This window comes from Thunnus maccoyii, chromosome 9, assembly GCF_910596095.1.
Source record: "Thunnus maccoyii chromosome 9, fThuMac1.1, whole genome shotgun sequence".
Taxonomy (NCBI): domain Eukaryota; kingdom Metazoa; phylum Chordata; class Actinopteri; order Scombriformes; family Scombridae; genus Thunnus; species Thunnus maccoyii.
In genome coordinates, this window is record NC_056541.1 from 1,713,710 (window position 1) to 1,854,839 (window position 141,130).

General features: G+C 40.6%; 11 protein-coding genes and 13 non-coding genes across 39 annotated transcripts; 17 read left to right on the forward strand and 7 right to left on the reverse strand.

Annotated features, from left to right (window-relative positions):
• The first annotated feature begins 5,876 nt into the window (after positions 1-5,876).
• On the forward strand, positions 5,877-24,509 carry LOC121903756 (GTPase IMAP family member 8-like). Its single transcript, XM_042421100.1, has 6 exons — positions 5,877-6,867; positions 6,957-7,011; positions 8,091-8,153; positions 14,540-15,715; positions 15,799-17,076; positions 24,463-24,509. Exons 2-6 carry the CDS (start codon positions 6,993-6,995, stop codon positions 24,507-24,509), a joined length of 2,583 nt encoding a protein of 860 aa, XP_042277034.1. The 5' UTR covers positions 5,877-6,867; positions 6,957-6,992.
• LOC121903763 (protein NYNRIN-like) lies at positions 23,853-38,702 on the reverse strand. The gene is made up of 4 exons (XM_042421134.1): positions 38,516-38,702; positions 36,845-38,477; positions 26,669-29,445; positions 23,853-25,922 (listed from the first exon to the last, which is right to left on the reverse strand). Exons 1-2 carry the CDS (start codon positions 38,700-38,702, stop codon positions 37,438-37,440), a joined length of 1,227 nt encoding a protein of 408 aa, XP_042277068.1. The 3' UTR covers positions 23,853-25,922; positions 26,669-29,445; positions 36,845-37,437.
• LOC121903408 lies at positions 38,477-47,976 on the reverse strand. Of its 2 annotated transcripts, XM_042420405.1 has the most exons (5): positions 42,629-47,976; positions 42,319-42,539; positions 42,011-42,228; positions 41,694-41,755; positions 38,477-41,406 (listed from the first exon to the last, which is right to left on the reverse strand). In XM_042420405.1, exon 5 carries the CDS (start codon positions 39,564-39,566, stop codon positions 38,724-38,726), a length of 843 nt encoding a protein of 280 aa, XP_042276339.1. In that variant the 5' UTR covers positions 39,567-41,406; positions 41,694-41,755; positions 42,011-42,228; positions 42,319-42,539; positions 42,629-47,976; the 3' UTR covers positions 38,477-38,723. The 2 variants fall into 2 exon arrangements, with proteins under 2 accessions (XP_042276339.1, XP_042276340.1); XM_042420406.1 differs by lacking the exons at positions 42,011-42,228; positions 42,319-42,539; positions 42,629-47,976 and adding an exon at positions 41,897-41,923.
• On the forward strand, positions 43,595-43,667 carry trnaa-agc. The gene has a single exon. It is a non-coding gene; the product is annotated as a tRNA-Ala (tRNA).
• Positions 43,853-43,934, forward strand: trnas-gcu. The gene has a single exon. It is a non-coding gene; the product is annotated as a tRNA-Ser (tRNA).
• trnas-gcu lies at positions 44,586-44,667 on the forward strand. The gene has a single exon. It is a non-coding gene; the product is annotated as a tRNA-Ser (tRNA).
• trnas-gcu lies at positions 45,106-45,187 on the forward strand. The gene has a single exon. It is a non-coding gene; the product is annotated as a tRNA-Ser (tRNA).
• trnas-gcu lies at positions 46,879-46,960 on the forward strand. The gene has a single exon. It is a non-coding gene; the product is annotated as a tRNA-Ser (tRNA).
• Positions 47,977-48,899: 923 nt separating the features above from the next.
• On the forward strand, positions 48,900-48,981 carry trnas-gcu. Its single transcript has one exon. It is a non-coding gene; the product is annotated as a tRNA-Ser (tRNA).
• Positions 48,982-50,357: 1,376 nt separating this feature from the next.
• Positions 50,358-50,430, forward strand: trnag-acc. The gene has a single exon. It is a non-coding gene; the product is annotated as a tRNA-Gly (tRNA).
• Positions 50,431-50,918: 488 nt separating this feature from the next.
• Positions 50,919-51,000, forward strand: trnas-gcu. Its single transcript has one exon. It is a non-coding gene; the product is annotated as a tRNA-Ser (tRNA).
• A 745-nt stretch (positions 51,001-51,745) lies between these two features.
• Positions 51,746-51,818, reverse strand: trnaa-cgc. Its single transcript has one exon. It is a non-coding gene; the product is annotated as a tRNA-Ala (tRNA).
• Positions 51,819-52,139: 321 nt separating this feature from the next.
• trnas-gcu lies at positions 52,140-52,221 on the forward strand. The gene has a single exon. It is a non-coding gene; the product is annotated as a tRNA-Ser (tRNA).
• Positions 52,222-56,889: 4,668 nt separating this feature from the next.
• On the forward strand, positions 56,890-56,971 carry trnas-gcu. Its single transcript has one exon. It is a non-coding gene; the product is annotated as a tRNA-Ser (tRNA).
• A 565-nt stretch (positions 56,972-57,536) lies between these two features.
• On the forward strand, positions 57,537-57,609 carry trnaa-agc. The gene has a single exon. It is a non-coding gene; the product is annotated as a tRNA-Ala (tRNA).
• Positions 57,610-58,231: 622 nt separating this feature from the next.
• Positions 58,232-58,313, forward strand: trnas-gcu. Its single transcript has one exon. It is a non-coding gene; the product is annotated as a tRNA-Ser (tRNA).
• A 964-nt stretch (positions 58,314-59,277) lies between these two features.
• On the reverse strand, positions 59,278-61,417 carry sdhaf1 (succinate dehydrogenase complex assembly factor 1). The gene is made up of 2 exons (XM_042420429.1): positions 61,314-61,417; positions 59,278-60,794 (listed from the first exon to the last, which is right to left on the reverse strand). Exon 2 carries the CDS (start codon positions 60,323-60,325, stop codon positions 60,077-60,079), a length of 249 nt encoding a protein of 82 aa, XP_042276363.1. The 5' UTR covers positions 60,326-60,794; positions 61,314-61,417; the 3' UTR covers positions 59,278-60,076.
• A 108-nt stretch (positions 61,418-61,525) lies between these two features.
• nudt18 (nudix (nucleoside diphosphate linked moiety X)-type motif 18) lies at positions 61,526-65,156 on the forward strand. Its single transcript, XM_042420399.1, has 7 exons — positions 61,526-61,759; positions 62,628-62,800; positions 63,834-63,944; positions 64,040-64,142; positions 64,221-64,344; positions 64,495-64,619; positions 64,699-65,156. The coding sequence occupies exons 2-7, from the start codon at positions 62,630-62,632 to the stop codon at positions 65,079-65,081; spliced, it is 1,017 nt and encodes a 338-aa protein (XP_042276333.1). The 5' UTR covers positions 61,526-61,759; positions 62,628-62,629; the 3' UTR covers positions 65,082-65,156.
• A 2,776-nt stretch (positions 65,157-67,932) lies between these two features.
• LOC121903425 (protein FAM240B-like) lies at positions 67,933-79,301 on the reverse strand. 5 transcript variants are annotated; one of them, XM_042420430.1, is made up of 3 exons: positions 79,196-79,301; positions 76,759-76,880; positions 67,933-68,086 (listed from the first exon to the last, which is right to left on the reverse strand). In XM_042420430.1, exons 2-3 carry the CDS (start codon positions 76,878-76,880, stop codon positions 67,981-67,983), a joined length of 228 nt encoding a protein of 75 aa, XP_042276364.1. In that variant the 5' UTR covers positions 79,196-79,301; the 3' UTR covers positions 67,933-67,980. The 5 variants fall into 5 exon arrangements, 3 of the variants coding, with proteins under 3 accessions (XP_042276364.1, XP_042276366.1, XP_042276365.1); XM_042420432.1 differs by lacking the exon at positions 79,196-79,301 and adding an exon at positions 77,320-77,362; XM_042420431.1 differs by lacking the exon at positions 79,196-79,301 and adding an exon at positions 77,141-77,178.
• A 9,392-nt stretch (positions 79,302-88,693) lies between these two features.
• Positions 88,694-103,342, forward strand: lrrc2 (leucine rich repeat containing 2). 3 transcript variants are annotated; one of them, XM_042420392.1, is made up of 10 exons: positions 88,694-88,862; positions 95,811-95,955; positions 97,176-97,291; positions 97,564-97,670; positions 97,829-97,985; positions 98,168-98,304; positions 98,661-98,806; positions 99,017-99,169; positions 100,212-100,396; positions 101,030-103,342. In XM_042420392.1, the coding sequence occupies exons 2-10, from the start codon at positions 95,819-95,821 to the stop codon at positions 101,077-101,079; spliced, it is 1,188 nt and encodes a 395-aa protein (XP_042276326.1). In that variant the 5' UTR covers positions 88,694-88,862; positions 95,811-95,818; the 3' UTR covers positions 101,080-103,342. The 3 variants fall into 3 exon arrangements, with proteins under 3 accessions (XP_042276326.1, XP_042276327.1, XP_042276325.1); XM_042420393.1 differs by having other exon boundaries at positions 88,694-88,830; XM_042420391.1 differs by lacking the exon at positions 88,694-88,862 and adding an exon at positions 92,130-92,189.
• An 857-nt stretch (positions 103,343-104,199) lies between these two features.
• LOC121903391 (phosphatidylinositol 4-phosphate 5-kinase-like protein 1) lies at positions 104,200-114,352 on the forward strand. 5 transcript variants are annotated; one of them, XM_042420370.1, is made up of 10 exons: positions 104,200-104,643; positions 108,896-109,084; positions 109,172-109,222; positions 109,424-109,578; positions 110,286-110,410; positions 111,263-111,297; positions 111,452-111,507; positions 111,595-111,707; positions 111,850-112,012; positions 113,183-114,352. In XM_042420370.1, exons 2-10 carry the CDS (start codon positions 108,896-108,898, stop codon positions 113,625-113,627), a joined length of 1,332 nt encoding a protein of 443 aa, XP_042276304.1. In that variant the 5' UTR covers positions 104,200-104,643; the 3' UTR covers positions 113,628-114,352. The 5 variants fall into 5 exon arrangements, with proteins under 5 accessions (XP_042276304.1, XP_042276303.1, XP_042276306.1 ...); XM_042420369.1 differs by having other exon boundaries at positions 104,200-104,639; XM_042420372.1 differs by lacking the exon at positions 104,200-104,643 and adding an exon at positions 105,173-105,357.
• A 1,107-nt stretch (positions 114,353-115,459) lies between these two features.
• paxx (PAXX non-homologous end joining factor) lies at positions 115,460-118,290 on the forward strand. The gene is made up of 7 exons (XM_042420413.1): positions 115,460-115,641; positions 116,460-116,520; positions 116,606-116,655; positions 116,904-117,082; positions 117,199-117,249; positions 117,749-117,842; positions 117,936-118,290. Exons 1-7 carry the CDS (start codon positions 115,541-115,543, stop codon positions 117,982-117,984), a joined length of 585 nt encoding a protein of 194 aa, XP_042276347.1. The 5' UTR covers positions 115,460-115,540; the 3' UTR covers positions 117,985-118,290.
• Positions 118,291-122,533: 4,243 nt separating this feature from the next.
• LOC121903421 (C-X-C motif chemokine 2-like) lies at positions 122,534-123,834 on the reverse strand. 2 transcript variants are annotated; one of them, XM_042420423.1, is made up of 4 exons: positions 123,718-123,834; positions 123,031-123,157; positions 122,864-122,935; positions 122,534-122,719 (listed from the first exon to the last, which is right to left on the reverse strand). In XM_042420423.1, the coding sequence occupies exons 1-4, from the start codon at positions 123,770-123,772 to the stop codon at positions 122,626-122,628; spliced, it is 348 nt and encodes a 115-aa protein (XP_042276357.1). In that variant the 5' UTR covers positions 123,773-123,834; the 3' UTR covers positions 122,534-122,625. The 2 variants fall into 2 exon arrangements, with proteins under 2 accessions (XP_042276357.1, XP_042276356.1); XM_042420422.1 differs by having other exon boundaries at positions 122,858-122,935.
• A 4,250-nt stretch (positions 123,835-128,084) lies between these two features.
• LOC121903422 (growth-regulated alpha protein-like) lies at positions 128,085-139,395 on the reverse strand. 4 transcript variants are annotated; one of them, XM_042420424.1, is made up of 4 exons: positions 139,242-139,395; positions 138,555-138,681; positions 138,382-138,459; positions 128,085-128,517 (listed from the first exon to the last, which is right to left on the reverse strand). In XM_042420424.1, exons 1-4 carry the CDS (start codon positions 139,294-139,296, stop codon positions 128,424-128,426), a joined length of 354 nt encoding a protein of 117 aa, XP_042276358.1. In that variant the 5' UTR covers positions 139,297-139,395; the 3' UTR covers positions 128,085-128,423. The 4 variants fall into 4 exon arrangements, with proteins under 4 accessions (XP_042276358.1, XP_042276359.1, XP_042276360.1 ...); XM_042420425.1 differs by lacking the exons at positions 138,382-138,459; positions 138,555-138,681; positions 139,242-139,395 and adding exons at positions 128,656-128,733; positions 128,829-128,955; positions 129,516-129,675; XM_042420426.1 differs by having other exon boundaries at positions 128,090-128,517; positions 138,388-138,459; positions 139,242-139,357.
• Between the last annotated feature and the right edge of the window lie 1,735 nt (positions 139,396-141,130).

Here is a 141,130-nt window from a genome sequence, read left to right on the forward strand (position 1 = left end):
AGTATTGCAGTTAAATGTCATGTTTACATATGGGAAGTTGGGTAATGCATATAAATATAAATATATATAGTAAAGCTTTCAAACAAAGTGAAGTTTGCAGAGTTAAAAAGCAGCTGAACACTGATGGTATGTAACAGCAGACACAGTTTCTCTGCTTTCTGTTGCATCTTCCAGCTCACTGACGGCTCCTCCTCACATCTTTACATCACTGTAACACATTAAACCTGCACACAACCTTTTCTACACAACAGTTTGGGCAAAAAGAAACTGAAAAGCAGACTTCTCTCTTTGGCTTCATTTTACAGTTGTTACTGTAATTGCTCTGTTCTATTATTGTTATGCATTGAATATAATATGAAATATCCATAAAATATATCAGTTTTTCAGTTTACTCAATGGTAAAATAGGCGTCCTTTAAGGAACTTCTGCTCTAGTGGATCATCAGTAATAGTCTCTAAAATCAATGCTTCTCTATCTCCGCTGTGAAGGAGAAGGATGCGTGTTCTTTTAATTAAACATGAAACTTACCAAAGACAAAAAAAAAGGAAATAAACTACACGCTAATGGTGACTGTGCCTGGACACTGACGACATGGCACACTCAGAAAACCAATAGTGACTTATTTATGTTTATTTGTTGTGTTAACTCCACTGATTTTTGTAAGCTGTGAAATAATTGTTGTCAATGTGTTACTTGCACACTCATATGTTCAATTTGGCAAAAGATTTTGTTTACAGTGGGAATAAGTTACTGCTGTTTGGTTGTTATGGCGTTAAGATATGAGTGCAGCAGAACACTGTAATCTAATTGTGTTGCCATGTTAGATTATAGATTCTACTGTCAAAACAGAGAATGTAAGTTCTACCTTAACGGGACCCTCCTCCTGAAGGCTTCACTGGGCGCCCAAGCCCTCGGATCCTCCTCCTGAAGGCTTCCCGGATGCCCAAGCCCTCGGACCCTCCTCATGAAGGCTTCACTGGACGCGCAAGCCCTCGGACCCTCCTCCTGAAGGCTTCACCAGTAGCCCAAGCCCTCGGACCCTCCTCATGAAGGCTTCCCCAGATGCTCAAGCCCTCGGACCCTCCTCATGAAGGCTTCCCCAGATGCTCAAGCCCTCAGCCCTTGGCAGGCAGCTGGAGGCCAAACACCACAGAGGGCAAAGAAGCCTGAGAAGGGCCTGGGCCCACATCGCCTCTGAGGATGGTGATACCGCCAACGCCACCTTTGTTCTGAGCCGGTGGAAGGTCCTGTTTGGTCGGTACCAGGGTTAGACCTTCCACTGGCTCCTGGAGAACAATGTGGGCTACAGCGTAAATCTGGTCGCCTCCCACCAAAAGGAGCAAGAGAGGACAGGGTCTCAGTCAGTCATGACAGTTTTTAGAACTTACAGGACGCCTTCACCCGCTACTCCTCAGCGTACCCTGAGGCAGTCAGGTTCCATCAGGCGTTCGAGGAGGCGTGGGTGACCTCCCTCCAGCTCGAGCAGGAGGGACAGGCCCTTATTGGCTTCAGGAACTTCAAATTAGAGACCCTGCATAGCCCGTATGAGTCTGAGAACCATAAAAAAAAATCCAGTTTGTCAACTACCTCCAGAGGAAGGTGCGAGCTCCTGACACGCAGATGGAGAACGCCGTCCACTACATCCGGAGCAGAGACTGACAATGAACTGCTGCAGCCACCACCACCACCACTACCACCTCCGCTACCAGCAGCAGCAGCAGCACAGCCTCTGTCTCAGACGCGAGCCAGACAGCCAGAAGTGCATCAAAGTACGTGTTTTATTTTAAAGCTGGCAAAATGTAGTTGTAACTGGATGGATGACCTTTTCTTGGTTCTGCGCTTGCGGCCTTCATCTCCGGGCAGCGTTCTCTGTCTGTGGTGGAATTTCAGGCCACAGTGAAGAAGCTGGTGGCCCTTAAGCCTGCATTTCCAGGCAAGCTCAAGTCCATCCAGTTTAAATTACATACAGAGTTAAACTTTGTGTTCACTGTATATATTCTTTGTTTATTCCCTCTGATTGTGTGATTGCAGCCTCCTTCAGACCAGCTCTTCCCTCAACATCGTCTGAGGAGCCTTCGGATGAAGAGCTGGTCAAGGTGGTAATTGACAGAGGAGTGTAAGTAGCCAAAAGTAACGTATTATTCATGTAACATATTGTTAATAACAGAAAGGCTTGAATTCATTTGACTTTTCTTTTGCTTTATAAATGTTTTTGTAATCAGAGGACAGGAACCGACAGAGTAAGTTTGTGTTCGCTGCCAGTCACCTGTCCGAACATCGCTAACAGAAACATCTGTAGAGTAACATTGTCTTCATCCTCCTCTCCCTAGTTCCCTTCGTAACCCCTCTAGCTGCTGCCTGCTTCTAGTCTAATCTGTTGTCATCATTTAGTCTCATCCTCACTTTCTCTCTTTAAAACCTTCTGCACTTCTGTAGTGTTTATGCAGCTTGGCTGTTCTTGTGCCTGTCATTCAATATTAACACATCAGTCACATTTTTTCATGTTACTGAAACACTGTATTTGTCTTAAAGCCTCACATATACAGGCACCTCTCTTGCTCCTGCCGCATCCACCCCCTGACGCTACCTCAGCATCACCACAGCAGGGGGCCGGAGATGAGGAGCTGCTGGAGGCGACCCTGGAGCTCGACCAGCAGTCACCAGCTTCCTCCTCACCACCACCACCAGCTGCAGCCGCCACCCTCCCGCCACCTGCCCCCACCCTGGAGGAAGGACAACAGTAGGAGTTGCCAGGACCATCCTTCCTCCCTCCCCACCATTTGTTACTTATCAGGCCTCAGAGGTCACTGCTGCCCTCACCCGTAAAGTGATGTCCAGTCTCTCCCTCCAGCAAAAGGGCTGTGCTTTGTACAGGTGGGTCAAGGAGCAGCCAGGACCCTCATCTCAGGGTCTGCCTCCTCCTCCCTATCCTCCCTTCACTTCAGCTCCTGCCCCTGATGCTCAGCCTCCTCCCCGTCCTGCACCACAGCAGGTGCCAAGATCCACAGCCTACAGGAAGACAAAAGTGGCAGGAGCCCCTGCCTGGGGGCAAAACCCGCCAGCCAGTGCAGCAGCAAGTGTGGCCAGCCCAAGAGATTGGAGACTGGACTGGCCACACACGCATCCATGGTGTGGCGTACTGTGCAGCGGCCGGTGGAAAGACTGTGGAGGAGTGGAAGGAGGAAATGAGGAGGAAACAGACAGACGGCCGGGTGGTGGGGGGGGGGGGGGCTTTCATTTATTTGTCTTTACTTTTATTATTTTGTCTTGGTTTTTTAATAGTTAGGAATAGTGTGTGTGTATATAGTGTACAGTGGCTTTTTAAAAAGTTTTTTCTCTGTAAACACCTGCAGCCCAAAACAACGCGATGAGTGAACAACTTTATTCTGTTTAATAAAACAAAAACTCTGAAAACTGCACTTTGGAAGCTTTATTATTTATAATGTATTACACAACTTCTCACATGTAAACTTGATATTAAACTGTCATACATGTCAATAAAACACTTCATGGATTACTGCTGCTGTTGACACGGTTGAAGGGTTCAAAGGTGAAAATAAGCCCAGTGCTCAAATGTACAAAATAATAAAAACTAGATACAAACATTTGAGCAGTTATTAATACTTAATATTAAAATATTTATACACACACACTCAGATGAAACTTATATATATGCAGTGGACATTTCAATCAGTGCCGTCATCAGGATATATTTGGGACAAGGTGTGTTGGTTGAATGAATGCTGGTGTGGACCATGAAGCTCCGGCCGTCCAGCCTCTCTGATGAACCACATATCATCAACACAGTCAGAGCTGCTGCTGCTGGACCAGAATGACAGATGAACATCATACAACACAGCTCAAGGAGCCTCATTTAACCACAGTTAAACACACTTATGTTTATTTGTTCTGTTTTTAGTCAAGAGTTTTACTGTTTCTTCTACCTACATGTGACCTTCCATGAGAAACGCTTCTACCTAATGAAAGAGCACACTTCAGAGAATACTGACTGATTTTTCCCAAATGTGCACATTTTATTCGCTGTTGGTCTCCAAATATTATCTAAGGATGATGATGATGATGATGATGGGTATACTTTAAAATACTCATCATGGCAACTAAAAAAAATGTTGCAAGTGTCCCTTGAAAATATTGAGTTTAGGATAAATAAATACTGTTGTTACTATCTGTATTCTTCATTCCTTCTCTCTTCCTTTTATTTTGATCCAGGCTGCTTCAAATAATAATAATAATAATAATAATAATAATAATAATAATAACCAATGTTATGGGAATATCACATTTACAAACCTCTGATTATTAATTGTGCATTGGAAGGCTATTAATTAACCCTTAGCTATAAAAGCAATAACGACATACATTTGCTATCAAAAATTTAAACAACAAACTTGATCATCAGAAAATAATTCATCATCATGAATGAAACAATCTCTGCTGTGATAATTGTCTGGTGTCCTGCTGTCTGCTGAGTCACCATACCAAACACTTTAGATGACGTTACATAACATTAGCTAACAAGCTCAGAGTTCATTTAGTTATGCTATTATCACAGTTTAGCTAACGTTAGTCTGTTACTAACCTCATTCACTTAGACTATGCATAAGAAACTCCAGTCTGTTATAAATCTTGATATTTTTTAAAGATGGTTTGTGGTCAGACTGACTTCAGTTTAATATCTCATTGATGTAAAATGAGGACACACAGCACATTTAGTTTGCTGCTTTTATCAGGTTCACCTGTCTGGTTGTGTGTTGGAAGAAAGAACATTACAGTACAGTGAGTGGTGGGTATGATGTGTGTGTCTGTGTATATTTGCTACTAATATTTTTTAAATACTTTATTAAACATAGTTTCTAGTATATATGTTAAATGGAGTCATTGAGGGCACCAGGTAGACATAGTGAACTAATCATCACTTTCATTGCATTGATAACTTATTTCTGCATATGACAATAAAGCCTTTGAATCCTTTGAATTACATCGTTTTGACTTTAATGAAATTAAATGTTTCATCATTTAAGAAGCTAAAGAGGAAACTGAAAATACAACAAAGCATTTAGAGATTCTCCACTGATAGAAAGTTGATGAGAAATAAAGAAAAAAAATGAACGAAATTAAAATTCTCAGTCTGTCAACAAGATTTAATGGGAATCTGTTTTTCTGCATGTTCTGATAAAAGCCCATCATGATGATAACCTACTTTAATAATGTACTAACTAATACTGTAAGTCGCGAATCACTGTGTCCCGTCAAATGCCCCTATATTGCAACACTTAGGGTAAAAAGTGCGCATTTCGTTTATGAACACAACAGCTGTGAGCGCAGTGCCAAAGCTTTGGGTCCGGGGCCGCCACTGCTTCAGCCCCGGATGTTTTTGAGCACACAGATTGGCCCACAATGAAAACTGCAGAGAGCACAAAAGCCTCAAATTGCGTGTCTTCAATTAGCAGAGATGCGCGCACACACACAGAGCTCTCCACACTTACAAACCAACTTCCTTTAGCTCGTATCCGGGACTTCGCAGAAACATCAGTACTGATGTTCTGTTAGTTGCTCACAGCTGCTGTGTGTCAGATTCTTTCCTTTGACTTTATTTAACACCTGCAGCAGAAACGATAAATGCGTCTTTAAACTGACAGAGTGATGGCACAGCGGCGGTAACTTCTTTAAAAGGATCAGTCAGCATCTGACGGTAATTAATGTTCTGTGTTCTGCGATACATCTACACCAGTCTTGAACTGACTTGCTCTTTCGACTCTTGACTGACGTTGCATCAAGAATTTCACCGAGGAGAGAAAAGCAGAAAAGACACAAACTGACATCAATGACTGAAAATTCAACATCATCAGGTGAGTTTCTGTTCAGATCATTTTACTGTTGTATTAATTTATCACAGTTAATCACTAACTGAGCTGCAAAGTTTTCTGTTCACTAACTTTAAACTGACGGACAGACGAGCTTGAAACAGGTTTCCTGTTTTTACTTGAAGTGCAGTCAGAGCATCGTGTCAGTCGGCGGTAATTCCGCCATTTCAGAGTCTAAAACAGAATCAGGTTAAAAAAAACTCATTAAAGTTTCATTTACGGACATTTAGATTGATCACTTTTAAAAGGAAACGAAAGTCTTTCCCGAGTTCAGCTTCATCAGAATTAAAACATGTTTTATATTAAACCCTTTATTTTAGGAACACACACATACACACACACACACACTCTACAGTTGTCAGGACACTCATTAACATCATTTATTCTCTGATCTCTAACAAACTTTAACCAGAACAACTAAATGTCCAAACCTAAACTGAAGCTAAACCCAACTCTAATCTAAACTAAAACTGAGTTTTAACCCTTTGAACCTTTTGGTCTTTGTTCTTTGAAGCAGTGACCAACAAAATGTCCTCACAAAGACAGAAAGACATATATTAGAATATATAAATGAGCTATAAACTACTCTACAGTACATGAAATGGTAACATTTATGTTTAACACTGTACATGGTCCCAATAAATACATAAATAAATAAATTACATACAGTAAAATATTTACTGGCTAAAGAGTGAAAAACAATTTGTTGCTCTTTATGTTATTTGAATATTCAATACATATTAATATATATTATGATTTCATTCTCATGTTTTTCATGTTTTTAGATTTTAAAGAGCAAGAAAATAAAATCCTTCAAACTGTCAAACATCACAGTTTTAATCACTGGTTTGTTTAATTATGACCTCATCTTTCCCAAACTGTATCTTGATGTTTTTATTCTCGTCTCAAGATGATTGTGATGTTGTTACGTTTCTTCAGCAGAACTCCTCAAAGAGAACACAGAGCACAAACTCTGACACCAGTAAGTATCCACATGTTTGTCCTCAGACACACGTCTTCATGTCACCTCAACACTTTAATGAGCTTTATTTCTTCTTCTCTCCCCTCCAGCTGAATCAGTCTCTGATGTTTCCAGCAGAGTAGATTATGGCGACTAAAGGATCTGGTGAGTTCAGTCAGACTTTATTAGTCCCAGTGATGGAAAGTAACTAAGTACATTTACTCAAGTACTGTACTGAAGTACAGCTTTGAGGTACTTGTACTTTACTTTACACTTCCACTCCACTACATTTCAGAGGGAAATATTGTACTTTCTACTCCACTACATTTATTTGACAGCTTTAGTTACTTTTCAGATGAAGATTTGACACAATGGATAATATAACAAGCTTTTAAAATACAACACATTGTTAAAGATGAAACCAGTGGTTTCCAACCTTTTTGGCTTTTGACGTCTTACAAAAAGCAGTGTGTAGTCGGGGTCACATTTCACATGTCTATGAGTTGTTAACAGCTCCACCAAATCTTTTACTCCTTAGGCTACTTGCAGTTTGATAAATAAAACAGGCTGCAAATATTCTAAATCTGAATGAAACATTGACTCTGAGTTGCTCAGCTGTAACCAAGACTGTAAACTCAGAGTTGTTGATGTTTGACTCTTAAACCAAATCTAACAGTAACAACCCTGGAAAACCTGACATAAATACCTCATTATCCCGACTATCAGACGACTCTGATTATGAGATGACATTCAGACAGATCTCTTATCTGATGCCAAATTTAACATCCAAGCCAAACCTGCTTAAGACCTGAAGCTGTATTTTTGCTTTATTACATTCATTACTGACACTTAGTTCAGTCTAACACAACAACACACCAACTACAGTGTTGTCTTTCCCCCTCTGATCATTGTATATCTGTTGAAACACATGACACTCATGGACTGAGGTGATTGTCACAGTCAGAGAGAGGAAGAGAGACATTTCTTAATAATTAACCTCTGAAAATAACCAAACTGGAAGCTGAACTAAGCCTAAAGGTTTACACAACAACACAGCCTGAACCTGGAAACTCAAACTTTATCTGAACCCGACAGGTTTTGGGTTGGTGAGCAGACCTCAACCATCACTGTTTACTGTTTAGTCATGAGCCTGTACAGTACATTATTTATTAGTCTAAAGGAATTTTAGATATATAGGTGTTTGATGATTGATCTGGCTTTTTCTGTTTTGTTTTTTCTTACAGATGATGATGATTTAAATGTCCAGGAGTGCAACAGGAGCAGCCCTGAACTCGAACATCCTAATTGTAAGTCAAACTGAATCAGAATTCTTCAACAACATTTTATATATTTTTTTGTTCTCTACTCTCCTTCCCCCTTTCAAGTGTCTTCTGGCACTTGCTAGACCGTCATTGTAAATAAGAAACTGTTCTTAATATCTTGTCGGGTAAAATAAAGGTTAAATTTAAATATAAATAAATAAATAAATAAATAAACATATTACACAAATAAAGTAAGAAATATTCAACTAGTTAAACCATCACATTTGCCAGAAACTTTATGAAGTAGTCAAGTCAATTTTTGTCATTTAGCCTAAGAACACAAATCACAAGTTTGCATCAAGTAGCTTCGCGATCTGTACAACATATGACATCCTCTATCTTTAGACCCTCAGTCTGGATCAGGAAGAAGTCTCCAAAAAACCTGTCAACACTTTTCACCAGAGGGAAGCAAATTTGTGTCAAAATCATGAATCAATGATTGTGCAGACATTATACACACTGTAAAAATCAGCTGATCCTGCCCAATACAAAGATGTTTCTCTGCAATTTACTGAGGCTAAAGCTGGGAACGAACCTACACACTGACTGAAAGCTACAAAAACTGGAAAGATTGTTTAAGATTGTTTCCACCAGCTGACACTGATTACTAACTCAACAGAGTCAGACTGTTTGATGTCAGCAGGGAGATTACTCCAGAGAAAGGAGGCCTGATAGGAAAAGGCCCTGCTGACTTCTTTTCAACTGTGGGGACACACAGGAGCTCTGTATTTTGAGTGTAGAGAGCTTGAGATGGAATATAAGGTTTAAGGAGATTAGACAGGTATGATGGGGCCCATTTAGGATTTTATAAGTCATCAGAAGCACCTTAAAGTCTGATCTTACATGGATAGGAAGCCAATGAAGGAAGGCTAGAATTGGTGTAATGAGGATATTTTCTTGCCGCAGTATTTTGAACCACCTGAAGACTTTCACTGGTAGACCTGCACATGGCAGGACTGAAAACAGAATATTACAGTTATCAAGTCTGGATGAAACAAGTGTGTGTAATGGGGTCTCTGCATCAGCCACAGACAAGGAAGACTGAATATTAGTTATGTTACGTAAATGGAAGAAGGCAGTCTTGGTGATTTCTTTGATATGCTTATGAGAAGAGAGGCTAGGATCAAACGTAACACCAAGATTCTTGGCTGCCGAACTTTGTGAAATTACACAGTTGTTGAGAGTTACTGTCACATGATCAAACTGATGTCTGTGTCTAGCAGGGCCAACGACCAGCATCTCAGTTTATCAGAATTTAAAAAATGTAATCAATCAATCAATTTTTATTTATATAGCGCCAAATCACAACAAAAGTCATCTCAGGGCACTTTTCACATAGAGCAGGTCAAGACCGTACTCTTTAATTTACAGAGACCCAACAATTTCCCCATGAGCAGTGACAGCGGTCAGGAAAAACTCCCCTTTAATGGGTAGAAACCTCAAGCAGAACCCGGCTCTTGGTGGGCGGCCATCTGCTTTGACCGGTTGGGTTGAGAGAGAGAAAGAAAGAGGGAAGGGGGGGGGCAGAATAACAACAATCATAACAATAACAATAAGAAGCAATAGCCAGGGAAGGATGCCAACAGGACTGCGAAGGACCACGAAGGCTCGGCCTGCAGCACAGGATTTCCTGCGAGATGAGAAAACACAAAAAACTCCGGGGAAGAAGCAAAGTTAGTGACATGCATTGATGTTACATGAATGTATACAGATGGAGAGGAGGAGAGAGGAGCTCAGTGCATCATGGGAAGTCCCCCAGCAGTCTAGGCCTATAGCAGCATAACTAAGGGCTGATCCAAGGTGAGCCTGGTCGGCCCTAACTATAAGCTTTATCAAAAAGGAAAGTTTTAAGCCTACTCTTAAACATAGAGAGGGTGTCTGCACCCCGGACCGAATCTGGAAGATGGTTCCACAGGAGAGGAGCCTGATAGCTGAAGGCTCTGCCTCCCATTCTACTTTTAAAGACTGTAGGAACCACCAGTAAGCCGCATACTGGGAGTGCAGTGTCCTAGTGGGATAATACGGTACTATGAGCTCTTCAAGATATGATGGTGCCTGACCATTAAGGGCTTTGTAAGTTAGGAGAAGGATTTTAAATTCTATTCTAGATTTTACAGGAAGCCAATGTAGTGAAGCTAAAATGGGAGAAATGTGGTCTCTTTTTCTAGTTTTAGTCAGAACACGTGCAGCTGCATTCTGGACCAGCTGGAGAGTCTTTAGAGACTTGTTAGGGCAGCCTGATAATAAGGAATTGCTATAATCCAGCCTAGAAGTAACAAATGCGTGAACTAGTTTTTCTGCATCTTTTTGGGACAGGATGTGCCTGATTTTTGTGATATTACGTGACAAAAGGCGGTCTTTGAGATTTGATTTATGTGGGAGTTAAAGGACATATCCTGATCAAAGATAACTCCCAGATTCCTTACAGTGGTGCTGGAGGTCAGGGTAATGCCATCCAGAGTAGCTATATCATTAGATAACATGCTTCTAAGGTGTTTAGGGCCAAGCACAATAACTTCAGTTTTATCTGAGTTTAGTAGTAGAAAATTGCAGCTCATCCAGGTCTTTATGTCCTCAAGGCATGCTTGGAGTTTGTTTAACTGACTGGTTTCATCAGGCTGCATTGATAAATATAATTGGGTATCATCTGCATAACAATGAAAATTTATGGAGTGTTTCCTAATAATATTACCTAAAGGAAGCATATACAACGTGAATAGAATTGGTCCAATACAGAACCTTGTGGAACTCCGTGTCTAACTTTTTCCTTCATGGAGGATTCATCATTAACATGTACAAACTGAAATCTGTCTGATAAATAGGACTTAAACCAGCTTAATGCAGTTCCTTTAATGCCAATTAAATGTTCCAGTCTCTGCAAAAGGATTTGATGGTCAATTGTGTCGAATGCGGCAAGGCTAGGGTAAGGCTTCCTTAAGCAACCTAGTTGGGATGGGGTCTAAGAGACAGGTTGATGGTTTAGCTGAACAAATCATTGAAGTTAGTTCAGAAAAGTTGACAAGAGAAAAAAACAGTCCAAATATGTCAGGATTTACTGCTGTTTCTAAGGTGCCTGTGTTTGGGGAGAGAACGGTGCCTGTTGAGGGCAAGAGGTGGTTAATTTTCTCTCTAATAGTTAGAATTTTATCAATAAAGAAGCTCATAAAATCGTTACTACTGAGAGCTATAGGAATACATGGATCAATAGAGTTATGACTCTTTGTCAGCCTGGCCAAAGTGCTGAAAAGGAACCTAGGGCTGTTTTTATTTACTTTATGCTGAGTAATAGGCGGCTCTGGCATTAGAGGACCTTCCTATATGTTTTAAGACTCTTGCCAGACTAAGCGAGATTCTTCTAGTTTGGTGGAACGCCAAATCCTTTCCAATTTTCGCAATGTTTGCTTTAATTTGCGGGTTTGGGAGTTATACCATGGAGCTAACCTCTTATGTTTTATTATCTTCCTTTTTAAGGGGGCGATGGAGTCAAGTGTTTTTCTTAATGAGCCTGCAGCACTATCAACAAGATTATCAATTTGGGAGGAACTAAAGTTAACATAAGAGTCCTCTGTAGTATTGAGACATGACATTGAATTCAGTACCGATGGAATTGCTTCCTTAAATTTAGCTACAACACTATCAGGTAGACATCTAGTGAAGACATTTTTGTCTAATTCAAAAGTTATTAAAAAATGATCTGATAGAATAGGATTTTGTGGAAAAATTATTAAATGTTCAATTTCAATCCCATAAGTCAGAACAAGGTCGAGGCTGTGGTTAAGACAGTGAGTGCTATTAGCCACTGCTATCCCGAATAAGGGATAGCTGTGCTGGCCGAGCAGGAACAGGGAGTTGCGGCATGCCAGCAGGGAGGGAGGGTTGCTGCACGCCAGCAGGAATGGGAGGTTGCGTCTTTGTGGCGCTGGGGAGCGGAGACTCAGCCCTGGACCGGACAGGTAAGGTGGCAAGGTGACCCAAGGAGTAATGTTCATCGGGACCAGCAGGTTGGTGGTAGGCAGTCCGGCGTGGGGGCTGAAGCAGACTGCTGGCTAGCTGAATCTTTGTTGGCATGTTTAGCTGCTTGAAAGCAGAAAAACTCAGTCATTTGAGCAGGAATGTCTGGTGTGGAAGCAGAATGGCAATGCTGGTAGGCTGCAGACTCACAACCCCAACCCTTAGTGACTGGGGGGCTGGCTGGTTGTGAGCCATCCGGGGTGCAGGCTGAAGGCTAGCATGGTCAACGCTAGCAGTCAGGAGGTCAGCTGGCTTGGAGGCTGGGTGACTACTGGGGCCGACAGAAATGGAGATCTATACTCCCAGTGGCTTGCCATCAACCTTTTAGCCAGCATGGGGTCCTCCTCATGGACTGACCTGAAAAATTTGATGATCTGCTCACCATCAGAGTCATTGGGGTGTATCAACGGCTGGAACACAGGAACCGGGTCCATTTCTGCTGGGTCCATTACTGGTCGAGTTGTACTGTCAGGGTGGGTGAGTGGAGCAGGTGGACCCAAATGCAGAGACGGTAGGCAGGGACAATCTATACATGAGAACAGTTTGGTCTTTTCAGCCCTAACCCACGCCTGTAGTCATGTACTAGATTGTCAGCAGTATTATAATCTCTGAAGGTGACTCACTATTTCCACTAACAAGAAAAAACAAACAAACAAACAAAAAGCTTCATTTTATATCTTATATATCTAATAACTGACAAACTAAACATCATATACATTCACTGAATGAAGATTATCAAAATATAATAACATGGACAGAAGGAAGGCAGATGCTAAAATAGACAAAAATAGTCAACTTTGGAAAACTCGGAAAACTGACTAAATAATTATGAATAGAATAACAGAAACTACACAGCTCACATCTGTAGAAAAAAGGAGCACAGCCAGGTAGCACAGGAAATGGCTACGAAAAGTTGTATCCTAAGTGACAGAATATTCCAGACAGTCCTGCTCCTACCAGCTCTGAATCAAGCGCGTTGGGTTTGAGTTTGAGTTTTTCGGGGGATGTGTTATCAGGGTACCAGGGTTCCTCCTCAGCACTGCAGGAGTGAGCAGCAGAGGAGCTACTGTACCTGTCGTCTCCCTGCTGTTGTAACTCTCTCTGCCTCCACGTTGTTATTTTCACTATTTTCTGGTTCCTTTGACAAGCTCGTTTTATGTTGAAAGAATGTGTTTTCATCACACACCCCTGCTGAGTCGGCTTCACGAGGGGGCACCAGGGGGCAGTGCCCCCCCACTTCATTCACTGTGCCCCCTCACTTGTATAAAAGCATATGTTTTTCAGTGTAATTGTAGCGATGACTTAAATCCATTATAAATGACTGAAAATCTAAAATTCATTGTAAATATTTAACCTTATAACGCTGTGGCCTAACACTGTACGTTTTTACATTTTACGAACCTAACGAGGAAGCTGAGAGACGAATGGAAGGACCTCCAGTCACAGACTACAGCTGTTCTAATGAGAATTTATTTAATATTTAATGTTATTTAGGCCTACACAGGCTTACGATAAAGTTCACTTGTTATCCTGTTCATACTGGCCACTGACTGGCGTAATTATTTGGTATATGCAAATCTAAAATGTTCTTTTTATTCAACATTCATTTGCTGTAACCTCGTTATGTGTTATTATTACGTGTTTTCAGTCAAACATTTCGGTAAAACGTGCTTGTCCATGCCTTTATTTCTCATTGTGTTTTTTGTTAGATTATTAGGAAAGTGAAGAGAATGCACTATTTTTGTGATTTGCTTTAACTTTCACTATGAACAGCTATGTTGACACTTGCCAGTAATTTGGTGCCCCGCCGCTGTAAGCCTCTTGCCCCCCCTGGATATTTGTACTAGCTCCGACACTCTGGACAACTGCAGTCACTGAAATATTATCATGCACTAGATATAACAGCATATTAAATTAAGTCAGTGCAGCAAAGGCACAGACAAGCACACATGTACATTTGATAAAATATCAAAGGTTGTAGTACGTATCCATACATGTAAACACATGTATACGTCAATAAGAACATATGAACATACAGTATACAGACCTATTTATATATATATATATACATCCATCTATAATTGATGACTTTGGTTCATTGGTTCTACAGGATCTCCTGGTCAGATTTCTTGGCACAAGAAATACATCACAGTGATATACGTGTGTTTTCAAGTGACTTAACACCACAGAGATGTGACTTGTTTACTTCCTTTGTCCAGATCTACCTCTCAGATTTGTCTGTAAGGCTGTTTTGTCATCATGGTTGAGTACCTGCTGTGTTCTAGTGGCTGAATTTGACTCACCTGTTGTCACCAACTCTGAACTGTGATAATGTGTTTTATCTCCTTGTTGTTTTACAGTCTCTGCACTGAGGATTGTGCTGGTGGGGAAAAGTGAAGACAAAAAGAAAAAACTTAGTAACTTCATCACTGAAGATCAAGGTTTTCATTTCCAAAACCAAACAAGATTCCTTCAATGTGTTGCGACGTGTGGAGAGTGGAGAGGAAAATCATTGACTATAGTAAAAACTCCAGACATCTTCAGTCAGTCTGAGCAGACAGCGAGAGGAGATGTGATGAGGTGCATAAATCTTTCCCCCCCTGGACCAAATGTTCTGCTGCTGTTAGTGAAGCCTTCTCAGTTTAATGAAAAGGACAAACAAAGACTGAAGTTCATCCTGAGTTTGTTTGGTCGAGATGCTTTTAAACACTCCATGGTCATCATCACACACAAGGAGAATGCAACAAGTTTCAATGTGAATCAGCTCATTAAAGACTGTGGAGGAAGACATTACAACATGTTTGAAGATGACCACAGACAGTTAATGGAGGAGATTGAGAACATTGTTCATCGAAACAAAGGAACCTTCCTCACCTTCACTGAAGAGACCATTAAACCAGTTTTAAACCTGGTTCTGTGTGGGAGGAGAGGAGCAGGGAAGACTTCAGCAGTCAAGGCCATTTTAGGTCAGACAGAGCTTCATCCAGTCTCCAACTCATCAGAGTGTGTTAAACATCAGGGAGAGGTGTGTGGACGTCGGGTTTCCCTGGTGGAGCTGCCTGCCTTGTATGGAAAACCTCAGGAGGCAGTGATGGAGGAATCATTCAGGTGTATCTTACTCTGTGATCCTGAGGGCGTCCATGCCTTCATCCTGGTCCTACCTGTGGATCCCCTCACTGATGAAGACAAGGGAGAGTTAAAGACCATTCAGAACACATTCAGCTCTCCAGTCAATGACTTCACCATGATTCTGTTCACTGTGGAGACAGATCCTACAGCTCCAGCTGTTGATGACTTTGTAGGAAAGAACAGAGACATCCAGGAGCTCATTCAGAGCTGTGGAGGAAGATATGTTGTTCTCAACATCAAGAACAAGCAGCAGATCTCTGAGATGTTGGATACTGTGGAGAAGATGAGACAATCTAAAAATAAACCATGTTGCTATACAACAAACACCTTTGCACATGCTCAGATGGAAAAGATCAACATGCTACAGACTGAACTTACACAACTTCAAACAAAAAGCATGATCACCTGTAAGTACACTTTTAATAGCTTTCTTTGATCTTGTTTTTTTGCTGTTGATTGTCAAGTAACTCCAGTTGTTCTGATGTTACAGGTGATGATGAGAATCAGAGATCAGAGAGTCTCAGGATTGTGCTGCTGGGGAAGACTGGCAGTGGAAAGAGCTCTTCAGGAAACACCATTCTGGGAAGAAAAGAGTTTAAAGCCGAATCAAGTCAAACATCAGTCACCAAACGTTGTCAGAAAGCACAGAGTGAAGTAGACGGTCGTCCTGTCGTTGTGGTCGACACTCCTGGTCTGTTTGACTCCACTTTGTCCCATGAAGAGGTTAATGAGGAGATGGTGAAATGCATCAGTCTTCTGGCTCCAGGACCACATGTCTTCCTGTTGGTGTTACAGATTGGCAGATTCACACCAGAAGAGAAGGAGACATTAAAACTCATCAAGAAAGTCTTTGGGAAGAATTCAGAAAAATTGATCATCATTCTTTTAACTGGAGGAGACAAACTAAAGCGTGAGGAGATGTCCATTGATGATTACATAGAGAAGAAATGTGATGATTCCTTTAAGAAGCTGATTGCTGACTGTGGAGGAAGATACCATGTGTTTAATAACTGTGATGAAGGAAACCACACACAAGTCAGTGAACTGATAAAGAAGATTGACTCCATGGTGAAGAAAAATGGCGGCAGCTGCTTCACCAATGAGATACTGCAAAAGGCCGATGCAGCAATAAAGAAGGAAGTGGAGAAGATCCTGAAGGAGAAGGAAGAAGAGATGAAGAGAGAGAGGGAGGAACTTGGAAAAAAACATGAAGAAGAAATGGAGGCAATGAAAAGACGAATAGAAAAACAGAGAACAGAAATTGAACAGGAGAGAAAACTGAGAGAGAAACAACTTCAGGAGAAGGAGGAAAAGATTCAGAAAGAATGTGAAGAGAGAAAGAAAGAACAGGAAAAGAGAGAAGAAGAAGACAAGAAGAGGAAAAGAGAGGAAGAAATTCAAAGACAGGAGTGGGAACGAAAACTTGCTGCTTTGGAGGAAAAGATCAAGTTAGAGTTAGAAGAAAAAGAAAAAATTAATAAAGAGCTGATGCAGAACAGAGAAGAGATGAGAGAAGAACGAGAGGCCTGGGAGAAGAAACAAAAAGAAATGTGGGAGAAACGATATCAAGAAGATGAAGAGAGACGACAGGAGGAACAGAGAAGATTAAAAAAGCTCCAAGAAGAATATGAGGAAGAAAGAGAAGAATATGAAAATAATAGAAAAGAAGATCAAATCAGAGGAGAACAGCAGAGAGCAGAAATTGAACAGGAGAGAAAACTGAGAGAGAAACAACTTCAGGAGGAGGAGGAAAAGATTCAGAAAGAACGTGAAGAGATAAAGAAAGAACAGGAAGAGAGAGAAGAAGAAGACAAGAAGAGGAAAAACCAGGAAGACATTCAAAGACAGGAGTGGGAACAAAAACTTGCTGCTTTGGAGGAAAAGATCAAGTTAGAATCAGAAGAAAAAGAAAACCTTGATAAAGAGCTGATGCAGAACAGAGAAGAGATGAGAGAAGAACGAGAGGCCTGGGAGAAGAAACAAAAAGAAATGTGGGAGAAACAATATCGAGAAGATGAAGAGAGACGACAGGAAGAACAGAGAAGATTAAAAAAGCTCCAAGAAGAATATGAGGAAGAAAGAGAAGAATATGAAAAGAAAAGAAAAGAAGAAGATCAAATCAGAAGAGAACAAGAGGAGAAAGAGAGAAAAGAATTAGAGGAGAACTATGAGAAAAAACTGGAGAATGTAACAAAGAAGCATGAAGATGAAGCCAGAAAGAAAGCTGAAAAGTTAACTGAACTCAAAGAGAAACAGATGAAGGAACTTACAGCTCAGATACAAGAATATGAGAAACAACTGACAGACAAAGATCAGCAGTTTGACCTGTTAAAAGCACTAAAAGCCAACAATGAAAAACAACTGAAAGAAAAACATCAAGGTGAAATCTATAACATATTTAAATATTTGACCAAAAAGAGTGAAAACCTGAAGAAAATCAACGTCTTACTGAAAAAACAAGAACAGGAAATAAAGAAAGTGAAAAATAAGGGTGAAAAGGAAAATCTGCAGAAAATACATGAAAAAGAAGTAAATGACTTGATAGAAGAACTTCTGAAGGAAGACGACACATCAGACTGTTGCATTTAATGAGTCGACTGGTTTCATGTAAACGTCACAACAGCAGAGAAGTTTCAGCTGTTTCCTTTTTCTATAATCATTCAGTTTCAATAACTTAAACGTTTTTTTAAAAGCTGGCAATAACCATGGTAACAGCACTGATGTTACAGGATCTTTTAGCATTTTTCAACAAGGTAGAATGAATGAAGAAGCTATTTTACTGCTTTCTCTCATGATGTAGGAAGTTTACCCTCATTTGTGTGATGAAAGGTTTCTGGACATTTGATGCTGTTTTGTTTATATTTTGTTATTAATTGTTTAATGTGTTTCATTCAGGATCTTCTGTTTCAGTGTGTAAAGTTTGGTCTAATCAGCAGTAGATGGTAGAGATTTGGTTTGTTAAGTTCAGTATTTTAAGATAAGAAGGAACAATGAGCTGCAGTTTCAGACTAAATGTTTTCAATCTGCAGATGATCTTTATGCTGTATTGAAATTTTTTCTTTTGTCCTGGTTTGTTGGAAATTATGTTATTTTTGTTTTCTTTTGTATATGAAGAAGAACATGATGTTTGTAATATCAGTGAAATTAAATGTTTACATGTTAAAACTTTTTTCTCTGCAGCATCCAATTCATTAATATCACAGTAAATATTGAACAAGCAGGAATATCATTAAACTGCTCATCAGATAAATGAACACTTTATTTTTTTTGTTACATGTATATAAACAGATGTTTTTTTATCTGAATAAATCAGCTTAAGACATAATTCATATTAATCTCAGACCAACTTGTCTGTATTTGTTCTTTGGTGTCTTTGTTAATTATTGCAGAAAGATGAATAAAGTGTTTTCATGTAGCACAGTGTTTGATGTTTAATGCTGAAGAGACACTGTGGAAAGAAGTTTGTTTTATCTTTTTAAAAATAAAAGCATGCTAAGAATCTTTGCTAAAACTTTACCAAGATAAGCATAATATACAGAGTGAAATAGTAAGTAGTTACAGAGTGAGGATACATAGCTCCAATATGAATTTGTTGCAAATGACGGTCAATACAGCGAGCTATCAAGTTGTTACTTGTTTGTTACTTGCTTAATGTTCGCTAACTTATGGTTTAAGTGAGGAAAAGACAAGAGGATAGGCTATTTGACACTAACATTATACAGTGGAAACAGCTCATATAATCACAGTTACAGTGACCAACCGCTTATATGGATTAAAAAGCTCAGGACAGAATCAGTCCTATACAAATGCTGTTTAAATAATTTGCTTATAGTAAGCAATAGTCCACTTACAGTGTTCATCTTGGGTCTTTTCATACATGAAAACATGGGGGAACTATTTTCATTTTTTTATTTTACTCCCATGATACACATATGATATTGTAATTAGCAGCTGCGGCTCCATTATCAGGGGTGTGGAGGTGTGGGGTGTGGGTGTGTTTATAGCTACATAATAGCTACAGTAAATAGCAAAGCTGGTCATTTCATTACTTTTTTATTTGTGTAATAAATATACAAATGTCAATTAGATGGTTATCTGCATGAGAAACAAAGAAAAAAATTGGTTATAATAATCATCTGCTTATATTTATTAATTTGACCCAGACGGACGTGATCACTATAAGCGGTTTCCACTGTACTAACTAGCTGACGAACCAGCCAGCCAAAGTGTGAACGAGTGAAAGAGATATAAATAATGTCATTGACAACTCTTTACATACTTTGCTTTTATATGCCTCTTAAGTATTTCAAAACAATCATATCAGAAGGGATAGATTGTTTATATTCAGTTCATGTCAGTGAAAAGGTCTAATTGTGTTGATCATAACGCAACTTTATATCCCTCATTTCCTCAACATGTAGATGGAAATAAGACATTTCTGAAGGCCAGTCAGGTGAGAAGATTTTGCCAGTTCACACAAATACAAATTTAAACTGGTTGATCACTCAGTAAACCTTGAGTTCTTGTAAATCTGAGTTTAATAGAATAACATGTTACTAGAAACAGGTGAGGAGAGGGAGAGGAGGAAGATGGAGGAGACTGACAGGGCTGAAGGAGCAGGTCTGATGGAGGTTAGTGATCAAGAAGAAAGCGAGTGGGAGTTGTTTAAGCTTTCAGTTAACATTAATACTGAACTTTATGACATAGGCATATTACCCATACTAGGAATAAACTAGCCTAAATGATGGTAGACAAACTGCACTTTGCAAGTTTTATTATTTCGGATTATTTATATTGCATTACACAATTTCTCACATGTAAACATGATATTAAACTGCAATACAAGTCAATGAAACACTACATGTATTACTCTGCTGCTGCTGTTGACACAGTTGAAGGGTTCAAAGGTGAAAATAAGCCCAGTGCTCAAATGTACAAAATAATAAAAACCAAACACAAACATTTTAGCAGTTATTAACATTTATTATAAACAGAAATCATTTGAATCTATCAGCTAATGTGAATTATATCAAAAATACACCATTAAATGATCTTGTTAATTTAGTTATGCCATTATCACAGTTTAGCTAACGTTAGTCTGTTACTAATCTCATTCACATAGACTATGCATAAGAAGCTCCGGTCTGTTATAAATCTAGTTTAACATTAATGTAACATGCATGCAAATTAATTATTGAATTAACATACACATGAAATGTAACTTGAACACATGAAACATTAGCTAAATAACAAACGCATTAAAACATCGGTGCCTCCGTCACCCAGACTGATGACCTGTGAAACAGAGAGATGAAGGAGTGATCTGCCCGTTCACCACCACGCTAACGGCGCCGAGAGTCTTCAAGTGTGACATCAACACATGTTCATGACCTACAGTGACGTAACGACTCTTCCTACTTTTATAGTTTCCTTGGCTGTGATACTCTGGTCTGTCTAGGTAAGTTTTGCTATTTGCTATTCTAAATCTAATTTTTTATTTACATTTTGAAAGGTAATATACGTTCAGTATCCTTTTATCATATCTTCCGTCTCTCCTCCATTAACTAAGTTTCCTCATATTAATAGCAACCATCACATTACTATAATACAAACTGTGTGTACATGATTATTTTCTCCTAGAAATTCTGCCATTTTTTATCCCAAAAATGGAGGATGTGGAAAGTTTGTGCTATTTCTTATTGTTGTCAGCGTGTTTGTTGATTTGAGAAAGGACCAACTCCTAAGTACCGCCTGTCAATAGTGTCATACCTCCTCTACCAAAGAGTATACACACACAAGATGCATGTGTCAGCGTTGTGGTTGTCCTACATGATGGTGTCATAAATTGAGTTCAGTTTTAAAACCACATTTTTACGATGAACTTTAGATTTTGGTTGTTTTTGACTAAATCTTTTAACTAGATGAAGGATTTTAGTCATTGGATGTTTGGATCTTAAGTTACCAGAGAAACAAGCTAAGCAAACGTTAGCAGCAGCTCGGTTAGCAGCCCCTACCTAATTGATACTACTACACTTATCAATACCCTTTACTGGTCCGCTATCAGCCTGACCAGATCACTGTGGTTGTGTAAAACACACCAGTGGTGGATGAGACACTGCAGGCAAAGCAGTTGAAAATATCACATTTCTACATATTGCTTGTTAAACAGGTAGTTTGATAAAGTACTTATTAACTTTTTACTTGTGAAGGTTTTGTTGTGAGCGTAGTCGTCGAGTAAAACGTCATTGTCACAACCCGGCTCAAGGCTGGACAACGGAGGGGAGACCACACATAACGTGTAAGCCTACATAACTAAGAGATAAATGAAACTAAACACAACATGGTGGAAGCCAGAGAAGAGAGGTTAAGTGACTGACTGCCACCAGCTCAGTCTCACGATAACAGACATCGGAAATCTCTGATACCGAAGTCTGGAGTGTCGAAGTCAACTCCCTGACTACATGACTACGTGATTGCCACCAGCCACCACCTCCATATAGAAGCCCTTCCAGCTGAACTGAATCTCCCTGATTTAACCCGACTCTGCTCACCAGACTCCTGCAGGTAGAGGACGATGAGTCCAGAGACGGTCGTCATGTTATCTTTAACTTTACCTGGTTCAACATTGGGCTTGAAGATAAGGGAGATTTGCTGAGTAGTGTTAGTGCCTGTATTAATATATATACATACATATGTTTAAGTTCCAAAGGCCCGTTAAGACAAACGTGTGGAAACACCAGGGAGTGATTGGCCAAGAGGTGGCAGTCCATTTATTATCTGAAATGTTTCATCGTCTTCATCAAATAAATAAACTCGTTTGTCTACTTTCTCTGTTTCCAGTGTGTAATGTGTTTGGGTCAGTGTTGGTGTGTCACATTCCTCTCACTCATCTGATCAACATTTATGAGCCCTGAACTTGTAATGTTTGAGAAATGTTTGTTCACTTGTGTTTAAAATTATTTAAAATGTCTTTGTGGGTCATTTTTCCTGCTGTAATGTCGGTCAGTTCCAAAGAAACTAATGTTCACTTGTTTATTGACTTCAATAACAATATGTATGTTGTGATTTTGCCTCTTCAGAGGTTAAATCTGATTAATATTGTTGTCAAAGTACAGCTGAGAACCATTTAGCTCCAAATGAGGGAGATTGATGCCACCTGGGTCAAAGTGGTTCTAATTGCAGAGACCATCCCTGATTGGCTGCAGACAGCAGGTGATGGAGAATAAAAGGTTTTGGGAGACAACAAACAGGTTGGACTGTTTTTTCTTCTCCAGGAAAATAGAGAATGACCAGTGGACTGAACTTTTTTTTTTCTTTATAATTATCTGCAGAAGATCCTAAATGATAAACCTAATGAAATAGTCTGTTTCTCTGTTTTATAGCTAAATACATTTTTTTTAATTCTAAAAAATTAACATCTACATGCTGGTCCACGTTCCACTCACACTACCAATGATCCTGTTTTAGGTTAATTTGTCCCTTTATCAAATAAATCCATGCTGCTAAATGAGGCTTGAGATTTTTGAAAAGTTTCGAAATGTTAATTCAACACCAAGTAAAAAAACAACACACACATCACACCATCTACACACCAAGCAGACAAACAAGTAAATCACGTCTGTCTCTTTTGTCTTGTTTTTGCTTCCTCTGTGTCCTGTAATGGAAAGTCACTCTGAGCTGCCATGTCTTAATCAGAAAATGCTTTATTTGGAATAAGGCCTAATTCGAAATATTCAAACAGAAAATGCTGTTTACATGACCTGTATAGTGGAATATTAGTGTGCATGTAAACGTCCCCACTCATACAAGTCAAATGAGAGTAAGAGATGTATTACGTCTCCCCAGTGGTGCAGTCAGTGAGTCGCCTTTTCTGGGGATACAAAGGTTGAGGGTTCGAATCCCCTGGTTGCCAAGTCCTGCTTTCTAACAATGTAGAGATTCATTCATGTTTTCTTCTGAAGGTGTTGTGCTCTAGTTTTTTTCCCTCCTTAATGATATGCACCTTTTGGTTTTATTTGAGCTTCATAACAGAACATTGTACTAAGCAGTTGTTTGCTCATTAATTTGTTATTCACATGAACTAAAATCCACCAGAATGCAGGAAATCAAGTCTTTGTAACTAAAATGTTCCTAGTGGGAACTCTCAGACCTCCACTTAAGCCTGACTGGGACTATATTTCACGCTACAACTGGCCTGAATGATTTTCCCAGTCAGCCGATGTCATTAAATATGATTTGAGCCTATTACCTGATTTAACCATCAAATAATGCTTTAAATACTTTAATAAACCCAAACAGATCTACACACGCAGCTGAACAGTGTTTTCATTTGATTTGTAGGTGAAAAAAGTTTAAAATGGCAACAATATTAATGGTTCAGTTAAAGGAAAATTAGGTCATACTGTACACACACAATATAACCACGAGATCTCATCTTAAAATTTATGATGGCATCAATATTAACCGTGCTGCACGCTCGCTGTTAGCCATCAGATATGATCAGAAACATTTTCAGGATTTGTTGACAATTAATCTCACTTGGTGTATCTGAACTGTTACTAACAGTTTAACATCTCTTTAATGGATTTTACATCAACTTTTCACGTTACTGGGTTTCAAAGGCTGAATTTAGCTAACGTTAGCACAAAACAACAGCAATTCTAGCTAACGTTAGCACAAAACAACAGCAATTCTAGCTGGCGTTAGCACAAAAGAACAGCTAGGAAAACTCACCAACTACCAACTGTTGTTCTCTGTAGAAATGATTGAGTGCAGTTGTTGAGAGTTATATTAACATTATACGGTGTATATTTTTAATAACGTTACTCACTGCTCTCTCACTAACTCTGAGGTTGCAGGTGTTTATGCTAAAGGCCTTTACACACCAGGCTTTTTATTCACACAGAACGTGAATATTATGAGGTGAAAAAGCAGTTTTCACACAGCGAGTAAAAGCATCAACCAATCAAAGTGTAATCTACACACACAGCTGTTTATTGTGAAGGCCAACGTGGGATGTTGACGTGAGATAAATATTCTGCTGGATGTGTTTTTAAACTACGGTGGGCGGGAAATAAAGCCAATGAATCAATATTAATTCATGTATCATATTCATCATCATGTATTTATAAACTGTGGATTTCTTCCTGTGTAGCCGACATGTCAGTCAGTCTGGTGAAGGCAGTTTGGTCGGCTGCTTGAGCAGAATGAGTCGTCACAAAGTCATGTTTCTGACGCAAATTTGTATCACTGCCAGTGTGAATAACTTTAATGTTTTTGCATTTCTGTGACATTTATTAAAAGAAACAAAAGAGTGTTCTGAGAGGACGTAAAGTTGAACCAAAAAGACTTTTATTTACATTTCTCTGTGTTCTCCTCTGGCTCCATCGCTCTCCTCCTCTCTACCTGCCTCAGGTCCACAGTCTTCCCTTCATAAAGGGCACAAAAGTGTTCTTTCTTATGGTTGATAGTGTGCTGGCTTTATCCAAACTCTTTCTGTGCAGGCTGGCCACACCTTTGGCAGACCCTAATTTTATGAGGCTTCAGGCTGCTCGCTGTCCTGTTGCTTCTTCAGCCTCCACAGGGTCATCGGGGGGATTTTGATGTCTTTCGCTGCCCTGACCTCCTGCAGCCACTGCTGTTGCGTCCTTCCACCAGGCCCCAACTCCAGAGAACAGAAAAACTGTCCTCCATAAAATGCGTGCTGGGTGTCCAGGTGTCTGGGTTCTTTCTTTTCAGCCTCCTGCTCCAGGTGCCTGTTTTTTCGTCTTGCTTTTTTGTGCTCCATCCTGCACAGAAAGAATGAAACACAAGCAAAGTACATTTCAGGCAGTACAGTGAGAATTACATCGATGTTATTAATTACTTGATGGAGGCTGCGGTTCTGTCTGCTGGAGGCCGGAGGAGCAGCTGATGGCTTTGCCGCCGCCTCGTTGTCCTGGTCGTACAGCACATACACATGCAGCGTGTACATCTGGGACCCCGCCTTCACCTTCTGCTTCCTCAGTCACTGCAGGTAACTACAGACATGACAAGAACAACAAAAAAATCCCGTTAGCTCCCATTGTCTCCTGCACCATCGCTTGCAATACTTACATTCAACTCTCGCCGCTGGTTGACTCATACAGGGACCAGTACATCTCCCTGGCGTGAGCACCGAACCCCACCAGCGTCTGATCCATACCCCTCACTGACTGAGCGCCCTTGTGCATCCTACGCTGCTGGATGGCCGCCGTCATCTCTGGGAACAGCTGGGCGTAGGAGACAAGTACAGCTGCTATGTTGGTGGTGAGGGGCGACTGAGACGTGTCCCCGCCTTCCCTCTCCTTCTGGTGGGACACCAGGATGATAGGTGTAGCCCACATCGTTGCTTAACAGCCGTTTAAACGTTTGACCCCGGTACTGGCCAAACCGGAGCACATTCTCACTGAGCACCAGCTGCCAGCACTTGGAGCCTCCTCCGAGCCTTCGCCTCCTCCCTCATCCTCTCAGGGATCTTCACCCGATACACCGCAGCTGACCCTTACCTGTGGGAGGCTTCGGCCAGCCTTGACGCATCAGAGGGCGAGTTCAGACGACGAAGGCTGGGTTTGAAAAACCGGAGTGAAATACATTCTGCAATCAGTCAGAAAACATTTATTATTAATGTTGCCTTTATCTTATTGGGACCAAAATAATTGTTAAACACACCTTATATATATATATATATATAATATAAACAAATCCATTAAAATGTCATCATAGTTACTTCTGTGTAATGTGACAGCGCTAATGATAATAATCTGTTTATTTTACTGCACAAACAGAACTGAGTTTATAATAATAATAAAAACCCAAACAGATCTACACATGCAGCTGAACGCCATTTTCGTTTGATTCGCAGGTGGAAAAAGTGTAAAATACCAACAATATTTCCTTATATATTTCTCTGTAAATTAAAGAGTATGGTCTTGACCTGCTGTGTATGTGTGTGTGTGTGTGTGTGGGTGTTAGTAAGAGAAGGAAAGAGAGGAAGGGAGATCGACTCTCGGTCCCGCGACCGTGAGGGGAGAGTAGCGGTTGCTTTGTCTACAGAGAGCGGGAGTATGGACGGTAGTCGGTACGCACGCTGTCTGGTTTTGGACTGACAAAGCAACTTACTTTCCACTTGCGGTGGCACAAACACAGAAATCCCGAATGGGATAACACAAACAGTTTAGCATGGTGAACACAAACTAAACAGGCAGCAACTTAAAACACACACTCCTCAGAGTGCAGCAGCAAACGGGACTCGGCGGTCCGTTAAACACACAAAAACAATACAAGCACTAAGCTCATAAACACACAACTCTAATACTATCTCTGCCCAGACAACCTCTTACTTGTGTCGTTCTCCGGAGCGAACCGATGTGTGTGTGTGTGGCAAAGTCTGTCAGTGAAATCCAGCAGCGGGTCCTCCGGTGTGTGGTGCTGGCGGAGCCGTCCTTGTTTCCCGGGAATGACGGCGATGGTTCCTCGGCGGGGCAGCATAGAACACAGGGTGGTCGACTCAGTCGGTAGACAGCGGGGCGTAGAAGTTATCCGCGTCTCCGTGGAGAAAATCCTTTCTCCCTTCTGCAGGTATCGGGTGAGAGCGCTGGGTTGCAAACAGCAGTCTCTCGTGGATCCGGTAACGTTACGGTGTTCGGATGAACATTGGTCGAGGTCTCGTCTCATCCAGCGAGGGGAGAAACTCCAAAGAAAAGGGGGAATAGCACACGTGTACAAGTCCCTTTCGTTGGCGATCCAGCTGATCGAAAAGGCGGACCTTCTCCTAAGCAAGAGTACCTGAAAGAGGACGAGATTCTGTCCCGCTCTGTGTTTTAAAGGGGGATGACGTCCCCGTAATGTTGGTGCGTCTCTGCCAATCAGAGACTGTGTTGGATCATTTCCTACTTAGCACCTAGGTGCGAAATGGTGCACGCTGGGGAATGGAGTTAGTGATCAGCTTTTGGTGCTGATCTTTTGTTTCAGGAGAACAAAGGCGGCCTCGTGGCCAGGCCTCAGGGTTTCCATGTAGGCCCATCTTTGTCTGACTGTATGTGGAGGCCCAACATCCCCCCTTTGGTCTGAGGAGTGGGGTGCTGGCCACAGTCTTCAGAGCAACTCAAGGGCCAACTAATCCATGTAGGAGGTGTGACCAGTGGGTTACATAATCCATATCCTTGAAACAAAGAGTCCATGATACCTGAGGAAAAGTCAGAGTCTGTACAGTTCAGTAAGCAGAGGTTTTAGTGTCTGGGCAGATAAGCACTGAGGTTTCGTCTGGGCAGAATGTCTCTAAACTACGCTACACATCAAAAGCAGGAAGAAAAATACATTCAGGTATGCTTACAATCCTTTGCTGCTCAATGTTCACCACTGGCACTAGGGGAAAGCCCAAGGTAGGGGTGAAGAAAAGCAGGAGGGGGTTAGAGGCTGTCAGGCCTACTCCTGGAGAGGACTGGTGTTAGTACGAGGGGCAGACGCAGACTGGTGCGTGAAGTGCCGTGGAACCACCAAGAGGGTGTCCAGTCTGGCCTGCAACCTGCGAATGTATCTGAACATGATGTGCGCAATGGCTGCCGTGATGACCCAACCACTAAGAAGGAGCCCAAAGGCGGCCCAACTGACATGATGTTCCTGTGAAGGTGACGACCTGTGGCTAAAGTAAGCCGTAGTGAGTCCAGACGGTTTGAGACTAAACTTCACTAATTTGGTTCCCTCAGCTAGGAGCTGTTGCTGAAGGGTGCCGTCAATGGTTAAGTTGTGACCTCTGAATGTGTCCATAATCTCAATCTCCTTGTCGTTTGGTCAGGGTTGAGATGATGGAGGACAATGTCACCAAAGTGTATGGTGGCTCCCTGAGGAACCGTCAAGAACATCGTCTGGTTGGGTAGGGTCAATTTAGTGGTTGTGTCATGACGATCGTAGGCCATTAGGGCTTCGCTAGCAGGTGTGCTAACGAGCCATCGATTACCTGCTCGTTCTACCTTAGTGTCCATACCTTCGTCTTTAACAGACAGTCTACCCTGACACTTTTGTTCAGAGGACTCGGCTCTTAGGCCACAGAGATAATTGCTAACATCCTGAATGAAGGGATTGCCTGGACAAACCCAGTGGACGTCCTTAGTTTTGGTGCACAAGTTAAGGTTGGGACTAAGGTAGAGCGAGGGGTCATCGTCGTGGTATGCAAGTGTTGGTGGTGTCTTTAGGTGGACATGAGTGTTGTCTTGCCAAAAACCAACATTCAGCACTGACTTTAACCTATACACATTCTGCCGTTCTATGATAGGAAGGTTGAGAAGGAACCCTATCTCCAGGTTCTGTGGGTTCACATAAACCGGGATTGCACTACCAAGACTATATGCCAAGTGAGTTTGTGATGACTGTAGCACAGTAGTTGTTGCAGATCTGAGGGTTTGCTCGACCAGGCTCATGGGAACGAGGTAGGTCGGTATTTGCCCACCGCTCAGACTGCTAACTGAGGAGCTAATTTCCCTAAGGAGGTCCTGCATTAGATCTCTCACTACGCGTACGTACATAAAATCATCCCTGACTACTTCTGACAATGTCCCTAAGGCATGCAAGGCGTTATTGATGAGGGCAGAATGAAGGTTAACAGTTACTATGGTACCTTGGAGGGTTTTACCCAAGTCCTGTAATTGTTCACGTTGGATGAGGAGTCTGTTGGATTTCTGGCATTTCCTCACTGAGTTCGCCCATGTGCCTTTGAAGGGCTTTAATGCTGACAGAGTTGGCAGCCAAGAGTCCAATTGAAAACAGCGATCCAATGGCCAAGACTGCGGTGAACAGTCCTCCAAGGAACCTCTTTGGTCGTTTCCCACTACTGAGGTCCTTCTCTGTGACCAGGAACTTCTGCAGCTGTTCGAGCATGTGGATGGTTGTTTGTTTGGCGTGCTCAACAGTGTCATGCGTTTGGGTTCCGCTTAATCTGCCCTCCGTCAGGCGTGGAGGCAGGTGGATGTAGATTCTTTGGGTGTATAGGCTGCACCGGGTAATTAGGAGTCCCGGTATCTCCTGCAGGACGATACCGGTTGGAGGGCCAAGGTTGACCACATCAGTGGGCACAGCAACTCGTAGGCTGAGGAAGATGCCAAGGATCCAAGGGAGTTTCATCCTAGAACAGACCAAAGTGTTGATTACTTGTCAGGAAGGGGAAGTAGGGATTAGATGTTAGTGCATGCCGGCGGGGAGGTTGGAGGCATGCATCTGTCCCTACGGAGCTACTATGCATCGTCTTCCCCCCTTTGGGGTGTGGAGACGGCCTCTCCCCTCGGGAGTGAAAACGGACGGAAGAGCTTGATCTGGTTTGCATGGACCCATTTGTAGGTTGGCGCCTGACTCGGTTTGGAAACTCTGATCCGGTAGGCTACTGGAGAGAGCTTTCCCACAACCTCATAGGGGCCAGCCCAGCTGGGTAGTGAAGAAGAATACCCTTTGGGAGCAGACTCAATCATCAAAGGAGAACACATTTAGTTTGGAGACCTGATAATCAAATGACGTCTGAGACAACTCTTTGATCAAACATATGCCAAGTTTGTGTCCTTTCCACCTCCTGACCCCTGCTGATGTGACCTCTCCTGTATTGCCCCTGGATTTGCCTTGATCTTGTATGTAAATGCCCTCCCTTTCTACCCCTTTGTTTACCATTTGTTAGTCACCCTCCTGACCTCTACTGGTCTGACCCCTCCTGACGTGCCCCTGGCAAACCATGATCTTGTATGTAAATGCCCTCACCCCCTATCTTTGGTTCACCAATTGTTGGTCACTACTTTGATCCATACTGTAGCTTTTGTTCACCATTTGGTGCTTTGATCTTTACTGTATAAAGTCTCTCCACTTCTTCTGCTCTGGGTCAGTCTACTGTATCAGACCAGCTCTGTGTCAGTATGCTCACCGCATTTCGGGAATGCTATTAAACCACTTCCACCACAGCAAACTTTGAACAAGGACTTAAGTGAATTTTCTTCAACAAATGGTGCCGTGACCCGGATGGCAAGAGACCTTCAACGGAGACTCCTTTCCCAGACCAAAAACACACCAGTGACCAAATCCAAATTTCAGAGGTAAGGTCCTTTTGAAAACCTAATTACTGTTGCTGTGTATTGTTGGAGGTCTGTGGAATTGGAGTCCCGGAGAAGGGTGACGCCATCCTGATTTTAAGTAAGTTTGCTGTGTGGTTGTGTATGGGGGTTAATGAGATGTGTTCTCTGTAAGATGTTTCTGTAGACGTTTAGGAACGCTTGTAGTTTCATAACTGAGGTTACTTGCTTCTTCCTTGCCTTAGAATCTGACTCGCTCTTCTTAAGGTTTTATATCTCCAGTAATATCCAGTTACAGATAAAATGGCCATTATGAACTAGATCCTGACGAGGATAGGACCAAGGGTTGGTCCCCAGTGTTTGGGAAACACTGAGAGATAGTCTGTGGAGATGTTTCTGTAGATGTTTAGGAAACGCTTGTAGTTTCATAACCTAGGAATCTTGACTTTGTTGTGAGGTTACTTGCTTCTTCCTTGCCTTAGAATCTGACTCGCTCTTCTTAAGGTTTTATATCTCCAGTAACATCCAGTGACAGATAAATAGATCCTGACGAGGATAAGACCAAGGGTTGGTCCACAGTGTTTGGGTAACACTGAGAAATAGTCCAGAAGGGGACTAGTGAGTAGGCCTACGCAGGTTCCAGTGAAGAAGTAGGGTGATTTGTTCTCCCAGGGATTGACTAGTTCTCCCAATACTCAGAAACAGGTATATTTCATTTGTAAGAATCTGACTCGCTCTCCTTACACAAAAAAAATGATTTGTATCTTCTGAGTAGAATGTTGATTTGAAAGATTTGGTAAGTGAATTGTGGGCAAAAGTAGGTGTATATGAAAGTTGTTTTTTTTTTAAGGGATTTTACAGAAGGAAAATGTAAGTTATTTTAGCAGAGGGTTTGGGAAAGTGTTGACTGGTCCTGTTAAATACATGTATGGTAAATGGTACCAAAAGCTTAAAATTTGTTGCAACATAAAAATAAAAAAAATAAAAAATAGGAAAACGTGATATAAAGAAAATAAAAATTGAAGTACGGAAAATAAATGTTGAAGGAAAAACATTTACAACAAATAAGAGAAAATAAATGTTGAAGGAACAACATTTACAACAAATAAGAGAAAAGTGTGGTAAAGAAAGAAATTAGCCACAAATGTAAAATCCTACGCAACTAAGAGTCTAGAAAGAAATAACACAACGCAGAGTTAAAACTAATGAAACTAGTGCCACAGCTAGAAAGAAATAATACAACTCAAAGCATAAAACAATGCAGTATAACTAAAAAAAACTAGAACCAAATGACCAATACAAAATCTAAAACAAAATAACACTTTAAAAAAAAAAATTGGATAAGTCTTCCGGAAGCACCAAAACAAATATGAATGATTAAATCAAAAGATTTAATCTCATATTGCAAAATTTTTGTTGTTTGTCACTTCACGTATGTCTTTGTCTGTGACTGTTGAGGAACGCGTTTTATGTTTTCTTTTCCTTTTCCAAATCTCATATTGCAAAGTTTTTGTTGATGTTTGTCACTTCACATGTGTCTTTGTCTGTAACTGTTGAGGAACGCGTTTAATGTTTTTTCCTTTTCCAAATCTTAGAAAATGACTGTTGTAGGAATGATATGGTGATCTGAGACTAAACAAAATTGTTTGTAGACCAAATTATAACAGTTTTTCTAAGTATCTCACTACACAGGCGGAGCAGAGAAAATGGCAGAGAATCCCTGTAGGACTTCACAATTTGGACAAAGTTGACCTCCTGGAAAAGAGGCATTGAGAATTCCTTCATTTGGGGTGAGAAATTGCTCATTTGCAGCAACCCAATCCACATCAACCCTGTCTATGGCACCTCCAGCAGAAGACCTGTATCTGAAGGTCCTTTCACTGAAAGCATGTGAAGTTTCACAACTTCACACACCAGATGGCATCGTTTTAGACTAACCAACATAACATAATAGCTGTGCTTGCATCCCTGATAGATCAAAATCTAGACACACACTTTTTGGTTCAACAAGAGTCATAATTGCCTCCAGAATAAAAGCCATATAGAGATAGAAGTACCCAAACCCACTACTATGTCACAAATGAAAACATTTTTGGGAATGACAGGATACTGCAGACAATGGATAATTGGTTATGCATCACTTACAACACCACTCCAAGATATTTCCAACCCCTAAACATGTTCCCAGCCACTCACCTGATCACAACAAGCCCAGGAATCTTTTAATAAGCTCAAACAGGTACTGTTGTCAACTCCTGCACTAGGAGTTCCTGACTACAATCAATCTTTTAACCTTTTTGTACATGAGAAATGTGGATTTGCACAATCTGTTCTCACTCAGCGCCATGACTCTGCTTACAGACCTGTTGCTTATTTTTTCCTCCAAATTAGACCCAGTAGAGAGAGGACTTCCACCCTGTCTAAAAGCTGTAGCTGCAGCTGCACTTACAATTAACAATTCTGCTGATATTGTTCTAGGTTTGCCACTCACAGTCATGGTCCCGCATGATGCACTCACCCTAATCACCAGAGAGGCACACAGACACATGACAGGGACCAGAGAGGCAAAATATGTACTAACACTCACTGCTCTACACATTACACTCAAAAGATGTATCATCCTTAACCCTGCTACACTTCTGCCAACAGAAGAGGATGGTGATCCTCATAACTGCATGAATGTCATCTCATGTCCATCTAAAGCTCGTCCTGACCTTTCAAAACCTCCTATCCCTAACTCTGATCTTGGTTTTCTATACTGATGGCTCTGCTTATAGAGAAAATGGAGTGCCATACGCAGGGTATGCAATTTGTGTTAATTTTTCAATTATTGAAAGCGTCGCCCTGCCACCCTCAAGCTCCGCCCAAGTAGCTGAGTTGTATGCACTGATGAGAGCCTGCTACCTGGCCAAAGGTAAAACTGTTACCATTTACACCGACTCCAGGTATGCCTTTGGATGTTTACATGACTTTGGCATGTTATGGGCAAACCGAGGATTCATCACATCCTCGGGGACACCCGTTAAACATGGCAAATTAATCGGTGAACTGTTAGATGCATGTCGACTACCTTCATCTATTGCAGTTGTTAAGTGTGAAGCCCACACCAAATCCAATGATCCTGTTTCAAAAAGCAATGCTTTGGCTGACCATGCGGCCAAAACTGCTGCCAAAATTGGCAATCCTGTCCATGTAAAGCTCTGTCCTTCCATACCCGCTAACGACCTTTCTTCTCTTAATGATGTAGCCCTCTTACAGGAGACTGCTGATGTGGAGGAGCATAGGTTGTGGCTTTCCCATGGATGTAAATAACTTGTGGGTCCACAATGACGGCCGCATTGTGGCACCTACGTCCCTGTACCCATGGCTTGCACGCATGTCACATGGCTTATCGCATGTAAGTAAAGGAGGAATGTGTCTGACAGTGTTGAAAGACTGGTATGCTCCAGGATTTACATCCTATGCCCAAAAGTACTGTGAGAAATGTTTGATTTGTCAACAGCACAACCCTGGGAAAACAGTACAGACAACAATGTCGACACATCCTCCCCCTCAGGGACCCTTTGAAGCTCTACAGCTAGATTTTATTCATATGCCGAAGTGTGATGGATATGATAATGTTCTTGTATGTATAGATATGTTTTCAAACTGGCCTGAAGCCTGGCCTTGCAAAAAGGCTGACTCTGCTTCTGTAGTGAAATGCTTGCTGAAAGACATTGTTCCAGGATTCGGCATCCCACAGAGCATCAACTCAGACAGAGGAACTCATTTCACTGGACAAATAATGACTGAACTCTGTAACTCACTGGGAATTAAACAAAGACTACATTGTCCATACCATCCTCAGTCTGCAGGGCTAGTTGAACGACAAAATGGTGTTCTGAAGAACAAACTAGCCAAACTGTGTGCTGAAACAGGTCTAAAATGGACATCACTATTGCCATTGGCCCTCATGTCAATGAGGTCCACACCCATCAGGAAACACAAACTTACACCTCATGAGATTATTACGGGTAGACCAATGACTGTACCAAGTAATTCAATACTATGAATGAAGAAGATGGATCTTCATGCTATGGATGAATCAATGATATCATTCTGCTCTGCCCTAACCTCTGCTGTTCAGTCAATCCACAGACAAGTAAAAGCTGTCCAGTCTCCTCCTAGTGACCAGCCGTGCCATAACATCCAACCAGGAGACTGGGTCTGCATCAGAGAGTTCCGACGCAAAAACGCCCTGAAACCCCGCTGGTCCAAACCACAACACGTCCTGCTTACCACCAACACAGCAATCAAGTGTGAAGGTCGTCCCACGTGGGTCCACGCATCCCACTGTAAGAAGACGCCCCCTCCACCATGCACCCGAAAACGGCAGAATCCATCTTCATCCTGTAGACCTTCTTCTTCATCACCTGTGGGCCCGTAGAGGGGTGGCTGCAGCTCTGGGAAGAAACTCCTCCCCCGAAGGACAACACAGGGCTGACAGCCCCAGAAGAAGAGGTACAGCAACCGCAGCCGCCGGAGGAGAAGAGGAGCACCGCAGGGCCCAGAGCCCCAGAAGAAGAGGTACAGCGCCCGCAACCGCCGGAGGACAAGGAGCAAATCAAACAATCCTACAAACATCACAAACGAGACCTTTCGATACAACAAGAGGGGAACACACCCAAAATATATGAACCACAGCCCTCAACAAACACATACCTCCAACTGGCAAAAATGGTAGCTGATAACAGCCCCAACCCCAAGAACTGTTATGTATGTGGATTCATCCCACACAGCACCACGGACGGACTCCCATTGATGGCCTTGCCCATCACTTCCTGTGACATCTGCCACATAATACACTTTAACTCAACCTACGAACACTGTGCCTGTCCCAACCCACCTCCAATCAGACAATTGAACTGCCACCAACTATACACCAACTGTCATTCTTGCAACACTCCTGACCCCCTCACCCTCACAATAGTCCCAAAGACATTAACGTGGTGTGTTGAAGGTAAAGTAACCATCAACATAGGAACATCCGAATGTGACACAATTTACACCCCAACAAAAAACTCAATGATAAGAAAAAAAAGAATGGACTTCTAAAACAACAACCATCATCAGACCCTATTAATGATTATGATCACCTGGCTACAATGATCGGACTTTGTTCTATACCACTACCAAAGGGTGTATATTGGATTTGTGGCATGAAAGCTTATGAATTTTTACCCATTGGATGGTCTGGAAGATGTGGCTTGGGTCATGTGATACCAGCCATGAGAGTCCTTACCGTGCCACCTAAAGCACACATTGTTAAAAGAAACTTATATACACACACACAAACACCATGGACAAGATTCTTCAGTGCTCTCATTCCAAGTTACGGAGCCATGGCAGCTTTAGAATAAATAAGGGACCTTTCTCATGCGGTTGAAGATCTTGCAAACACTACCGCAAGAGGCATGTCCATGCTCTCACAAGAAATGACTGCTGTGAGAATGATGACTTTACAAAATCGTGCTGCACTGGATTATTTACTGGCTTCTCAAGGAGGAACCTGTGCAGTAATTGGAGCTGAATGTTGTACTTTCATACCTGACCACAATGCCACCATACAAGAAATAACTAACCATTTAAATAATATTGCCAAAACATTACATAACCCTGTCACCACTGGTCTGTTTGATTGGTTTAAACAGAAATTAGGAGCATTAGGTTATGTAGTCCTTGAATTTGTCTTGTTTGGTTTTGGAATCTTAATTGCTATAAGCCTTTTGATCACCTGTCTTAAATCTATCTGTAACTCATTTATCACTCAGACAACCACTAAAATCATGTACACCACTGCAACTCCACCTATCCTACCAATAGAGTTGGAAAATTCAGATTTTTTGTTTAAAACTGAAGTAGATTTAGACTAAGTAGACTGTAGCCACATTAGAAAAAAAAAAAAAAAGTGTGGATTGAAGAAGAATACCCTTTGGGAGCAGACTCAATCATCAAAGGAGAACACATTTAGTTTGGAGACCTGATAATCAAATGACGTCTGAGACAACTCTTTGATCAAACATATGCCAAGTTTGTGTCCTTTCCACCTCCTGACCCCTGCTGATGTGACCTCTCCTGTATTGCCCCTGGATTTGCCTTGATCTTGTATGTAAATGCCCTCACCCCCTATCTTTGGTTCACCAATTGTTGGTCACTACTTTGATCCATACTGTAGCTTTTGTTCACCATTTGGTGCTTTGATCTTTACTGTATAAAGCCTCTCCACTTCTTCTGCTCTGGGTCAGTCTACTGTATCAGACCAGCTCTGTGTCAGTATGCTCACCGCATTTCGGGAATGCTATTAAACCACTTCCACCACAGCAAACTTTGAACAAGGACTTAAGTGAATTTTCTTCAACAGTAGGAACTTCTTGGACTGTCCTACCGGGTTGGCAAACCTGAAATAGAGCACTTTGTCGCCTTCACTGTACTCACGATGGGACGTTTTCCTATCGTAATAGGCCTTTGCTCCTCTGGCACTGGTTTCCAGGTTCTCCTGGGCCCATGCAAACGTGACTCTAAGATGGTCTCGCAGATCAGTGACGTACTGATGTGCTGTGTAGGCCATTGCCACACTTACATCCTCTGGGCAATACAGAAGATGTAACGGCAAGGTCATTTCCCTCCCAGTCATCATTTCGAAAGGCATCACTCCCGTAGAGCGGTGCGGGGTAGACCGGATGGCCATCAACACCAGAGGGAGTTTCACGTCCCAATCCTTGCCACTACCACTAACATACTTCTTCAGCATGCTGATGATAGTGCGATTGGCACGCTCGACTTGACCTGATGACTGGGGGTGGTATGGGATGTGGAAGTTGACTTCCACTCCCAGAATATCGAACATGGCTGTCATGACACTTGAGGTGAAGTGAGTGCCTCTGTCTGAGTCGACGGAGAGTGGCAGCCCCCAGCGGCTGAAGACGTGGTTTAGCAGCAGGACTGCTGTTGTCACAGCTGTGTCGTTGGGCGCCGGAAGACACTCGACCCACTTCGTGAATGAGCAGGTCACAGTCAAGAGATATTTGTTACCTCTTGAAGACTTGGGGAGTGGACCAATCCAGTCCATCTGGAGGTGGGACCCGGTTCAAGGGTCGTGAAGGTTGGAATTGACAGCAAACCAGACATCCTTGGACGTAGAGTTGCATGTCACGGGCCATGGATGGCCAGTAGGCAACCTGCTGCAGGGTTTTAAGAGTAGCCTTGTAGCTCCGGTGACCCCCGACAGGGGAGTTGTGGGCATGGGCCAGTATCACCCCCCTATGGTCCGTCGGGACGATCCAACGAGCCGGTCCCTGACCATCAGGGCTGTAGACCAGCAGGCCCTTGTCAATTCTGAGATGGGGTTGGACATGGCGAAGAGCCTTCAGCTCTTTGGACTCATTAGTCGATGGTTGAAGTGTTTGCTGTGCCGTGGGATCTGCCATTAACTGGCGGATAGCTTGTATGGCAGGATCCCGTTCCTGCATGGCAACCAAGTCGGCATCTCCAGGTTTCCGACCCAAATGCACTGTTTGTGCGCAGGACTGAGGGTCCTCTTGTCTCTCTCGCGCCTGTCGGCGGGTGATGGCATTCACCGTGCTGACTTGGGACGTCGGAAGCCAATCTTCACTGAACTCCCAGGGTGTCCCCTGCTCGGCACCTAACTTGGCTAACCGGTCGGCTTCGTCGTTGCCATCCTTATCGGGACCCGAGATCTGGGAGTGACCTTTGACTTTCTTCCAGTACACAGTCATCCCATGGTCTATCACAAGGCGGTCGCAAGCCAGGAAGAGTTCAGAGTGTTTGACTTCCTTGTTCCTGGCGTTCCTCATGCCATTTTCCTTCCATGTGGGAAAGTGTGAGATGAAGCTGTGGCGAGCGTAGTTGGAATCGGAGCAGATCACTAGCTGTCCAACAGCCCGCCGAGTGGCTTGTTGGAGGGCGATGAGTACTGCAGCAATCTCCGCGTACTGGCTTGTCTTTGCGCCTAGCTGGTAGTGGTTCGGTTCTTCAACCGTGCGGTTGGCCCAAACAATACCAACTCCTGCCTGGACTTGGCTCTCATGGTGGAACGCCTTAAGTCCTCCTTAAGGCGTTCCTTCCTAGTGAAGTTCCTGGCTTTACCTGACTGATTCAGGTGCTTAGTGTTCTGCTCAGAGTCCTGCCTTCGTGGCTTAAAGTGGCCCTGGTTCTGCGCTGGGCTGCCACCTCTTTGGCTCTGTGCTTCCCCTTGCTGGCGAGGTGGTCGGTGTCCTTGGGGCCCCGCTCTGAAATTGCCCTTGGTGCGAGGCACTTCGTCGCCTTCTAGCATCAAGGTGTCGTTTTCTGAAGTTCAGACCTCAAGGACTCTGGCTTCCGTCTCATGCCCTTTGGTTGGGCGGATGCGTGTTTCCCATGCCATCTGAGAGTATCTCCTGATTTCTTGCGTCGTGTAGTTACCAGTGCGGCAGTGCATGGTAACATCGTACCGGATGCTTTCATGGAGATTGTGGAGGAAGAGGGATCGGAAGGCTTGCTCCTCTTCCAGGCCAGGGGCATTGCGCCCTTGGAAGTAGGCGGCTCTCAGACGCCTGTAATACTCACGCGGAGGCTCGTGCTTCCTCTGGGTGATAGTAAGGGCGCTGAGAGTGGCGGAGGCTTCGTCTGTGTACAGCGAGTATTCCTCCTGCAAGGCTCTGCAGAGGGCTGGGTACCAGTCTCTGGTCTCCGCTGGCAGAGTTTCCATGAAAACATGGACTTCTCTTGCCGTGGTTTTCCACACCAGCTTGAGCTTCTCGCGTGGAGAGGCATATGGAAGATCAACCAGGCACCGCTCAGTCTCCCTGAGATAATCATCGATGTTTGACTCGTGATTTCTCGGGTCGAATTGCTCTACATCACGGGTGAGAGACTCGATTTGACGGGTCCTCAAACTGTAAGTTGGCGGCGGCGGGCCATCCGGATCTTCCATCATCCCCTCATAGCCAAACTCATCGTGGTGGTGGTGAGACCAGTACCCTGCACTTTGCAGTGTGGAGGGAGTCTGGTTGTAGCACTGACCCCTTTGTTTCAGGGCAGACTGCAACATATCCCTGGATGGCGGAGCGGTCGTGCTCCGTGAGTGGACCGTTGAGGACACTTGGTATGTGTCTGGAACGGGGAGGTGGTAGGCTGCGTCACCAGGGGTCGCCGTCATTCCCGGGAAACAAGGACGGCTCCGCCAGCACCACGCACCGGAGGACCCGCTGCTGGATTTCACTGACGGACTTTGCCACACACATCGGTTCGCTCCAGAGAGCGACACAAGTAAGAGGTTGTCTGGGCAGAGATAGTATTAGAGTTGTGTGTTTATGAGCTTAGTGCTTGTATTGTTTTTGTGTGTTTAACGGACCGCCGAGTCCCGTTTGCTGCTGCACTCTGAGGAGTGTATTTTAAGTTGCTGCCTGTTTAGTTTGTGCTCACCACGCTAAACTGTTTGTGTTATCCCATTTGGGATTTCTGTGTTTGTGCCACTGCAAGTGGAAAGTAAGTTGCTTTGTCAGTCCACAACCAGACAACGTGCGTACCGACTACCGTCCATACTCCCACTCTCTGTAGACAAAGCAACCGCTACTCTCCCCTCACGGTCGCGGGACCGAGAGTCGATCTCCCTTCCTCTCTTTCCTTCTCTTACTAACACCCACACACACGCACATACACTTACACATCCACCTAACTACGCACGTTTTCCACACATCTGATAGTCAGATAACAGAGGGCCATAGCGCCGTCTTGCCCCTTTGTTATCCGCCATCAGACACGTGAGTGCAGAAACGCCACCGACCACCGGTCGGCGCTGTCTGCTATTGTTAACTGGAACTCTGCGGCGTCTTCCGCCGGTTGTTCTCATGTGACACGACTTCCCCCGGAAGCCGCACCATCTTGAGTCACTTGTATCATCACGTGATCCACGTCGGCCATCTTGTGACTCACACGCACATACACATACACGCTTACACTTACTCTTACATCCTCTCTCACATGCACACACACACACACACACACATGCTTCAGTTTACCCATTTACCTTTACACAGCTGCTGTTTTATGTGTTTTTCGCTAGTATTAGTTGGTAGTATAGTATTTGTTGATTGAAACAATTGTTGACCTTGTTAGTTCTTGTGGAAGTTAATAAATACTATTTATAGCTTTAAAGAGAAGTTTCTTGTCATTATTGTGCATCTGTTATTGTGCTAAATGACTGATTGAGGGAGCCAGTGCTCAGACTTTCACCTTCACCATTCACTTAGAGGTGATGATACACCAGGTATTAGCTCCCCTTAAGTGAATACTTTGTTTGAGACTACCTTTACAGTTGGTTATTAGTCCCGGTCTCCGGGTGGTGCCCCGCATTATTAACTAAGTTAATAATTTTTAATTTCATAATTCATAATTATCTCTGATAATTATAAATGATAGCTAATAACCAAACACACTCCTTTAAAGCCCAACAACTGTCTCTGTGAAACAGTGAAATAATCAGGATAATGTCAGGCAGCTTTTTGAACCAAATGTCCAGAAAACCAGGTTTCCTTCAACCAATCAGCATTCTCTCTCTGCATTTTACAGCAGCACTTTCTGACCAATGGTCATCAATGTCACCTGTTGAAGGCCAGACTTGAAGACAACACCTGTGTGAGTGTGTGTGTGTGGACACAGAGAGCAGAGGCTGCAGTGTGAGAATGAACAGAGGAGAATCTCACTTTTAAAAATGCAACTCAATTGATTCCTTTCAACTCAATGATTAATAAAAGCCAACAGTGAGAGATTTCTAACAGATACAAAATACTTCAATAAGAAAGAAATACAAAGAAATTCAATACAAAAGGTTTTGAGGACAAGTGTTTTGTGCAAAATGAGTTACAGTTTGTGCTGTTTGTGCCACAGTCTGAACAGAGGGTGGCAGCAATGTCCCACAGTATTTATATAACAATGAAGGTCTAATATGTGACATTAATAACAGCTGTAGCAGACGACTGTCTGGTCCTCAGTCAACACTGTTTGCAATACAAAGACAGAACTGATGTGTCGACCTTCATGACACAATAGGACAGGAATCTAAAGTGTGATTGTGTTCTTCATTCAGGACTCTATTATGTTCCATTATGTACAGTCTGTCTGTACAGAACAATATAATAGTGATGTGTGTAACAGAGAAATGCAGTTGAACTTTGTACAGCGCTTTATGTATGTAAAATATTCACAAGTAATGTCTGATGTATTTGCAATGTTTACAATAATTATTTACAGTATATCAGTATTTTTATTTGAAATATTTACCCACCTGCTTTCAGTTCATGCAGTTTTCTGGCTTGAAGGCAGCCTGGCAGGCTGGGCGGCTTCAGTCTGCAGGCAACAAGATGAACATGGCTGTCAGAGACGGGTCATTTCAAAATGTAACAGCAGCAATAATGAACTAGTGATAACAATGATGTGAGGTTGATGTTTGAAGCATGTCACTGTGTATAATATCAGTTAACCTTTGACCTTTTTGGGGTCCTGACTCCTTTTGTTGTGCCTGATGGAAATAAATTCAATCATACTGATCATCATCAGCATCTCCTTCCACTGTTAACATTCTTACAATCACACAAGTCTTACCACTGCAGAAGGGTCTGGTGGTTGACCTCATAAAGCTGGAGGTTGGTGGCTGCTGTGAGGTCCTTGCTGTTGTAGACATTGTCTCTGATGAGACAGTTGTCCCTCTTGACAGCCGCCCAGTGGTTTACCCGGACCCCGACAATAGTACGGCCCTCATAGTGTATGCGGCACAGCTGCACAGAGACTGTGCTGCACCCGCACCCCGGCCAATGTAGGACCTGCACAGGGAGGGAGAGAGATGATCCGTGTTTACACTGAGTACATAAAGAACAAAGCATTTTAGTTTGAAATGCACATGCTACACTTACCGCATCATGCTGTTAACGCTTGGTGTGTGGGCCCGTCTCCTTGACAAGCCAGTCCTGGTGGCGCGGGGGAAAGAGATAGCCTTGTCCCTGTCCGACAGCTTCTGCCAGAGTACGGCTATCTCCCTCACCTGCTGCGACGCAGCTCTACGAGGGCATGGGCCAGACGGACAGCATGCTGGTACCCTCTGTGACCGTCTGGACCAAGTACATCCTGCAACAAACTGAGAGGCTGGTTAAAAGTTTTCAATAAACACACAGCCACTCCGTGTGGCGATGATTATAAATGACAAGAGACTTTTAGCATGCTTACGTCTTCCTCCTCATCCTCCACTGGCTCTGGTGTGACAGGGCCCGACTGTAATGATGAGGTGGGGGCGGTTGACCCCTAACCCTAGGCTGTGACAGCCAGAGGTCTCCCGCAAACCTCATATCCTCCAGTTCCTCCTGGAACCCCTCGTCCTCCTGCTCCTCCTTGTACTGGTCCTCCCACTCCTCTTCCGCCTTGTTTGCCGCATCTGGAGTGTCGGGATCCCGGCCTACATCCCGCTGCAGCATAGCGCCCGTCTGGGAGTACACGCACTCCACCTCAATAAGCTCCACTGAACGATATGTCTGATTACTTCATTTGGCCTGTTAGAGCCATTGGCTGTGTGTCCCTGCCTGTGTGCAAAATGAGCTCTTCCTAGACAGGTTACCTGCGTACTTCCTGGGCTGTGTGTAATTTTCAACCAGCGTCAGACTCAGGAACTCTTTGGTGAGCTGATTGAAGCTGTGCTGCAGCTGGGCATTATAGCAATGCCTATGGTCTATGGTGCAGCAGAGGACGGAGGGGGGACTGTTTCCACACAGTCAGAAATTTAAAAAAAAACAACATTACATAACAAACTGAAGAAAAGCCACATTTCAAGATTGCAGGAGGGGAGTGATTGAAGGTCATCAGACAGATTTTTAGGTGGAGTGCTCCTTTTAGTTACAGGAGAATTAGCTGAAATGGTAGAGCACTTGCTTAGCATTCTCTAGAAGACCCTTGACCCTTTGTTTCTCCTTGTCAGTAAGATACAACTTTCCTCTGCATCCGTCCACATGACACCCATTTATGACATTCCAGGAACCTTATTCTGCACCACAATCAATATCATAATTAGTCAGATTCATTGATACTGAGAAAATATTTAAGCTGAAGTTTGAAAACAGCTTGAGAAACATGAACTGACATTCTGAAGCAGAAGAGGAGAAGCAGCTGAGAGTTGGAGCTTCACATTCTGTGCTTTGCACAGGGGAATTAGCTCAAATGGTAGAGCGCTCGCTTAGCATGCGAGAGGTAGCGGGATCGATGCCCGCATTCTCCAGAAGGTTTTCCCTCTGTGTGTATGTAGTATCCCCAAGAACATTATTGTGCACAACTACAAATAACCCAATCTGTACAATTCATTCAGGATTCACATATTCAGTTGCCATGTCAACTGACTTCATTGTGTTTCATAGATTTTCCAAACAGTGACATGAGTGAATGGACATTTAAACAGTGTCAACAGACGAGGTGGCCGAGTGGTTAAGGCGATGGACTGCTAATCCATTGTGCTCTGCACGCGTGGGTTCGAATCCCATCCTCGTCGAGTCAACTTCACTTTAACCTGCTGTATTTACATGTCATCAAGCAAACTGGCTCCATGATTAAGGCCATGATATAAAGCAGTAAATTCTCCTACAGACGTCATCCTTGGAAACTGTTTGGAAAAGGGCAGGCACTTTCAAAAAATACTTGGCAGGTGATTGGATGAACCATCACTGTCTTACCTTGCGAGGCAGCTGGATTCAAGAGATCACAAAGTCACACAAGAATCCTGATAGGACGTTGATTGGTCCAAACCACTGGTGGTTCAGACACAAGTGCATCAATTGAAGCCTGACAAGATGGATTCTTGCATGATCTCCTCATGTTGTGATCTCGCAAATCCAGCTGCCTTGCAAGGAAATCTCTGACCTTTTGCATAAACTTTTCTCAACTTCCCTTTGAGTAACAGTGGCAGTTTTTTCAGAGTCCACATCACAATGAAAGGCGTCCTTTTGTGTCTCCAGTGTTGGAGTCTGTATGTGTGAACTGGCTGTTAGATTGTCAGCTATGATTCAATCCTTCCAAAGAGGTTCCTCAACTATTCACACCTTCAGTCCCGTGACTTTGACCGCTCTCATGACCGCCAAAGAGATTTTTTCACAGTTTGTCCATACAACGCCACAACTGTATGGACATTGAAACCCTGTCAACAGACGAGGTGGCCGAGTGGTTAAGGCGATGGACTGCTAATTCATTGTGCTCTGCGCACGTGGGTTCGAATCCCATCCTCGTCGAATCAGCTTGACTTTAGTCTGCTGTGTTTACATGTTATTGAGCTAATTGGCTCCATCAAGGCCTCCATGCGGCAGCATTTAAGGCAGTGAATTCAACTCATCTACTCAGAGGATCCGGTCAAGGAGGCAAAGTCAATCTGCACACCACCAACCAATCACAAGCCTTCTTGGAAGAGATCCCAAAATGGAGGAAGCTATCGTAGCATGTTGGATGACTTGCACCGCTGGCTTCTTTTACCCTCCTCTTTCAGAGTAAAAGCTGCTCCACAACAGAGAGCTGCTTTGCACTCAGTTATGAGAGGAGGCCATGATACTGCTACCTCTTTGAATGAGCCGTGTATAAATGTCAAGATGAGAAAACAGAGAATTCCTGGGAGCTGTTGTGAATGACTAGCGGTGGCCCAGCCAGACTGTATGGACATTTAAACCCCATCAACAGACGAGGTGGCCGAGTGGTTAAGGCGATGGACTGCTAATCCATTGTGCTCTGCACGCGTGGGTTCGAATCCCATCCTCGTCGAGTCAATTTCACTTTAATCTGCTGTGTTTCCATGTCATCGAGCTGACTGGTTCCATGATTAAGACCTTGATTTACAGCAGTACATTCAATTCATCCAATCAGTGGGTCCGGTTCAAGGGGGCAAAATCAATCCACACACCACTGACCAAGCGTGAGCCTTCTTGGAAGAGATCCCTATGATACCTAGGAGGGAACAGAGAGTCCAAAATGGAGGAAGCTATCCTAGATGTGTTGCACCGCTGGCTGGTTTTACCCTCCTCTGTCAGAGTAAAAGCTGCTCCACAACAGAGAGCTGCTTTGCACTCAGTTATGAGAGGAGGCCACGATACTGCTACCTCTTTGAATGAGCTGTGTATAAATGTCAAGACAAGGAAACGGAACAGCAGAGAGAAACTCTGGGAGCTGCTGTGAATGACTAGCGGTGGCCAGCTACAGCAGTTCACCAACCAGCCCCATGCATGTCACTACGTCACCAAGTTTTCAGCTCCACCTAACAGCCCCTGCAGCCAGGCTTCTCTGCGATGGACAGTCCGGTCTCCCGGGACCTCTTTCCTTCTCCCGCTCTCTCTCCCTCTTCCACTCAGGACTTTGTGTCATTTGGGTCCTATGGATGCCTCATCCAGACCTTTCTGATTACGACTGCCTTACCCACGTTCAGCTGTAAAACTGGTTTTCCACATTAACTGGACGTTCCCTACGTAAGTAGAAAGAACAGTTAAGTCTTTTGGAGAATGTGGGCATCGATCCCACTACCTCTCACATGCGAAGCGAGCGCTCTACCATTTGAGCTAATTCCCCTATGAAGAAAGAGACGATATCTCGCTCCGTGCTGCACTTCTCTACCTTCCTCCCCTGTGCAGGATTCCTGTTCCTGGTGGGGGGAAAACCTATCTCTATTTGGTGTCTCCACTTAGAAAAGACACCAATGAAACCCTCCAGACCTTCCAGGTCTGCGTGAAGACCTCCTAATCAATTGTGCTCTTCACGCCTCTGTTCCAATGCCATCCTCGTCAGGTGATGTTCAATTCAATCTTCTGTCTTTACATGACTGCAAGTTAACAAGAAAAGCCACGTTTCAAGACTGCAGGGGGGAGTGATTAAAAGTGAAGAGAGTGCTTTTTAGATTATAGGGGAATTAGCTCAAGTGGTAGAGCGCTCACTTAGCATGCGAGAGGTAGCGGGATTGATGCCCGCATTCTCCACAAGTCTTTCCTACTGTGTCTATGTAATAGTCCCTGGAACTTTCTCCTGCACTACAACAAACAATCTCCCCTTTACAATTAATTCAGAACTAAGATAGAGAGAGTCCTCTTACATGTAATGTCAGCACTCTGCTGGCATGTTTTTTTCCCCCATGCATCTCTTTTTTCAATCTCCCCCTCTCGTCTTAACTTCAGCATAAAGTTGAAGTTCTCTCAACTTCCCTTTGAGCAGCAGTGGCAGTTTTTGAGAGTCCACGTGATAATGAAAGGCGTCCTGTTGTGTCTCCAGTGTTCAAGTCTGTATGTGTGAACGGGCTGTTTAGACTGTCAGCTATGATTCAATCCTTCTGAAAAGGCTCCTCAACTATTCACACCTTCAGTCCCGTGACTCTGACCGCTCTCACGACCGCCACGTTAGCCGACGTCAATGCGTTTCACAGATTGTCCATACAACGCCACGGCTGTATGGACATTGAAACCCCATCAACAGACGAGGTGGCCGAGTGGTTAAGGCGATGGACTGCTAATCCATTGTGCTCTGCGCACGTGGGTTCGAATCCCATCCTCGTCGAGTCAGCTTGACTTTAGTCTGCTGTGTTTACATGTTATTGAGCTAATTGGCTCCATCAAGGCCTCCACGCGGCAGCATTTAAGGCAGTGAATTCAACTCATCTACTCAGAGGATCCGGTCAAGGAGGCAAAGTCAATCTGCACACCAGCGACCAATCACAAGCCATCTTGGAAGAGATCCCTATGATACTTAAGAGAGAACAGAGAGTCCAAAATGCTATCGTAGCATGTTGGATGACTCGTCGAGTCAATTTCACTTTAATGTGATGACCATGTCATCGAGCTGACTGGTTCCATGATTAAGACCTTGATTTACAGCAGTACATTCAATTCATCCAATCAGTGGGTCCGGTTCAAGGGGGCAAAATCAATCCACACATCGCTGACCAAGCGTGAGCCTTCTTGGAAGAGATCCCTATGATACCTAGGAGGGAACAGAGAGTCCAAAATGGAGGAAGCTATCCTAGCGTGTTGGATGTGTTGCACCACTGGCTGGTTTTACCCTCCTCTGTCAGAGTAAAAGCTGCTCCACAACAGAGAGCTGCTTTGCACTCAGTTATGAGAGGAGGCCACGATACTGCTACCTCTTTGAATGAGCTGTGTATAAATGTCAAGACAAGGAAACGGAACAGCAGAGAGAAACTCTGGGAGCTGCTGTGAATGACTAGCGGTGGCCAGCTACAGCAGTTCACCAACCAGCCCCATGCATGTCACTACGACACCAAGTTTTTAGCCCCACCTAACAGCCCCTGCAGCCAGGCCTCTCTGCGATGGACAGTCGGGTCTCCCGGGACCTCTTTCCTTCTCCTGCTCTCTCTCCCTCTTCCACTCAGGACTTTGTGTCATTTGGGTCCTATGGATGCCTCATCCAGACCTTTCTGATTGCGACTGTCTTACCCACGTTCAGCTGTAAAACTGGTTTTCCACATTAACTGGACTCTCCCTACATAAGTAGAAGGAACAGTTAAGTCTTTTGGAGAATGTGGGCATCGATCCCACTACCTCTCACATGCAAAGCGAGCGCTCTACCATTTGAGCTAATTCCCCTATGAAGAAAGAGAAGATATCTCGCTCCGTGCTGCACTTCTCTCCCTTCCTCCCCTGTGCAGGATTCCTGTTCCTGGTGGGGGGAAAACCTATCTTTATTTGGTGTCTCCACTTAGAAAAGACACCAATGAAACCCTCCAGACCTTCCAGGTCTGTGTGAAGACCTCCTAATCAATTGCGCTCTTCACGCCTCTGTTCCAATGCCATCCTCGTCAGGTGATGTTCAATTCAATCTTCTGTCTTTACATGACTACAAGTTAACAAGAAAAGCCACATTTCACGACTGCAGGGGGGAGTGATTAAAAGTGAAGAGAGTGCTTTTTAGACGACAGGGGAATTAGCTCAAATGGTAGAGCGCTCGCTTAGCATGCGAGAGGTAGCGGGATCGATGCCTGCATTCTCCACAAGTCTTTCCTACTGTGTCTATGTAATAGTCCCTGGAACTTTCTCCTGCACTACAACAAACAATCTCACCTTTACAATTAATTCAGAACTAAGATAGAGAGAGTCCTCTTACATGTAATGTCAGCACTCTGCTGGCATGTTTTTTTTCCCCACGCATCTCTTTTTTCAATCTCCCCCTCTCGTCTTAACTTCAGCATAAAGTTGAAGTTCTCTCAACTTCCCTTTGAGTAACAGTGGCAGTTTTTGAGAGTCCACGTGATAATGAAAGGCTTCCTGTTGTGTCTCCAGTGTTGGAGTCTGTATGTGTGAACGGGCTGTTTAGACTGTCAGCTATGATTCAATCCTTCTGAAAAGGCTCCTCAACTATTCACACCTTCAGTCCCGTGACTCTGACCGCTCTCACCACCGCCACGTTACCCGACGTCAACGTGTTTCACAGATTGTCCATACAACGCCACGGCTGTATGGACATTGAAACCTTGTCAACAGACGAGGTGGCCGAGTGGTTAAGGCGATGGACTGCTAATCCATTGTGCTCTGCGCACGTGGGTTCGAATCCCATCCTCGTCGAGTCAGTTTGACTTTAGTCTGCTGTGTTTACATGTTATTGAGCTAATTGGCTCCATCAAGGCCTCCACGCGGCAGCATTTAAGGCAGTGAATTCAACTCATCTAATCAGAGGATCCGGTCAAGGAGGCAAAGTCAATCTGCACACCAGCGACCAATCACAAGCCATCTTGGAAGAGATCCCTATGATACTTAAGAGAGAACAGAGAGTCCAAAATGGAGGAAGCTATCGTAGCATGTTGGATGACTCGTCGAGTCAATTTCACTTTAATGTGATGACCATGTCATCGAGCTGACTGGTTCCATGATTAAGACCTTGATTTACAGCAGTACATTCAATTCATCCAATCAGTGGGTCCGGTTCAAGGGGGCAAAATCAATCCACACACCACTGACCAAGCGTGAGCCTTCTTGGAAGAGATCCCTATGATACCTAGGAGGAAACAGAGAGTCCAAAATGGAGGAAGCTATCCTAGATGTGTTGCACCGCTGGCTGGTTTTACCCTCCTCTGTCAGAGTAAAAGCTGCTCCACAACAGAGAGCTGCTTTGCACTCAGTTATGAGAGGAGGCCACGATACTGCTACCTCTTTGAATGAGCTGTGTATAAATGTCAAGATAAGGAAACGGAACAGCAGAGAGAAACTCTGGGAGCTGCTGTGAATGACTAGCGGTGGCCAGCTACAGCAGTTCACCAACCAGCCCCATGCATGTCACTACGTCACCAAGTTTTCAGCTCCACCTAACAGCCCCTGCAGCCAGGCTTCTCTGCGATGGACAGTCCGGTCTCCCGGGACCTCTTTCCTTCTCCCGCTCTCTCTCCCTCTTCCACTCAGGACTTTGTGTCATTTGGGTCCTATGGATGCCTCATCCAGACCTTTCTGATTACGACTGCCTTACCCACGTTCAGCTGTAAACCTGGTTTTCCACATTAACTGGACTTTCCCTACGTAAGTAGAAAGAACAGTTAAGTCTTTTGGAGAATGTGGGCATCGATCCCACTACCTCTCACATGCGAAGCGAGCGCTCTACCATTTGAGCTAATTCCCCTATGAAGAAAGAGAATATATCTTGCTCCGTGCTGCACTTCTCTACCTTCCTCCCCTGTGCAGGATTCCTGTTCTTGATGGGGGGGAAACCTATCTTTATTTGGTGTCTCCACTTAGAAAAGACACCAATGAAACCCTCCAGACCTTCCAGGTCTGTGTGAAGACCTCCCAATCAATTGCGCTCTTCACGCCTCTGTTCCAATGCCATCCTCGTCAGGTGATGTTCAATTCAATCTTCTGTCTTTACATGACTGCAAGTTAACAAGAAAAGCCACGTTTCAAGACTGCAGGGGGGAGTGATTAAAAGTGAAGAGAGTGCTTTTTAGATTATAGGGGAATTAGCTCAAGTGGTAGAGCGCTCGCTTACCATGCGAGAGGTAGCGGGATCGATGCCCGCATTCTCCACAAGTCTTTCCTACTGTGTCTATGTAATAGTCCCTGGAACTTTCTCATGCACTACAACAAACAATCTCACCTTTACAATTAATTCAGAACTAAGATAGAGAGAGTCCTCTTACATGTAACATCAGCACTCTGCTGGCATGTTTTTTTTCCCCACACATCTCTTTTTTCAATCTCCCCCTCTCGTCTTAACTTCAGCATAAAGTTGAAGTTCTCTCAACTTCCCTTTGAGAAGCAGTGGCAGTTTTTGAGAGTCCACGTGATAATGAAAGGCGTCCTGTTGTGTCTCCAGTGTTGGAGTCTGTATGTGTGAACGGGATGTTAGACTGTCAGCTATGATTCAATCCTTCTGAAAAGGCTCCTCAACTATTCACACCTTCAGTCCCGTGACTCTGACCGCTCTCACCACCGCCACGTTACCCGACGTCAATGCGTTTCACAGATTGTCCATACAACGCCACAACTGTATGGACATTGAAACCCCATCAACAGACGAGGTGGCCGAGTGGTTAAGGCGATGGACTGCTAATCCATTGTGCTCTGCACGCGTGGGTTCGAATCCCATCCTCGTCGAGTCAATTTCACTTAAATCTGCTGTGTTTCCATGTCATCGAGATGACTGGCTCCATGATTAAGACCTAGCAGTAAATTCAATTCATCCAATCAGTGGGTCTGGTTCAAGGGGGCAAAATCAATCCACACACTGCTGACCAAGTGTGAGCCTTCTTGGAAGAGATCCCTGATACCTAGGAGGGAACAGAGAGTCCAAATTGGAGGAAGCTATCGTAGCATGTTGGATGTGTTGCACCACTGACTGGTTTTACCCTCCTCTGTCAGAGTAAAAGCTGCTCCACAACAGAGAGCTGCTTTGCACTCAGTTATGAGAGGAGACCACGATACTGCTACCTCTTTGAATGAGCTGTGTATAAATGTCAAAATGAGAAAACAGAGAATTCCTGGGAGCTGTTGTGAATGACTAGCGGTGGCCCAGCCGGCTAGCGAATTAGTGCTTAGCTGGCCAGCTACAGCAGTTCACCAACCAGCCCCGTGCATGTCACTACGTCACCAAGTTTTCAGCCCCACCTAACAGCCCCTGCAGCCAGGCCTCTCTGCGATGGACAGTCGGGTCTCCCGGGACCTCTTTCCTTCTCCCACTCTCTCTCCCTCTTCCACTCAGGACTTTGTGTCATTTGGGTCCTATGGATGCCTCATCCAGACCTTTCTGATTGCGACTGTCTTACCCACGTTCAGATGTAAAACTGGTTTTCCACATTAACTGGACTCTCCCTACATAAGTAGAAGGAACAGTTAAGTCTTTTGGAGAATGTGGGTATCGATCCCACTACCTCTCACATGCGAAGCGAGCGCTCTACCATTTGAGCTAATTCCCCTATGAAGAAAGAGAAGATATCTTGCTCCGTGCTGCACTTCTCTCCCTTCCTCCCCTGTGCAAGATTCCTGTTCCTGGTGAGGGGAAAACCTATCTCTATTTGGTGTCTCCACTTAGAAAAGACACCAATGAAACCCTCCAGACCTTCCAGGTCTGTGTGAAGACCTGCTAATCAATTGCGCTCTTCACGCCTCTGTTCCAATGCCATCCTCGTCAGGTGATGTTCAATTCAATCTTCTGTCTTTACACAACTACAAGTTAACAAGAAAAGCCACATTTCAAGACTGCAGGGGGGAGTATGGACATTGAAACCCCATCAACAGACGAGGTGGCCGAGTGGTTAAGGCGATGGACTGCTAATCCATTGTGCTCTGCGCACGTGGGTTCGAATCCCATCCTCGTCGAGTCAACCTGACTTTAGTCTGCTGTGTTTACATGGCATCAAGCTAACTGGCTCCATTATTAAGGAACATTTAAAGCAGCAAATCCAATCAGGAGCTACTGAAGGGGGCAAAGTCAAACACAAATTTACTCAGGACTTTGCATCATTTCTTTCCAATTGATACTTCATCCAGACCCTTCTGGTCCTCTTACACATGACCAGGTGTAAAAATGGTCATCAGTGGCATTGCACTTTAAGGTACTTCCATAGTGGCTTCAGCTTCAAGCTGTGATAGTTGCTGCTTGGGTAAAGTCTCCCAAGGAACGAGGGTATCGTTCCTGCTACCTCTCACACGCAAAGTAAGTGCTCTACCATTGGAGCTAATTTTCCTTTCAACCCGTTTAGCTCCTCTCTGCACTTCTCTTCCACTCACAGCACAGAAACAGCCCTCCTCAAAGTTACCGACAACCTCCTCCTCCCCTGCATATTCACAAATATAAAAAGAAAAACACAAAACAGCAAAATACAAACGCACAATTAAAAGACTGTATAAAATATATTTACAAATAAATCATCCAAAAGGTGCAACAAGTGAAACTATTAAAATAAACCTAAAATTAACACAACAGAGCTGTATTATGTAACCAAATAAGACTAAGACAAATAAGACAGGATTTATTTATTTTATTTTTTATTTTTTATTTTATTTGATAGGGACGATGCAATTTAACATAGTTTCGATACAGAGCATAAAATTGATGTACTGCACAGAGAGTTTAAAGGCAGTGTCAGCATACTGAATACTGACTGAAAGACTAAGAAAAACCTATCTGCCAGCCACAGACAACATTTACTCAGCATTTGGCAGATGGCAGGTGTTAATATCGTTTCCTGGATGTGTGTTTATACCTCAGAAAAATACTGCACAAATTATCCCACACATCAAATGCCTCCTGACCACTGCAGATCACATGGTTATTCACTGACTGCAGGTTTTCACCTTCCCACAGCAGCCTGCATTCTGCATCACCAGGCCTTATGACAGTTATGCAGAATACAGGCTGCCACAACCAGGAGGTCCGCTTTCTCCATTGATGTGTATTATACAGCGGAAGATCCTCCATCTCGCCGCCAGCACAATAAAGGCCATCTCCACTGTCATGAGAGCCCTCGACAGCCTGTAGTTATATGTGGCTCTGTCCCGAGAGGTTTCGTCCTTCAAAGGGTTTCAGGAGAAATGGCTTTAGGGGAAATACTGCGTCAGCCACTATGACATGCAGCACCTGCCCCAGGAACTCAGTGCCTGGCAGGGATGTTGGTGGTGGTACATGGAGGGTGTTGTTCTCCAGCCCCCTGCGCAGGGCGGAGTTTCTGAACACACCACCATTGCTGGTTCTGCCAAAATCCCCTATTTGACTTACCAGGAACCTGTAGTTTGCATCCAAAAGGGCCAGCTGTGCAGTCGAGAAAGTCCCTCTATAATTAAAATAGAGAATTCCACTCCTCGCTGGAGCTATGATTGTTATGCTTCCCATCAAGCACTCCAATGCAATTGGGAAATTGCCACTTCTCTCAGAAGCCCCTGGCCACCATAGCACCAGGTTTCTTCGATTGGTTGAGGGAGGAAACTTTTCACGTGCTTTTCAATGGCCCCAGTGGTGTCCAGGAAACAGTCTGACACTCTTGGACTTTTATTGCACACATGAGACTAAAACTCTTAAAATCAGAGAGGTGTTTCAGCTCCAGTCTTGAAGGGCTGCTGTAACTTCTACAAACCACTAGATGTCACTGTGCTGACATGAGTGTTTCTACTTTCAGCTCTAAAAGCAGCCTCGACCAGGGAGATGTAGGACAGAGGAGGAGGAGGAGGAGGAGGAGGAGGAGGAGAGAGGTCTGGAGGTATGGAAAGTGGGGAGAGAGCAGAGAGAGAGAGGAAGAGGGAGGGTCACTACTACAGCTCCAAAAGAAGGAAACAAGCGAATCCACCACAGAAACCTGTAATGAAGACCTCTATGAAATTCTTAAAACACCTATTCAACCCAGACCCAGACGAAACGTTTTTGCTAAGTTTACTGCTGGAGTTCAAGCAAGTCAAAACTAACAAAGGCCAGCTGAAAGCACAGCTGTTGGCCTTAATTTTAAATTGGGATAGCAACCAGGTTTTTCACCCTCCCACCGAAACATCCCAGCCCACCCCAGCCCTTACTATTTCAACAACCCAAACACCACCAGTAATCAGCCTTTGAAATGTCAATCTTTGAACTGGTATTAACTCCTGTGCTCTATGCTGTGTTCTTATTATTTATTACCGTCTCTTAATGTATCTATTATTACGAGTTTTATCAGTTTAATTGACCAAATTTACTGGAAGAATTTTGAATGGAATAAATAAAAAATAATACTTTTTACCTAAATCTTGTCTTTTTCATTTTCCTCAATGTGATATCCAATCTCTGTTTTGCCTCAATAGGATCTAGATAGGTGGTCCTTTGTTTGCAAAGGTCCTGACCTACATATGACAACACCTCCTCTAATTGTGCAGCGCTTATCCTGAAATAATGTTGGAATTTTTTGCTGTTAAATGTCAATTCCTGCACAAGGTTACAGAAATACCCCTGCTGCTTTCGCGGCAGGTTCAGAGGACGGACCCATCGCCTTATTCTGCTGGAGGAGAAAAATAGCAGCAACTTCCCTCAACTGCTGCCGACTGTAAAAGGGTTCTGTTCAAAAACAACAAAAACAAAGTTGTCTTTTTGGGTGAAGTTTAACATTTGAATGGTAAAAGGTCAGCCTCTTCTTGCCACATCCCTAGTTACACATACGTTTCTATGGTTACAGTCTGGCTTACTGGTCTCATAACTGAGCTGGAGTAGCCTTATCGAGGTAAATGACCATCGCTAATAACAACCTACTTGTTGTTGGCTATATTGTGTGTCATCTCCAGTAAAGGAACCTCTAAATATCACAATATAAAATGAGTATTTTCTGTATTTAAAGTAAAGTACAAACTTAGGAAGATAGCAAGTGCTCACCCAACTTTTACTTGAGCGGTTACGTCTCCAGTCTGATTTCAAGCACACAGCTGATAAGTACCGTGGCTTGTTAGTGTGATGTAACAGTGGTGCAGAAATATTTAACGGATTCGGTGTGGACAGAGAGCGTCTGATGTGACATGATAGTCAGACGCTCGCTTGCAGTAGAACACAGAGTTATACGTCCCCAACCTGCAAGCATCAACACCCCCCTGTTCTGACTCTAATTAATAATTTTGTTCATCTCTCAAAATTTTCTATCAACTGGGACAAGAGTGAATTAATGCCAGTTTCTACAGTGGTTAATATAACTTATTGATAGTCCATTCCTCCTATTTAAAAAAGCCTATAACAACTTTTCATATTTTGGTGTAATTGTAAAAAAAAATCCACATGATCTCCTATGATTGAATTGGTAAAACAAAATTGAGCAAGTTAAACTTAATATTGACTCTGGAAACCCTTCTAATCTCTCTGGTTGGGAAGATTAATGCAATCTCCATCCCTTCCAGTCAATGCCATGTTTTATTGCTCAGTCTTACACTGAGCAATTGGATTCAATTATTATATAATTATTTGGAAGTATAAAACCATCAGAATTTCTAAAAAACACTTAACTAAACCACAGGATACAGGTGGTTTTACCCAACAAAACTTTAAAATGTATTATTGAGCTGCTCATTTATCCATTTTTGCATGAAGGAAAAAAGGCCCCCTTTCTATCACAGATTCCTGAATGACTGCTTTGCAGAAAGACTTCCTCACCCGCTCTCCTCAATAGCCCCACTACAGTTAAAGGTTCTGTATGTAGAATTTTGAAGAAATTTACACGTATTAATCGTTTTTTATTGCCAATGAGTGATCAGGTAGTAATATAACATAAAAAAATGAGACCTGCCCCAACTTTCTCAGTTGTCTGTATCAGCCTGTGGACTGATTGCTGACTGACTGGGAGTGAGAGATGCTTTTCTGAAGCTCGGTGCAAAACACAATGTTAGAGATGTTTTATGTAATTATGGAAATTGTTAGCAAGAAAAAAGACATCACCTGCAACAGTCTTCAGTATGTTGACTACAGCTCATTTAACGGCCACAGGTGTCACTAATGAGAAGGAATTTCTGATTTCTACATACAGAACCTTAAATAAGTCATATTATCAGATTTTTATTATCAGACTACAAAAATCTGGAAGCAGCCCTAAAAATATATGTAGACATCCCAATTTGTGAAAATCATTCTTTTGTACCTGGCCTGATTGATATCTGGGATATTTTTTCAAACACAGGGGAATTAGCTCAAATGGTAGAGTGCTTGCTTAGCATGTGAGAAGTAGCGGGATCAATACCTGCATTCTCCAGAAGACTCTTATACTGTGTCTATGTGATAGTCCCTGGAACTTTTTTGTGCACTACAACAAACAACCCCGTCTGTACAATTAATTGACATAAAGAGAGTCCTCTTACGTGTAACGTCAGCACTCTGCTGGCATGTTTTTTCTTACCATGCATCTTTTTTGTCAATCTCCCCCTCTCGTCTTAACTTCTGCATAAAGTTGAACACCCACTCTCACCACCGCCATGTTACCCAACCTCACTGTGTTTCACAGATTGTCTATACAACGCCACCACAACTGTATGGACATTTAAACACCATCAACAGACGAGGTGGCCGAGTGGTTAAGGCGATGGACTGCTAGTCCATTGTGCTCTGCACGTGTGGGTTCGAATCCCATCCTCGTCGAGTTACATGTCGTCGAGCTAACTGGCTCCATGATTAAGGCCTTCAATGCGGCAGCATTTAAGGCAGTGAATTCAACTCATCCAATCGCACAAAGATTGATTCGCACCAATCAGGACTTTGTGTCGTTTGGGTACTATTGATGCTTCATTCAGACCTTTCTGATTATGATCATCTTACCCATGTTCAGCTGTAAAACTGGTTCTCCACGTTAGCTGGACTTTCCCTACATAAATAGAAGAAATGCTTTAAAGTCTTTTGGAGAGCATGGGCGTCGATCCCGCTACCTCTCACATGCGAAGCAAGCGCTCTACCATATGAGCTAATTCCTCTACAAGGAACAGAAGATAGAAGAAAGACACCAATGAAACCCTCCAGACCTTCCAGGTCTGTGTGAAGACCTGCTAATCCATCGTGATCTTCACACATCTGTTCCAATGCCATCCTCATAAAGTCATGTTCAATTCAATCTTCTGTCTCTACACGACTACAAGTTAACAAGAAAAGCCACATTTCAAGACTGCAGGGGGGAGTGATTAAAAGTGAAGAGAGTGCTTTTTAGATCATAGGGGAATTAGCTCAAATGGTAGAGCGCTCGCTTAGCATGCGAGAGGTAGCGGGATCGATGCCCGCATTCTCCACAAGTCTTTCTTACTTTCTTTGTGTAATAGTCCTTGGAACTTTCTCATGCACTACAACAAACAACCCCATCTGTGCGATTAATTGAGATAGAGAGAGTCCTTTTACATGTGACATGCATATGCACATGCAACTTCCACACCAGGTGCTCAAGCTGTAAAGACTGATAATTACACCTTGAGGTGGACGGGCAGTCCACGCCTTTACTTGAACGGCTTACCAACTTTTATGTAAACAGTGTCACGGCTCTTGTCAATCAGATGTATTTGTCTTTTTAATAGCATTCCCACACATCTTTTTTTTCAATCTCCCCCTCTCGTCTTAACTTCTGCATAAAGTTGAACTTTTCTCTACTTCTCTTTGAGCAGCAGTGGCAGTTTTTGAGAGTCTACGTGATAATGAAAGGCGTCCTGTTGTGTCTCCAGTGTTGGAGTCTGTATGTGTGAACGGGCTGTTAGATTGTCAGCTATGATTCAATCCTTCCAAAGAGGTTCCTCAACTATTCACACCTTCAGTCCTGTGACTCTGACTGCTCTCACCACCGCTACGTTACCCGGCGTCAATGTGTTTCACAGATTGTCCATACAACGCCACGGCTGTATGGACATTTAAACCCCATCAACAGACGAGGTGGCCGAGTGGTTAAGGCGATGGACTGCTAATCCATTGTGCTCTGCACGCGTGGGTTCGAATCCCATCCTCGTCGAGTAAACTTCACTTTAGCCCGCTGTGTTCACATGTCATTGAGCTGACTGGCTACATTATTAAGGAGCATTAAAGCAGCAAATTCAATTAATCCAATCAGAGGAGCCACCCACGGAAATCAATTACAAGTTTACACAGGATTTTGTGTCGTTTGTGATCAATAAAACGTTATTTTCTGATTGTTTCACAGTGATTACGTTCTAGAGCACAAACAGCCCCACACACCTCTGCTCAGCCTTGCAGTGGTGCACTGCCTGGTATGAATACGGCCTGAAAGAGACATGCAGCAGAAAAACAATGGATGTTTTGATGGTCTATCAGCCCAAAAACTTATTTGACTTGATCCATCCATCCATCCATCCATTATTTCTCTGCTGCTTATCCACGAGTCATTAGTTATATTATTGGGAGTGATTGTTATAAACTGGCAGGAAGTATTGACAAACGTGAAATACATTTAAATAAACAGCAATTTATTGCACATTTCACTTTCTGGGCCTAATCATCGCTAATGGTTTTATTGATAACTTTCATACTCTATCTGTGAAACAGCTATTAGATTGCATTGTGTTAAAAATATCTTTAAAATTCATGACCGCACCAATCTTCTCTGTACTGTTGCAGTTTTACTACATGTGCTGCACCAACATGTTTTTACCATAACGCGTCTCAGGAAGGAGGAAATCCTCCGCCGGCAGTCGCTCAGAAACAGTTTCAAACCGGACGAATACAGTCATTGACTTGACTTGACGGCTGTTCCATCAGTGTGTGAATGATTAGATTCCTCTGATAGGCAGGTTGGGACCTTGCATGGTAGCCCCCCTGTATACATTCGGTGTATGAATGTGGCTCGTAGTGTAAAAAGCGCTTTGAGCGGTTGAAAGACTAGAAAGGCGCCATACAAGTACAGTCCATTTACCGTTTTACTTGACATTTTGCTGAGCTGCAGCTCAACTCTGCATGTCTTCAGTCAGACTTTCCTTTATTTCAGCTTGTTGATCATCATTACATCATGTTTCTTGTTTTACTGACTAACTACTTTGATACTTGAGTTGATGAGTCACATGATCAGACACCTGGATCTGGAGCCACATGCATGAAACTGATATGTAATAACAGCTGTTCTGCTGTAGGAGATCATCACTGGTGCAACACAGGCGGCGAATTGATATGAAACAGCTGATTCAGGGCATCTTCATCCATTAATGGTTTATTGTGGGAGTAGTAATGAGGCTCACACGCCCAGTTCCACAATGACTGCGTACGCACAGCTTTATAAATCTGATAAAAAAGAATACAGCTGCATATTTCTGGCTTCTGGCTTCTGAGTTTTATGCATGTGGCCCCTGGTGTTTACAGGCAACAGTATCCTGGTCTCTGTCAGAGTACTCCAGCCTTAACCAGGATACTTGGTGCATATAAACACACTGAATTATGGGTAATTTTACTGTGGTAATTACTACAATATTAATTTTTTCCACATCACAGTTTTGTCCACATTACAGAGTCTCTTGTTACAGTTGTATGAAGTCAAACGACGTTTATTCAGAGACAGTTAAATGTCTGTATCACAGTTCATGTCACTCTTTAATTAAGTTTATCACATCACATGTTTTTTTTCACATTGAGCAGCCTCAGCAGGAAATGTGTTTCCCCAGTGGACTTGAACGCAGCATCTCAGCATGATATTTCAGTGATAACTGTCTTTGTGAGGTATTTGTCGGTGTGTTTCAGGGTCACATGACGTGGTGCAGAGGTCAGAGGTCAGCTCTGCTCTTTGGGTTTGGAGAAGGAGCCCAGCTGTTTGGTGTTGGTGTCCTTCAGCTGCTCCAGCTGCCTCTGGCCACGTCGGTACAGATACTCGATGTGCATCACGTCCGTCTTCTTGATACGAGCGTTTTCTCGGAACTCGTCGCGGATCCGGGGGATGAAGCCCGGTTTGTCCTGGCCGGCTCGCAGGAACTGCCGGTACAGAGCCAGAACCTGCTTCTGCAGCTTGCTGTGTCGCGACATCAGACGAGACAGAATCTTCTTTAACAACAGAGAAATAACCAGAAAGCAGGTCTGCAGGAAGCTAGAAGGACATGTTGACACCTCTGGAGTATATTTAACTGCAGCTCCTCTAATGTCCAACTTCTCCCTACAAATACAAAGTCAGAACAGTTTTCAGCTCTCAGGAGATGACTGATCTTCTTCTGATGTCAGTCTGAGGGCAGATTTACGATGCACACTGACACTGAAGGCGACGTTGAGCTCTGACTGTGTTTGTCACATTTAAAACTCAACACAGACCGTTTAGAGGAGGAACACCGAGGACTCTGAACGCACCACGATGCTCCGCTCTGTCTCTTTTCTGTTAATATTTCAGGCTGCGACTCTACAAACAGCCCCGTCTCTGAGCCCGGCGCAGGGGGGCAGGCGGAGCTCTGATTGGCTGAGAAGCAGGACGTCCTGTGAAGAATCTGATCTCTGAACTTTAACCCTGCAAGAGTAAAAGAATCTAATTATGTACAATAACAGACAAAAAAAGACAGAAAAACTACATAAGACAGAATAAATAACATTTTGTTTAGTACTCTCTGTACTGTTTGACCATCATGGTCTCAGCTCATCCTCAACATTAGTATTAATGCTGCTCATTTATAACAGAATTACCAATCAATCAGAAAATATTAGTTGATTTGAATAGTGATCAATTATCTGGTGGTACTGGTGGCAGTAGCGGGAGTACAGTTAAAACTAGTAGTTTAAATATTAGTAGGCTGCTACTAGTACTAGCAGTAAAACCAGTAGCAAACCAGTACTATTACTGGGCAGTGGTGGAAAAGTACCGATACAGCAAACTGTGCTGAAGTAAATATACTTAGTTAACGTTACTTTCCACCACTGTTACTGATTTTAACTGCAATAAAACCAATCAGAAACTCTCAGTAAGCTGCAAACACTTAATTAAACTAAAACGACGTTAACTCGTAATTAAACAGTTAAAATGTGAACTCACCAGTTTGTGTCTGTTTGTCAGCAGATCATCAGAGAGAGAAGACTTATTGTTAGAGTCGTTGAATGATGTAAACAGTGACCTTAACAAACGTTACGACACGGCGTGAAGCCGGACACGTTACAATACAACTGACTTCCGGTAAATGACTTCAACATAAAATACCAATTTATGCGCCCGACGCAGTAGAAAGGCCACTGAGAGCTTTTGTTAACGATTAACAGGCGTTGTTAAATGTTAGTACATCATTATGTAAATACAGACAGCATATAGCATGGGTCAAACTGTGCTAGTGTTAATAAATATGCATCGATGCTTCTGTTTTGAAACGTCCGAACCGGAAGAGCTTCAGTACTTCCGGTTTCCTGTGAAGGTGTCAGATGTCAAAACAGAGCAGCAGCAGCAGCAGGAAGCAGAGAGGAGCTGACAGAGCAGGGAACCACACGAAGGTCCGTAGTTTAATTTGTGATTTTATTCCGAGTGTTTGACAGATTTCACTTCCTGTCGGGAAACGTCTCAAAAACGGAAAAACCGGATAAATTATTCACGAATTTCTGTCAACTTAAAGTTCCCTTTCCTCTCAGATACATGTTTTTCTTCTTGTTCCTTCAGCTGGATGTTTGTTCTCTGTGCTGAATGATGGATGAACAGTTTGTTTTCGTTCATCCGCTGAAGGAGGAAACTGTCTGAAAATCACAATAATCACAAAAATAAGGTTTTTTTTGGTGATTATTGAGGAAGAGTTTCACTACTTCCGGTTTGCTGTGAAGGTGTCAAATGTCAAAACAGAGCAGCAGCTGCAAATGTTTGATTTTACAGCTGCTTTTCTCAAAATGTGTGATACAGTTTGCGATGCTTTATGTCTCTTTTTGCGGCGAAATTGCGGGAATTGAGAAAAATTGCAAGCAAAGGAGAATAACGCGATGAATTTAAAGCTATTACCAATGAAAAGTCATATGTCATCACTCCCCTGGATAAAAAGCTTCCTGCAGATCACAGAAATAACTGGACTTCAGCTTTAATGTTTAATGTATTTTCTGAACATGAGAACCATGAGGACTCAAAGTTCTATAAAAAAGAAAATACTGTACTTGAGTTCCATTTATAACCTTTATTAAATAAACTGTCAGAGGAGGAATAAGATATATCAGCTTTGATACACACACAATACTTGTTAGTAGATCAGTTTATTGTTAGTTTGGATCCAAACATGAAGACAAATACAGAAAATCAGCAGAATGATCCTTTAATATGTGTGTGTGTGTGTGTGTGTGTGTGTGTGTGTGTGTGTGTGTGTGTGTGTGTGTGTGTCTGCAGCCATGGAGGTGACGGAGGAGGAGCGGCGGCAGGTGGAGGAGCAGGTTGAGAGGCTGCTGAGCGGTCAGGGGTCAGAGGTCACCGGGTGTGACGTGGCTCTGGACCAGAGCAAACCAGCCACTCTGAGGAAGACCGTCACCTTCATCGTCTGCGCCGTCATCTTCAACGACAAGGTAGCAGATTACTGCGAGACGGACGAGTCACAACGATCGATAACAGAATGTTGGAGATTAATTTAATAGTCGGCAACTAATTGATCAATCGACTGATTGTTGCAGCTCTCGTAGCGACGTTAATATAAAGATTCATCAGGTTGAAGTGATGCACACATGAGATCATTGTTCATTTATCTTCTGTGTGTTTGAGTTTTTATTTTGAATATTAAAAAGCTGCATAAAATTCGATCAAAAAAAATCCAAATGCAAAAATCTGCATCTGATCAAACATTCAGTTTTTTTCTTGTTGATCGGTTGCAGAATCAGCAGCTGTACCGACTGTTTAAAATGTTCAAACAAAGACGAGAAACATCAGAAACAAAGATTTTCCAAAGTGTTGAACTGTTCCTTTAAAATAATCAGACAACACTGTCTGTTTTCTAATTAGTTTATTTTTTTCCAACGGAATTTTTACACATTTAACACAAAAAATATTCATTAACTCATAATAAAGAAAGTTCAAAATCAAAAGAAAAAATACATATTTGCATAAATAAATCAATAAAAAAAATAATGTAGTTCTTATTATACATGATTTTTTTTTTCAAATGTGTTAATTAAAGCGTTTCCTAAAGTAACGCAGAGCTTGATTCATACAATATGAGCAAGAACATTCTAGAGAATTCTTGTTGAAAGTGTTTTAACGTTGAATATGTTTATGTAGTTTGGTCTCCGGGGGGCTGAGAACAAAAACACGACCAGTAAAATTATTGGGAAAGATGAGAAATAACTGGGATGTAGAGTCGCTGCAGCAACCAAGAACATTTTACAAAAAGTCTTTCATACCAAATGCAATAACTTAATTTATTCATAAACACCGTTCACACTGGAACCACGTCTGTTACTGTCTGTCCTGTGATTTACTGTGATGTGTTTAAACCAAATGGTGAAGCCAAAGGCAAGTTTCCACATTTGTGCAGAATAAAGATTATTAATATTATTATTATTATGTTTTGTATTTTATGTGTGTGTGTGTGTGTGTGTCCATCAGGAGGAGGTGCTGATGGTGCAGGAGGCGAAGCAGGACTGTTATAAGCAGTGGTACCTGCCTGCAGGGAGGGTGGAGGTGGGGGAGAGCCTGGAGGAGGCGCTGAGGAGGGAGGTGAGACACACACACACACACACACACACACACACACACACACACACACACACACCTGTCCTGTTTACCTGAGTTACATCTCTGTTCATCTACAGGTGAAGGAGGAGGCGGGGTTTGACTGTGATCCAATCACCTTGCTGCTGATCCAGGAGCAGGGACCACAGTGGATCCGCTTCATCTTCCTGGCCCGCATCACAGGTCAGAGGGCTCGCACACACACACACACACACACACACACTTGTACTTGTGTACTGATGAGGACTCGCTGTCTCTCAGGTGGAACCATGAAGAGTCTGTCGGCAGCAGATCAGGAGTCTCTTCAGGCCGCCTGGTGGGACAGACAGTCTGTCCTCCCTCTGAGAGGACGAGACATCCTCCGTCTCATCGAATGTGGACTCAAGTACGACTTTAAAGTCTCTCAGTGTTTCTCTGCTGCTCAGTTTTGTTTCATTTCATGAAGAACTCAGCAGGTGTGAAATTAGTCGTACAAATAGATAAAAGGGATGAAGGTGAATTCTGATAGCAACTCTGGCTTTTGTGCTGCGTTCAGGTACCGTAAGACTCCCTGGCATCCTGTCACATTACCTGTAGACCTGAGCTGCCGTCACGTGCTGCAGAGACTCGTCCTGGTCTTCACCAACGCTCAAGAGCAGGTCTGGATCCTGCTCATCAAAGGTAGCAAACAGTTCACCAGGAGACTCCACAGTCCTGAGTCTAAAAACCAAACACTAAAACTCCGTCCTCTGTCCCGCAGCCCCGGCGCTCCACCTCCCCACGGCGGCGGCGGTGAAGACCCACGCGGTGACGTGGGCGGCCAACATGGTGGTGCAGGAAGCCATGCCGTCGTCGTACTACGACCACGATGTCAACACGCTGGGCGTCTTCAGCCTGCAGCACAACGGCCGGCAGCACGGCGAGACCGACGGCGTCTGCTTCAACACGCTGGTGGCGTTGACGCCCGACCGCGTCCAACGCAACGAGGACGGAGAGAAGGTGGAGTGGACGGGGACGGGAGAGCCGCCTCCCGTAGAAAACCCTCGATACGTCTGGTTTAAAGTCCAGAAACAAACACTGAAACAGAAACTCATGGAAATGACCAAAAACACTTCGATCTTACCGATTCACAGCCTGTACTGACCGACAGCAGAGTCTCATAAACTGTTAAAGAACATAATTCTATTTATCAGCTGATTAAAGGAACAGTTTACAGTTTTTCTTCTGATTGGTTCTCTGCACAGTTCAACACTGAGTCCACATGTTGAACTTTACCAACAAACAGCAGCTCATTTTACACACTAAAGCAAATCAGAGAGAAAAACACTAACAGCAGGCAGCACAGTTACATCAATATGTATGTTGTGTTTATGTAGTTTTAAACGCACAATATGTCATTTCAGCCGCTAGGCGTCTCAATCAAAACAATAACAAAAGACGGAGTGTGATGACAGTGTGAAGTAGCAAGGGATCATGGGAGTTGTTGTCTTCGTTGTTAAATCCTAATTAAAGCTGTTTCACCTAAAAAATCAATATTTCTCCGACGATGTTCAGCGACCACCGGACTTCCTGGAGGGGCTGTTAGCCGAGCTGCTGCTAACGTTTGTCCAGTTTATTTCTCTGATAACTTAAGATCCAGACGTCCAATGACTAAAATCCTTCTTCCGGCTAAAAGATATAGTTAAAAAACACCTAAATTTATCATGAAAATGTGTCTTAAAACTGAATAAAAGTCCATTTATAACAGTTTATGTGGAACAACCACAACGCCGATGTATTATCTTGTATGTGTGTAAGTTACTCTTTGGTAGACGCCATTGTAGCGGACAAACACAGCGCCGCCGTATGCATCTGGTGCGTGTTTACTCTTTGGTAGAGGAGGTATGACGTCATCGACAGGCGACCAAATTAAACGGTCCGTTACTTTGATTAAATTACAGATTTCTCTGAGTTTGAATGTAAGAACACAACTCAACAACATATATAGCATAGGTCTAGTTGTTTTTAGACATTTTAATGTGGAATAATTACATATTCTAGCTTTAATGGTTGATAGTGTATAAATGTGTATATAGTGTAAATACAGTCAGATGTATCTATAGAACGTACTACAGTGTATCTACAGGAACGAGTCATAGAAATGCAGCAGGAAGCTTTCATCTTGTGTTTTGGTTGAATATAAATGTATCTCAGTGTGAATACATGTTAAACTGAAGAGTTTGGAAGTGAGGATGTAAACATGTCAAATGTTTTGTTGCTTGTTTGTGTTTTTTTTATAGTTACTGAACGCTTCCTGTGTGAAAACTATGCAAATGTGTCACAGTTTGAGTTTGAACATGTGACTCAGTATTGATCCTGCAGGGAACCAATCAGAAACACACTGTAAATGTGAAGGGAGCAATAAAATACTAATATTTATGTTGATTCTGAGTCTTCATGCTTCAACTTTGTTCAGTTTGCTGCTGCGGTTCTTCGTCTTAAAGGAATAGTTTGATATTTTGGTTTGTAGATTTATTGGGCTTCAATGCAAGAAGCACTAACGAATGAATGAATGAACAGATTTGTTCTTAAGTGGTACGTTGAAGTTATTTAAGAGCATCTGTGACATTCACTAAGTTTCAGGAGTTCAGAGCCGTCGAACGAGTCATGAACTGACCTGAAATCAAAATGTTTTCATGAACAAACCTCACAGAGAAAAGTCGGAGAGGTTCAGGAGAAGAACATGTTCAGATGTTCAGATGGATTTCAGTCTCATGTCTGTGTGCTGGAGTCGGGACGCGGTTAGCCTAGCTTAGCATAAAGACTGGAAGCAGGTGGGAACTGCTAGCCTGGCTGTGTCTAAAGTTCACCGCCCCCCCCCCCCCCCCCCCCCAGTTATGAGCTGGAACTTTTCCTGGAAATCTGGAGATTTTAAAGACATAAGGAGGAGTTTAAGTTCTACAGTCACAGACAAATTATTCCACTTTTTAGTCTGATTGTGATGTTGAGATTATTATGACGACAATGAAAATGAAAGTATTGATCCAAATTCACAGATAAAATGAATCAATGTCATGTAAAACAATTAAAATGTATGTTTTTGTGTCCAGTCAAACCTTTCTTGAGAAGGGAACATGAATTCATGAAATCCATCATGTCTGCACAGAAACCACAACATGAATATCAAGAAACTGTATTTATACTCTTTTCTTTGTTTTGTGAACACGACTTCATAACTCCTGCAAACTAGAGATTAAATTCCTCACTTCAGCAATATTTACTCAAAACTCTACAGAGTTAAATACAGACAGAGATGAAGGAAGTAAAAGTACCAATACAGCAAAGTAAAAATACTCCATTACAAGTAAAAGTCCTGCATGAAAAATCCTCCTACAGTAAAAGTACATAAGTATTATGAGCTTGATGTAGTTAAAGTATTGCAGTAAAAGTACATAAGTATTATGAGCTTGATGTACTTAAAGTATTGCAGTAAAAGTAGTGGTTTGGTCCCTCTGACTGATATATTATTATATATGACATCATTAGAAATATTGGATCATTTGAACATTTCTTGAAATGAAAGCATGTGAGAAGTTTAGAGGGAAAAATCACTATTTGGTGGAGCTGTTAACAACTCATAGACATGTGAAATGTGACCCCGACTACACACTGCTTTTTGTAAGACGTCAAAAGCCAAAAAGGTTGGAAACCACTGGTTTCATCTTTAACAATGTGTTGTATTTTAAAAGCTTGTTATATTATCCATTGTGTCAAATCTTCATCTGAAAAGTAACTAAAGCTGTCAAATAAATGTAGTGGAGTAGAAAGTACAATATTTCCCTCTGAAATGTAGAAAGTAGCATCACATGGAAATACTCAAGTACAGTACAAGTACTTTAAAATACTTAACAATACTTGAGTAAATGTACTTAGTTACTTTCCATCACTGAATACAGAACAAACAGGTTCAAAACATTATTTGCCAAAAATGTTTATTACTCTAAACAGTCGGAGGAGGAAGATGAATCTCTGCAGCACCAAAGTTCTTCACATTTTTTTAAACTCATGTCTGATCAGCTGACTTCTCCGGTTTGACCTTCTTAATGGCGTCGAGGCTCTTCAGGTGTTTGGTTCGATTCTCCAGACGAACGAGCCACTCCCCCCTCAACCTGAACACACACACACACACACACACACAAATGAGTTACTGAAATGAAACTTCAACGTTATTAACATTTCGTTCAGGTTTGCATTTGTTTTCTGTTCTCTATCAAACTCGGTGCTAAAAGGTTCCGTCTACAAAGCACCAATCAGCTTCTGCCTCTTTACCATGTGACCTCACTGCTCTGTGACTGTGGTTAAAGGAGCTGAAATAAAACTCAGTCTGAAGGTCTGAGGCCTCCAAACTGATTATTATATTTATATTATAATGAATGACACTGATACAAACAACCACTGAGTTAAAGTGAAAGCAATGAAGCCAAAATGTTAATATGTAAGAATATGAGATCCATTCAGGCTGCTAGCTGCTGATGCTAACATTATCTGCTGCTAAGTGGCTTTGTGTTTGTTTAACATTATAACTTGAGTCCTGCAGCTGACGCAGTGATGACAGAGAAACATTCAGAGCTCAGAGACGCCGACAGAGACGCCAGTTAGTTCAGACTGTGAAGAATAAGAAGTAAATCTGGGAGCAGAGAAAGCAGCGAGAAAGACTCAACAGACAGATAAAGCAGCAAAAAAAAACCTTAAAAAAGAAAATAAAGTAGAGCAAATATTGTTGTTGATCAAACTTTATTATTATCAGTATTATCAGTTCAAATTTGTCAGTGAAAGTGTTTTATGTCTAAATTTAAAATATGCAGCTGTGCCCAAATATGGTAAATCATAAATCCCTTCAGTAGTTGAAGGTCAGGAGATGTTCGGCGCCGGAAAACTTTAAAGGGGAAGTTGAAGCAGGCGGGAAGAAACGCGTGCAAGTCGACCAACAGTCCAGATTTCCGACACTTTAATTTTTACTCGACTGTGACTCAATAATCACTTTTATCTCTTCACGCAGAACCGTCTGTGGTTGTAAAAGTCAGTCACACACACACGAGTATTTTAGTAGACTTGCATATAGTAAAGTCATCCTCAGTGTGTGATGTTATGGTGTCTTTGAGTCCAGGCAGATCTGGTATCTTGGTGACAGCTGGAGTGTTATCACCATCACATCAGCGTTTCACTGCGCTTCTTTATTTCACCATCAATCAAACACACACCAACATCACTCTGGCTGTGTGTGTGTGTGTGTGTGTGTGTGTGTAACTTTTATGACACATGTTGTGGGGAGCATTAATCTGTCAAGTCCCCATAAAGGTAATCATTAAATGTTAAAGTGAAGACTTCATTTAAATGGGATGTATTCAGCACATTTCCAGCTCTATATTTATATTCTGGGGCTCTACTGGAGTATATTTGCATGATTTCCAGTTACAAACTCCTTATTTATCTTCTACTGGTCCTTTATGCAGCCCCTCAGTTCAGCCTCTGTCTGAAACAGGCCGTTTTAGCTCCTGTCTCTTTAAGGCCCCGCCTCCTGATGAGCCCACTCTGTTCTGATTGGTCAGCTTCAGGAAGCTTCCTCCGGCTCTGGAGGCTACGTAAACAAACTATAGTAGCAGGATTTCACTTCTTTTTCTCCTTCTTTACTCCAAATGTCAACTTCTCAAATCCATCCGTACATGTTGGAGCTGAATCACATCTGAAATATGAGTGTGAACAACGTGAACGACCTCAGCAAGACGTCGTCACGAGGAGGAAGTACGAGTAACTTTGCAGACGAACTATTCAGAGCAGGTTGAAGCCCTGACTTTTGACTTGCAGGCAGCATTTCTACATACGTTGACCTCAAGTTTTGTAACTTTGACCATTTTTAACATCAACACAAATAACAAAAAAACACAAAAATCAGGATATGAACCCTTTAAGTCAATGTGATGTCCTCTGAAGTGACGGAAACTGTGTGTCTGAAGCCTCTTTCACACATAATTCCTGGTAAATTACTGGGAAAACCTTTCAGGAAGCGCAAGTGATTTTCACTATTCACACATGCAGCTACAGTCAGGAACATTTCCTGAATAGATGGGGGGGGGTCTAGCAGATGGCGGTAATGTAACGCTTATGGATGCCAACCACCATCATAACTCAGTCTGGATCAATATGAATCAACATTCTGTTACTGCGTCGCCTGTTTCCCGCCTCAAATGTTTTCAGAAACACATTTTAACGTACTGTTTAGCTGTCATATGATAAAGTTGGAGACGCGGCCACCATGTTGAAAACAGACGAGCTAAAACAAAACACCACCCAACTCGCAGTACATCACTCACACGTCAAGGCTTGTGATTGGTTCGCTCGCTCCATGTGAAAGCGTCTTTCGCCAGACGTTCGTAACCCTTTACATGCTTGTTACTGCTGTCATTCACAACACAGCTGCACTGGCAATTTTCCCTGAAATGTTACGTTGAGATCTTGAGGAGGGAAATTGGTGCTACAGATGTCCTGCTCCTGTTCACACTTGACCCCATGCAGGAAATGTTCCTGAACATTTCAGGGATAAACTGCATGTGTGAAAAAGGGCCTGAGAGAGAGGAAATAAGGAACATTTACTTTAACAAGTTCAACTCTGTTGCTCATGCCACAACTAGAGGGACAGTGAATGACCTACACACACACACACACACAGGTGGGGGAAAATTGTTCTCGAATCTTTCATGCCAGTAAAGCCCATTGAAATGAATTGGATTAAACATGTATGTGATAAGAGGACAAAGAAAGTACAAACAGACTGTACGTGAGTAAATGTGTGTTTGTTTGTTTGTGTGTGTGTGTGTGTGTGTGGTCCAGGTATTCCTCATGTTGTGGGGACTCACCGGGGGGGGGGGGGGGGGGGGGGGGGGGGGTGCCGAAGCCGAAGCCGAAGCGGGACAAAAAGTCCCATTTAACATAAATCATTAATTTTAGGGTGAAGACTCGGTTTAAAGTTAAGGTTAGTTTAGGGTTATGTTAAGGTTAGGGTTAGGTTAGGAGTCTCTAGGAAATGAATGTAAGTCAATGTAATGTCCTCTGAAGTGATGGAAACATGACTGTGTGTGTGTGTGTGTGTGTGTGTGTGTGCGTGCGTGTGTGTGTAACCTAACCCTCGCTGTCAGCTGTCCTCACTGTCTCTTCACCACTGAGTTTTCTGGATTATTCCATTTGTTCTTTCACCTGCTGATAATCCTCCTGACCTCAACAGACAGACAGACAGACAGATGTCTACAATGAGATTTGTGATTTTTAAAATGCCATCTTCGATTGAAAGCTAACAGTGTTTCCAGGTGGTTTCCATAGTGACCTCTGCTCACAGTGAAACACCTGAACAATAAAACATCTCCTTCCTCGCGGCTCAGCGTCAGTCGCAGCCACATTAAGACAAATACAAAACCACCTGAGAAAGCTTTTAATACTTTTGTTGGTTTATAAAGAGCTGAATGGTTTAAAATACATTTCTGATCTTCTGCTACGTTCTCAGGTGGTCTGGGGCTGGTCTGCTTTCTGTCCCCAGAGTCAAAACTAAATATGAAGAAGCAGCGTTTTTATGCTCCACATATTTGCTCTTAATGAAGCTTTTATGAAAGTTCAATAAGGAAGATCTCTTCCCTCATGTTCTGACCACAGTATATATATAGTATATATATAGTGAGGTGTGACATCACCCAGCGGTTTCACTGGAACCAGTTTGAAGCCCAGAGTTGCAGCTTCTGGTCAGCGCCATCTTTTCTGTTTGGAGCCAGATCCTTCCAGATAAGGAGTGCAGGGTTGTTGCCTTTCACACTCTGGAAACACGTCCTGCTACCTCAGACCCAAGCTAACGTTAGCTTACTGGGAACACCAAGCGCTGCACACTAGGGCTAACGTTAGCTACTTTAGCTAATTTGTGCTAAAAGGGCAGGTACTGTAATCAAGTAACAAACTTAGTGAAATATTGAGGCAAGAGTCCGACTCAGTTTGAGTCCCGGAGCCAACCGTCAATCACAGCTGTCAATCAACGTCCACACATCAGACATCAAAGCTACTGTAAGTCTTCAGATCCACTAATTTAAGAAACTGAGAATAGAAGAAACCTGAAAGTGTATTGTGTTTTTTTTTCTTTTCTTTTTTTTTTCACTTCACAGTATTGCTGAGATTTTGGATTACTGAAATATTGAAAAAAAAAAAGAATTGAGGGAGTTAAGTAATATACAAAATTTACATTGACATCATTTTAATCTTAAATAAAATAAATTTAATTTAATTTCAGTTTCCAGTAAAGCTAGGTGATTGTGAACCTCTTACCAACAACATAAATTTACTGTCATCATGGTTTTTAATAAATAAAAAGCATTAACTTGAGAATATCTATAACAGCTTGAAACATTTAACCAATCAGACATCTCATCAATCAACTGGTCACACTGTGGTTAATCCAGACGTTTCATGTACTGATGTATTGAAAATAAATTGTACCTGTTGTTTTTATCAAGATAAATGTGACAGATTATAGATCAAGTTCCCGACTGTAGACTGAAGAAGTTCTTATTGAATAGTTCAAACAGAACATCTTCTAAATTCAGCCTCTGTATCTGAGCTATCTGTCTGCGTGTCAGCCAGCCTCCATCACTCATCGCTCTGTCATTATCACCTCGACTCCCTGCGACACATTTTTCCAGCCTCTGGCCGGGTCACACATAACGGACACAATTAGTGGGGACTAGATCCGGGGTTAGAGGCGACCGGGGGGCAGATAGCTGTGGAGTTGGGGGGGGTACATGGTAAAAGATAGCCGGGGGATTAGGAGATACATGGTATTGATAGGTGGGGGATTAGGGGTACAGGGTAATGGATAGCGGGGGGATTAGGTGTTATGAAGAGGAGGAGGATGAGGAGGTGGTGTGAGGTTAAGGAGGGATAGAGGAGCAGATGACTGGAGTTAGGAGGGATAGGGCTAATAGTTGGTGTAATGCTATTAGAGGTGAAGGTTCAATAGGAGGATATACGTATATGCTATATGCTTGAGAATCCCATTATAATGTGATGAAAGAAGCAGCAGCAGCTTCCAAACTTTCTCCAAAATTCAAACTGAACCACAGCAGAAACGTTTGGCTGACCAGGAGACAACTGCCTCTGTGGTGTCGGATTACAGTGTGGATTCTCCTCCTAGATCATTTATTTGATGAGGTTTTAAGATCTGTGTGGTACCAAGACATCTGCTGATGCAATGGAAGTGAAAGAATTTAAATCCAGCTGATATTAAATGGCTTTTTTGTCTTCTACAGTACATCACTTCCTGTGTTCTCCTTTTAGAAAAATCAGAAACCAAAGGAGAAATTTATATATTTAATTCTCTAATTAAATGATGGCATCATGACATTATTTTGATGAAATACCATTAGATGGAGTCATTATTTCCATACACAGGCAGAGCAGGCGGTCACACTGAGCCTGATAGCATCCTGCTACACAACACAAGAGCCACAGACTCTGAACAACAACCCACATTAGCTTTCCTGCTAAAGTCTCCTTCTCATCTAACTTACAAACATAAACACGTCTTGTCTTAGCCTGCAGCTTAGCTTGTCGAATGAGCCGCCAAACAAACATTCACCGGGGAAAAGTGCACCGCTAATGTCAGTTAGCAGCTGGTTAGCTAATTAGCCGCTCAGCTGCAGCACATTAAACAGCATGTACCTGCAAATGTCACTTGGGACCCGTTAGATGCTGGTTTGGTTATTGCTCTTCAAGATCTCTGTTAGTGACACACTGTGTCCATGATCTGTGGCTACAGGAGTTTGTTTACATTGTCTCCATCATATGATGTAACACCTGCCAGCTGATATCAATCAAACACAGACACGACATGCCCCCCAGCTACTGTCAATCAAACACAGACACCGAGACGCCCCCCCAGCTGCTGTCAATCAAACACAGACAGTGACACGTCCCCCCAGCTGCTGTCAATCAAACACAGACACTGACACGTCCCCCCAGCTGCTGTCAATCAAACACAGACACTGACACGCCCCCAGCTGCTGTCAATCAAACACAGACACTGACACATCCCCCCAGCTGCTGTCAATGAAACACAGACACCGACACGCCCCCCAGCTGCTGTCAATCAAACACAGACACTGACACGTCCCCCAGCTGCCGTCAATCAAACACAGACACCGACACGTCCCCCAGCTGCTGTCAATCAAACACAGACACCGAGTCATTCATTCTAATGAAACAAAACTATTACCAATACATTTAAAAACATGTTGATGTTATTCCAAAGAGGGATGTGATTTAAATGTGATTTTAGTTGGACTTTAAATTTGTGGCACTCACAGCATTGAAAAATAACATTAGAAAACCTGAAAGCAATATCTTATCTTGCAAAACTTGCTAATTGGGTAGCACAAAAGTGGTCGGATGAGGCATTTTGCAAATAATAAAAAAAATCTTTAATGTTGACAATATTGAGTCAATATTAAACAAGTCGCAGCTTCACTCAAATGGTGGATTGACCTTCACAGCAGGATGGTTTTTATTCATTTCCCCACACAAAGATAAACTGTTGGATCATCTTTCATGCTAAACAAAAGAGAAAGGCGTCAAACTCTGGTGTTAGTTTGTCCTCTAATAGTTCCAGAGTGTCATATTTTTGATTGTTTTATGTTGATGATCTCTTTTTCTTGTCAGTGACGGACGAGTTGAGCTCAGGTTTCAGTCCAGCTGATGTTTCAGCTCATTAGTGATCATCATTACTGAGACCTTTAACAAGCAGACTGTCTGTGAGGGTCGACTGGGTGTGTTTGTCCTGGTATGTCCTCCAGCTTGCTGAGAGACGAAGCTGTTTGTAATGAGAGGATCTGTTTTTAGATGTGTCTATTTACCAGGGGGGCACATGTCCACCCGCACTGAAACCACATTCATAGTCAGTTTGGTCACAGACACCACATTCAAAGTGCTCAATGAGTTGGTGTGTTCAGGATAAAGTGTGTTTGCAGAGAACACAGTCTGATTCAGGCCTCTGGGATGACTTCACCGATTAATAATTTACTCATACTCATGAAATCAATGCAGCAGACCCATAGATATCAACTTTTTTATTGCAGGCATTATTCTTCTTCTAAAACCTGGTGCCTACATTACCCACAATGCACCTGGACCACTGACGGTTCAGTAGGAGATTTTTGTTTATGCTAGTAGTGGCTAATGTAGCCTGGAAAGAGGTCTTGTAATTCCACAGCAGTTATCTGCAGACGTGTTTTCCACCTTCAGTATTGTACATTCTGTTATTTGTGCCTGAATGCTTTTTCAAGTGAATTAAGATGTATGCTTTGGCTTACTAGCTTAAAGGGGATATGTTCTGCTTCTTGTGGTTTTCTGGTATTTATGTCCTGTCTTGAAGTCGGATGCTAAACGTGGTTTAAGTTCCAAAACTTGAGGTGAAGATGTATAGAAATGCAGCCTGCAAGTCAAAGTCAGGGCTTCAATCTGGTCTGAACACCTTGTTTGCAACTTTTTTCTACCTTGCTGACAAGCTGACATCAACTCGTCGCACATGCCCATAAATGGTTGTCCATTCTGTAGCCTTGGTTGCTAAGGTGGTTGCTAAGGTGTTTCCATGTGTTGTTCACGTCGTCCACTCTCATATTTCAGATGTGATTCAGCTCCAACATGTACGGATGGATTTGAGAAGTTGACATTTGGAGTAAAGAAGGAGAAAAAGAAGTGAAATCCTGCTACTATAGTTTGTTTACGTAGCCTCCGGAGCTGGAGGAAGCTTCCTGAAGCTGACCAATCAGAACAGAGTGGGCTCATCAGGAGGCGGGCCTTAAAGAGACAGGAGCTAAAACGGCCTGTTTCAGACAGAGGCTGAACTGAGGGGCTGCATAAAGGACCAGTAGAAGATCAATAAGGAGGTTTTAATTGAGAATCATGCAAAGATATTCCACTAGAATCCCAGAATATGAATATAGAGCTGGAAATGTGCAGAACATGTCCTCTTAAAAACTGTATGTTTAGTTTTTAACCACGCTAGCAACATGTCTCAATGGATGGAAATGTGGGTCCATCAATTTAGTCTAGACTGAAATATTTCAAGGTTTGTTCAGGCATCCATGTCCCCTTCAGGATGAATCCTACTGACTTTGATGATCCTCCGACTTTTCCTGTAGTGCCACCATGAGGTTTTAGTTGTTTGTTGAAGTATCCCAACAACTATTGGTTAGATTACTGTGAAATTTGGTTCACAAATTCACGCTCTCCATAGGATGAATTGTAATAACTTTTCATCTACCACCATCATTTGGTTAAATATTTAATTTGGTTTATGACCAAATACCTGCAAAACCATAGACTGTAAAAAAAAAAAACAATGGCTATAGCCACCGTGATGTCACTCATTGGTTTGTGGGCTCAAGTTCTGAAGCCTCGAGTTTGCATTTTGACTGTCGCCATCTTGGATTTTTGGAGCCAAAAGTGATCATATTTGGATGAGAGGGTGGAGCTGACCCTAATACTAGCAAGCTGCTAGCTTGGTTAGCATGGTGCATTTACAGTCTATAGTTAACTGTAATAATGCTAACGTTAATTTTGGCGAGCAAAAAACAGGCTTAAAACAAAATGTACTCTTTTCGCTGTGGTAGCGACTTGTACAGCCACAGAGCTGCTAGCGTGGCTGTGGACTTGTTTACTTCCCATAAGTGTGAACATGGTGAGAGGTTGACTTGCTGCTGTATAACTGAGTGTTTCTTTGTGGTGCTGAGCAGTCAGATGTGATGTTACTGACTTGTTGAGCGCGCTACCGTTCATCCTCTGCTCCTCGGTATCAGCAGTCTGAGTGTGAGCATCGATCCTCTTCTCCCAGAACGACTTAATGTAGAGTCTATCATGGATCAGAGCCACGTTCATCTGCAACAACACAACACTCAGTGTAAAACTACTGTTGCTAGCGATACTGTCTACAACTGATAATACCAGCTAATACTTCTCAAACACTAAATTCACATCAAGCTGAGACGCTTTGTTTCAGCTCCTAGAAGTCAGCAAGATCTTCAGCTAGTGGTAAATTGTACCTTAAAATGCAGTTTACTGTAAGTTCTAACTGAAGTTAGTAACACCTTAAGCCCTCTAACTGATCACTAATAGTCAGTAAATGGTTTATAACTCACTATAACGTAGTTGTCAGTGGATTTAAGTGTTTATTAATGTGGACACCCCTAAGTGTTTGCTGCTGCATAAACAGATAATGAATGACAATATAGTAAAACACAGTTATAATGTGTCCTTAAGTTGAGTTGTCTAAAAGTGGGAAATATGAAATGGAAAATCTCAAGTAAACTAGAAGTACCTTAAAACCAGTGTTAGAGGAAGTATTCACATCCTTTACTGCAGTAAAAGCACCAATACAGCAATGTAAAAATACTCCATTACAAGTAAAAGTCCTGCATGAAGTTAAAGTATTGCAGTAAAAGTACATAAGTATTATGAGCTTGATGTAGTTAAAGTATTGCAGTAAAAGTACATAAGTATTATGAGCTTGATGTAGTTAAAGTATTGCAGTAAAAGTACATAAGTATTATGAGTTTGATGTAGTTAAAGTATTGCAGTAAAAGTACATAAGTATTATGAGTTTGATGTAGTTAAAGTATTGCAGTAAAAGTACATAAGTATTATGAGCTTGATGTAGTTAAAGTATTGCAGTAAAAGTACTTAAGTATTATGAGCTTGATGTAGTTAAAGTATTGCAGTAAAAGTACATGAGTATTCTGAGCTTGATGTAGTTAAAGTATTGCAGTAAAAGTACATAAGTATTATGAGCTTGAAGTAGTTAAAGTATTGCAGTAAAAGTACATAAGTATTATGAGCTTGATGTAGTTAAAGTATTGCAGTAAAAGTACATAAGTATTATGAGCTTGATGTAGTTAAAGTATTGCAGTAAAAGTACATGAGTATTCTGAGCTTGATGTAGTTAAAGTATTGCAGTAAAAGTAGTGGTTTGGTCCCTCTGACTGATATATTATTATATATGACATCATTAGATTATTAATAGTGAAGCATCAGTGTTAGAGCAGCATGTTACTGTTGTAGCTGCTGGAGGTGGAGCTAGTTTACACTACTTTATATACAGTTAGCTAGTTTAGTCTAGTGGTTCCCAACCTAGGGGTCGGGCCCCTCCAAAGGGTCAGCAGATAAATCTGAGGGGTGGTGAGATGATTAATGGGAGAGGAAAGAAGAAAAAACAAAGTTCTGTTTTTGGACTTTTTCTCTAATCTTTGATTTTTGCTGAAATATTGGATCATTTGAACATTTATTGAAATGAAAGCATGTGAGAAGTTTAGAGGGAAAAATCACTATTTGGTGGAGCTGTTAACAACTCATAGACATGTGAAATGTGACCACGACTACACACTGCTTTTTGTAAGACGTCAAAAGCCAAAAAGGTTGGAAACCACTGGTTTCATCTTTAACAATGTGTTGTATTTTAAAAGCTTGTTATATTATCCATTGTGTCAAGTCTTCATATGAAAAGTAACTAAAGCTGTCAAATAAATGTAGTGGAGTAGAAGTACAATATTTCCCTCTGAAATGTAGTGGAAGTATAAAGTAGCCTTTTCCACCACTGCTTAAAACTCTACTTTATCACAGTAAATGTATTTATTTACTTTTCATCACTGGATAATACTGATTCTACCACTAATACACATGATACAGCACTACTGATGTTACTATTCTTTCTTCTGTTAGTGTTACTGTCATGGTTGTGATTACAGTTTTAACCTTTCAAAACAGGTTCACACAATTTTACAAGTGATTAAACATTAATAATGTTAATATGACACTCAGCAGCAAATCAGATAACATTTAACTACAATGTCTCATATAAATCTTATTTATAAATATGTCCCATTATAGTAAATCCACACACAGCTGCAGAACTTTAAACTGGCACACAGCAAGTTATAATGAACTTTACTTCAGGAAAATACTTTAAATTAGCACTTTAATGCTTAAATCTGTTAAAACACATTTCAATTATGTGTTTGAGTGTAAATTTGATAAACCAGCAACTACATCAGAGCAGCAGACTGAATAACAGCCTTTAATGGACTATAATGGCTGTTATTCTAATAATTGACCTTAAACACTGTAAACATGCTAATTATTGATTAATAACTAAATTATTTGAGAGTTAGTGATTAAAATCAAAAAGATTAAACACAAACCTTCTTTCAGAGCTTCAGCTGAGCGTTCGTCAGCCTTGAAGGGTGGATGAGGTTGTATGTGTGTGTGTTTTACATGTGAACTGCGGTTGGTCAAGCATCCTGTAAATCACTCATTTAATCGGCGCATGTTTCCCCTCCCTCTCTCTCTCTCTCCCTCTGTTTATTGTGTTGCTCTCTCGTCCGTGTCTCCCTCTCAGACTGGACTCTGTGTTTGGATTTAACTGGAGTGCAGAGACGAGGATGAACAGAGAGAGAGAGAGGGGGAGAGAGATGAAGAGAGAGAATGAAAGACAGACAGAGACTCAGGATGGAGGGAGGCGTCAGCCAGAGAGCTCAGAGGTGTGAATTAACTTATTTTTAGATTCAGTTTTTTATTACTCGACTTCACCGAAGCCTCGGTTCTAATTGACTCATGAAGGTTTTAAGTTGTTTAACTATTTTTAAGCTTTAGAAACTCTCTCTAAAGGCTCCCTGTGGAGGAGTCTGACTGCTATTGTTGCCATGGAGAGATGTTTTTGTCTGAGAGCAGCACAGCTCTATATGGCAACGATGACTGTCGCTCCACCACTTTGGTCTGGACTGAAATATCTATAAATAACTATTACATGGATTACTATGATTTTTTGTGTGCGCACATTCATGTTCCCCAGTGGATGAATCCAACTGACTTTGATGATCCTTTGATGTTTCCTGTAGCGCCACCATGAGGTCGAACTTTTAGTTCTTTATTGAAATACCTCAACAGCTATCGGATGGATTCACACATCCATGTTCCTCCTCAGGACGAACTCCTCTGACATTTCATCCAGCGCCAAATTGTGTTGAATACTTTGGTTTATGACCACATTCCCATCAGCCTCAGCTGTACTTTTTATGAACTGCTAATTGGCAAATGTCAGCATGTTTACACACTAAACTAAGATGTGAACATAGTAAACATTTGACCTTTTCTCAATACAGAGTATGGCAAGTTTGGACTTGTGTACTTGGGAGTTCAGGAGTCCAAACTCACAAGGACAGGAAGACGCAGTACGATCATTTATAGTTGGAACAGCAGCGTTGTTGCTGATGTCGTAGAAGAAAGAAGCGGACCAGAAGTGCAGACACAGGTGCCAGATGGGGAAACCTCTTTTATTTCACAACGTAGACAGAGAGAATTCCAACGTAACAGAACGTGACATGCCTCTGTCAGCCTAATTCCTGTTTACCAGACTCCTCGGCACCTTCAAAGTCTGAAGAAGATATTACTCAATTTCACTTATCTTGGACTTTGACCAAATGTGAATGGGCGTCTCTGCACTATGTGTGTGCGTGTGGTACTCCGCCCCTTTCCCCAAATATTTCCAGATGTCTCCTGTTTGCTTGGTGGTCTGACATGTTTGGCATTAGGTCACAATGACCTCCTCCTCCTCCACACTGACAGCAGCAACACACCTGTACCTGTCTGTTATTATTATTATCTGTGAGACCAAAATGTATCTTCCAAAAGGAATTACATCATAAATGATAATGCTACAGAAACATAAGAGCCAGCGGTAAGTTACTGGGACGAGCACGTGTTGACTGGCTGATCTTCTCAGGAGTCGGGCTGCTGCTAGCGGCTCCTCGCATCTCTCAAAACTAAACAAATTTACAAATATTTATTTGGATGAATCGATCACATCTTGGAAATCTAAATGGTTACTTCCCAACAAGAAGTCTGCCGGCTTTGCCAAAGGAAGTCTCAGACGTGTCTGAAGTCTCAAGTGTGGAGAACATCTGGGTAACGTTTATGGCTAAAAGTGTCAAGAATCTTTTAGACATATGCACACTAATACTAACAAACGAGACTATTATCATTATTACTATATATGGTTGTATGTTTATTATTATCATTATCATTATTATAATAATTACTAGTGCTCTCACTTTCTCTTTCTCCCGTAATCAATCCGTATTGCTTAGTTGCTCTTTACATTTAATGTCTTTTTCATTGTAATATGATGTTGTTTGTCATTATTTTTATTTGCTTGTTCGTTTATTTGCTTGATTTGTCTTTTTTTCCCCTTTCCACTATGTCTTCTTAACAGTATCACCATATATCACATTTATATATATATATACAAATAAAATATATATGTTTCAACACATGAAATACGTAGCATATCAACATTTCTACCCGTTGAATAACGATGTTTTATAGTGTGACAGCATAGAGACATCTGCACTCAGTGAGCAACTTTCATAGGAATGAATGGAGCGCCATCTTGTATCACAGTTCTCTGTGTTTGGTGTGTTTTCTCTTTTTGCAGCGCTTTTCTGAAAGTCAAATTGGTGAAAATGTTTCCTTCATTTGTTTGTGTGTTTTCTGTTTAGGATTATATATGTAGATTTCACAGCAGACATTTTGACTTGTCCTGAATGTAAGACTCCTGGTGCATCAGTGATGAGATGTCAGTCATCTTAGTGTCTTAGTCTGGAGATGCCAAGAGGACACACACACACATACTGAGAGTTGTGGAGTGTGTATGACATCATCATAAACACAGATCATTTTCCCGGGTCAGTTTTCCTGGACAGTGTTGAGTAAATGTTCCAACACACACACACATGTGATGTCTTGGAAAAAACAAAAACATTTATGTTGTTTATCTTTAATTAGCCCGGATGTGACAGCTGACAGAGTGCTGACAGTGTGTGTGTGTGTGTGTGTGTGTGTGTTGTAGACATATATATCTTGTAGTTCATGAAGGCACGCTGTGATTAGAAACAGAAAGTGATGTGGTTTTACAATCATGTCATGAACTTCAGAACACATTTTACGAGAGTGATGTGTGTGTGTTTGTACTTGTTTTTCTATCTTTGTGAGGACCGCTGTGAAGTTTGGACCTTTGGGGACTGAGGACGTTTTAGGAAAGTGAGGACGTCCTGGCCTCCTCACAAAGGGTAGTTTGAGGGTTAAAACTTAGTTTTAGGGTTAGAAATGAGTTTAGGCATTTAATCAAGCACTTAAATACAACTTATGTACTTGCACTTTACTTGAGTATTTACATTTATGATACTTTATACTTCTACTCCACTACATTTCAGAGGGAAATATTGCACTTTTTACTGCACTGCACTACTATACTAGCTACTACTAACATTTCAGATAAAAATTATTTACATTTAATAACATATATGTATTTAAAATAGACTGAATTAGTTTGACACCGATCAACAGAAAACAACTCTTAAGTAATTACACATGTAAAATACATAATCTGTATTACATGTAAAAATCTAAATCTGAAAAAGCTGTGAAATAAATGTAAAAAGTACAATATTTCCTCTGAAACGTAGAAATATAAAGCAGCATAAAATGTAAATACTCAAGTAAAGCACAAATACCTTAAAGTTGTACTTGAGTAAACGTACTTTAGTTAGTTTAGGTTCAGTTTGGAGGAAGAGGAATGCATCATGTCAATGAGGGTCCTCACAAGGATAGAAGTACAAATGTGTGTGTGTGTTTGAGTCAGACAGTTGGGTGATAGCATGTTTGACATTTCAACCCTCTGAGGGCGTGATATGATGCTGTCCAAGGGTGTTACACACACATACACAGACACACACACACACACACACACACACACACACACACACACGCACACACACACACACACACACACATACACACTAATATAAACAGCAGTCTGTTATAATTCCAACATTCCAGAGTCACACGGCTGCTGTTGACTCTGATGTGACTCTCAAACTAATCACACTGAACAATCTGATTCAGAGTTGGAGAAGTTATAATGCTGAAAGCCTCCCGCCATAAAAAAAATTCTGCTGGGAGACACAATTAGAAAGGTCAGCGGTTCCTATTCAAAGAGCCTTTCTAAGACTCAAACACTTTGCAACCCTTTATAATCTCTGGCCTCGTCCTCACCATCACCTGTGGACATTGTCTCATTGCATTTAATCCGTCTCAGTCTAACTGTCTCATGGCAAGAGTATGGAAACCTAAAAAGCAGATTCCACTCAATCATACATTTATGCATTTTTTATATAATTAGAAACACTGTAGTAATAACAGTGTCAGTGACACAGATATAAATGTAAACATAAACTAAAGGTACTTTTTCAGGACAACCACATTTGAACTTTTTCCACTACTTTGGGTTTCATATGTGTTGTAAAATTTAAATTCCATAAACAGCATGATTTGCTCTCAGTTGACACTTATGCAAAACACATCTTTCACAGTAAATGAGCAATTCAAAAATTTTTAATTCATAATTCAATAATTTTAATTCATATTTAAGGGTAAACCTCAAGTGTTGGTCTATTTCACTGTAAACTGCTTCTTGTTCCTTGACTGTGATGTTGTTCTCTTGCTCTCCTAGAAATGACAGTCATGTATGACTGAATTGCAAAAGCAAATACATTTGCTAGCTTGAAAGTTTATTTGTGTAGCACCTCTCACAGATATAAAATGACAAAGTGCTTTACATTAATAAAAAGATACACTATTAAAGGCGATATTAAAAAGTAGCATTGACAACAAACAGGGCAGGGCTGACAGGTTAAAATCACAGCAACAACAAACAAATGACACATAAGAGACACAGAGACACATGAACAAAGCCAAAAAAAGAGCAATAAATAAAGCGGAGCCACTATTCAGACCAAAAGCCTGTCTGAGTAAAAACGTTTTCAGCTGCTTCGCACCGATAAGTTATGAGCGTTCCATAACTTGGGTGCAACAGTTTGAAGAGCACGTCACCTCAGGTTTTATAGCAGGTTTGAGGGGCAGCCAGTAATTTTTGTTCAGCAGACCTAAGAGCCTGATTGGGCGTCTAAGGGAGGAGGAGGTCAGCAATATACCGGAGTGTTTGACCATGCAAGGCTCTATAGCTCAGCACCAGTATTTTAAAATGGTTGCAAAATGTTATTTTTAAAAGAGGTGTTAAATCACACCTAATACGCCTGTATAGACACACCTGTATATGTATGTACTTGTGTATGTATTCTCATTCTTATCTCTTTTTTCTTTCTTCTTTACATTTTATTATTAATTGTATGTTGCAATTCAAATGCTATTGTGATGTCCATGTCAAATAAGTAAAAGTAAAGTAAATTTAACTGGGAGCCAGTGTGGAGAGGATAAAATTGCTGTGATATGTGATCTCTTGTTATTTCAAGTTAAAAGCCAAGCAGCTGCATTTCAACTGGAAAAAGCATGAGCGCATAAGCTGGCTGACATGATTATCAGAGGACAGGGATTGGTCAAAGGTGACACCTAAATTTCGAAGGTTATGCTGAACACAAACACTCAACAATCCCAAATTATGCTTGATATTTGCAATAAAATTTTCAGGAGCAATTATAAGAGTTTCTGTCTTATTTGCATTTAACTGAAGGCAGTTGTCAGTCATCCAAATCTTGATGGAATCCAAACATTCATTTAAGCCTTTCATGCATAGCGGTCACTACAGTGGACAGCTATTCAAAAGCCGTTTTCTTATATATGCATGGGGTTTTAATGGTATAGTTGCACATCAGCCAACACACTGGACTCTAGTGTGTCATCCCATACACTGCCATCTATTGGCCAGCCTTTGTAAGTGCAACACAAATTTCTCAAAACCAAGGTGGCCGCCTGCCGGCGGAAAGACTCTAACGGCTCAGGAACATCTTGCCGATGGTTCTATAGTAATAGACCCTTGCAGGTAAATAAAATTTTGTAACATCAAGTAACAACTAAGGAGTAATACAACTGTTAAAATTTCCAAGTATTGATTTTATGTTGGGAGAAAATGACAATTAATCATCTGTCCACTAAGTTGGACAAACTCCTTGAAAACTGCATGTTTAAAAAAAAAAATTAGGTTGACATTTTTTTTTTCATGCCTAAAGAGGAATAAAAACACTTAGGAAAAAAATCCTGACTGAGGTTATCATAATTCATGTATGAAAGGGTTAAAATGGACAATTGGTGGCTCTCATCAGGTTTAAAAGAGCAATACAACTGAATATCATCGGCATAAAAATGATAAGAGATGCTGCTGTAATGGCTAATAATCTGTCCAAGAGGCCGCATATATAAAGAGAACAACATAGGACCCAGGACAGACCCCTGCAGGACACCGCAGGACAGAGGTACTGTGTCTGACATGAACTGACCCACAGAGACTGAAAAACTCCCATCAGCAAGATGAGACCTGGAAATACCCACCAACTGGTTTAACCTCTTTTAATAGAATACCATGATATCGACCATGATATACCAATAATGAACATTTCCCATAATCGGCAGCCATCATAATGTCATTATTAACTTTAAGAAGAGCCGTTTCTGTTGGATGCAGTGTATGAAAACCTGATTGAAATGAGTCATACAGGTTATTTGTTTCTAAACAGCAACAACTTTTTCCAGCAGTTTGGACATAAGAGGCAGCTTGGATATAAGCCTGTAATTCATTGGAAGGGTGGGGTCTAAATTTGTTTTTTTTTCAGCAAAGGCTGAACTATAGCATATTTAAACTGGCTGGGGACAAAGCCAGTTGAAAGGGAGAGATTGATCATGGCTACGATAGTGGAGCCAACTGAATTAAAAACATTCAAAAACAAGGATGAGGGAAGAATGTCAAGGGGGCCAGAAGAAGGTTTAATATTATGCAACAATCTAGAAACAGAAGAAAACGGGCTCAGGATTGTGCAACAGGAACACTAATGGTATGTTGGTTTAATGATGGGGGAATATTTGATCTGATATCCACGAAACATTTGAGAAGATTCTCCACAACCTGAAGAAGGTGCAAGCCGACACGCATCGGTGTGGTTTTTAATGACTCTAGCCCACTGAAATAAAGGCCTTTTATTTTTCAAATCTACCTTGAGTGCTTGGACCTGGATTTTTTATACCAGTTTTTGGTCATAATTCTTCCGCTGTTCTTCATTTAAGAAGATTATTGCAATCAGTGTTAGAGAAAACAGGCACTTGTGGAGCGGTTGGAGAGATGGGAGTGTTTACAGTCTCACAGAGAAAATCTCTTTCAGATGCAGCCGATGGACCTCTAGTTTGGTGGTTTTCCATAAGCGCTCTGTCTTCCTACATTTCCGCCCTAAAATTGCAGATTGACTCATTAATCCAAGGTGAGGATTTGACAGAAGATAATTGTCAAGATTTAAAATGAGCCTCTATGTCCAACACAGAGGAGAACTGTTCATTAAATAACTGGACCACAGTCTCCATATCATTACAGCTTAAATGCACAATATGTACGGGGAGGCTGTGGCTCAGGAGGTAGAGTAGGTCGTCCGCTAATCGGAAGATCGGCGGTTCGATTCCTGGCTCGTCCAGTCCACATGCCGATGTGTCCTTGGGCAAGACACTTAACCCCGAATTGCTCCTGATGGCTGTGCCATCAGTGTGTGGATGTGTATGAATGATTAGATTTCCACTGATGGGCAGGTTGGGACCTTGCATGGTCGCCCCTGTACCATTCAGCATATGAATGTGTGCGAATGGGTGAATGTGATTCGTAGTGTAAAAGCGCTTTGAGTGGTCAGAAGACTAGAAAGGCGCTATACAAGTACAGTCCATTTACCATGTAATTTCAGCCGCTAGGGGTCTCAATCAAAACAATAACAAGAGACGGAGTGTGATGACGGTGTGAAGTAGCAAGGGATCATGGGAGTTGTTGTCTTTGTTGTTAAATAACCAGCTTCACCGGGATAGGATTACTCCAGTGTTCATCATTCGGGATGTTTTTACCGGGAGCTGAATTATCCACAGAGGTCTCCTCCTCTCCAGAACAAACGTACACGCAGATTAAAATCGTTAAAATACTAATTAAAGCTGTTTTACCTAAAAAATCAGTGTTTCTCCGACGATGTATGGTGATCACCGGACGTCCAGTACGGGCTGTTAGCTGAGCTGCTGCTAACGTTTGTCCAGTTTATTTCTCTGATAACTTAAGATCCAGACGTCCAATGACTAAAATCCTTCTTCCGGCTAAAAGATATAGTTAAAAACCACCTAAATTTATCATGAAAATGTGACTTAAAACTGAATAAAAGTCAATTTATAACAGTTTGTGTGGAACAACCACAACGCTGATGTATTATCTTGTATGTGTGTAAGTTACTCTTTGGTAGACGCCATTGTAGCGGACAAACACAGCGCCGCCGTATGTATATATAATTATTAGTTGAGGCCCTGTGTCTTTATTATTTAGAAATGTGACCAATAATTTGATATTTAGATTGATTCATCTTCTCTGAACTGTTTCTTTAAGATCGCTAGCATGCTACAGCTGCGGTGCGCTGCCAGAACATTTCGGATGGAACTCGTGCCCTACAATTATTGTTCCAAAGGTCGGCGAAGGTGATTATTAAACTATTTTGATAGTAATTGTTTGGGTCACAGAGCGTATGCATGTAAACTGGAGACAGAGAACATTACAGTACAAAAGACACGTGGAAAGGTCCAAGTGTTTTCAAGAGGTCAAATATGAGAAACAAATATGTAAAGTAAAAATGGCACTTTTGTCGTCAATTTATGATTTCTGTATTCTAAAGAAATAAAATCAAACTCTCTGTGCCATATTGAATTGCACAGCATCTTTTGCATCGTGTCGAATCACATCGTGTTGAATTAAATTGTGTCAAATCACACTGCATCATTGCCAGTTGCTTCATATGTATTTTTAATGTATTGGATCACTGGCAGTGACGGAGCTGCACGTCCCCAGAGAACATGCAAGTTTAGAAGACGAGGAGCGAAACCGAACTCTTTAAATTGGTCAGAAACATGAACCGTCCAATCAGGAGCATCCAGGCAGGGTGAGGGTAGAGAAAGATCATGATCTTAGCTTAATACTGACAAAGGTCTGCAGTGACCAGAAGCATGAGACATGATGTGTTTATTAATATTTAACCAAAACCAGAGCCTTTCACTAACATTAACCAAAGTGCTTTTGTTTTGGGAAAACTATTTAATTATATGTAAACATAATTAATGTAGCGCTATCATCTGATCAACTCTTTATTTTGTCCAATACTTTGGTTTATGACCAAATTCCTGAAAAACTACTGACATTCCCATCAGCCTCAGCTGTAATTTGTGTTCAGTGCTAATTAGCAAATGAATCATATGGTTGCAAGACTCTTACTGTTACTCTGTTTACATATCTATTTTGTACTATATATGCTGTATGACTACAATATATTTTTTTGCTATATGCAACTGCACTATGACTTACAGGTGAAAACCAGGAAAATGACTCTTAGTAGATTTTAATGGATTTTTGTTCCTCTACTGCTGTGAAACAGGAAATAAACACAAGACAAAAAAACTTGAAGGCTGAAAACATAATTTATAGTTAAGATTAATTGTTGTTATATATTTTAATGTATAATAAAATCATATCATCATAATTCATAGTTGAAAATGTTTACTTTAGAAAACGTGAAAACCTCTCATTAGAGAAGTTACATGTGAACAGTCACTGTGTCTGTTTGCTTGTGCAGCAGCGCCCTCATGAGGAGAAACCACTGAACTGCAACAGACTGAGTGCTGCTGACCTTTGACCTGGAGATCAGAGAGGAAAGAGCTGAATCACGAGCTGCTACAACCTTCAAGCACTGAGAAATATGAAGTCTAACAGGTTGGACTGGTACTGTACTTTACAATTTTGAGGTACTTGCACTTTACTTGAGTATTTCCATGTGATGCTACTTTCTACATTTCAGAGGGAAATATTGTACTTTCTACTCCACTACATTTATTTGACAGCTTTAGATACTTTTCAGATGAAGATTTGACACAATGGATAATATAACAAGCTTTTAAAATACAACACATTGTTAAAGATGAAACCAGTGGTTTCCAACCTTTTTGTCTTTTGACGTCTTACAAAAAGCAGTGTGTAGTCGGGGTCACATTTCACATGTCTATGAGTTGTTAACAGCTCCACCAAATAGTGATTTTTCCCTCTAAACTTCTCACATGCTTTCATTTCAATAAATGTTCAAATGATCCAATATTTCAGCAAAAATCAAAGATTAGAGAAAAAGTCCAAAAACTGAAAACAGATTTGTGTATCAGAACTTTGTTTTTTCTTCTTTCCTCTCCCATTAATCATCTCACCACCCCTCAGATTTATCTGCTGACCCTTTGGAGGGGCCCCACCCCTAGGTTGGGAACCACTGGACTAAACTAGCTAACTGTATATAAAGTAGTGTAAACTAGCTCCACCTCCAGCAGCTACAACAGTAACATGCTGCTCTAACACTGATGCTTCACTATTAATAATCTAATGATGTCATATATAATAATATATCAGTCAGAGGGACCAAACCACTACTTTTACTGCAATACTTTAACTACATCAAGCTCATAATACTTATGTACTTTTACTGCAATACTTTAACTACATCAAGCTCATAATACTTATGTACTTTTACTGCAATACTTTAACTACATCAAGCTCATAATACTTATGTACTTTTACTGTAGTAGGATTTTTCATGCAGGACTTTTACTTGTAATGGAGTATTTTTACATTGTCGTATTGGTACTTTTACATAAGTAAAGTATCTGAGTACTTCTTCCACTGCTGTATTCATCACCATGCAGCAGGAGACAAACTGAGATACAATAGGATGAAGAAACATCAGATTTATGTTTTATATAAATGATTTCGTGATGGCAGGAACATCAGATATAAATCAGAGATTTTCATCTAATGTGCAAATAAATTAAATCATCAGCTTTTCAGTTTGGAGCGCGCAAAATCCAGAAAATCTTCTATAGATATATATATATATGAACTGTAGATATATATTATATATATATATCATGATAACAATTTATAAATACATATATACACTCAACGAGCACTTTACTAGGAACACCAGTGTAATCTAATGCAATCCAACACAACAGCTCTGCCATAAATTCTACTTTTATGAAGTTTATAAATTTTCAGTTTTTGTTGACATTGTCAGAAAGATGATAATTCTACTTTATATTATATTATATTGAAAAGTGTTCCTGATATTTTGCCCCCCTCATGTATGTTAATGGGGTGGACAGGGTTTACAGTCAGGAGTGGTTCTGTGTGTCATCCAGAGCTGCTTCAACATGAAGGTTAAACATACCAACATGTATGTGTCCATGTATTTAAAGAAGGTGAGCACACACGTTGTAAATGTCTTTACATTGTGTTCACTGTGGATGTCATGCAGCTGGATATTTATAGATCTGCACTGGATGAAACACACACAGCTGCTGTTGGGAAGAATTTTATACTTATACTTTCTTTTTTTTCTTCTATTGTCCAATCAGAGCTGGTTTGTACATTTTATTATATATATAGGCAAGGCAAGTTTATTTGTATAGGAAATTTCAACAACAAGGCAATTCAAAGTGCTTTACATAGAGCATAAAGGCATTAAAACAGAATATAAAAGCAACACAAGTAAAAAGACATATAAAAACAATTAAAAAGTGTTAAATTTGGAAATAAAAAAGAAGCTAAAAAGGGAATAAGTCAGATAAAACAATATAGATATCCAACTGACAATACATAAAGAGTAAATTGCTCTAATTTATGATTGATCATCTCAAACTAGTTTAGAATGGAATAAACTGGCGCCACCATGAGGTTGTTGTTTTTAGTGAAGTGTCTCAACAACTGCTGGATGGATCATCATTCAATTTGGTTCAAACATTCGTGGTCATCAGAGGACGAACCAATCAGCATCCACCACGCCTTCAGTCTGAAGTATCTTAAAGTTCCACTGACAGTCGCCAGCTGCTCCAACTGGGTCCCATTCATAAAGCCTCAACTGCTCTCAGAAATATTAAGTCAATGAGTCATTATACTACTACTACTACTACTACTACTACTACTACTACTACTACTACTACTACTACTAATAACTTTATTATTATGGTCTCAATCTCTAAATTCACGCTCTATAAGTGTGCTGGTGGTCATTTTGGAAATTATTGCTCTGTTAATAAGATTTGAATAGTATGATGTGTGGGCGTTGATTGACAGCTGTGATTGACAGTTGGCTCGGCTCCGGGACTCACACTGCAGTCGCAGCAGGAACAGGAGGGAAGTTGAACTTCCAGATGTGGTTCGTGGGCTGGTTGGGTCACAGAAGAGACCGCACACAAAACATGATGATGTTTATCTCAGCTGGTGTTGATGCAGGAAAAGAAAAAATGGCCAAACTTCAACAAAATATGGTTTATGAACATCTAGTTTACATTCAGAGCGTACGAAGATCCCAGTAAAGGTTTTGTAATGGACCCCTGATGCTGTTGACTCATGAGAAATATCATAAAATAATAAATCTTTATTAATTATAATCATTGCGGTGTGTTCAGCCCATATCAATAACTACACAGGTTGATGTGAGATTCAGAAATGAGACTAAAAATCATGTTCAAGTTATGTTAAATGCTTTAATGATCCCATGATGTGAAGTTTGCAAAACTTATTCAATTATTCACTATCTTCTGAATATTCATACGCACATCATTTTATACAAGAAACAAAACATTTGTGAGAGTTTTTACCTAAAGCTTGTTGTGTGTGCTAAAGTTAACCTGATGATGTGTTGGTGCTTTATTTACCTAAACTGGGTGAAATTTGAAACCAGTGATTCTTAGTGTGTAACATATTAACACCTGCCAAACATCAGCATGTTGATATTATAATAGTGAGCGTGTTAACGTGGCTGTAGGCTCTTTTATTCAATCATCATTATCTGATCAAGTTTTGCATGAAAAAGAAGAATGATGTCATCAATCCAAATAAATTCCCATCTGTGAGTAGGCGTCATGTGACACACAGCAGGAATCAGATCTCTGCTGGTAAAAATAGTATGTTGTGTCACACGCACACACACACACACACACACACACACACACACACACACACAGTGTCCAGTCTCAGTAAACAAGCTGGTGAACGTGAACAGACAGCAGGACATTAGCAGAGACACTCAGGTAAGATCACATATGGATATTTGTTGTTGTTGGACTGGATTCGCATGTTAACAATCAGACATCATACATACAGGGACAGAAAAACTGGAACATGAAATATGACTTTGACTTTACAAAAAAAAGTTGTTTCATAAACAGCAAGAAGATGTTTGTGTTTCAGTCAACAGATAAACAGTAAGAGAGGATTTATAGGAGTTCTTCCATCCTTCAGTATCGTCGTCATATCAAACATGCTAACACGTCAATATGTACATCATAACATATTACAATTTACCAGCTGTGGAAGAAGTATTCAGATCATTTACTGCAGTAAAAGTACTACTACAATGTAAAATACTCCATTACAAGTAAAAATCCTGCATGAAAAATCCTCCTACAGTAAAAGTACATAAGTATTATGAGCTTGATGTAGTTAAAGTATTGCAGTAAAAGTAGTGGTTTGGTCCCTCTGACTGATATATTATTATATATGACATCATTAGAGCAGCATGTTGCTGTTGTGGCTGCTGGAAGACATCAGACTTATTAGAGGGTCTGAATTTAGAGATTGAGACCATGATGACTCATTGAAAACAATGATTGACTCGATATTTCTGGAGAGAAGTTGAGGCCTTTTGAACAGGAGTCAGTCTGTCAGCTGCTGGTTGGGCAGGACAGGTTGAATGAAAAGGGGCTTTAGTAAATAAATGTTCAAAAACAGGGATACAGATGGGCAACAGGCAAACGGGTCCGGGGAGGAAGACAGGCAGGCAGGTCAAAAGCACAGGTAGCAGGATAAATAGAAGTAGAGGAGCTGATACAAGAAAGAAAGAGGACAACATGATAAACCGGCAGAGGACAGTGAAAGTGGGCAGGTTGATCTATAAACTGGGTGATTAGGCAGAATGAGAGGTAGGTTGGTGGAGGAATCAGGACCAGGCAGCTAAACAGGTTCCTCCCTCCATCAACTGTAAAAATGATATATGTAATTACAGTGAAATGTACTTGTATACATATTACCTGAACAAAATACTTTTGAATACAAAAGTCTTTGCGCAAAAATTACAACAATGAGACGTGATAACTTTGTTTTATTCATTTTGGATCAATTTTATAATCCATTACAATTATTATGTCCCAAGAAATCAAACTAAACTCTGTGTTCTTCTTCTTGTTGTTGCTGAAGATCGTTCTTTATGACTCTGTCTGGATGTTTGGGCTCGTTGTCAGGCTCCCTGATGGTGTTCTAGCAAACGTTAACAGTTGCTGTGGTGGTTTCATATTTTACTGTTGTGCTGACCAGCATCCTGTTTCCTCCTGTTTGTCTTCTGAGTAAAATAACTGTGAGCTAAACACTCATACGTGCTGTAAACTGAGAATATCTTATGATAATATTCTATAATAATGTTCCCTTTTTTCTAGCTTTCTAGCATTCAAACACATTTTCATATTTTCGAGCGTGAACTTTGCTCTGATGTTGGCAGACGCGTCAGAACGTGAGTGACGTCGACAGCCTCCAGCAGCGGTCGTGTTTGTCATTTTAATGTCATGCTGAGTGATGAGTCTCACTGCTGCATTTAGGTCAGAGAGACGCTCAGACACCAAATACACCTGGAGACCAGAGACAAGTCTGAGCTCCAGTCTGCAGATCTGCCTCCTCGTTAATTCACCTCAAGTTTATATGAGCAGTTCAGCAAACTCAACTGTGGAGATCATCCAGTTACACATGACTAACAATCGATATACATATTAATTTAGATGTAAACCAGATGAAAGCACTCGCACATGAACCCTGGAACAACCATCAGAACCAGGACAAACAAACAAACCGAACAGAAACCAACTAATAAATTTACTGTTTTTTCGTGATTTTCATGCAATTGTTATTAGTTTTGATTAGTATCCTCAGATAACGATGTCATTATCTCATTATCTCGACACTTGAAATGATAAACTTGAGATCTTGATTGTGGGGAACACCTCTACTGTGGAAGCTTTTTCATTTCTTGTTTATATATTTTTTCACGTCTTGTAAATGGATGGATGTATGGAAGCTTTTTCATGTCAGATACAGCAATGAATCATCACATATAACGATTTAAACTCCTCAGGTATTTTGTGGCTGTTCATTGTTTGACCTGTTTATTTATAACGGCTTTTCATTGATTGTAAAGTGTATTTGTTAATTGATCTTTGGCTTTTTCATTATTATAATCTTAGAAAGGATGTTAAAACTAAGACAAACTGTGTCAAATTTTAACACATCAATGAGTTAATTTGGACATAAAATAGGTTCCAGTGTTAATGATATTAACAGTCAAAATGTGTAAAAATGTCCTTTGCTATACACACTGAGTTAAAAACTAAACCTTACAACAAACACAATATGTTTACATGTACACTCAGCGAGCACTTTATTAGGAACACTTGTGCAACCCAACACAACAGCTCTGCTATAAAATCTACTTTTATGAAGCTTATACATTTTCGTTTTTTTGTTGACATTGTCAGAAAGGTGATAACTCTACTTTTTGTTTATGATTGAGAAATGTTCTTAATATTATAGTCCTAATATTAGATTTATATAAGGTCCATCCTGATAATTTGTCCACCCCAAGGGGGGCAAACCAGTACACCACCACCACTCACTATGACTTCAATAATAAACATAAAGTAGAATTATCACCTTTCTGACAATGTCAACAAAAACTTTAAAAAATACAGTAAAAAAAAAAATGTATAAGCTTTTTAAAAGTCTGGGAGGAAATAACTGACAGCACAGCTCGTATTAACAAATACAAACACTGTGTTCATGTTAAATATCCTCAGGGTGCCAGAGGGGATGGTGGGGACCCCCCCCCCCCCCCCCTCTGATCTATATATCCCTGCTTCTGCTGAGTTATTTTTATCCCAAATTTATCCCCCTCACAGTGATTTATGCTGCTTCACACATAGACCATATGAAATATCTAAAATAAAAATAGGCTATTTAAAATGAAGTGCTGCAACGTGAGAACAGTCATTAGTGCAAACAACAGTGAAATGGATTTTCACTGTCAGCACTCACGATCATGTGACAATGTGAGTAACAGCTGGGCGACACGCCGCGGATGACCCCTCCACAGGAAAACATAAAAAGAAGACAAGAAGTCCATCATCAAAGCAGACAAAAGGGCATATACTATAGCCTATTTATCTTTATGATGTGCTATTGCAGATTGTGATTATTTTCTATTCAATATTAGTATATTATTATAGAGCTGAATTAAATAATGACTTGCAAGAATGACATCAAGTGTTCTGGCACGTCTGGCTGAGTATCCATAGTACTGAAAGGAGCATTTAACCTTTTGTTTTGTTGTATATGATCAAATCTCCTGGCCTGGTTGAATCAAATGGCCTAATAGGCCCCATAGTTTGGTTGGAGTTTAGTCATGTATCTGTTGTTGTTGTTGTTGTTCTGTTTCTCTGTGTGTCTGATTTATTTTCATGAATAAAAATGTTTCAATGAATATTAGTTATCTTGTTATTAAGACATAAACAGTTTTGCGATTGCAAGATGTTATAATGGTTGAAATGGTCTTCTATTGATGATCCACTCCTCCTCCTCCTCTTCCTCCTCTTCCTCCTTCCTCTCTCCAGCAGCAGAGATGGTTTTGGAGAGGAAGATGGACGTCCCGGTCTACGATCTCTCTCTGATCCGAGGGATCTGGGAGGTCCGGGTGAAGAAATACAGACAGAGACAGAAGAAGGAGCAGGAGAGGAAAGAGCAGAGCGCTCTCGCCAAGTAAGACGATGACACCATCAACCTACTGCACTGATTGACGGCTGTCAAAGTGAAATGTCGCAACTCTGTAAATTTTACCACAGCAATTTTAAAATTTCAACACAGCTTAAAGGGCAACTTTCTGGTGATTCATTTTTGCCTTAAAGGGAAGCTTAAACTGTCTTGTCTCATCTGGCAGTGAGCAGCACAAGTAATTAAAGTTCATTCAGTGTCTTTTGAGGACAAATTACCTATCCTAGTAATATGAATATTAAATAGTTTAGTAATTTTTTTATGGCAAAAACTTAATTTTTGCAAATTCCCATATTAAATCTTCTCCCAAGACTTGTTTTAAGACATTCATATAAAAACACTCTGCTTCTAATAATAATTTGCATGTTTTTTCCTCAAAAAAGTTCAATTACCTTGATAAAAATTCTTAAAATTATATCTACTCCTTCTTCCTCATTGGAAAATCCAGAATCTATGAAAATATGACTAATATACAGGTGTATTGTTGTGTATCTGTAGTTGCTGATGATGTTTTATTGTGAATATGAATATGGAAATATTTTTAGTTTCACAAGTTGAACTGCTGGACACCAGATGTTTCCTCCATCATAGTGAAGTCCATTCTCAGTGTTTGTGCACTGGAATCTTAGAATTTCCACATCACACTTGTGTAAGTTGCATACTGGTCCACGATTGGCTCCATCTGGTTGTGATGTCACAAATCCTGAAGGTACATCCAGGTGTTAAATTGAGATTTAAGGTGAGCTCAGAGAAACTTTTAAAACAAACTCTGCACATTAATCTTTCTGCACAGAGAAGAAAACAACAAGAAGAAAAACACAAACATGAGTAGAGGGCAGCTAAAACATTTGTTTTGCTGTTGGTAAAAGTTCCTCTCAGACGGTCAGCAGTGCATCAGCTCTGACACTGTGGCATAGAAAAACTGAACGTCTTTAACCTCACACACAGCTGAGTGTTGTTAGTCATAAACTGTGAGTCAGGGCTGATTTTAGTAATATGAACATAGACGACTATTTATAACGCAATATCAGTGTTGTGGTAGAACAGTGACAGCAAGTTGGCATTTGGTTTGCAGGGAGCAGAAAGGTCACGAGTTTGGATAATGAACAGGAACTTCCAGTCAGCTGGAGGTGAAATCTGATATGACATCAATGTGATGCTGAAGACATGCAATTAACGTGTCTGCCTGTCTGTTCGTCTGTCTATAGGATCGATCAGCAGTGGCAGTATCGTATCTACTGTAAGAAACTGAAAGCCAGTGAACTGAATCTGCTGCATAATTACCTGGAGAGATCTACACTGACGCATATACAGCCATACACAGGTAAATACTGCTATATTTGCTGATGATTCGTTGTTGTGTGTATGTATTTGCTGATGATGTGCTGTTGTGTATCTGTATTTGCTGATGATGCATTGTTGTGTATCTGTATTTGTTGATGATGTGCTGTTGTGTATCTGTATTTGCTGATGATGTGCTGTTGTGTATCTGTATTTGCTGATGATGTGCTGTTGTGTATCTGTATTTGTTGATGATGTGCTGTTGTGTTTCTGTATTTGCTGATGATGTTGTGTATTTGTTTATGTTGTTGTTAGATCTGTCAGAGGCAGAGCAGATACAGAAAGATCAGATACACCAACAGGATCAGAAGGATCCAGATCAGAGCAAGCTTATCTTCCAGCTGAATGGAGAACAATGGACGGTAAGCTAACAGGTTCAGCTAACAGCTAATAGCTCTTTCCTCTAGATAAAAATGACTGAAGATGTTTCATCAGCTCTCTGTTAACTGCCTGTTTGGCAGAGATTTACACAATGTTCGTCTGTAAGAAAATAAATGATAATAAATGAATATTCTTGCAGGAGTTCCCCAAGGAGCTGCAATGGATGACCTACCTGAAGGAGTGGCACGTCACAGAGACAAAGATCTGCAAGCTGCCTGACTACACGGCTCTGTTCACCCAGCTCACTGTGCTCGAAATTCCCAAAAATGCCATCGCAGAGCTGCCACCTGAGATCGGTGAGGATTAAACATAGATTTGATTCTCAGCCTACCTGAGGAAACCTGATAGGTTTAAGCTGCTCGAATTCAGTGTATCTTAACTCCCTCTGACATATTTAACTTATTTTTTCAGTTTACCATTGTTTCCTCAATCAGCGTGTGTGCCACAACAAGCAAACAACAGTCTCCTCTGCCTGCAGGTAAACTGACCGGGCTGAGGGATTTGAACGTCAGCTACAACCGTCTGTCCAGAGTTCCTCCAGAACTTGGAAACTGTGAAAATCTAGAGAAACTCCTACTCGCAGGAAACCACAACCTGTCGGAGCTGCCCTTTGAGGTGAACTGGAGAAAAAGAAACGATGAATGAATAAAAACTAAACAGAAACTAGTTTAGTCACCTAGCACTTTTAACTTTAGAGACAGTGAATGATTAACTCAAGACGATTTAATTTTTTGTGACTGACTCTTCATTTGTAGAAGTTTGGTAGTTTCAAAAAGTTTTAGGTAATTAAACATGACTTAAAAACAAAACTCAATTGTTCCTTCAACACAACTCCTAATTTTAACAGTAATCTATAATGTGCCTCATTTTGTTGATCAGTGTTTATTCTGTCAGAGTAGGGGGTCAGTTTTGGTTTTTGCTGTCATGATGTCACCATGTTGATGATGTCATACTGTGCTGTCTGGCTGCAGCTTAGCGATCTGAAGAAGTTGGTTCACCTGGACATAGCGGAAAACAAGTTTGTGTCGATCCCCATCTGTGCTCTGAGGATGCACAACCTGCAGCTGCTGGACCTGAGCCACAACGGTCTGACCGACCTGCCACAAGACATGGACAGGTAACTGATGAGGTCATCTCTACTTGTAATCTGATTCCAATCGGACTGATCTGCTGCATTGATGGGTAACTGATTAGTGAGGTAGTGTAATAGAACTGATATTCACGTCAGATATATTAGAACACTACAGGTTCTACAAAAATGCTGAAAATCAATAGTAAGATCAATAAGTGTACACATAAATTAAAAATATTTGTGTCTCTCTGTCAGATTGGAGAACTTGGTCACTCTGTTCGTCCATAAGAACAACCTGTCGTACCTTCCTCAATCTCTCAGCGACATCCCCACACTCAAGATGGTCGTTGTCAGCGGCGATGAGCTCAGGTGCATCCCGACCAGACTGTGCAGCGGCCCCGACATCAAGTACGCAAACTACACTGTCACAGGAGCTCTTACAGAATCTGAGAAACTGAGTGTTGCATCAGGGACAAACAGCTAAAAACACTAAAACTATTAAAGGGAAGGTTTATGACAAAAATGATGTATCACAACATTAAAACATCCATTCATGTTAGAAATGGAGTTTTAAGTCAATGAAGGGGGAGCGATTATGTTTTTCATAGAGTTTAGTGTTACAAGTCCTGCAGTAAAAATCCTACTGCAGTAAAAGCACACAAGTATTATGAGGTTGATGTATCAGTGTTAGAGCAGCATGTTACTGTTGTAGCTGCTGGATTAGTCCAGTGGTTCCCAACCTAGGGGTCGGGGCCCTCCAAAGGGTCAGCAGATAAATCTGAGGGGTCGTGAGATGATTAATGGGAGAGGAAAGAAGAAAAAACAAAGTTCTGATACACAAATCTGTTTTCAGTGTTTGGATTTTTTCTCTAATCTTTGATTTTTTTTATTGTTGAGTTTTACCTCTTTTTGTCCAAACCAGACACAGACTTTTTGTCAAAGGTTGTGAACAACTGGTTTAATGTGTTGTATTAATGTATGTTTTACAACAAATCTTAATCTGAAAAATAACAACTATAGCTGTCAAATAAATGTAGGGAAGTAAAAAGAATTTTTTAAATCTCTAAAATCTAATGGAGTAGAGGTATAAAGCAGCATGAAATTACTGCTTTACTCAATTATTTACTCAAGTAAAGTACAAGTACCTCACAATTGTATGTAGTTACTTTCCACCACTGGTGGTAGCATGTAAGAACGTAAGTGTAAAGGACCCAGAATGGAACCTTGTGGAACACCACATTAAACCTTTGTTCATTAATTGAGACAAAAAGTTTTCTAAACTAACAATAATTAAAGATACAAACGTTGGTTTTGTCAGACTGTTCTCGGTCTCATCATGTCAATAAATTTAGCACAGATCAGAGACGTATATGGATTTAAGTTAAGACCCAAACCTCAGGTGATCTCAGGTAAAGTGTAGATAGAAACTCTCTCTAATGTTCCCCGGCAGGTTTATCCGATTATATGACAACGATACGAGTAAAGAGAAGAAGAAGAAGAAGGAAGAAGAGGAGAAGAAGAAGAAAGAGAAGAACGAGAGGAGGAAGTGGAAAGAGCAGAAGGAGGAGGAGGTGAAGAAGGACAGCAGAGAGAAAGAGTTCATCCATGCGTACATCGCAACGCTGAAGGACAGAGGTGAGACTCAGGAACAAAAAGTTGTTTTCTGTGTGATAAAAAGTAACAGTTGTCTTACTTTTAAATATTAAAATGTGGAACTTCTAAAAAGCAAGTGTTCTAGTAGGGCCAATTTGTCCTAGAGTATGGACAGTAAACTCCAGGAACACGCTTCATCTTTTGGTTTATGTTTATTTGTGTGGTGATGGAAAATAATTATAATAAGAGAAAACTCATAGGCACATGCATCCCTGTAACTGCAGCACTCTCTACAGATGTTGCACCAATCAAATTACAGTGCCGACATCATCAGTTTGTAAGAAAACACTCACACAACATGGAGAAAAATAATGTAGAGGGTGTTATCACTGCAGAAAAATAAATAAAATTTATATTAAAAAAATTAGCAAATATTAATTTTAATTTCATGTATTAGAAGCCCATATGTAGAAAATACATTTATATGACTTTGAAATACTGATTTTCAGCTTAAATTAATTCCTTCTGTAGCAGGAAACTAATTAATAAACAAACTAATATTTACATTTAGAAAGGTAAAAAGTTAAAGGTAAAATGTTTGTGCTGTTGGGAATGAAATGATGTACAATGATGATGCAGTAAATGATCCAGATGAACTTGTTTGTCCGACAACAGAATCCGTCCCCTACTCCACCACAAAGGTTTCCATATCCTGCCTGCTGTGAGGAGGAGGATGAAGATGAAGGTTAAGCTGAAAGTCTGTCGCTATGTGAGTGAATGAAAGATGTTGATGCTACAAAAAAATGTTATAGCACTTTTCAAAGCAGCACCAAGAAACACAAAAAACAGCCGGAAAACTACAAAAAAGGTCACTTAGAAAACACAAGCCTGTTCTTAACTTTGACTCTTGAGTGCTGCGATGTTTGATGTGAATATTTGTTTTATGTTTCAGATCAGTGTTTTTCAGCTTAAATGTGAATGAAATTCAAAACTGTACAGAGAAATGTTCCAGTTGCTGTGTATGGAAGACTGGTTCTGCCAGGAAAAAGTTAGGAATTGTAAAAATAAACATACTCATCATGAGCCAAAATTATGAGGTACACCATCAAAAATATGAGCTTCTAAGTAAAAGTTATGTGATCAGTTAAAATTTTGACTTAGCAAGCTCAAATGATTAAATGACTGAATTAATTTAAATAAATCAAGAATTATGTCATCATTTTTACATGCCATGAGTATTTTTTATTTAATTTTTGTCCAAGAGCGTACATTTGGTTTCATCTTTGGTAGGGACAATTCATTTAATAAGAGGTGTTCTCTGATGTTAACTAGAGATTTTACATTTTATTTTATTGACGTACGGTAAATATGAGACAAAAATGAAAATTTAAAATTGACTTATGATTTATTTGCAGAATAACTACTATAAGAAAATAAATGTCAAATGATTTGTAGGTAATATGCCGCCCCTTTAAATCAATTATCTGCTGTCAGACATCTTCAAACCTCTTTGCTCCTTTCAGTTTGTTGATTTATATCTTTCAATCATCTCGACATCTTCTACTTGTATTATTTTTTATTCAACTCTTGAACTTATGGGTCGATCTCTCACTACGATATCAGAACTATATAAATATTTCTCCTAATAATAATAATAATAATAACAATAATAATAATAATTCTTTAAAAACAACCTGAAGTCTCAACCTCCAGTAATAACGTTCTTTAATTAAACATCATGTCTGTTAACTAGCAACACCTGAAATTTAAATATGACGTTAGTTTTGTCCAGTGTACACATTTTCAACACTGTCATGTTTAGAACATTTAAACTGTAAATACTAAAAGCATTAGATTCATTCATCACTGACTCTACTACTGGGGGGCTGCTGCGGAGTTGAGGGTTGCCAGATAATCAAGTCGAGTATCCCCCATATCCTGCTCTCTCACTCTTTATCATAATAACCCATTTTTTGCAGAAAACAGGGCAAGATTGCTTGAGATCAGTAAAATCATTGGTAGTGATATTTCCCTATCATCCATACCCAAATCTACGCCATGTTTTCGTCATTCCTAATATTTCTTTTTTTTTTTTTCCTGGCAGGAATGAGCTTCCGTACATTAAGCTATGTTTGAATGAATGATAAATGCATGTTTGAAAGACTGATGATCACAGTAAATAATTTATTTATTGAATTCCTGCTTTTTCTTTTAATTCTTTGAGTTGATGTCAAATAAATTTTTGCTTTTCAAAATTGACTTCTCTCATTCCAAAATTAGATTTCTAACATTTGAATATTGTGTCACCAGCTCAGACACTGACGTTCACAAAAGGTTATGTATTAAACATTTAATAATTTAATATTTTATAAATATTCCTCTTCGATCAGGTATTTGAGAAAACACTCAGGATGATACAAGTCCAGGCTGATTTATTCAACTTATTTTGATTTCTCTGTGGTCTCTGCTGTGACGGTGATGATTCTTTTTTTTTTTAATGTTTTTGTTTTAGAGACATTTGGATAAACTGGGTTTTATGGTTGAAGGTGTGAATGTTGTGACCAAACAGAGAAACAAGGCTGAAAGATTCTTCAACAGGAGCATGTCTCAATGTGATTAATTACAGTTTAGTAAAAATATACAGTATATATATATTTATCTATTAGACACAAAATTTGTGTATTTGTAAATTTTCTGTTTGTTAAAGTTTTTTGAGTTGAAACTACAAATTTAGTCACAACTGTCAAAATAGAGCAACTAATACGACTTATTTTTTAAAAAACATATTATGGATTTCTGTATAATAAATAAATTCCTACTAGTCTCCTGGTTTTGCCTGTTTCTGTCTCTTTACTTTTATATTTTTATTTGTTGTGACTGATTTCTACTGAAACAGCATCAGGATGTTTCTGTGTGAAGCTTTGATTTAGAAAAGGTGTGTTTATTTTGTCTCTCATATATATTTTCATTTTAATAAATGTTTTTTTTGTGAAAAATAAAGTATTTTTGTTCACACTGTCTGACTCTGATTATTAGATTATGTATTATCTCCAGTGGTTTATTGAATTATTGAATCATGTACGCTCTGATGAAGGTCTGATAGAAGATTTTCTAAGTCATGGCTGAATATTTAGCTGATTTCCACAACAACTTCTCCTTGAGTGAGACTTGGTGAGACACAATAACAAAAAGACTGGATTAAACAAAAGGTCAAGAAAAAAGTTGTATTCCTCCATATGATGCAGTGTGGGGACCTGCTGTCTATGTAGGTATAAAAGCTCATTCTAAGGTAACGAAAAGATTCTTATTTTCAGGTGATTATACACTAATTAAAACATATATATATATATATATATATATATATATATATATATATATATATATATATATATATATATATATACACACACATATATATGAATATTATATTCAGTTTCTACCAAGTCTGTTCTGCTAGATGCCACTAAATTCAACACACTGGTCCTTTAAAGGAGCTACATTACTTGTATGTAACCTGGTTAAAAATATGCATACGTAAATAGTTGTCTGTGATAAATAAATAACTAGGGTTTGTTATAAGAGTATGGTTAAAATACATATTTCTCACTGTGTATTTAAAAAGTCAAGTTCATGGTTAAAAATGCATATATGTATTTTATTTTATTTCTTTTGATAAAAACGTTGCTAATTTGATAGAGTGGTGTCTTTCTACAGAAGTGTATCTGGTCAAATAGGTTTTTGTGTGTTAATTGGCTGACGTGTGTGTGCAGTAAGAGAGGAAGAGGAGAGGGGGACTGGAAGGGCAGAGAAGAGAACAACAAAGGGTTAACGAGCCAATGTGGCAGTTTTTTTTTTCTGTGTGGACGCCCGAAGTTGTGCAGAAAAACGTTTAAACTTAATGATTGTCAGCTCGATGATCTGCAAGAAGACGTGTTCTGAGAGTAACAGATAACTTCGAAAGGAAGTTTGCTGCGCTGTAGTCAACTTGAACGGACTGTAGGCTGTTGCTAACTAACCCAGCTCGACACAGTAGCTTTGTCTGGACTTTTTTTCCGAACTGGAAACAAGAGACAACAACCAGATAGAACTCAGAGTTCCTCCGGCAGCGCTGGATAACCGGACCCAGCGCTGCCATCCTGCTCCTGGACAGAGGCCTGCGGACTGTTAGTTTTCTCTGGAGGACCACACAACTCTAAGAAAGGCTCTGTTTTATTTGTTTAATGCTCTGATTTGAGTGAAGTAACCGTTAAGTTTTTGGTCCCTACGATCACAAGCACCGAATCAGGCCTGTAACGATTTTTTTTAATGTGTTTATATCATTCTGCCGGTTTGGTAGCCTATAGAGTGATGATTGGTCTGTGTTTGGTCACTAAGACAATTCAGTGGAAAGGCACAAGCAAATCATTTATTTTATTTAAAGTTGAAAAGGTAAAAAGGGAAATCTACTGTGTGGTTTGTGAAAGAAAAGTAGTGAACACTTACTTTTAATTTTAAACGGTTTCTGAGTGTGTTTATTATTTCAGAGGTTAAATGTATAACCACAAGGGCTGTGAAATATGATGATGTATATCCTGTGATGAGAGAAAAATGTCTGTGGTTTCATATTATGCTCAATTGTTTATTTCGTTGTCAGGCAAATCACAATCTTTATGGCAATATTCTTCGTCATTTGGAGTTTGTCCATCTTTTTTTGCAGATTACATTAATAAGTTACTCTTGGCTTTTTACTCGCAAAGCTTTTGATTGTACTTACAGTAACATAACGGGTTAAGTTGCTGTCTGTCTCTCCTCTGCTGCGGAGAAAGAGCAGAGAAGCAGCAGAGACCATAAATGACAGCAAAACGCAGTAGAGACTGTCTTTATTTATGCTATTTACCTAATGTATGTGCACTCCTTTAATTTCAGCCCAGTGTGAGAGTCTCTGCTGCTGTTTGCTGTAATTTACTTACTCTGCTCTCTATGGTTCACCTCAAATTGACGACAACTACACCTGTTACGTTACTGTAAGTGCAATAAAAGCTTCAGGAGTTTTTTAAAAAGCTAAGAAGAGTAATTTAATTTAATCCATGCAAAGGATGGACAGACAGCAAAACAACTATTTATTCATTGAATTAAAATCTGGTATATGTGGAATGTGGAGATTTTGGTCATATTGCCCAGCCCTAAAACCTATATATATTAGACTGTGGTGCTGTTTTACTGTGTTAAAGGGTTAGTACACTCAATTATTTGTTACATGGTGGTCTCATAAAAAATTATATCCAGGAGATATAGGATTTCCAGAGTGACCCAAGTTAAAAACATTAAGTTAAACAGATATATAACAAAGGTAATTAGGAAAAAGAACTCAGGGCCCCATCTACATATATAGAGGGTAGACAGGCTACATGTATAACAAAAAACATACTTTAGAAAACATACTTTAAATAATAAATACAAAAATTCCCAGACTTCTTATCGCTCACCGTACTTGCAATACACTGGCGGAAACCTTGTGGTCTTTCCCATAATGTTGCCAGACACTTGTTATAACAATCTGAACCTGTCTGGACCAACTTCAAAATCAAAACTTTTTGTCCCCATTAGTCACTTAGACACAAAACGATGGGAAAATAAGGTCCAGACTGAACAATCCCAAAGGTTAGTTAATTAAGTTAATTAAAGTTAATTGAATATTTTAACATCGTTTTAATATAGAATCAGCTAAAATGTAGTTGTAGATTGCCTCTTAGATGACAGTTGAATCAAATAATGGCTGAAAATCTGACGTTTATTCAACATCAATAATAATGAGTTCTTTCAATTTGGTTTCAGTGTCGGGCGTCAATGTAGATTCAATACTTCTGCCTGATGACATTTAAATGTTTCAGTCTGATTTTGTTATCAAATCTGTTGTAAAACTACAGTCAGGTTCCCATATGAACAGCTTTGCTTGCTGTAATCGTTCCCCCATTTCATACTGGCCATTAAACTTGTTCATATGAGCACCTGGCTATTGTTTTAAGATAACGAGGAACTTGATGGCATATTATGTTAATACTGGTAATTTTTCCAACAACACACATTGTCTGTAAAAACGGCTTTTTCTAGTGAAAACTAGCTTGTATGTCTGATTGGTTTTGAAAGTTCAGCGAATTCTGTGGCCCCTCCCTAATTTACCTGTCAATAATGATGGAATTGAGGTGTTTATTAGTGGGTTTCTAAGGGGATAATTAATGGATTGAAATAAATTAAGGTATTTTTAATGGATTATTTGCACAGTTTAGGGGGTTTTTAATGGGCAGAGGAATCTTTTTGCTTTTCCTCAGGATTTCCTCCTTGTAATACAGTGAAGAAGCGTCTGTGCCAAACACCTTTTCTTTTGCATGTGGCACACCCTGCAGAGCTTGCCTAACCTGTCTGGAATGCGGTACTAGGTAGAATGGGTGGGAACATTATAAACACAAAGAACAGGCTCATTTCAGACTTTGTTCCATCGTATAATCGAAGCAGGAACCTCCAGGTAAGAGCTACCTTAAAACATGGTCATGTATGATTTAGCTTTTCTGCATCATTTCAAACCAGACCAATCACATCTCTTAGCCTAATGAACCTATGAGCCAGCTCTTTTAGATGGTTCAGTGTGTCGTATGTGTCAGGAATAATTAATGACAGAGCCTGACGAAGATCTCTGTTAGACTGAAACATTCCTCTGTTAAATTACATCAGCAGATCTATCTGCTGATGTAATTAGGTTGGTTATTTGGTCAGCAGATGGATCAGCAGATCTATCGTCTGACTTTGGTTTTCAGTTTGTGTTTTTCTGAATCTGTGCTCCTACATTCTATTATCTGTTGTGTGCCTTGCTTTCAGTGCTGTTCTTTCTTACATTTATTTAACCCCACCATCAGTTTATTGGAAAACACTAGTTAAATTATAATCATTATTATATTAAGAATATCCTTTATCCTGTTTTGTGGTTGTAGTCATTTCTTCTTGCCTTATACATTCCTTAATAAGTAAAGTGGTGGTGGCATAAATTTGGCAGGATGTCTGGAGGTCTCCAGAATATTTAGGAACAATGATTCTAAAATACATCAACAAAAAAATCTGTTACGATGCACATATACAGTATTTGGTACATTATAAGTGTACTCCATAAACATTTAAATGTGTAATGACACTATCTGTCTTAACAACAAAGCTAAATGAAAATGAATGAAACTCCTGATTTGCTACTAGTTATGAAAATGAAGGGAGCTTCTGACTTCCTGTACAACACCAGATAATGTTCATCACCAACCATGTGTTTACTGGCAAATGTTATTTGCTGATAGATGTAAAGCAAGTGAGCTAACTAAGCCCTTTACTACATGCATAGCTACTTACATTTACCAAGAAATAAGACCTTATGTCTCTTTTTCTTGACGTCCATGATGCTAATCCAGACTGCTGAATAGAGAGGAAATATTGCAGGAGGTTCAATCAGAAAATAATATATTGTAATGTTAACTAACCGTGTAGCCACACAGACGGGATTTGAAACTGGGGATGACAGAATAGCAAACTAACTGAAAAATACTGATTCCCTGAAAGCCACTGTGTAATTCAAACCCTAAACCTAACAAAGTGGTTTTTGTGCCTAAACCTGACCAGACCTTAACCACAGTGCCGTCACATCATAAAACATTATTATTGTTTACCAGTGATGTGTAACGGTTTTGGAAAGCTGATTACTGCTGATAGAGGCGCCAGATTAGAAAACACTTCTATGTGTCATTCTGGAGTCACATGATCAAATGTATTTGGTTGTTTAAGTTGGAAGACTTGTAGGAACAACTGTAGCACACACACAGTCACCAAAAAGAACCGACGACCCACCTATGACTGACTCCAGTTAGTTTGCCTGTGATCTCCTTATGATTAAACTGGAGAGAGGAATTGATCTCTCATTCAAAAAATATTGGGTTTTTTTTGTGTTTTCTTTTATAAATGTACAGCAAAATAATACAAACAGCAGAGAAGAAGAGATGCTGCTTTGTGAGTAGATAGAAGGACAGTTACAGTGGTTAATGACAGTGACAGTTATCCAGATGTTTGACAAAGCTCTGTACACAATGCTCAGATGTTCATTTGGCTGTTTCTTATGAAACATTTATATTTGTTCTAGTCTCAGCTTCAAATCCGCCTCCGAACAGGAGTTGAATCAACCAATCAACTGACGCACAGGGCTGTTCAACATATAGTTGAGATTATGGAGGTGTACATGTCAGCTCAGTTGACTTTAAATGGAATTTGATGACTATATATTTTCAACATATAACCGGTTCTACAGGATCTCTTCAACAGAACTTTGTGCTTAAAAAGTGAAATCCATTACAGTGTTATATGTGGGTTAAGTAATTAAAAATGGCGACTTGTCTACTTCCAGCTGCAACCCATAAAGTATCAGCCCATGATTATTTTTCCTCTTGGCATGCATGTTTTAGAAAAGTCTATGTATGCAGTATATTACAGCTGAATGTTGTTCTTAACTTAACCGGTGTCTTCCTGGTGTCACAGATGGCACAGAGAAAAGCTGCCGGCGCCTCCAGAGCTGCCAGGCGAAGACGCTGGTGGCATCTGAGACAGCGATGGAGGATGCTCGGGGTGTTTGAGATCAACTCAGAGCACGAGTTCTACCATCTGACGACTATGATAAAAGAAGGCATGCATGCTTCCATTCAGACCAGTATGGACACACAAGGCCAGGTGAAGAGTTACAGGCAACTGGTTGGGTTATACACATTACACATTTTAGACATAAATTCACTCATCAACACTTAACCTTCTGCACAGGATACACTCACAGCTGAGCAGTTCAAGGCAGAAGAAACTCAAACCCATGAGGCAAGTGTTTATTTCCACCTGAAATCTTACAGTTTTTAAAGCTCCATCTAGTTTTCAGACCTGGATAATGTCAATTATGATCATGTATTCTCCATTAACACTTTTATATTGTCATTGTCTCGAGTTCCTGTCTAGCAAGTTAAACATAGTAGTTAAACACTGTGACATTTTCAAGCCTTCTATATAATCTTTGCCTTCCAGGGGTTTGAGATGCAGACGTTCGCAGCACCGGTGTTTGCTAAACTGAGACGTTCACTGGACATCACAGAGGAGGAATATATGAACTCCCTCTGCTCAGGCGGCTGCTACCTCCAGTTTGTCAGCAACTCCAAGAGCAAAGCAGATTTCTTTGTCACGTGAGCAGAATGTTCTGTTACATACAAAGACTTTCTATTGACCAACCCTTTACTATAATCTAATCTGAACTCTAATTTCAAACCTAGAGGTCAAAAACTGAAACTGGTTCGTAAGCACTAGAACACACACACATAAACATACATGTTTATATTGTAGCTCCGTATGCTTAGAGATTACAGCTGCATAAGATGATTCTATACCTCACGATTCACATTCAGCGCTAACAGTCATTTTTAAGTAGTGTGAAGTAGTGTTCCTTTATGTAGTGAGATGGTGAAAGAGCAGAGGTTGTGTTGTGGTGGATGGGTGTGTACAGTGTGTGATGTAACACCTGATAAACCATGTGTGGTCAGCCACTGATTAACATCACACAGTTATTCATCCTACATGCAGCAAAAAATAAGAAATGTTATTGAAAACATTTTACAACAAGTTTTAAAAAATGGGAGGATATTTTCAATCTCCTATCCAGCGTCTGTAGAGGAGACAGTGTAGGAGACAAGAGTTTGCTCTCATTAAAGACAGTATTTAACATTAACCATGACCCCTCTTGTACCTTAAGCATACTTTAGTTGCCATGCGCAGGTAGCGTAGAAAGTGTTAATTTTAATGTTGACATTGAACATATTCTGTGGCTTTGCTTTGATCTAGTATTGGTGTTCCTGTGTGGTAATAGGATTGTTTAATTCTGTGTTCTCGGTTGTAGGAATGACAAGAGGTTCTTCCTGAAGACCCAGAACAAACGAGAGGTCAGGTTTCTCCTGTCCAATCTGCAGGCATACATGGAGCACATGGAGAAGTACCCTCATTCACTGCTGGTGAGGTTTCTAGGTAAGCTTGTTTAACTTTTCAGCCCAACAGAGAAAAGCCATCATCTCCTCTGCTGACACTGTAAGTTTCACCTTGTTTTAGTGTGATAAATTTATCAGTGTTGAGCACCAGAGGTTTTCATTATTCCAAAAACATAATGCTTGACCAATCAAAAGGCACTGTCGTGTCACTCTAACTTAGTGCTTCCCAAACTTTGCCTGTCAAATCCCCATTTTGCATATGAAAATGTTTTTAAGCAGCCTCAACCTTTTGATTACAGCTTTGAACTGTAGCTATTGAAGCTACAAGCTAATCCCCCTTGAAAGTATTAAGCAACACTCCACTTTTGTTGTGTTTAGTAGAAATGTACACCACAAGTTGAAATCATTTCACATCAAGACTCATCTACTGTTTAAGGAAAACTCAAGTATTTTTAAATCTGGTTCATTTTATTGTGTCCATTCTGACTATGAGTCATTCTAACTATGTGCACACACCACTTTAATTGTGCTTATTCAGGAAATGTGGGCTCCTGCAAAACAGTCCAAATGAAAGTAAACACAGATGTTAGAAGCCTCCTGGATTTTCTATTGTTGTTAACTGCATAGAGATCTACCTCTGGCTTCAAATTAGTATTTTGTTGTGTTGATTGGCGGAATAAAAAATGTGCCATGTGTGGCTCTCTTTTCGGCTCCATGGGAACTGAAACCTGAACTGGATTTTAGACTCGTCTGGTCCTTTATCGTCAACTTTCACCTCTGACATCCCTTGTCTATTGATCAATATTTATTGTGACCTTGAAAGAAACCTAGTAAGAGACAAAGAAATATCACACATGATTTAATAATATGTCTCCTTCTTTTCACTTTCCAGGTGTACACAGGATTGTTATTCCGAATCAAATAAAGGTATTTTATACATAATTTATACAACTGTTTATAACTGTAGATATACTGTAATGACCCTAATAGCCAGTAGATCATTGCTGTATATCCACTACATCTGCACAGCATCAGCACTAACAATGCTAACACTAACAAGTGTTGTCTGTCTGCTCCCCAGAAGTACTTCATTGTGATGCAGAGTGTGTTTTACCCCGATGAGAGGATCAATATTAGGTACAGTATCTATATTTTTCCCTGGTGTGTTTGGGTTTCTGATATGTTTTATGTGTGTATGACAGCTGTGACCTTTTTGTTGTACAGATTCGACATTAAAGGCTGTGAAGTGGGTAGATGGACGAACCCTGACACAGGGGGGAAACAAATAATTAAAGTACTGAAGGACAATAACTTTGAAGGCCAGAGCATTGCATTAGGTAAGTGTCCTCTCACTTACTTTGCTTATTACTGTAGTCATATGAATGATGCTATTGAGCTAAGTAAGATAAATGCTGCAGAACATACTTGAGTCAAGTTTATTCAGCAAGTGTAATGGAAATGCTTGTATGTTTGTTGTAGGTCAAGAGAAATGCTGGTTTGCCGATCAAATGAAAGTGGACGCTGCCTTCCTTCAAGAGCTTAATGTGCTGGACTACAGTCTTCTGCTGGCGCATCAACCTCTGCACCAAGATGAGCTCGATGGGAAACACTCTTTGGCAGACCTTGTTATTCGTGCTACAAAGTAGGTTTTATATCTTTTGAACAAGTGCAAAACCAGTTTCTGTGCAGTACAGTGTCTTATATTTCATCTCTGTACTGGTCCAATGTGCTGTTAAAGGAAATACCCTGATTCGCTTTCTTGCTGAGTTAGATTAGAAGATTGACAACACTTTCATCTCTGTCTGCTTATTGTGGAGCTCGAGCTAGGAAGCAATTAGCCAAGTTTAGAATAAAGACTGGAAGCAGGAGGAAAGCCTGGCTGCCTCCCGAAACCTCTGATCATTTATTTAGCCCTGCCCCCCTTATGCCACGTTCCGACTATGCCATATCTTTGTCTGATCAGATGTCACTGTGTTAAGTTAGGCGATTATAGACTCATAAATTCTTGCCGTGACTTGGCCGAGAGACACGACAGACGGCATTTTGGTACCTGACCAATCACAGCTTGCTGTCTTTCATGGCCTGTGTGATGTCATCAGAAGGAGGTGCCAGGGACCGACTTCAAGGAACAAGAATGTAATCTAACAGTGCCATCCGAAGTGGTGTGTATGGTATGTTACTGGCTGTCTGGTTGCCATAGCGCCACAAACCTTTCCCGTTTCACAATTTACACCTCACAGCGTAAGCAGCACCTACAACATCATTCCTCTTTCGCTTTAGCATGTTTACAATTCTGTACAGAAGAGCTCTCTGTGCACCTATTGGTCAATGTCATAGAAGTTGTCATACGAATTTGTGGAGATGTTGTGAGGTGTCCCAGATCCGGTATCACTGAGATTAAAAATCTCTTTTACAAATGCGTCCTGGCATCATAGGGGTTCAGAAATGTCTGCGACGTCCCTTCTACGTGTAGTTTGTTCAGCAACAGGCCTACACCTGTCTGAGAAATGCTACTGCACTCAAGTGTTTCTGATGAGAAATGCGGTCTGCTGCAGACTTCTCAGTCACCGTCAAATGATTTCTGATGAGGAATTTGATGATTTGCTATCTTCAACTCCTCCAAAGTCAAGGCACAAACAGCAGTAGCAAAGGATTGAAACTATATTTAAACAGTATTTCCACCATATTGAATCTGTTATATCTTCTGTACAAACCAACTAATACAATCCAACTATTAGAGAAGTTTAGTTTTGGGGGCTGGAGTCCAATATCTGAATGTGTTCTGTGGATTCTTTGTTTGTCTTTCCTGTAGGTCTGTGGACTTGCAAGACAGTCCCACGGGGTCAGACCCCCCCAGTATACCATTACTGCAGGAGACCGCAGATCAGGTGGTACTAGATACTACAGACTGTGGGTCAGACCAGCCACAGGGAGCAGCAGAGGCCACTGGTGAAGAGATCCCCCTCCAGGAGATAAAATGCCTTCCAAAAGAAACTAAAACTGAGTCAGAACTGCAGGAATTCCACGAGCATCATCGCAGGCTACTGCCTAACTGCAAAAATGGCATTCATGTGATAGACGGGCCAGACCATCGCTACTTTGTGGGCATTATCGACATTTTTACAGTTTACGGTTGGAAGAAAAGACTGGAGAACCTGTGGAAAAACATCAGATACCCAGGCAGAGATTTTTCCACAGTCAGTCCGCCCAAATACTCACGCAGGTTCTGCCAGTGGATACAGGAGCGCACTCGCTAACTAAATGCAGAAAACAGTCATTGTTGATACGCATAGCACTTGCCTAACTCCAAATGTATACTGGATAGAAGTGAATAGGCATAGTTCACAAAATGTCAAACTATTCCTTTATCTCCCAGAAAAGGCTTTCTTATGAATCTTACTTTCTTGTGTCCCGGCATCGTATGATTTTGGAGACAAGTATATTCCACTCTGTCTTACTTTGTTGCCTCAAATTATTGATTGAGGAATCTTTTTTGGCATTATCAACCCAACAATAAGTTTTCTTTTCTCTCTGTGTATGTGTATTTGACTGCTGCAAAAAAGTTTTAGCTGTGCAGTGGAAACACCCAAATTCTCGTGACTGTAGCTACAGTACTGTGTATTTTTTTCTTGACATGCTTTGTATCGATATATCAATCAAAATGCATTGGACTAAGCAATCTTTTTAATTTCCTCTATAAACCTAGTGGGTAGTTTTCATTTTATTTTGACAAAACATTCCCAAATGCAAAATGTATTGCAGAGTTGTTGCATTGGATTGCGATCTGTAGTTTTGATACATCTAAGAATTATAAAAACAGTATTCAGTATTATCTGTATTATTGCTTTATATACAGGGTATATATAGGTTGCCAGTTCAGGTGTTGTTCCTCATTGTGACCATCAAAAGACAAGAAGCACTTCAAACACACTTAACTATTGCAGCCTCATGTAAAAACATTAAAAATTAAACTTTTAAAGTGGTCAGAAGCAGAAGTGTCTTCATTTACTCTAAATGATATAGGGCAGAGGATATACTAATTGCTGTAAACAGGGGGCGCTAATGCAATAAATTAGACATCAAGTGCCTGAATGCAGAGGAAGCTCTTTCAAAATTAAGTCTGGAAAGTTGCCCTGCAGGTATGTGCTACTCAGGATACCGCACACTGTATTAGACCACAGCAGCACTTTCTGACCCAAAGAGCTGATCTGCAGAGTAATACAATGCGCTCATGTGTAGGAATACAGAAGTTCCATATTTGAGAAAATGTAGTAAGGAAAGGCCTGATGGCAAGGTAAAGCGATGAAGATTTTCTAAATATAGTGTACACCTCAACTGATATTGATTTTTTTTGGTGGTTAAAATATGTTTTGCTGCTGTCCCTGTCCACAGCAGTATATTGCTCAGCCTCCGTGCTGGTTCTCCAAACTGGGAGTGTGCCAACCTCCATCTACTATAGGTAATACACTGACTATGGATAAGTACCTCATACAACCCCACCACACAAATCTGAACTACCCCTTCAAAACTACAATTAATTGACATACAAGTACTGTTAAATAAAGCATAGGTTAAAACTATCATAAAAGGTTATATGCGCAAAACCTGGCAGGAATACTGAGACTTAACTGATACAGGAAGACATCTTAACAATATTCAAAAATGTAAGCGTTGGTGGAATACAGGGAGCCAAAGAGAAGAGATGGTCATTACCCATCTGAGAATATGACATGCAGGTTTAAATCAAACACTCTATGGAACAGGCAAACACCTTTCTGGACTATGTACAGACTGTAATAAACCAGAAACTGTCAAACATGTACTGGTAGATTATATGGTGAAGAAAGAAGGGAATTAATATCAGTACTAAATGATGGAAAACACAATATTACATCTGCTAGGAAAGACATCATGAAAGTACACAATCTTCTAATTAATTACTCAAGAGTAACAGGAATAATAGAGTAAATGTAGTTTTTTTCTGCTAATCTGCTGTTCCACACTTTATTCCAGCAGGTGGCGGTAATGCGCATATAAACTGGTTTACCAACCGCCATTAAAACTCAAAGAAAAGAAGAAGAAGAAGAAGAAGAAGAAGAAGAAGAAAGCGGAAGTCAGTTAGTTTTGGCTTTGTTGTGCTTTGTTGTGCTTCGGTCTGTGAACCGCCGACATGGATGTGAACAAGACGTCTTACTGCATTGTGTTGGATAAAAAGAGCAGATCTAAATTCATCTGCTACACACGCAGAAAAAACGGCGCATTCAACATTTGGTGAGAAAGAAAGAACGCACATTAAAGACCCACTGAGCGCTAAACCAGCCTCCATTTAAAACACGACAGTTTATTGTTCCGGTTTCTTATCGAGAAACTTGCTTTTGTCTTGTATGTTCTGCGTTTTAGAACATAAAACCAGATGCACACTACAGATAATCCACCAAGCAGCGTTAATAATCCCACAAGAAATTTCGGGTCGGACTTCGCGCTCATGAAAGCACCATGACTTTCACTGACAGTATGAATATAGAAGCTGATATTTAATCTAAAATAAGTTGCTTAGTGTTTAAACTTTATGCCGAATTGAAGAGCAACTCCAAAAGTAAATAATGCGCTCATCAGTTGTATTTTTACAGAAATGTACATTTCCCTGTAAGCTGGGAAACTTAATATTTCCTATTATTTAAATGGAGTCTGGGCCACAATTCACTCATTTAGAGAGGATGCAGTAGGGCAGTGGTTCTCAAATTGGGGTCCGGGGACCCCCAGGGGACCTTGAGGGGGTTCCAGGGAGCCCCAGCAAAAAGGGGAATAATTTATTTTTATTATAAATCCTTCCATAAGTAACACAATGACAGCATGTATGAATGTTTTGGTCTGTAATAAAACATCTAAAAGCAAAATCTAAAAGCTTTTCCTAACGTTTGCTTTTAGACCGTATTACACTTGTAGTTATTTTGGAGTTGTATTTGAATACATCGCACATGTTTAAACGTGTTCAGCCGTTGGACACATACTGACAGGACAGATGATGAAGTGTGATTTCATGTACGTTGAACTGTTTAAATCATCACGTCTTTGTTCATCTGCTGTAGTTTGACAGATGCTGCTGACGTCTGGAGCGCAGAGTACACCGAGGACACTCTGAAACAGTTTGTAAGTTTCACCTGCAGTCCTCCGTGATTTTCACTCATCAGTGAAGGTTCTCCGGCTTTGGTTGTAACTTTGCATGTTTGTTTAGAAACAGAAGTTTGCCTTGAAATCTACAGAGGATTACACCCTAAAACTCAGGTTAGATTATAATCTGTCCTCCTCTAAAACCACTCTGTGTTTCTTTTTTAAAATTCAGTGGTGTGATTGAAGCTGCACAGTCAGCAGAAGCTCCCACGTGTGTGTGTGTGTGTGTGTGTGTGTGTGTGTGTGTGTGTGTGTGTGTGTGTGTGTGTGTGTGTGTGTGTGTGTGTGTGTGTGTGTGTGTGTGTGTGCATATGACCATCCTCTGGTAATTGAGGTTAAATATCCCTCTGTGTCTCCGGCAGGTCGGCGTGTGGTAGCGGGGATGTGTCTGTCTTGGTGCATGACAGCAGTGCAGAGCTCCGTGTAGGCTCCAGTCCCGCTGACCTGAGTGTGACCCTGTCCAAGCTGGACGGTCCGCAGGCGACAGAGGAGCTCAAGGAGCTGCTGTTCAGGATGGCTGACAGCCTCGCTCAGCCTGACGGTAAATGTACTTTGTTCCTGTGACTCGTTGCATTTTCACACTGAATACAGGATGTGAATTTATAGGAGCTTATGCAGGCTTAAATCTCACTGCCACTGTTTTGTCATTCCCTGCAGGTGGATCCCCGTCTGTCAGTCCGGTGAAAGATCACCAAAGGCGGCCGGCAGGTAGAGTACAAGGCTCAGTCACACTACTTCCAGGAGAGAGTCAGAGAGAACGAACAGATCATAACAGTTAAAATCAGTACATGGGTTTGTGTAATCATTAGGATTACTGTGGAGTCTGATGCTGACAGCAGCTTCATTTCCAGAACTTGCATATTGTAGCTTTAAGTAGTGTCACTGCATTAATAATATAGCAGGTTAAACAGTCTTTCCAGCCCCTTTTGTTAGATGCATGATAACCATGATGAGTCATAATGTGATATTTTCTAGATTGACATAAATGTTTATAAATGCAGCAGTATGCATGTAAGCATGATGTAAATATGGGAGCAGAAGTTGGAGGTTTCAATACAAAAATATTGTTATAAAATCAATTCAAAGAAAGACAGAGTGATATTTTATTACCTGCAGAAGTATGGAATAACAGAAGTGAAGTGTTGACGGGCTTGTCGGCGGTTCGGTTCACCGGCTTACAGAGATGACTTTTTTTTTTTTCCCCCAGAGTTTGAGCCCCGACAGCAGCAGAACTACGCTCCATCAGTGATGGTAAAGAAACGACTTCCAGGAGCTTCACTCATCAACCCAGGAATGAAAAAGTACAATAAAGTCTCTGATAAACCTCTTTCAGTACTCACATCATTCTGAGCTCTGAATGAAAACCAACAGATGTTCTTTTTTTTTTTTTGCAGAAAGCGTGAAGCGACCGGCGTGGCCTTCGATGACGCAGATGATGACTGATCCTTCTTCACACGACACAGACACGATCTCACACTGCTGCTGCTCAACCAGCAATGATGCTCTGTTAATCCTCTGACACACAGTTACAGTATGAAGGTGAAGCGAAGCTTTTTAAAATTGATAATAATAATAGTTTTTATGGCGTGAGATATAAATCACAGTGAAAACTTCAACAATGATTTTAAATTATTTTAAATATGTCAGAGCGATGCATGTGCCCTTCCCCCCCAGTGATGTTTACATTTTATAATAAGCTGAATTTAATCTCATCTGGAAATGAAATAAAGAATAAGCTGCAACAAATGAGCTCTGAATGTGTATAAAATAAATAGTATATTTGGAACAAATTGTTTGATCTTGATCTGGATGGTTTCACGCTCGACGGTGGTATTATTGGAATAGAGACAAACTTTTCAATGGTGGAAACTGGCTGAATGGTACAAAAAGTAGCCTGAATGATCATAACCTGCTAAAAACACATTTACTCGCACAATTAAATAAAAAGTAGCCCAACTGTACATAAACCCAAACAATCTGGCAACACTGAGTGTGATCCAAAGCCAGCCTGTGGTCTTGTTTACCATTTTACCAAAGTAAAGACTTGTATGAAATGTACTGAGAGAAATTGTTTTAAAAGTAGTACGTATATTCTATATTAATTTGTAAGGTATACTATAGTTTTCTGCCTTTGAAATACATGTTATTGGTCGGTGCCACACACTCGCTGCATGTAGTAACTTTGGGCTGATCATTAAATGACATGTTCATCCATCATATATGGGTGGAATATTTGGGTGTATCCATACTATGGATGTGCAGAGGGCCCGGTATTTATATTTATATCTGTATTTGTTGAGGCAGCAAAATATTTGTATTCATATAGTCCTAAAAGTAGAAAGAAGCTTAAAAATCCAGTTTTTGTTTTTATTACGCTTTTAATTTTAGAAAATTAAAGTGTTACAATAAGTGTTCATGAAGTGTTCCCTTGGGAGCACTTTGTGTGTGTCAGTACTTCAGCTTTATCTCTGGGGAACACCCTCAACTCCAGGACCGATGTCCAAATTAGGAAATGTGCGTCATGTAGCAGGTGGATGTGACTCCCCTCACTGAGACCTGCTGATAGACGTCACAGCGGAGCAGAGGAGAGACACTGAGATAATGATGTAACCCACCTGCACGCTGGTATCTGACATGGTTTATTTTTCTTCCCGGAAACAAATAATTTTTAAAATATTTGTATGAAACAAATGTTCGTAAAAAAACCCCCACTATTTGTGCTTTGCCGAATAATGTATTTGTATACACCCCTACTACATACTTTTGACCATGTACAGTATGTAACATACAGAGTGCAGATGTGATTGCACCACGTTGAGCTGGTCTGATCCAACAGTACCAGTCAAACATTTGGACACACCTGGTCATTCAAGGATTGTTTCTTTATTATTATTCTATAAAATGAAACATATGGAATCATGTAGTAATCAAGTGTTAAACAAACCAAAATATCTTTCATATTTTAGATTCCTTAAAGAAGACACCTTTTGCTTTAATTGACAGCTTTGCACACTCTTTCATTCTCTCATCCAGCTTCATGATGCTTTTCAACAGTCTTGAAGGAGTTTCCACATACACTGAACACTTGTTGGCTGCTTTTCCTTCACTCACTGCGGTCCAGCTCTTCCCAAACCATCTCAGTTGGGTTTAGGTTGGGTGATTGTGGAGGCAAGCTCATCTGATGCAACACTCATCACTCTGCTTCTTGGTCAGACATGGATGTGAACCAGCCTTACAGAGCCTGGAGGTGTTTTTGGGTCATTGTCCTGGTGAAAAACAAACGATGGTCCCACTAAGCACAAACCAGATGGGATGGTGTGTCACTGCAGGATGTTGTGGTAGGCATGCTGGTTAAGTGTGCCATGAATTCTGCATAAGTCTCCAACAATCTCCACACCATCACACCCCCTCCTCCATGCTTCACACATGCAGATACCATCTGGTCACCTCCTCCGCATCTCACAAAGGCACAGTGGCTGGAACCAAACATCTCACTTCTGGACTCATCAGACCAAAGTACAGATTTCCACTGGTCTGATGTCCATTGCTTGTGTTTCTTGGTCCAAGCAGTTCTCTTCTTCTTATTGGTCTCCCTCAGTCGTGGTTTCTATGAAGGCCTGATTCAGGCAGTCTCCTCTGAACAGCTGATGTTGAGATGTGTCTGCTACTTGAGCTCTGGGAGGCATTGATGTGGGCTCTAATCTGAGGTGCTGTTAATTGGTGATTTCTAAGGCTGGTAACTCTAATGAACTGACTCAGTAGTTCTGAGGTGCACAGACAGTGTGGGCATCTCTCCGCAGAGCTGCTGTTTTGGTTCATGTCTGTGCAGCAGCACAAAGTGCAAAAGGGTTTGATGAAGGTAAATATAGATCAGCTGAGCCAATCACAGTTAAGTGTAATGACGACAGCTCAACAAACAAATGTCTAGACCAGGGGTCAGCAACCTCCAGCGTACAAAGAGCCATTTGAGCCCATTTCCCACCAAATAAAACCCACCTGGAGCCGCAAAATCTGTTTGATCCCTAAAATGATGAGTACACCACTTATAGTTACATTACACTTATGAGTGAATATCTAATTAGGGGGACATATTTCACATAAACAAAAACGTACAAATGTATTGTGGTTTCTCAATAAAACAATCAGTGGTTTAAGTTAAAATATTCATTCATTTAACATTAACAACTTTTTTGATATTTTAAGGGAAAACATATTTTTGCTAGTTAGTTTGCCAGCTATGTTATGGACAACCTGTACGCCATTACAGACTGACTAAATGCTTTACTTTAGGTAACACACATTTTTAGGAGTTCTTGTGTCTATTCTGCCATATGTACAATGATTTTTTTAAAGTTTTTTTTTAAAGAATTTAATATTTTGCGGATATAATAGTGATATGCTCAGCACTGTCATTAAGGTCAGGAGTATTTTTAATTTATAAATCTGCCTTATAGGTCATTAAGATAGTTTTAAGATATGTTATGCAAAACTCCAACCTGTGTGGATGAACAATGTACCTCAAAGGAGATCAGAAGCAGCTCCTGAGCTGCCACAAAACAAGCCGAAGTGCATGAATTTGTAGACTTCATCCACCTCTTCAAAGTGTTTTTGCTCTGGTCAGTTTTCCCCAGCAGTTGTGAAACTGCTCAAATCTACAGCCAAAGACAGATGGAGTAGTTTATTTAATTAGTTAGTTACTATGACCACAATAGAAAAAAAAATCATTTGGTGAAGCTGTTTATATGATCGCACTGGACAGACAATTCTACTGTATCTCAGCTTGTAAACAGTCACATAGGCCTAGTTTAGTAATTAAAGTAACACAACAGTCTGTGTTCAGTGCAAAATCTAGAACCAAAATACAACAACTGGCTTTACACTGCTTCATTAGAATGAACCTCCCGCCTGTGCTCCGTGCGCTCTCCGCTGGGCACCAAAATACCACAAAGCGAGTTTCAAGGTCAGGAAAACACCAACACACTTTGCATTTACATATCAATCTGTAAAATGCCAATCAATGCGCATTTATTAAAGTAACATTGATTAATTACTTTTGTGTGATTTTTTAATTCATGCTTTTAACTTACACAATTTATTTTGCTGTTAATATTCTTTTTATCTTCACACCTTGTAAAGTCGTTTTAGATATGAGCTACAAACTAATCATTGATTTTATTTCTGAGGTATCACTGCTGATGATGGTTTACCGTCCATGTGATGAATTATTGATATGGACGGTTAAAACAGCAGCACAGCTGTGTGTAATAACAGCTGTTCTGCTGTTGGAGAACGTTGCTGTTGCAAGACAAAATATGAAACTGCATTTCTCCTTCTTTCCTGTTTGTTTCATTGACAACTGTACAGACTGGTGCAGCAGGCAGTGAATTTATATGAAAACAGCTGGTTCACGGCGTCTAACTGTGGGAAATGAGCCCAGTTACTCAATGACCTAGATGTATAAAACAGAACCATGTGCAGCACAGCCTTATAATTTGTCTGCATATTTCTGTATTTAGTCATGAGTCAACACAGAGTTTTATACGTCTGACCGCTGATGAAGCTCGTTCAGATATTACCAACAGTGTACGAAGCTGCCATCAAGGCAAAAAATGGCTACTATGAGGAATCTAAAACATGGGAGATATTTTGGTTTGTTTAACACATTTTTGTTTACTACTTAATTCAATGTGTGTTATTTCATAATTGTGATGTATAGTACTGTATCTACTGTCTCTTAGTTATCTGTAACCTCAGTGTGAACACATTCTGTTGAGAGGTGAAGGTAAGCACACGTTCAGTTTGTGTAACAGAACACAGAACACTAAAAGTACAGTCATGGGTTTTATTTTTGGTACCAAAAAATATTCAAAATATATACAAATGACTTATTTACTATATAAACACAATGACAATTTAAGTTAAGAAAACAGAAACAGAAGATCACTTATTGTAGTGACATGAGTGATATAACTGTATAAATAAAAAATTACTACATTTAAATTAGATTTAATTATGAAATTTCATAAATATAGTAAAAATGAAATATAAAAAGTATAAAATAAGTATAAAAGTATTGCAGCAGCTCTACATGGTGGATGTTGTGTGGTGACTCGTTGAACTCTGTGTATTAGTTTGACTGGTAGTCGTCGTCATGCTCACAGCTTCATTCTTCTTTTGCCTGAATCAACAAATGACATTGAACTATTAGTATAAAGCAACAGAGATCAGAAACATTCACAATAGTATTTCATCTTGAAGACTCTGAGCATGAACACTGTTCTGTTGTCCTAAGTTAGTGAAGTCAAGCTGATCTTACTTGCTCATGTTTTTCAGAATGATTTTTCCCAGTGGTGACGCTGGATTCACACACTTCTTCTGATCTGCTATTGTGACACTGCGAGAGAAGAAAGAGGCGCGTTAGAGAGAAGCTGAGTAATGCAGAAGAATGACATGTCCATAAATGTGGTTTAATTCAGCTCATGAACTTACATAATTTCTGTCTTTAGACAGAAGACACTTGGGTGGTGTATGACTGGCATTCCCTTGATGACCTTTGTGTTGATCCGGCCGACATAACCGTTTAAACACTTGCATGAACTAGTGGTGTCTGATTGTCCTGCAGGAAGAAAAGACACAACCTTATTAGCTGCTGATCATCTTTTAATTCATTTAACAGACTTCAGATTCACTTTTTATGCTACTTTATATTTCTACTTCAGTATATTTCGGAGGTAAACATTGTACTTTTCACTGTACTACATTTATCTGACAACTTTACACATTTAGATTATTATTACAAAATATAATCAACTATTAAACTCTGATGTATTTTTATGGATTAAATTGGGGGATATAGTTAAAATTAGTCTCTTTGAGTCCACATGGAGGCAATGGAACAACCTGTAAACACAACATGTAACATATCATCACATAACATTCACTCTCCTTTATAAATGCTGCACTATGTTCACCAGCTAGTTTCTGCTGTTTGGTGCTGCATGTAGAGTAAAACTGAGTCCAGTTCATCACTACCAGCGACCCCTTTACAATAACACATAGTCACTTGATCCATATGGAAATAACATTATTGATTACTGCAGCTTTAAAGTTCTATTCTGTAGCATTTCTAAAACACAAGCTCCATCACAAAGGACGAGACGATCACGGAGCACTAACCTTGTACATAGAGGACAAGCAGGCAGGTGAGAAAGGCAATGACAGCTGACTTCATCGTTGTGTCTGTAGACAGGTGCTGGCTCACACTCCACTGTCTTCCTTCAGTCTGGACTCTGATGGTTCAAGTCAAAGGATTTCTGTCCTTTATATACTAAGTAACACCAACACAGTGATGCAATGCAGCATGACCCAATGGTTTCACTTCACAGTTTGACTTTCAGTTTTTCTACTCCTTCCTTTTTCCTTCGAGGAGCCTGTTTTTCAGAATTACTCACACTTCTTGTCAAGAGGCTTTGGCTCAGAGAATCACTCTACAGAGTGGCTCCTTAGTAATATTGCATCCATGAAGAAGGGACGTCTTTTAAAGGAATTAATTCAGTTGATTATATTGTTTTATATTTGGCTTTTTTATACTGTTTTTTAAATAAATATATATACATATATATGTATATATATATATATATTTTTAGTCTCGAAAAAGTGCCAAGTGAGCCAATATTTTCAGTTTCATTTGTCTGGCTGTTTCCTCTTTCCTGTGAGAGTTAAGGGAAATTCCTCAAATCACAGTGGCTTTGATCAACAGGATGTAGGGCTGCTGTGTTCCTCTGTGACTCCTGTGGGATTAACTGGTGTCTATCTATCTAATATCTCTTGAATCCTTTATTTGTCTTTGGTTTACTTATACAAACAGAGTCAAACAGAGGTTTCACCAACTTTATCGTGTATCTGGGCCAGAAATCCAGCTCTGGACATTTTGTTAGACTTGGATCATCCAGGCCTTTGGCCTTGTAGGCCTTATTCTGGGTTTAGTGGTTCACTGGACCTGTTGTTAATATTGCCATTCCACCTAAAGGAAGTTCCAGCAACGATCCAGAGGAGACTATCTCCACGGCTCAGGTGTGTGAATTACTTGAGCAGCAAAAGGACTTCTATAAAACTTGTCAAGAACAACAGGAGAAAAACTTCAAATCCTGTGTGGAAATTTTGTTGACTGCTCAAACAACAGAGTTGGGGAGCTGCTGAGAGAAGTGACCTCAGGGTCAGTCTGGAGTTCACTCAAAAGGAATCTCATAACTTTAAAAACCACTGCAAGACGTGGAGTGATATCTACAAAGATACTAAGCATGATGTGGAAACAGTCTGCAAAAGTCTCACTCAATGATAAAACTGATTATATAGAAGGTCAGCCTAGACGACACAATATTATCATTAATGGCATTAATGAATCAGTCAGTGAAAAATGATCTCATTCTGAGGACAAAGTGAAAAAGCTGTTGTCGGAGAAGCTACAGATAGACACAAAATTGAGTTGGCATGGGCCCACAGGACTGGAAAGCTTTTTCCATCCTCCGCCAGGCCCATCGTTGTCAAGTTTCTGCCTTATAAGGACAAACTGGAAGTCCTCAGCAAAGCCCTGAAAAACACAGACTTTCCTGAAGGTGTTTTACAGAAGTGAAAAGAACTTCTTCCAGCCATGAGGGCTGCCAGGGAGAAGGGGGAGATTGCCTACCTGTGGTAAGAGATACTCATTGTTAACCCACCATCCCAGAAACCTGCTCTGAGGCCTAGATAGAACAATACTACACCTCTGACTTCTGAACAATAGACACAATACACACACACACGCTCACATACACACATACACACATACAGTATCATACCTAGTAATTCTAACGTGTATCTCAGTATGCTGGTCTACTCATGAGCACTTCCATGCCCATGATAGACTACGGCTGTCTTTGTTATCACTGTCACAACATCCTCTCAAATCCAACTGTTTATTGCACTTTAAAAAGTGTTTCCACTGGAGATGCAAACCTATCAGTGAATATGAAATGAATGAATGCAGCTCTTGGTTTGGTTGTTGATAATAACTGTGATTACAGGATGACAACTGCTTCAAATGATATGTTTTCAATCCTTTTGATTGAATCCTGCATAGTGACACTAAATTTATGGAGCATTTTGATCCTGAAACATTGTCTGTAGTTAATACAGAACAGCAACTTCTTTTAAAAAAACTAAATGAGGAACAAGTCACTTTTAGACACCAGTTTGCATCTTCTGTGCAAACTGGTTCCTGTTTAACTGATTAACAAGAAGACATATAGACAGACAAACGCATCTCTACATCGGCTGACTGACTTCTAATCAAAATGGACTCCTGTGTTAGCTGAGAGCCAAAAATATAGCTGTAACCAATCAGCCTAGTTTAAGTAAACAATCAGTGGTTTAAGTTAAAAATATTCATTCATTTAACATTAACAACTTTTTTGATATTTTAAGGGGAAACATATTTTTGCTAGTTAGTTTGCCAGCTATGTTATGGACAACCTGTACGCCATTACAGACTGACTAAATGCTTTACTTTAGGTAACACACATTTTTAGGAGTTCTTGTGTCTATTCTTCCATATGTACAATGATTTTTTTAAAGTTTTTTTTTGAAGAATTTAATATTTTGCGGATATTATAGTGATATGCTCAACACTGTCATTAAGGTCAGGAGTATTTTTAAATTGTAAATCTGCCTTACAGGTCATTAAGATAGTTTTAAGATATGTTATGCAAAACTCCAACCTGTGTGGATGAACAATGTACCTCAAAGGAGATCAGAAGCAGCTCCTGAGCTGCCACAAAACAAGCCGAAGTGCATGAATTTGTAGACTTCATCCACCTCTTCAAAGTGTTTTTGCTCTGGTCAGTTTTCCCCAGTAGTTGTGAAACTGCTCAAATCTACAGCCAAAGACAGATGGAGTAGTTTATTTAATTAGTTAGTTACTATGACCACAATAGAAAAAAAAATCATTTGGTGAAGCTGTTTATATGATCGCACTGGACAGACAATTCTACTGTATCTCAGCTTGTAAACAGTCACATAGGCCTAGTTTAGTAATTAAAGTAACACAACAGCGTTTGCACTATAATGTGTTTCAAAGATAAAACATGAGATGCTACTTTTACTAAAAAGAAAGTTATAAAAGAGGCTGCTGAGCTGCTAACTGGACGTCTGCTTCATAAAAAAGAAGAATATGGAGCTATAACCAACCAGCCTGATGAAGGTAAACAGTGAACGGCTGCGTAACGGCGCTGCGCTCTGGTTGGTTACTTCTCAGAGGCTGCAGATTTATCAACGTATCAGTCGTGCTGCCTTCAGATGCTGCAGAGGTTTAATGAGCTGAAGAAGCTTCTCATACAGACAGCAGATACTGTAAGAATCACACATTTACTCACAGATCAACACAGACTGATTCACTGACTTTCCTGCTTTAACTACATTGAACTTTACTGTCTGTGCTGTAACTTATTTGTATTTCAAGCATGAATCTGTTATTTCAGCAAATATTTAGTTTGATCCTGTTGATAAAATCACCAAAGCAGCAGCAGATTGACGTTGCGTCAGAAACAGACGAGGTTCTGAGACGTCTGTGTTCAGTGCAAAATCTAGAACCAAAATACAACAACTGGCTTTACACTGCTTCATTAGAATGAACCTCCCGCCTGTGCTCCGTGCGCTCTCCGCTGGGCACCAAAATACCACAAAGCGAGTTTCAAGGTCAGGAAAACACCAACACACTTTGCATTTACATATCAATCTGTAAAATGCCAATCAATGCGTATTTATTAAAGTAACATTGATTAATTACTTTTGTGTGATTTTTTTAATTCATGCTTTCAACTTACACAATTTATTTTGCTGTTAATATTCTTTTTATCTTCACACCTTGTAAAGTCGTTTTAGATATGAGCTACAAACTAATCATTGATTTTATTTCTGAGGTATCACTGCTGATGATGGTTTACCGTCCATGTGATGAATTATTGATATGGAAAGTTAAAACAGCAGCACAGCTGTGTGTAATAACAGCTGTTCTGCTGTTGGAGAACGTTGCTGTTGCAACACAAAATATGAAACTGCATTTCTCTTTTTTTATATGAAAACAGCTGGTTCACGGCGTCTAACTGTGGGAAATAGATGTATAAAACAGAACCATGTGCAGCACAGCCTTATAATTTGTCTGCATATTTCTGTATTTAGTCATGAGTCAACACAGAGTTTTATACGTCTGACCCCTGATGAAGCTCGTTCAGATATTACCAACAGTGTGCGAAGCTGCCATCAAGGCAAACAATGGCTACTATGAGGAATCTAAAACATGGGAGATATTTTGGTTTGTTTAACACATTTTTGTTTACTACTTAATTCAATGTGTGTTATTTCATAATTGTGATGTATAGTACTGTATCTACTGTCTCTTAGTTATCTGTAACCTCAGTGTGAACACATTCTGTTGAGAGGTGAAGGTAAGCACACGTTCAGTTTGTGTAACAGAACACAGAACACTAAAAGTACAGTCATGGGTTTTATTTTTGGTACCAAAAAATATTCAAAATATATACAAATGACTTATTTACTATATAAACACAATGACAATTTAAGTTAAGAAAACAGAAACAGAAGATCACTTATTGTAGTGACATGATAATCAGAATCAGAAACATACAACAAGGGATTTGCTTTGGTGTTGTGGTGCGTAACAGTCAAGAAATAGGAGTGAAAAATACCACTACCATGAAAGATCAGTGATATAACTGTATAAATAAAAAAATACTACATTTAAATTAGATTTAATTATGAAATTTCATAAATATAGTAAAAATGAAATATAAAAAGTATAAAATAAGTATAAAAGTATTGCAGCAGCTCTACATGGTGGATGTTGTGTGGTGACTCGTTGAACTCTGTGTATTAGTTTGACTGGTAGTCGTCGTCATGCTCACAGCTTCATTCTTCTTTTGCCTGAATCAACAAATGACATTGAACTATTAGTATAAAGCAACAGAGATCAGAAACATTCACAGCAGTATTTCATCTTGAAGACTCTGAGCATGAACACTGTTCTGTTGTCCTAAGTTAGTGAAGTCAAGCTGATCTTACTTGCTCATGTTTTGCAGAATGATTTTTCCCAGTGGTGACGCTGGATTCACACACTTCTTCTTATCTGCTATTGTGACACTGCGAGAGAAGAAAGAGGCACGTTAGAGAGAAGCTGAGTAATGCAGAAGAATGACATGTCCATAAATGTGGTTTAATTCAGCTCATGAACTTACATAATTTCTGTCTTTAGACAGAAGACACTTGATTGGTGTATGACTGGCATTCCCTGGATGACCTTTGTGTTGACCCGGCCGACATAACCGTTTAAACACTTGCATGAACTAGCGGTGTCTGATTGTCCTGCAGGAAGAAAAGACACAACCTTATTAGCTGCTGATCATCTTTTAATTCATTTAACAGACTTCAGATTCACTTTTTATGCTACTTTATATTTCTACTTCAGTATATTTCGGAGGTAAACATTGTACTTTTCACTCTACTACATTTATCTGACAACTTTACACATTTAGATTATTAATACAAAATATAATCAACTATTAAACTCTGATGTATTTTTATGGATTAAACTACAGGATATAGTTAAAATTAGTCTCTTTGAGTCTACATGGAGGCAATGGAACAACCTGTAAACACAACATGTAACATATCATCACATAACATTCACTCTCCTTTATAAATGCTGCACTATGTTCACCAGCTAGTTTCTGCTGTTTGGTGCTGCATGTAGAGTAAAACTGAGTCCAGTTCATCACTACCAGCGACCCCTTTACAATAACACATAGTCACTTGATCCATATGGAAATAACATTATTGATTACTGCAGCTTTGAAGTTCTATTCCGTAGCATTTCTAAAACACAAGCTCCATCACAAAGGACGAGACGATCACGGAGCACTAACCTTGTACATAGAGGACAAGCAGGCAGGTGAGAAAGGCAATGACAGCTGACTTCATAGTTGTGTCTGTAGACAGGTGCTGGCTCACACTCCACTGTCTTTCTTCAGTCTGGACTCTGATGGTTCAACTCAAAGGATTTCTGTCCTTTATATACTAAGTAACACCAACACAGTGATGCAATGCAGCATCATCCGATGGTTTCACTTCACAGTTTGACTTTCCATTTTTCTACTCCTTCCTTTTTCCTACAAGGAGCCTGTTTCTCAGAATTACTCACACATCCTGTCCAGAGGCTTTGGCTCAGAGAATCACTCTACAGAGTGGCTCCTTAGTAATATTGCATCCATGAAGAAGGGACGTCTTTTGAAGGAATTAATTCAGTTGATTATATTGTTTTATATTTGTTTTTTTTTTTATACTGTTTTTTTAATATATACATATTTGTATTCTTAGTCTCGAAAAAGTGCCAAGTGAGCCAATATTGTCAGTTTCATTTGTCTGGCTGTTTCCTCTTTCCTGTGAGAGTTAAGGGAAATTCCTCAAATCACAGTGGCTTTGATCAACAGGATGTAGGGCTGCTGTGTTCCTCTGTGACTCCTGTGAGATTAACTGGTGTCTATCTATCTAATATCTCTTGAATCCTTTATTTGTCTTTGGTTTACTTATACAAACAGAGTCAAACAGAGGTTTCACCAACTTTATCCTGTATCTGGGCCAGAAATCCAGCTCTGGACATGTAATTTTGTTAGACTTGGATCATCCAGGCCTTTGGCCTTTTAGGCCTTATTCTGGGTTTAGTGGTTCACTGGACCTGATGTTAATATTGCCATTCCACCTCAAGGAAGTTCCAGCCACGATCCAGAGGAGACTATCTCCACGGCTCAGGTGTGTGAATTACTTGAGCAGCAAAAGGACTTCTATAAAACTTGTCAAGAACAACAGGAGAACTTCAAATCCTGTGTTGAAATTTTGTTGACTGCTCAAACAACAGAGTTGGGGAGCTGCTGAGAGAAGTGACCTCAGGGTCAGTCTGGAGTTCACTCAAAAGGAATCTCATGACTTTAAAAACCACTGCAAGACGTGGAGTGATATCTACAAAGATACTAAGCATGATGTGGAAACAGTCTGCAAAAGTCTCACTCAATGATAAAACTGATTATATAGAAGGTCAGCCTAGACGACACAATATTATCATTGATGGCATTAATGAATCAGTCAGTGAAAAATGATCTCATTCTGAGGACAAAGTGAAGAAGCTGCTGTCGGAGAAGCTACAGATAGACACAAAATTGAGTTGGCATTGGTCCACAGGACTGGGAAGCTTTTTCCATCCTCTGCCAGGCCCATCGTTGTCAAGTTTCTGCCTTATAAGGACAAACTGGAAGTCCTCAGCAAAGCCCTGAAAAACACAGACTTTCCTGAAGGTGTTTTACAGAAGTGAAAAGAACTTCTTCCAGCCATGAGGGCTGCCAGGGAGAAGGGGGAGATTGCCTACCTGTGGTAAGAGATACTCATTGTTAACCCACCATCCCAGAAACCTGCTCTGAGGCCTAGATAGAACAATACTACACCTCTGACTTCTGAACAATAGACACAATACACACACACACGCTCACATACACACATACACACATACAGTATCATACCTAGTAATTCTAACGTGTATCTCAGTATGCTGGTCTACTCATGAGCACTTCCATGCCCATGATAGACTACGGCTGTCTTTGTTATCACTGTCACAACATCCTCTCAAATCCAACTGTTTATTGCACTTTAAAAAGTGTTTCCACTGGAGATGCAAACCTATCAGTGAATATGAAATGAATGAATGTAGCTCTTGGTTTGGTTGTTGATAATAACTGTGAATACAGGATGACAACTGCTTCAAATGATATGTTTTCAATCCTTTTGATTGAATCCTGCATAGTGACACTAAATTTATGGAGCATTTTGATCCTGAAACATTGTCTGTAGTTAACACAGAACAGCAACTTCTTTTAAAAAAACTAAATGAGGAACAAGTCACTTTTAGACATTTGTTTGCATCTTCTGTGCAAACTGGTTCCTGTTTAACTGATTAACAAGAAGACATATAGACAGACAAACGCATCTCTACATCGGCTGACTGACTTCTAATCAAAATGGACTCCTGTGTTAGCCGAGAGCCAAAAATATAGCTGTAGCCAATCAGCCTAGTTAGTTGGCTGTAAATACATCACTTCACATCACACACAACTCAAGATGACAAAAAAGCCAATTTAAAAAGATGGGTGTTCATATTTTTTAAAAGCATCTATAAGGAATACCGACGGTATGTGTAAAGGAAGAGAGTTCCATAGTGTTGGAGCCACAATTGCAAAGGCACGATCACCTTCAGTTTTTACCGAGAGTGATGGACAGCCAGTAGGTCCTGGTCTGAAGACCTAAGTGACCTACTGGTGATATAGGAATGGATAAGATCACTGATGTACTTAGGTGCCATGCAGGGTGTCCATGCAGGGCTCTATACATGATAACAAGAACCTTAAAATGAATCCTGAAACGGATAGGCAGCCAATGTAAAGAACTTAAAAATGGGTGTAATGTAAGTCATCCTGCTGAATCTGGTTAACAGCCTTGCAGCAGCATTTTGGACCATTTGTAAACGGTTCAGAGATAATTTGCAAAGACAAGTGAAGATGGAATAACAATAGTCCAGTCGGGGTGATATGAAAGTGTGAATAATCATTTCGAGTTCTGGTTGTGATATGACTGTTAGGAGTGTAAGGGGGCGGGGTTTATAGTTCCTCTTTCTTCCTTTCCCTTTCCTAAACACTGGACTGGTTTTCATTGAGAAGATAACAAGGGGGTGTGGTTAAGCTGCGTGTTGATAAAAAGGACGTCACGGTGAGGTACGCGCGCAGCCACTGGAGTAACGTAGTGAAGTGATGAGGCTCAGCTGGGAAAGCGTGACAATTGAATAAGTGCTATGAGTTGAGTTAAAACCAGCTCTATTCTTCAGGGACCCATCCCCCAACCACCAAAAACTGAACTGAACCGCCAGAAGGAGCTAGCGGCTCACGAGAGCAACGCCCAGCGCTGGCGAGGCCGAGTCGGAGGGACTTAAAATGCTAGCCGGCTTGGAACCTCGATAAGGTAACCCACCTCCAGACTGTCTCTCTAATATTGGAAACCAGTCCGTCTTCCTCTGTGTCCTTCCACGTTTTTCTCCTTTTCTACACCCTCCAGGTTAGGACTAGTATCGGTTCTTAATACTGAATCCCCTAGACTTGACTAGTCCGTAACAATGACGGACTTGAGTTTTGCGATATTCGTAGATGGAAAAAACAGGTGCAGGTCAGTGATTTATTATGCCAATCGAACTGCATAGCCTGATCAAATATAACACCAGCTTTCTTAAGTTAGACCGAACAGCTGATGAAAGGAACCCAATACTCTTAGCAGCCTTGGGAGCTATACTGTCAGAGGCAATGATGAGAACCTCTGTCTTGTCACTATTAAGTGGTAAGAAGTTGTTTGACATCCAGTCTTTCTTGGCAGTCAGACAGTTGTGCAGCACAGACAGTTTATCGGGGTTATCTGGCTTAAAAGAGTCAGAGCTGAATATTGTCAGTGCAACAATGATAGGAAATATCACTAAATTTTCTGATAACCTGAACTAAGGGGGGCATATATAAAGCAAAGAGAATAGGACCCAAAATAGAACCTTGAGGCACACCACGGGAAAGAGCAGCAGTTTTGGACGTGTAAGGACCAAGAGACACAGAAAAACTCCTATCTGAGAGGTAGTAGGAGAACCAGTCCAGGGCACTCCCTGAGACACCCACACATTGCCTGAGCCATTCAGTCATTATTCTGTGATGCACAGTGTCAAAAGCTGCGCTAAGATCCAGCAGTACTTAAATGGAGCACTCACCCACATCAGAAGACATCATTATGTCATTGTAAACTCTGAGAAGAGCAGTTTTGGTGGAATGCTTCTGACGGAAAATTGATCGGAATTTATCAAAAATGTTGTGTGCAATGTTTAACATGTGGGGTCCCACAGGGATCTATTCTAGGACCACTCCTATTTCCTATTTATATAAATGACTTGGCTGCAGCATTGTCCTCCTTGTCCCCACTATTTTTTGCTGATGATACTAATTTATTTCTCTCACATACTAATGTGTCTGCTTGACACATTAGTATGCCAAGTGGGCTATGTGAAAGTGCTAAATGGGATTAACATTGACTGTTACACTTGTCTGGCTCTTTATTCTTTCCTGTCAGGTTTGGGCTCTGCTTGACCAAATATATTAAAACAAATTTACATTTGTGCCGAGTCGGTTATGTGCTAAGTAGGGTTAAGATTTACAGTTTCACTTTTCTGGCTCTTCCCTCTTTCCCGTCAGTTAAGAGAAATTCCGCGAATCACAGTAGCATTGCTCAACAGGATGTAGGGTCATTGTCCAAATGTGTGGACTGACTGTATGAGTCTCTGTGTCTGTGCATTGCACAATGTGATACTGATGTCACAGCCTCTAACAGACACACAGGCTGTTGGAAAATGTGCTGTCTTTGGCCCTGCTTGCATGTAAATGCATTAATCCTGACTGACTGCTGAGGTAGTGATTTTTCTCACCTGAGATAGTCTTACAATAAATTTCCAATTTCATTTTAATTCCCTTTCAGATTTCTGGATATCAGCAGCTACAAGCTCTGCAGACATAGCTAATGATTAAAGAAGGTGTAGTACAATGAGTCAGGAAACAGCAGTCGACTACAGTAACTTTAGTTCATACATGAACTACATAGAATCAATAAGTAATTTCACAAACTGATCCTTTAACAGCAGTATGCCAGACCACTGTCTGCTAAACCATGGTACGGTGTTTTCTGTATCATCAGTCACATTAGCTAATTAAGAAACATGCAGGGCTCATTGTGTGGGATGAACCTGAACTCATCAATATCAACAAGAGGTGTGCACATCAGCTGCTGCTCACTGTGTTTTATTTTCTATTTTCAATTCGTCTGCAGTGTACTGGAGAGACTTGTTCACAAGGTCAGTAATGTTATAGCCTATCCATCACGAAAACTGAGCTGAGGCTGCAAAAACCTGAGCAGGGACAGAACAGGTGACACATACTATACATGTTTTTCCTTTATTTTACTGCCATATGAATCATAATTTTATTTTTTGTGTATATAACCAAAAGTATTGTGTCTCATAACTTATGTTTTTTCTTTTACAACCATGAAAAATAAACATGGAGCTAAAACAAATCAGCCATGGTTACAAATGTCCACTGTATAAAAAGGGTGTATGCAAAATCAGTATCTTGAAATTTATATATCAGTTAGTCCAAAAGCATTTTCCACTGTGTCATATGTCATCCATTTCCTCCATTTATTAACAAAAACATTTTCTCTCAATCTAAGCTGATAGGTCATTTTTTCCATAGTATAAATCTCTCTTATAATTCCTAACTATTGTTCTATAGTAGGAGGTTCAGTCTTATACTTATTTCTTGTTATAGCCTTCTTGCTTGTGATCAATAATATTTTGGTTAAGTACCTGTCATTACCAATGACACAATCATTTATAATCCCAGAATGTCTCTAATTTTAACATGCATATTTTCCCAAAATGAGTGTAATTTGTGGCATTCCCTAGAAATGTGTGTGTGGGTTAGATTTTTCCATTCAAACTCCCTCCATGTTCTCGAATTTGTGGTGGTGTGTTGTGTTTTGCAGATGCTGAGTCATTCTTCTGTTGCAATTTAATGTTTACTTCCCTCTCCCATTTAGCCTTGATGTACATACAGATGTGGCCAGAAATATTGGTAAAAAATCTCCCTGTATTAAGTTGAAACCGACAGAAGTATATGGTATCCATCATTCTTTATTTTACATTGAATATAACTGAAACTTTGCTTCTGATTTACAAATTAACATATTTAATACAATAAAACAAATGGCCAAAAATATTGGTAATCTTAACTTAATATTTTGTAGCATGGCCTTTGGAGGCAATAACTGCACTCAAGCACTTTCTGTAACTCTGAATAAGGTTTCTACTCGTCTCCACTGGTAGTTCGGCCCACTCTTCTTGAGCAAACTGCTCCAGTTCTCTCAGGTTTGATGGCTGCCGTCTCCCAACTGCAAGTTTGAGCTCTTTCCACAAATGTTCAATAGAATCCAGATCAGGACTCATAGCAGGTCACCTCAGAATGATCCAACGCTTTCTTCTCATCCACTCTGGAGTGCTTTTTGATGTATGATTGGGGTCATTATACTACTGAGAGACCCCTGACTTGCAATTAAGACACAGCTTTATGACACTGGGCTGTATGTTTCACTCCAAAATGCCTTGATAGTCTTGTGATTTCATCGTGCTGCACAGATTCAAGGCACCCAGTGCCGGAGGCAGCAAAGATACCCCAAAACATCAGTGAGCCTCCTCCATGTTTCATGGTAGGCATGGTGTTCGTTTCCTTGAAGGCTTAATTTTTTCCTTTTGTAAACATAGAGTTGGTGTGATTTAACAAAAAACTCTAATTTTGTTTCATCTGTCCAAAGCACATTCTCCCAGAAGGACTGTGGCTTGTCAACATGCATTTTGGCAAAGTCCAGTCTAGTGTTTCTGTGTCTATCTCTTAGAAGTGGGGTCTTCCTGGGTCTTCTACCATGGAGCCCATTTTCATTCAGACAGCAACGGATGGTGCAACTTGAAACTATTTTACCTTGAACTTGAAGATCAGCTTGGATCTGTATTGAAGTTTTCTTTGGTTCTTTCTCAGCCATTCGAGCAATCCTTCTGTTCAATCTCGGGCCAATTTTCCTCTTGCGACCACGTCCAGAGATGTTGGCTACAGTTCCATGGGCCTTAAACTTCTTAATAATATTGGCAACAGTGGTCACAGGAACATCAAGCTCTTTGGAGATGGTCTTGTAACCTTTACGTTGACCATGCTTGGCTATTACTTTTTTTCTAATATCATCAGACTCTCTAGTTTTCCTTCTGTTTTCCATGTTCAATGTGATGCACACAGTGGCACAAAACAGCAGAGTGAGTAATTTTCTCCTTTTAAACTGGTTACATGAGTGATTATAAGATGGAAAATACCTGTGATACTAATTAAAACACAATAGTGTCACTACAAATCAATTATTTCTTACAACTTCTAATTGGCACCAATAAAGGGTCCAGGCTATTTTAGAACGTCTTTGTAGAATAAGCATTTATTCAGTTAGTTTCACAACTTTTTTGTTTTATTCCACTGCAAAACAAAAATAGACATGCATTGATAATAAAATATATTTTAATTTCAACACTGTTCAGGATGAATGGTGCATTATTTTAATAAAACGCAAGGGTACAAATAATTTTTGCCACATCTGTAGTAGATGAAACTTTACAGTCTCTTAGATTTTGGTGAGGCGCCGAGATGGCCTTGAATCTTGTCCCACTGTGTGTCTGTATCATTACATCAAGTACTCCATTTATGGTTTTTGGGCTTTGTGTTTCCTTCATAAAGTAATCCCTCAACTGTAAATTTCTAAAAAAGAAATTCTAATCCATATCTGTCTTTCAGCTCCTGAAAACTCATGATATCTCCATTCTTGGTTATTGTGCACATGGCTATGATCCCCTTTCTCTCCCAATTTCTGAAGTTTTAGTCACTCAAACCTGGTTTAAATCTGTCATCATAAGCAAAGCAGCTCAACAGTCTCACTTCCCTCTCTACTTTGTACTGTTTAATTAGATCAAACCAAGTGTTCAGTGTGTGGGAACTTATTGGGTCTATTGAATTTCGTAATTCCCTTACTAGTTTAATATTACCAATTAGGGACTGGACTGTCTGCTACATTCATCTCAATATCTTTCCTCTTGATTACTGGTCCAAGTTGTACTGCATGATGATAATCTTTAAAATTTGGGAGTGCCATACCACCTTTATCTTTGGCGGGTGTAATGTACAGTATTTTATTCGTGTTTTCTTACCATTACATATAAGTCTGGATATCAGAATCATTAATAACCATTTCCCATTTTCCATTGTATTGCTGGGAAGCTCAGATGTTTGAGTTACTTGATTCTAGACTTCTAAACGGATTCAGAGAATTTTTGAGTTTTGTACACCTCTCACCTGTTAACTGAAAACCATTCCAGGTGACGACCTCACGAAGCTGGTTAAGATATTGTCTAGAGTGTACAAAGCTGTCATGAAGGCAAACATCTAAAATATGAAAGATAATACTTTCTTTCTTCACTACATAATTCAATATGTGTTATTTCATAGTTTTGATGTCTTCAGTATTGTTCTACAATGTAGAAAATGGTAAAAAATAAGGAAAAAACTCCTCAATGAGTAGGTGTGTCCAAACGTTGGACTGGACCTGTATTTACTGTCTCTTAGTTATCTGTAATCTCAGTGTGAACACATTCTATTGAGAGGTGAAGGTAAGCACAGGTTCAGTTTGTGTAACAAAACACAGAACACTAAAAAGTACAATCAGGGGTTTTATTTTTGGTACCAAAAAATATTAAGAATATATACAAATTATTCATTTACTATATACACACAATGACAATTTAACAGAAACAGAAGATCACTTATTGTATTTACATGATAAAAGTACTGCAGCAGCTCTACATGGTGGATGTTGTGTGGTGACTTGTTGAACTCTGTGTATTAGTTTGACTGGTAGTCGTCGTCATGCTCACAGCTTCATTTCTTTTGCCTGAATCAACAAATGACATTGAACTATTAGTATAAAGCAACAGAGATCAGAAACATTCACAGCAGTATTTCATCTTGAAGACTCTGAGCATGAACACTGTTCTGTTGTCCTAAGTTAGTGAAGTCAAGCTGATCTTACCTGCTCATGTTTTTCAGAATGATTTTTCCCAGTGGTGACTCTGGATTCACACACTTCTTCTGATCTGCTATTGTGACACTGCGAGAGAAGAAAGAGGCACGTTAGAGAGAAGCTGAGTAATGCAGAAGAATGACATGTCCATAAATGTGGTTTAATTCAGCTCATGAACTTACATAATTTCTGTCTTTAGACAGAAGACACTTGGTTGGTGTATGACTGGCATTCCCTTGATGACCTTTGAGTTGACCCGGCCGACATAACCGTTTAAACACTTGCATGAACTAGCGGTGTCTGATTTTCCTGCAGGAAGAAAAGACACAACCTTATTAGCTGCTGATCATCTTTTAATTCATTTAACAGACTTCAGATTCACTTTTTATGCTACTTTATGTTTCTATTTCAGTATATTTCGGAGGTAAACATTGTACTTTTCACTCTACTACATTTATCTGACAACTTTACACATTTAGATTATTAATACAAAATATAATCAACCATTAAACTCTGATGTATTTTTATGGATTAAACTACAAGATATAGTTAAAATTAGTCTCTTTGAGTCTACATGGAGGCAATGGAACAACCTGTAAACACAACATGTAACATATCATCACATAACATTCACTCTCCTTTATAAATGCTGCACTATGTTCACCAGCTAGTTTCTGCTGTTTGGTGCTGCATGTAGAGTAAAACTGAATCCAGTTCATCACTACCAGCGACCCCTTTACAATAACACATAGTCAGTTGATCCATGTGGACATAACATTATTGATTACTGCAGCTTTAAAGTTCTATCCTGTAGCGTTTCTAAAACACAAGCTCCATCACAAAGGACGAGACGATCACGGAGCACTAACCTTGTACATAGAGGACAAGCAGGCAGGTGAGAAAGGCAATGACAGCTGACTTCATAGTTGTGTCTGTAGACAGGTGCTGGCTCACACTTCACTGTCTTCCTTCAGTCTGGACTCTGATGGTTCAACTCAAAGGATTTCTCTCTTTTATACACTGAGTAACATCAACACAGTGATGCAATGCAGCATGACCCAATGGTTTCACTTCACAGTTTGACTTTCATTTTCTCTGCTCCTACATATTTTCCTACAAGGAGCCTGTTTCTCAGAATTACTCTCACTTTCTGTCCAGAGGCTTTGGCTCAGAGAATCACTCTACAGAGTGGCTCCTTAGTAATATTGCATCCATGAAGAAGGGAGGTCTTTGAGGGAATTCATTCAATTAATTTTACTAATTCAGTCATTATATTTGCATACAGTAATCTTTTCATTCCAAGATAGTGCAACTTGGAGGTGGCTGCAAGCATGAGTTTGAAGTGATGGACTCTCAATTTGGCTAAACAGCTGAATACCGGAGGTTCCCAACTTTTATTGGCTTAATTGTGACCCCTTAGAAAAAACGTTGAAAAAAACCTCATGAAACATAAAACTTTTATGAACTTGCACAGTATTTTTGAAAAGCACCAATCAGGTTTTCAGGCCAATCATAGCACTGAGACAGCAGGTTGTAAACAACCTCAGGTCCGATATGGATATGAAGAATACTTTTTGTATTAGTACTACGTGATTTAAGCACAGCCTTTGATACAGTAGATCACTCAATTCTTTTAGGTAGACTTCACCATGTGATTGGCCTCTCTGGTACTGTTTTTAATTCATTCAAATCTTATCACACTGATAGAGAATTTTCTTTAACCATGGATGAGTGTTCATCTGAAAGCTATAAAATGAATTGTGGTGTTCCTCAAGGTTCAATTTTAGGTAATACACTTTTTAACCTTTATATGCTGCCACTTGGAAACATCATCAGGAGGCACAGCATACGTTTATATAGCTATGCTGATGACACACAGCTTTACATTGCAGTGTCTCCTGATGACTCAGGGCCAATAGATGCCCTTCTGAAGTTTATTTTATATATCATGTTATGGATGGCAGTGAAGCTTTTTTCTACAGCTCAATCAGAACAAAACTGAAGTCCTGGTTATTAGTACTGAAGCTCAGAGAGAGAAACTCAATGTGAAACTGTAAGCACTGGCATGAAACCAACAAGTAAAAAACCTTTAGTTATCTTTGATTCAGATCTTAGTTTGAACCTCACATTAGAAACCTAACTAGGATGCATCTTAAGCACCAGCTTTTTCAGTTCAATCTGCATAGAAATAACAGAACTTTACACTTTCAAATTTCATGCAGTGCATACGCCAAAGTCCAATTTTGCATGCAGGTGATACACAAATCCTTTCCAGAGAAGGAACGTCATATAATGTGACTTTCTTTCATTTTATAAGGTGATTTTTACCTTATTAGGAGGTTGCAGGCTTGGTACATGGCTAGATAATTAGTTGGCAAAAATCTGCTAAACAGCAGGAGAGCACTACTTTAAAAAAGGTTACAGTAGCTTACATATTGCATATATTTTTAAAGTGTAAACCCATGTTATTTGTACACCATTGGGTGAGACTGGGTTGCCTGAGTGTGACTGTTTCTCTCTTAAGCCAATACAAAGACACTAATGCACACAATTATTACCTTCAGGATTGACTACTGTAATGCTCTACTTTCTGGTCTCCCTAAAAAGAATACAGCTGAATTACAATTAGTTCAAAAGTCAGCTGCACGTGTGTTGACACGGACCAGAAAGAGAGCACACATTACACCAATGTTAAAGTCTCTGCACTGGCTACCTGTTTGCTTCAGAATTGATTTTAAAATACTTTTATTGGTTTATA

Coding starts and splice junctions, on each gene's coding strand:
- LOC121903756 (XM_042421100.1), top strand. Junction 15,716..15,798: donor AACAAAAAGCATGATCACCT/GTAAGTACACTT, acceptor CTGATGTTACAG/GTGATGATGAGAATCAGAGA. Junction 17,077..24,462: donor GGAAAAGATTCAGAAAGAAC/GTGAAGAGATAA, acceptor CTTCCTGTGTAG/CCGACATGTCAGTCAGTCTG.
- LOC121903763 (XM_042421134.1), bottom strand. CDS start 38,702: ATGCTAGAAGGCGACGAAGTGCCTCGCACCAAGGGCAATTTCAGAGCG. Junction 38,478..38,515: donor TAAGCACCTGAATCAGTCAG/GTAAAGCCAGGA, acceptor GAACGCCTTAAG/GAGGACTTAAGGCGTTCCAC.
- LOC121903408 (XM_042420405.1), bottom strand. CDS start 39,566: ATGACGGCGACCCCTGGTGACGCAGCCTACCACCTCCCCGTTCCAGAC.
- sdhaf1 (XM_042420429.1), bottom strand. CDS start 60,325: ATGTCGCGACACAGCAAGCTGCAGAAGCAGGTTCTGGCTCTGTACCGG.
- nudt18 (XM_042420399.1), top strand. CDS start 62,630: ATGGAGGTGACGGAGGAGGAGCGGCGGCAGGTGGAGGAGCAGGTTGAG. Junction 63,945..64,039: donor AGGAGGCGCTGAGGAGGGAG/GTGAGACACACA, acceptor GTTCATCTACAG/GTGAAGGAGGAGGCGGGGTT. Junction 64,143..64,220: donor CTTCCTGGCCCGCATCACAG/GTCAGAGGGCTC, acceptor GCTGTCTCTCAG/GTGGAACCATGAAGAGTCTG.
- LOC121903425 (XM_042420430.1), bottom strand. CDS start 76,880: ATGAACGTGGCTCTGATCCATGATAGACTCTACATTAAGTCGTTCTGG. Junction 68,087..76,758: donor AACGGTAGCGCGCTCAACAA/GTCAGTAACATC, acceptor GTGTGTGTTCAG/GTTGAGGGGGGAGTGGCTCG.
- lrrc2 (XM_042420392.1), top strand. CDS start 95,819: ATGGTTTTGGAGAGGAAGATGGACGTCCCGGTCTACGATCTCTCTCTG. Junction 99,170..100,211: donor TGCAGCGGCCCCGACATCAA/GTACGCAAACTA, acceptor GTTCCCCGGCAG/GTTTATCCGATTATATGACA. Junction 100,397..101,029: donor CGCAACGCTGAAGGACAGAG/GTGAGACTCAGG, acceptor GTCCGACAACAG/AATCCGTCCCCTACTCCACC.
- LOC121903391 (XM_042420367.1), top strand. CDS start 108,743: ATGGCGACTTGTCTACTTCCAGCTGCAACCCATAAAGTATCAGCCCAT. Junction 111,298..111,451: donor TTATTCCGAATCAAATAAAG/GTATTTTATACA, acceptor TCTGCTCCCCAG/AAGTACTTCATTGTGATGCA. Junction 111,508..111,594: donor GATGAGAGGATCAATATTAG/GTACAGTATCTA, acceptor TTTGTTGTACAG/ATTCGACATTAAAGGCTGTG.
- paxx (XM_042420413.1), top strand. CDS start 115,541: ATGGATGTGAACAAGACGTCTTACTGCATTGTGTTGGATAAAAAGAGC. Junction 116,521..116,605: donor AGGACACTCTGAAACAGTTT/GTAAGTTTCACC, acceptor ATGTTTGTTTAG/AAACAGAAGTTTGCCTTGAA. Junction 117,843..117,935: donor ATCAACCCAGGAATGAAAAA/GTACAATAAAGT, acceptor TTTTTTTTGCAG/AAAGCGTGAAGCGACCGGCG.
- LOC121903421 (XM_042420422.1), bottom strand. CDS start 123,772: ATGAAGTCAGCTGTCATTGCCTTTCTCACCTGCCTGCTTGTCCTCTAT. Junction 123,158..123,717: donor GCTTGTCCTCTATGTACAAG/GTTAGTGCTCCG, acceptor TTCTTCCTGCAG/GACAATCAGACACCACTAGT. Junction 122,720..122,857: donor ATTCTGAAAAACATGAGCAA/GTAAGATCAGCT, acceptor TTGTTGATTCAG/GCAAAAGAAGAATGAAGCTG.
- LOC121903422 (XM_042420424.1), bottom strand. CDS start 139,296: ATGAAGTCAGCTGTCATTGCCTTTCTCACCTGCCTGCTTGTCCTCTAT. Junction 138,460..138,554: donor TGTCTAAAGACAGAAATTAT/GTAAGTTCATGA, acceptor CTTCTCTCGCAG/TGTCACAATAGCAGATCAGA. Junction 128,518..138,381: donor ATTCTGAAAAACATGAGCAG/GTAAGATCAGCT, acceptor TTGTTGATTCAG/GCAAAAGAAGAATGAAGCTG.